A 144,179-nucleotide genomic window follows, 5' to 3' on the forward strand; every position below is an offset into this window, starting at 1 on the left:
TATCAAACTAAAAAGCATTTCAAAATCCTCTTCAAGTTTCTTCCTTAGAGTTAAGGAGAAACATTCACTCTCAAGCCCCATAGGTGATGCCAGCTGGTCTGTGGGACTGAAGTCCTGTGAATCATCCAGACTGTCCTAGCCTCTATGGTATACCACAAGATAAGCGATTGTCCTACAGCAGCCACTCTCTGTAGCCATTTTAGGACTTCCATTTCTTCTAGACTATAAAGTATACCATAAAATTCACCCTCCAAAGCTGCCGTTTTCTTTGGGGAAATTTACTCCTGGAGATCCGTTGTAATTCTGGAAGTACTCCAGGCCCCACCTTAAGGTTGGCAACCCCATTCCTCAGCAGTCAGGTTATCATAAAAAAGGTTTCTTTGAAGTGGGAGAGGGGGAGGAAACGTGGAAACCCCTGTGCTGTGGAGGCGGGATGGATACACGCGACTTCCTGTTCCAGCCACGCTGTCCATTATTGCTGATGAAGCTTGACCTGTTAGGCAGGCCCAGAGAAATTACCTTTGATCCAACCGCTCCCTCCCTACGCCTCTTCTCCCCACCCTTACTTATGCTACAATAGATCAATATGAGTAGCCATGTTAGTCTCGTTGTAGCAGCAGAACAGAGCAAGAGTCCAGGAGCACCTATGAGACTAACAAAATTTATGGTAGGGTATGAACTTTCATGTCCTGACCTGGACAGCCCAGGTGAGCCTGATCTCGTCAGATCTCAGAAGCTAAGCGGGCTTGGCCCTGCTTAGTAATTGGATGGGAGACCTCCCACGAAGATCAAGGTTGAAGGGGAAGGCAATGGCAAACCACCTCTGTTAGTCTCTTGCCTTGAAAACCCCACCAGGGGTCACCATAAGTCAGCTATGACTTGAGGGTACTCTCCACCACCATGAGATTTTGTGAGCCACAGCTCACTTCTTCAGATACAGCTAGAATGTGAGTCCATCTGTCCTTATATCTTGGTGAGTGGATGTCAAATGACAATAGCAGGTAAATGACATGTGGAGCAACCAGGGCAGATGGACTCACATTCTAGCTGTAGCTAAAGAAGTGAGCTGTAACTCACAAAAGCTGTTACCCTACCGCAAATTTTGTTAGTCTTATGGGTGCTACTGGACTCTTGCTCTTTTCTGCTTATGCTACAAGTGATTCAGCTTGCAAAGGGTATTGCTGTTAGAGCAGCCAAGTGCGGTGTGGCGGGGGGGCGGGGGCGGGAGGGAGAAGGGAGAGCTCAAGCTACCAGTGATGTATGGTGACCTGAGCCCATTACCCAAAGGCATAAAATAATACAAAAAGTTATTTTTCAGCCAATGTGCTGACGCGGCTCCATTTTTGTTTCTTATCTGAAAATGATGCATGAATTATCTCCAGCCAAAGCCTGAAATTCATATTAAGGACTGCCTCTTTCTGTGTTTTATTTGGGCTGTAAAATGGCACCTTATTATTTCTTCCTCCTGGGCTGCTTTTAATGAATCCAAGATTTGAAAGAGAGATTTATTGCATTTTAGGAGAGAGTATCACATCTTAACTCTGAGGAGGGGGAGAGAAATTCTGAGCTGAAGGGGAAACCAAGATGGGAGGCTTTTGTTTTGGAAAAATTAGAAGGCTGGTGGAGTTCAGCTAGCCGTGCAAGTCTTAAAGCACAAGCTATACTCCTGCGACAAAGCAAGGGAAGATGGAGCAGGGACGGGGGTTAGGCATCTTAGACTTGCGTTTTAGCTACTCACCTGCCCCCATCTGGACAGTTGTGTGGGCCTGGTCCTATGAACACACACACCCCCATGCTAGACTTGTACATATCTGTACTAGCCACAGGACCAAATAACTTCATGCCCCTTTCTTTCCCCTGAATGTGAACATATATAGCACACCAATAATAAGATTACCACTGAAGGAATGGTTGGTTGTTTATGTGGAACTTTAATCTCTTAATTTGCTGTCTGGAAAAAAACCCTATTTCGATTGTTCCCATTTTGCAAAGAGGAAACTGAGGCTAGAAGAGACACGACATGCCCAAGGCAAAGAGTGGGGCTGATAATAAAGCCCCTCTTTGTCTGCACAAGTCTCTGTTTCTGTCCATAATGCCAACGCTTCTGGAATGAGGCCCAGGTGTTCTCAGAGTATGCATTCCCCCAGGCGAGTGGAGCCCAGCTGCCAAAGGAAAACAGAGCCAGGAGCCTCTCTTTGCAGTTACAAACTTTTTTTTTTTTAACAAGCAACTTCTCTGTGGTACATTTCACATCTATATCTCAAAGAAGGCTATTTTCACCTGGAGCTACTTGTTGATGGCCTCCTCAGCCCAGTATGTAGCAAGCCATTCCGATCAGGACCATGGACAGTGAAACCGCCTCCTGCCTTCTCTTGACATCCAGATGTGGGAATCAAGAGAAATATTGAGTCTCCAGAGACGAAGAATCCCCACTGAGTGACATTTTCTCTGCTTGATTTATTGCTTTGCACCTGTTGCCAAGTAATGAGGTGTGAGGCTGCCAGACTGTTTACAGTGCAGAGCTGCCGCTGAGGGAAGGAGAACTTGCGTTGTTCATCATCGTCTAGGGACAAGGGAATTGGGAATTCAATTCAGGCCCAGCAGAGATGGACCGAGGCACAGTGAGTGGACCATTTTGTCGGGGCTTGTATCGCTTGCTTCCATACCCTGCAAACTGCCCCGAGTTCCATTCTGCAAAACCAATTTTGCTTCTGGGGGAGGGGGGCAATATTTCATTGATCATATAGACTACTTTAAAATTCATAAGCATTTCCCAGACTTCCTTTCTGACAGGGTCGAAAGCAGCTAGTGTTGAAAATGATGGATGGGAAATACGGGAATAAAGACGTAGCTCCTAAACAAAGTCGGTTCAAATGACAGCTTCCCCCCTGCCCACTACCTTCGTTAAAAATAAATGGGAGCCAGGGCTGCTGGAACGGAGAGGCCTGCAAGCCAGGACAGAAGGTGACCTCAGCATCAGCCCCATGAGAGCAGCTGTGTCCTGTCTTGTCTGGGCTGCCTGTTCCCCTGCCAGACCTGAAAGAGATGAGAGAAGCAGAGATGGGGGAAAAGCAGGACACGCCTAAACCAGTCTTCAAGGGACTGCCCCCTGCTGGAAAACGAGCCATGGGGTGGGGGTCAAAGACTCAAGGAACATGTGCAGTCTGACATCTGTCACTCACTTCCTCACTCACGCTTATGGTCTCTCTAGAGGCTAGGAAGTCTCTTCAAATAAGAACAGGATTGCTTTAAATATTAAAGGATTAGGCTAAAATCAACATACCCGGGGAAGATCTGTGTAAGGCAGGATTAAGATCTGAGCCCCGCTGCCTCGGAACATTTATTCAGGGTGCTCCAGCGAAGATGCTGCCTGCGTCCCTAGTCTGTGCAGAAAGCTGAGTCCGGGTTCTCTCTGCTGTCTTGGGAGGGGGGGGACTCCCACCCAGGGCAAAAGGATCTCGTCTTTACATGCCTTTGCAGGGATTCCTCAAACATACACCTTTTTACAACTGCAGGAAATCCTCAAGGAAGGAACTTCGAGTCTTCGGAGCCACCAAAGACATGGCTTGGGTGGCCCTTGGTTTCTCTTATATGCAAGGAAGGATGGTGGCTTTTATGGACTGTGGGGAAATGTCACCACACTTCACATATTTATGTAAAAAGGCATCACTTTGCAAGGTGAATGTTGGGTTTGCATTCTGTGAATACTCAGGGGTTCCGCTGAAACTTCTCTTCCAGGTAGTCTCCACCCCTCCCCAGCTTTCTAAATTCTAAGCTGCAGAGACTGGCCAAGTAGCTGTCTTTATGAACGTGAATGAGGCCCAAGAGGACAAAGGAGAACCAGGAAAGGTGTGGGCTGAGAGCATGTAAGCAATGGGGACCCCCTAAATTTTAACCAGAACTGAGTGGTCTTTTCCCATCTCTACCTGGTGCATTTCCAGTGGGAGGGCTTTGAGAGGTCTGGAGGAAGAAGAAGCTCCTCCCTTTAAGAAAGAGAGCAGTCGCTCTTTATTAGCTCCAGAGGAATTAGCCATGTTAGTCTGCAGTAGCACCTTTAAGACTGACCAACTTTATTGTAGCATAAGCTTTCGAGAACCACAGCTCTCTTCATCAGATGCATTGTCTGACAAATGCAGAGGAGTTAGCCATGTTAGTCTGTGGTAGCAAAATCAAAAAGAGTCCAGTAGCACCTTTAAGACTAACCAATTTTATTGTAGCATAAGCTTCCGAGAATCAAGTTCTCTTCGTCAGATGCATGGTACAGAAACTGGTCAAATATAGAAGAGGAGGGGAGGAGAGAGAAGACGCAATTAGGGGGGGAGAGGGAGGGTGCAACCAAAACATTCCTTTGCTAGTAAATGTAAACATCTCCTTTTGGTGTGGAGATCAGTTGGCTTGTGTGAGGCTTCAAAGGAGTTTGCTGTGTTAGTTTGTAGCAGCAAAACAGCTAGACCATCCAATTCCAATGTAGTATAAGCCTTCGATAAGAGAGCTGTGGTTCTCGAAAGCTTATGCGACAAACAATTTTTCTGTATTAGCTGACATCTGAGGGATTCTGAAGGTGGTACAAGCAGGTACATGGTCTTAAGAGAGGTGTCCAGCCAGAGGGAGAAAGATGGTAAAACTGATATGAACAGAGCCTGAACAACAAACCTGGAACCAATGATATTTCCGCTTGTCTCTCTAACATTATGGAGATAAGTTTCAGAACTAGGGAAAGAGGATTGCACTTGATTTTTCCTGGGCTGAGATGCTGTCATCTTTCGCTGTACATCTGCATGCTTTTGCTATTTGTAGTCAATGACTGCTTATGTACTTAAAGATTAGATATTCTTTTTCTAAAATTGGAGTTATTTGGTATTTGCAACCATAGAGAAACTCTAAACTTGGCTCACACTTAGCACATTTCAAAGGACAGGCAGAGAGACCCTGCTTTGCTCTGATAAATTATCCAGTGGGAGATTTAGAAGGGTTCCCTGTTTCCTGATGGAACATGGAACAAGAGAAGAGGTTTTAGAGTGAGAACAGAGAGTCTGACCCTAGACCACCAGACTGCAATGCTTCTCGTGGTGGTTTGGGCAATCAGAGTAAATGCCTAGGACAGTCCGTTTGGCAACAGCTGGGTGACAGGTAACTTCTGTGGTTAGTCCACTCCCCTGGAATAGCCTACCAAAGCGGTTGCAGCAGATACTCTCATTTGTTGGATTCGGGAATTCACGTAAGCGTGTTTTGTTTCAGAGTATAAGAAACTAGTAATATACAAAACTAGTCTGGGCTGTGTTTCTAAACTGTGTGTTTGAATTGTGCCCTGATTTTAAGTTGCTGCTGAATGCTAATGATGTTTTGTGTCCTTGCAACTTTTGCTGTTTAATGGTTGTTGTGGGTTTTCCTGGCTGCATAGCCGTGGTCTTGGCATTGTAGTTCCTGACATTTTGGCAGCAGCTGTGACTGGCATCTTCAGAGGTGTAGCACCAAAAGACTGAGATCTCTCAGTGTCAAAAGACAGAGATCTCTCAGTGGTGACACTGAGAGAGATCTCTGTCTTTTGGTGCTACACCTCTGAAGATGCCAGCCACAGCTGCTGCCGAAACGTCAGGAACTACAATGCCAAGACCACGGCAATACAGCCCGGAAAACCCACAACAACCATCGTTCTCCGGCCGTGAAAGCCTTCGACAATACATTTTTCTGTTTAGTTTGCTACCTTGAGTTTGTAGAGATAAAGCAGGATATCATTGTTTTAAATTTCCCATGGTAAAATACAAGGGACTGTGCGGCTGTTGTACCATAAAGACCACCTCAGCCCTCTGAGCAGGTCCTCAGCAGAGACCTGAGGCTTATCCGGCAAGGGCTCTCCCCCAGGCTCGGTCTGAAAGGGGGCAATACAGAGTGATCAGCCACCAGGATGGGGCCAGGGGTCAGCGATGTCAGGCGGCTGCTGAGAGTCCAACCACCGACTGCTAACCTCCTCCACGAAGCAGCAGTCACCGCTGCCTGCCTTTGGGGGGAGTGCACCCCCCTCTCTCCCTTCCCTGGAAAGTGGCTCTTCCTCCTCCTCCTCCTCCTCCTCCTTCTCCTCCACTGCTGGAGGGGCAGCTGCTTGACTGAGCAGTTGCCTCCACCTAGAGGCAAAGGAGTGGCTGCCACAACAGCAGCTGCTCCTGCCTGCCCTTCTCTTGTTGACCTGAAGAGCCATTAGAGCTAACAGCAGCCTTGGCCTCCACCCATTCACCCCCCCCCTCCTGCAGCAGCGGGACTGGGCCCCTTTCCCCTTCACTGGTTGCTGCAGGCGGATGCTCGTCCTCCTCTGCCAGGCACCACAGGTGGCAGCAACTGCTCTTGGCTGCCATTTCTTCACTCACCCTAGCAAGCAATTGCTGCCCAGAGGAAGACGTCCAGACCAATAGTTGATTGCCCCTCTCTTGAGGAACAGCCACTGCCCTCTGTGTCAGGTGGGGAAGAGGGAAAGAAAGAGCTGTCACCCACCACAGGCGAGTTTGGTAGTGGACAAGGGGGGCATCTTGCCAACGACCTCTGGATTCTGACCAGCCAAGAATTGTATTTATTTATTTTATTTTTACTTTGCCTTCCTATTCAAAGGGGGCTAACAAATAGAAACACAAACATCCTATAAAATGCAAACCTTAATTAAGCAATCAATCAAAGTGTTACTATTACAGGTGGCAACTAGGAGAGAAAATGCTTTGCCTCCTCGGACAAAAGGCAGGATTGAACCGCAGGCCCTTCTCGAGGCTCAGTCAGCCGGAGGCGCTGCTTTTAGGTGGAGACTTTCAGCCTCGGTGGCAAGTTCTCCTCAGGCAGGAAGGCAACAGCAGGTTGCAGGTCTATTTTTGAGACCCAAACAGCCAGCGGCGAGGGCTGGAGGGTGGAGCAAGTGGCAAGAAGCCACTTGAAGAGCAGGTCCCAAGGTCAGAGTGGATCTCTTGGCAGTCTTCCCATTCAGGCATGCTCTGGGATCTAACAGCAAGCAAGCTTTGATGGTGTCCCTTGTGCTGAGTGGCGCACAAACCAGAGATCAGCCTGTCGACAAGACCAGTATCTGATAGGCAGCCTCCGAACTGGAGGCTTTAATTAAAGTTTACAGAGCGGCAGTCTACGGGAGGGAGAACATGTGGTAGGAGGGGAGTGCAGGCATTGGACTCTCACCGGGCGCCCCCCTTCCCCTCCACTGAGTGTGTGTGTGCGTGCGGGGGGGGGGTGTTCTGTAAACTTTAATTAAATGCAGAGCCAAGCTGTAAGACCAGGATGCCTACATTTCCCATCAAAGCTTGAGGCAAGCTGACAAGTGTCCAACCTGTGTCAAGCGTCACTTGTAGCTTGGCTCTCAGTTGCCCAGATCCTGGTTGAATCTCTCTCCTCCCTAAAACACACCAATGAGGCGACACTCATATACAAGGAAATGTCACCTTAGCCCTTAGTTTTAAATCATTCTGCAATGGGTGCTGTGCTGTAGCCTGGGACATCTTCCCCACCCCAGACTGTTTCCTGCAAAATCTCTTTTCAAGAGGATTCGTGCCAGAGTTTACAGGCATCCGTGCAGGTTGGAAGGGAACATTTCTGTAATAAACCAAGTCTACACTTCAGCCGAGCTTATCTCGATGACAGATGAGAAATTGACAGCCAGTTTGGAAGTTGGCAGGAGCTCAGAGCTGGGGGCCGGATGGCATCCTGGACTCCTGGCAGCTGCAGCATTCAGGCTCTTGCACCAATTCCCCTGTGGGCTTTTTTTGTTCTTTAATTCGAAGCCAGTTGTTTCTCAAGAGGAATTTTTCAGAAGACAACCAGATGATCCCTAATTGCAAGGAGAGCGTGAGGAAGCTCACAATTATCCAGCCTCACTCCCAGCCCCTTGTGAGTGATGGCTGCTGTTGGCAGCTTCCTCCTGACTGGCACCTGTTGGGCCTCTGCTCTCTGCCTGCCTCTTGGAGGGTCCTCCTTGGCTCTCTCTCTCCCAGTCCTGCATGAGCACTCACACAAACACAGGCACCGAGCGTGGTGTCTTGAGCTGTGGCCCAGGCCCTCCAGAGTGAGAGAGCAGGAGCACTCGAATGGACTCCGTTCCCTTTGGGAGCAAACCCCGGCAGCTGTTTATCCAAATTGTTGTTTAACGGCCTTGTAGCCTCCCTCAGTAATATCGCTGTCCAGGCCACCCGTTCCTGGAGCCACAGAGCCCCCCTCCCAGCCCCTCTCTTTCTCGACCTCCGCTTTGTCCCAGCCCTTCTCCTTCTCCCCGATTCCTGTGTAGTTTTTTAAAAATTAATTTATTTTATTCGGCTAAAACCCTAACCCTTCCTGCAAGCGGGCTCAGGGCAGCTCACAACAAAAATATCCAATTAAAACATCATAACAGTATAAAATCAATTTAACAGCTAAAATCCAGGCACCTGTAATCAGGGGTCATTTTGTAGAAAAAGCTGGAGGAACTCATTAGCATAACTCATTAGCCTATGCCACGCCCCTTGACAGCACCAGAAGTATGTCATTACATAGCATAACTGATTTGCATATGCCACACCCCTTGCCATCACCTATCCTGGCTGTTTTGGACCCAATCCTGGCCATTCAGGGCCGAAATTGGGCCCAAAATGGCAAAAAGGGGCTGAAAATGGCCAAAAAGGGGCCCAAAATTGTCAGGATCGGTCCGCTGCTGAGTGGGAGAGTGATCTACCACCCGTCAGAGGCCCGATCCAGGCTGTTTTAGCCCCAATTCAGGCTGAAACGGGCCCCAAATGGCCGAGAGTCAGGTGGGCGAGGCCACCTGACATGTGACCTCTTGGGGAACTGCCGGAACTGCGTTCCTGCGTGTTTCCCTTGAAATGAGCCTTGCCTGTAATACTAGGCTACTGTAAAACTACTATAAAATCACAGGCACCGCCATGATATGGGCCTAGGGGGTTGCAGAAGGGGGCATGGTGGTCAGGAAAGGGACAATTGGCTGGCTCTTAGTCAAAGGCCTGATGGACACGTCTCCATCTTGCAGGCCCTGTGGAAAGGTAAAAGGTCCCATAGGGCGTGGATCTCCATAGAGAGAGCGTTCCACCAGGCTGGGGCCTGGGCAGGAAAAGCCCTGGCCCTAGTCAAGGCCAGCCGGATGTCTCTTGGGCCAGGGGACACCAGGAGCTGCTTTTCCGCAGAGCGCAAGGCCCTGGAGGGGGCCTAATGGGAGAGGTGGTCCCAGAGGTATAATGTAGGCATGCTGAACCTGTTGCTGCATCTTGCGCTGCGCCTTCGCTTGGGTGAAATCTTGGCCGAAAGTGTGGCATTCCCTTCTTCAATAGGAACGCTGCACATGTTCAGTGGGCGAGGCAGTGGAGGGCCCTCGCAAGGCCTCAGAGGTGACCCCCCCCCGCCACATTTGGAAGATGCTTGATTAGAACAGGGATGTTGCCGTAACCCCCCCACCCCACCCCACCCCCATGGCACCTCTGAGCCAGAGCACACGCCAGCCCCTCCCTTCTGGGAGTTTCCCGCTCTGTCGCCACACTCAGCAGCCCTACCTGTGAGTAAGAGTCATCCTCCACAGAGCGGGATTGCGTTCCCACAGAAGCCCTCGCAGGCAATGAAGTTACCAAAGAGGGAAAAAATCATTGTTGTGACATGAGCCTGTTTATTTTAAAAAAAAAATAATTACCAGCTTTCAATTTTTTTTAAAAAAAGATTATTAAACAGAATACAGTAAAATCAACTTGGGGTGGCCCCTCTTGCTACCCCCACAACTCCTTAGAAATATTTTCTGGCAAGGCTTCTGTCAACATTTTCCAAATCATGGAGGAGGGATGAATTAAGGAGCTTTTGTCTCCCTAGACAGAACGAATGCATCGTCCTCTCTGTGGCAATGTGGGAGGACCAGTCCCCCCCCCCCCCGCTTCCCTATCACAAGAGTTGCTACTGTTCTTTTCTGTCTGGCAGCTATGAACAATCAAATGGACCTATTTTCCAGATACCTTGGCTAAAGGGGAGGGGGTTTGCTTCCCCAAAAAAGATCACTGACCTGTACCTTTCTATAATGATTGAGATTTCAAAATGGAGCTGTGATGTGGCTTCCTGCCGTATAAACTGCATTGGAGGTGGGGGGGGGGGCTGTTCTTGCCGTTATTCAAAATGGACTCAATACTTCCTAGGGCTGAGCCAGTGGACAGAGGTAAAGGAATTATTCTTTCAGTCAGTCGCCATGCTTTTTGCATCTGCTGCGTCAATCCTTATTTTATAATGCAGGATTATTATTATTATTTTATAATGCAGGATTAGCCCACAAGGGCAGAGCAGATCCAGAGGAGTTAGCCGTGTTAGTCTATAGTAGCAAAATAGTAAAGAGTCCAGTAGCACCTTTAAGACTAACCAACTTTATTGTAGCTTAAGATTTCAAGAGCCACAGCTCTCTTCATCAGATGCATGTAGGAGAGTAGGAATTGTTGACATCTCCCTCACATTGGCCTGGAAGGGATTCTTTTTTAATCCACTTCATATTATGAGTGAGGCTGGATCATAATAAGCAGGCCTGGGCTTTGACTGGTTAATAGTACAGGTTACTAAATAAATAGGTTGGGATGACTGGCACCTGCTCTGAGGCATTTCACAAGTAAGGCAGTGTTCCCGAGTTAGCTGATCTTTGACTACCCGGCTAGAGGACTGGGGACTGGAGACGGGTGCGCCCTTACTGCTGCTAAGCAGCTTTCTGTGCGAGTTAGCAAAGTTGGCTGAATTTAGAGCAAGATGGTGTTGCCAGGAAATGCTGGGAGCCAGTCAGGCCACCCCCTCATATAACGCACACAAAAAGTAAACGTTCAGCTATTGATAAGCCTCCTGTAACACATAAGTTGGTGCCTTGTGCTTCATGTTGGGTTGCAGCAGGGGGCGACAAAGTGATCTAAAATGCACCCATTTTTGCGACTGAGATAACATGTGCCTTTGAACCTTACTGACCATAGTTCCTGCTACAAGCCCCCCTCCCCCCCTCTCTCACACACACCACACAACTGCATTTACTACCCTAAGCGCTTCTTCCACCAGAAAGTTGTGAACTGGCTCTTCTGCTTGGCATCTGTGCACTTTCTCCCCCTCCCTGTCTTCCTTGCTGACACCTGGCCAAGCTTTGGCTCTCTCTCCCCTTCTTTGCAAGCCTCTTACAAGAGCATCCACAGGAGTTACAAATCGTGGGCTGAGGGAGGCTGACTCCAGCAGGTGGTTAACAAGCACCATTAAAGCTTCTTAGCATGAGAACGGAGACGTCAAGGTCTGAAGAGTGCCGTGGGGCAATTGGGTTGAGTGAGACATACATTTTTAATAAACTATATTTGACTTCAGTGACGAGCCAGTGATTAAGCGGACTGGCAGCCAATGGCACGAGGAGAGGGAAGCATACCTGCAAGGTAGACAGTGCACGGCAGATAAGGAAAGGAGAGGGAGAAAAAAGGCACCGGGCTGGAGGCAGTGAAAGAAAAAGTGCAGAGAGAGATAGGAGCCTTTGACTTCCAAGCGCATGTAGGCTTCCAGAAGAAGGGGAGAGAATCAAAGCGATTGAAACAGGGCAATGTTGAGTGTCTGCCTGTTAATTTTTTTTATAGCCGAATAGTGCTTTCAGAGGGAATCAAAATATTCCTTGGAAAACAGGCCACGCACCCCCCCCCCCATGTTCATTCCCTCCTCTCAATCTGTTCACAGCCAGTCTCCCCACCACCACCCCCACCACTCCCCCCATAGGATGTCCTGTAGCACCACATTTTTTTGCTTAGGGGTTTCCCCCCCCCTGCATAACAAGGGGTCATGCAGTCAATGAAATGATATCATTGGGCTAAATAGCCCGTTGATTTGGGCAATGTACTGACATGGCTGAGGATACCAAAGGTGGATGAGAATAAGGGCACCGCTTCCTGGGTGGGCCAGACGCATTCAGGGGAAATGAAGTCTGATCGAGAGAACGTGGGCCCCCGGCAGCAACCCACAAGACAGCAGAGAATCCGAGGCTCCTTTCAAGAGCATTGCGGCGTTTTGTGTTATGCTGTCCAGTTCATTAATATGTCGCAGGCGGACACATTTTGACCTGAGCCAGAGCTGATCCATCTCACTCCACCACTAGAAAACATTCTGTATGTGGAAATATGCACACATACACACACACATTCATTCCACATTCTGAATATATTATGCAAATTAAAGTGTTACTTTATTTTATTTTACTTACATCATTCTTCTCCCTATTTGCATTCATTTGTTCTGCATAATTTATTCTGCTTATGGTGCTTAGATTTGGGACTTTGGAACAAGGGCTCTAGGAAGAAAAGGTTTTGCATCACACAAACTGGGGACAGCTAGCAATTAAGAGCAGGATGGGAGCCGAGGGAGAAGATGGGAAATAGCTTGGAGGAGAGGAAGCTGGGAGCAGCCTTCTGTGGTCCAGGGAGGATTATGGCCTGCAGAGTTGCCTATTCGTGCCAAGCTTTTTCTTTAGTTTTTTACTGGTCCCTAAATTCCCGCTTTCCTCGTGTCCTCTCTGCAACAACTACATAACAAAATGTATTTGAGGTACAATCCTGCTCCAGCTCTTCTGCTAAGCAGATTCAACCTGTTGCATGACCTCAAAGGGTCCTGATAGTCAGCCTGTACAGTATCTGATAAAGGGAGCGTGACTCCCAAAAGTGTATATCCTGGAAATTGTGTCGGTCTTTAAGGTGGTACTAGACTCGAATCTTGCTCATCTACTCCAGAGACCACTCCAAACAAACTTGCAACCCCAAGTGGAGAGAAAGCAAAGATGGTATAGCCAGAAAACTTGTTTTCTCTTGAAACCAATGGAAGCCAATAAAGGATAGAGTAAAGAAAATGAACGTTACTCCTTCCACAAGTAATTAAATTGTGGAATTCACTGCCTGTGAACACACAGTGATGCTTACAAGCATAGATAGCTTTAAAAGGGAGTTAGGTTTGTGGAGGTGTCCATCAATGGCTATGAGCCATGGTGACTGAAGAGCACTTCCAACTTCTGGATTGTGGAGGTGTCCATCAATGACTATGAGCCATGGTGATTGAAGAGAGCCTCCAACCCCTGGTTTGTGGAAGTGTCCATCAATGGCTATGAGCCACGGTGATTGAAGAGAGCCTCTAAACTCTGGATTGTGGAGGTGTCCATCAATGGCTATGAGCCACGGTGATTGAAGAGAGCCTCCAACCTCTGGTTTGTGGAAGTGTCCATCAATGGCTATGAGCCACGGTGATTGAAGAGAGCCTCCAAACTCTGGATTGTGGAGGTGTCCATCAATGGCTATGAGCCACGGTGATTGAAGAGAGCCTCCAACCTCTGGTTTGTGGAAGTGTCCATCAATGGCTATGAGCCACGGTGATTGAAAAGAGCCTCCAACCTCTGGATTGTGGAAGTGTCCATCAGTGGCTATGAGCCATGGTGATTGAAGAGAGCCTCCAACCTCTGGTTTGTGGAAGTGTCCATCAATGGCTATGAGTCGTGGTGACTGAAGGGAGCCAGCAGACCTCTGAATAACGGTGCTGGGAGGCAGCAGCAGTTGATGGCCTCTTTGCCCTGTTGGTTGGCCCTCCATAGTGACTGGTTGGCCTCTTTGTGAACCAGTAGGCTGTGCTAGATGCATCACTGATCCAGCAGGCTGTACATATGTTCTTAACATGTGCAATAACTATATTAAAGAATAAAAATGTCAAAAGTAAATTGAAAGGTATATGGTAACAGCTGCAAGAATTGCATATGCAGCAAAATGGAAGACAGAATTTTGTCCAGATGTGATTGAATGGACGAATAAATTGTATGAATATGCCTCTATGGCTAAATTAACTTCTTACATGCACAACAGACCAACGCAGGGATTCCAGGAAAAATGGAGAGATTTCTTTGATTATGTAGCTGGAAATTAAGTCAAACTAAAAAAAGTTAATAGGGATAGAGATCAATTACAAAATCAAGATCTCAAAAATGTTGCATCTAAAATATGATGTATATGACTAAATATAGAATGATGAGTACAAAATTTTGGGTATAAATAACTAAGGAGAGGGAGAGGAGTAATATGTCAAATTTTAGCTGGGTCGTTATATATTTTGCTTATATTCTTTGTTGTAGCTTAAACCTATCATTCTGTACTCAGTTTAAGATTCTTTATGCACCTTCTATTGTGTTTTTCTTTTAAATAAAGTTATAATATGTCTTTTTTTTAAAAAAGTAAACTGAATGGGGAAATAAAAAGTGACAATATCTGTGCATGTCCCGGGAAGGAAAATGGCCGCGGTGGGCTATATCGACAGGTAGATCTGGACAATTTTCCTGCAGATCCCACCTTCCTTTACTGGTTTGCATGTGTCAATGGTGTGTAAAGGGGAGAGGCGACAATTCCACGCTTTCCATCAGGGGACAGAAAGGTCCAGGGAACTAGTAACCCACCTGAGCTCCATTCCAGTCATCCAGCCATAATGACCTTTCCTTGGACAGCGGATGTCCTTCAGCCAGTTGTGTGTGTGCAAAGCAAGGCACTTGTGTCAACTGCAATTGAGAGTGCGTGTGAGGGGAGGTTGTTTCACAAATGAGCATCGCCCAGGACAGGAGCGGAGCCTGAAAGGCAATCAAAGAGGGCAACTCCTGAGCGATGGGATTTCTTCCCTCCCCAAGGAGCTTTAAAGCTATCAAGTTAGATAAAGTCTTTAAAAAATGTTTTAGTGGTTGATTCTAGGCTTGGAAGCAAACAGAATTTTCTTTTAAAAGACAGATACTAATAACCGTTAAAGTGCTGGCAATGATTTTTGAAACAAATCCACTAGTTTTGGGGAAATTCTTCCGCAGAAGAGCTCTCTCTCTCTCTCCCGTGTGTTGTGTCCCTTCACCCCACCCTGCTATTCCAACAGGCCTGTAACTTCCACAATCCCTGGTGGAAATCTCTGGATCATCTTGTTTTATGTCAAAGCAGAAATTATTCTGAATTCAAAAGTTCACTACCCAATCTACCATCCTGGGTATGATGGATATCCAAAAAAGAACTAAATTTTCATTCCCATACCCAGAGTTGCCCTCTTTTTGTTAATATCAGCAGTGTTACAATATACTGCAAATTACATGCTGGCATTCTGCGCACCGCTGTTGAGATCCCTTCTAAACCAGCACCAAGGTAACAGGCTCTTCACAGTCCCATCAATTAAATGATGCTCTCCCCAATTAATCAATAGGGAAAACATTTAAACTACTTAAGCAACCCTGATGTTTCTTTGTTTGATTTTTTAATGAAGCAGCTAAATAGTAAAGAGTCCAGTAGCACCTTTAAAATGAACCAACTTAATTGTAGCATAAGCTTTCAAGAACCACAGCTCTCTTCGTCAGATGCATCATCAGATGCATCTGACAAAGAGAGCTATGGTTCTCAAAAGCTGACGATGCATCTGGCAAAGAGAGCAGTGGTTCTCAAAAGCTTATGCTACAATAAAGTTGGTTCGTTTTAAAGGTGCTACTGGCCTCTTTACTATTTTGCAACTACAGACTAACACGGCTGACTCCTCTGGATCCATGGAGCAGCTAGAGATTTCATCCCATTCCTAGGCAGAACCTGGTAGGTTGCTTCCCTGCAATTCTACCAATTTTTTAAAAAAAATCATACCATCTATCTCACGATCTAAGCCAAATGTGTTTTGAACCAGGGACCTAAGAGAAGAGGTGGGGGGCTCCGTGTGCTAACCCATTGCTTTGCAGGCAGAAACTGCAGTGAGGAGACCAGCCACGAAAGCCAGGGCAAATCCAACAGTAACTCCACTCCCCAATCCCTGTGCAAGCTGCCAGACCATGGCAGACTACTTCTGCGTCTGAGCCATTCAGAGCTCATCTCTTTCTAGGGATTCCATGAATTCTCTATTAGGCATCTCCAACAGTTGAACTTACTGTGTTCGAAAGAGAGGATCATACGCAAGTTGGGCCGTTTTCCCACTGTCTTATTTTGCCGGAATGCTAGCGCCAATGTGCCGCGTTTTGCACTTCAGTTCACATATTTCTGTGATCATTCCGTGGTTGTGCCGCAAAATCCCTACCCAAATTCCGCATTTACTCGTTCCGCTTTTTCCTCCCCTTCCACGGGTTTGTCCCGCCTCTTCCCCCTGTTATCTGAACACATGAGACGCGGGTTTTTTTGTTATTGCGCAAAATAGGTGTTTTCTGGCCACTCCCACTTTTCTTGAGTCAACTCTCCCAGCCACTTAAGTTACCCATTATAACAGCCATGAAATTTATTTTTTAAAAAAATTATTTGGGACAGTTTAGCGCTATTGCAATATCCTGGTATTTGGTCACAATTTCCTTTTCCCCCCGACATTTTCTTTTCATAAGGGCTCTTCTTGTCGATCACTTCCTATTGATCACTCCCTCTCATACAAAAGCTTTTTCCTTCATATGAAAAAGAATCTTTTCAGTGCGGGAGCGCAAAGAAATTATTTTTCCTTGTGTGCGGAACATTCGCTTTCTGTGTTACACAAAAAGCGAATGTCCCGAACACAAGGAAAAATAATTTCTTTGCGCTCCCGCACTGAAATGATTCTTTTTCATATGAAGGAGTAAGCTTTTCTATGAGAGAGAGTGATCCATAGGAAGTGATCGATATGAGGAGCCCTTGTGCAATTTTTTTTTGTTTCATATTATAAGGGTATTTCGGCAGCACGCTCTATTGATGATTTGTTACTAAAAAATTGCTGGTACTGACAGCAATGAAGTCTCAACAAGGCACCTCTTGACAGCACGTCTTTTTTACTGTATGAAAAGGGGACTCTTATTGGGAACTTACTGTCAAGGGACATGATTTTCCTTCTTAAATAATTAATTATTACTCAAGCCGACGGGAATTTTTTTCCTTTCATTAAGCGGGAAAGTAACGTTCGATGCCACCTAGTGCGCATGCCTGTGCAAATATGATAGCGAATGGTTGCTTGATTCAAATAAAAATTTTGGCGCGCAGTTTGAAAATCCTGTCTCGCTGGTCACACAACCGGGGAGACAGTGCTTTTGTGAGGACAGCGGAGGGTGAGTTACAAAGAGATGTCTGCTCTGGGGAAGGCAGTTGGGGGCAGGGGTGCCTCGTGGAAAGAGAAGGAGATTCTGGACCTACTGGATTGTTGGGGAGAGGAAAAAATCCAGGAAGCGTTGAAAAGCTCACACCGAAACTTTGACTGTTTTGCTAAAGTGGCCGAAGAGATGGCCCGGAGGGGTCATAATCGCTCTGCCCTAGAGTGCCGCAGTAAAACCAAGACCATGAGGTTGGAATATAAAAGGGTGGTGGCCCATAATAATCGGTCTGGGAATGCTCCTGCCACCTGCCCATATTACAGGGAGTTGGACAGAATACTCCGTGGTGATGCAAGCGTCAGGCCCAAGAGGGTGTCTCGCAGCATCATTTTGCAGGTCATGGAGGAGCCAAGGATGAGGACATTCGAGCCACAGGAAGGTTCGGAAGAGTTGTTCTCACATGAGTACATGGGGATGCAGCCTGCACGTCTCGCCACATCAACTCCACTCTTGATGGGTAGGTAATGATGTTTTCTGAATTGAACTTTGATGAGTGTGTCCGTACTAGCTGAGCGAGTCTCAACAGGTGTGGGGGGGAAATTAATAATCAATTTATGCTTCGTCTTCCAAAGAAGGTAATGAAAACAGAGAACATGAAGCATCAGACAAGGATCAGGATCTGGATGCCACAATTGATGGCCTGGATGAGCATGGTGAGCATACTCTACAATTTTGTGAGGCTGTCTATCATGGCGTTTTTAAAGGGGACAGCAGGTCGATGTGCATTCACCAATGTTCAAAACTCAGTGGATTCTCTAAACATGCTTTTTGGAAAGAAATACAAGGGAGACACAAACCAGGACACAGTTCCAGGTTGGGTGACACCGTTATTGTGTGAGCACCCACCGATTTGTGGTGGCAGTCCACACACGGCTCCTATTTGAGATCCTCTAAATTAATGGGCAATTTTCCATGAAGTGTGTTTGAGAAATCCATTGACAGAAAGAGACATGTTTCAGGTTCTGGAGAAAATGACAACGCAGAAGACGTGGAAACTATTCAGGCTGAAAAGGAGAATGAACCACCGATGCGCAGTCCTTCTAGAGAAGAGCAACAAGGTACTATGCACACTTCAATGGGCAGACGCATACAGGTGCTTCACCTCTTATCCTGCCCAACTGTGTGTTCCTAAAGGCTTGTGATTTTACCGTCCATCTCAACTCATCTCAGGTTTCGCACAATTTGGCAATGCTACTTTTGACTTGACAATACAAATTTCACTCGATTTCTGACATTATTTCCCACACCAAGAAAACACCCGCTGTGGTGGTGGAGGAAACAAGAGCTATAGAGAACTGTGAACGGTCCAGGGTCTCACAGCTGTCTCGCTGTGGAGGATTGAATACTCAAACCTGGCTCTCCTCTTTACAGTGCCGTTCTCTATACCACCCCACCGAAATGGATTGATGTTCATCTTGTTTTCCATTCAAACTAGAGTTACAACTTGCGCATCTTGTGTGGTGTGCCTCTAGATCCATTATGCGCTTTCTTTTTCCAATCATGTTTTGACTCTTGTTTTTTAACCTTTATTTTCAGAGACACCTTCCAGGCCACTTGCCGAGCAGTCACCAGGAACACGGTTGGGGAACCTGAGAACCAGGAGTCGGAGAACCACGGGACTGTACTGCGTCGCCGATAAAATGATGTTTCACTCCTCCAAGCAGCATACCATGGAGCTTGAGGAGAGACGTAGGGAACAGCAAGAAGCTAGAGACTGGCACCAGGAGTTCATGGATGAGAGTAGACAGCAGCGGCTTCTTTTCCAGGAGGCACTGAGTAAAAATTTTGACATTTTGCACAACGCTGTCAGCGCACTACATACCATTGGTGAGGCGCTGCTTGTGAGGCAGCGAGACCATAACCTCAGCAATGTTCCCAACAATCCTCCAGCAATCTCCTCTCAGCAAGAGAGGACAGGCCAACCAAAAAGGTCCTGTGTTGGGCGGGCCAGGGACAGGCTCACTATGTAGTGTGCTAGACAAACCAACATGTCCTTTATTGTACTTTTCCACTGTTGACTACGAGGCTTTTCAGGGAACAAATAAGAAATAAAACACATTTGAAGAAACCAAACAAGAAAACTTTTATTTTAACAGTAACCATTTACACAACTTGCCCAAACTAGAAAAACCATTGCGAAAGTGGAATGTAAAATCAACATCCCTGTGATCCGGTGTCCTTTGTGCTGGATTGTGTTTGAGTGCTGGCGGTTTGCCTTCCCCGTTCTGCCCTCTCGAGTAGCCTCAACCGCCGGCCATACCTTGCCATCTTCTTTTCTATGATGCTGAGTCGCGATTCAAACCTGTTAACTGTGGAGATAAAGTTGAAATTTTGGGTTTTTTTTCTAAAATTGGGAAATTGGGTTTGAACAAAGAAGGGGAACACTGTAAGATGCTGCCATGAAATGGGGCAAGTGAAGTTGTACAAATCCTGTTCCATATCTGCTGCCAAACCAGGCTATCTAATTTGCTGTCGTGTGTGGTTGTCACCACAGCAGTATTGTAAATTGATTGAATTTTTTCTCATTCAGTTTGGGGCACACTGAGCATTGTCAAGCAAAGGTTAATAATGGAAAGCTGCATGGGAATTGGCCGTGTAAGTCTGTGTTAGCAAAATCAAAAGGAGTCCAGTAGAACCTTTAAGACTAACCAAGTTCATTGTAGCATAAGCTTTCGAGAATCAAGTTCTCCTCGTCAGATGCATGATACAGAGACTGGTCAAATATAGAAGAGGGGGGGAGGAGAAGAGGAGAGAGAAGAGGCAATTGGGGGGGGAGGGGGAGGGTGCAACCAAACCATTCCTTTGCTAGAATATGTACTGTATGTGGTATATGTAGCATAGTATACATACAGTATATATATCTCCATGGAAAGCTTAGAGTGATACTCACAGCTACGCATCACTCGTTGCTCCATGCAGGTAAGGGTGGCGCAGACATCATCATGGGTTTTAGTTGAAGTTCCACTTGAAGGGACTTTCTGGCTACTTGTGGCTTCAGCCACATCTGTGCCTGAAGCTCCTGGAGACCCGTTGTCATCCTCTGTGGATACAGAAACAGGATTTTGATAGCAAAATTTTGCCCTTTTCAGGTTTGTCCCAGTTCCTGCAATCATTTTCTATTCAATAGTCTACCTATCAGTGTTGCTGTTTTTCAGGTTGTTTGCACTTTTCAAGTCATTAAACCCAAAATAAGACTCCTACTGCTGTTCCCAATGACAGGTATTCAAGAAATCAATAATTGTCCAGAGTGTGCCTTTTCCTGAGCCAAAAAAAGTCAGCGGGTTGGCAAGGAACAGTGCTGCAGGCCTGCATCGGCGCTGCATTCCTGCACGCACCTGTAGCTGCTCTCGCCATATTATGGTGAAGTCCAGGGAACTGCGCATTGAGTCAAGTCAATCTACAGACCGCAAGACTGCTTGGGCATGATGGTCTGAGGGTCATTTGTGGGGGGCAACAATGCTAGGCTCTCATTTCACTTACAGCATCCCTGAGAGCATTGAGGCCCTGTTATAAGAGGGCCCCAAAACAGAGTGACAACAGCAGTCTTGACTGATCATTATGAAATTTTCAAAAAATATTCTAATTTTTTGAAAGGATGGTGGTGTTGGGGTGAAAGTTTGGTCTTTCCCGACTCAGTAGTAGCAGCAAATCACAGAGTATTTTTTTTCAAATGACACAGGAGGGTTCCAAATCACAATATGAATTGGAGGAAGCCAAGCCTATCCTCAGATTCCCTCTCCAACTGTGCTTGAGCAATACATACAAGGGAAACAACAAAAAAGGGAGGGCTGAGATACATACCGTTGCTTGCCGCTGGAACCCCCGATTCTTCCACCTCCTCCCGATTCGGATCAATGCCCTCCTCATGAACCGGGCCTGCTTCCTCCTCAGGTTGACGTTCAGCCTCCCTTTCTTCTCTTGGCCTTGCTCTTCCACGCAGGGTGGCTGAAAAATTAAAGTTTCTTTCATTGACACGCATTGCAGTTATCGGTCACAGGGATTTGTCACAACTATGTCACAAAACAGTGTTGTCCTGGGATCAGACTCTGCCGTCCCTTAGACAGAAACATGTCATGGGTGGGGGGTTTGTGCACGAACAGAAAAAAGGCCCGAAGCACCTTTTCAGTCCAGTTCACGCCGCCTGATGGACCAGATAGTAAGGCATTCTCTCCACTGCAGACAGTGGCGAATGGGGGGGGGGATGGGAAATTTAGCCACTTACAAGCATGTCTTCGGTCCTCCCAACGCGGACGTCCAGCACTCTCCCAGAGCCGCATCATGGTTGCGAAGTGCGGTGGCCTCCCACTCAGACGAGGAATCCCCTGCCACGCCTCTAGAGAGTCAAAAAAAGAGGCCTTGACCCTTTTAAACTTCGAGCGGCATTGCTCCGACGTCCGTGGATATCCCTGCTGGGTCATCTTTCGGGAGGCACCCAAAAAAGTGGCCCGTGTGGGCAGATGGGTGCTGTTCATGAGGCGTTCCACTTTACCCGACTGCAGCAGCAGCGACAGGAGCGTCTCCACCTCCTCGTCTTTCCAAAATGCTCCTGGTCTTCTTGCCGCCATTTCTGCCCCGTGAAAATCGCTATACCATTGAACTGAATAAACGGTACCGCGCCTTTTTTTTTTTTAAAGGGGCACGTGTTTTGCAAGACTGGGGCTGCTTTTGAATTATTGATAATGGATGACATGTGGAAATCCACGTTGCACAATCACCACCTAAATCATTCTTGTTTTTTTGGGGGGGGGGGGAATTCAATTAAACTTTATTAATGCTTCATCTGCGAGCTGCGTTTCTTCCATGGCATGAGGTGTTGAATTTCTGCAGCTTATGGCAGGAAAACAATGCAATTCCTATGCGGTGCACGCAAACAGCGCAGAGACTTTGAATCATTTGTTCTGTCGTCCATTTTGACAACATGTGTATTTGGGAATGAGTTGGCAACCACAAATGACACGTCACATTAAGGCCTGGAAATTTTTTTTACAATAATGTGCACAGCCATGTCTCCAGATAACACTGCGCCCACCTCCCACCGCTATCTTGGAAAAAGAGAAACCATTATCTGGTCCTGTTTCTGGAACATCACAGAGACTGGAGTTGAGGGCAGGGTTCGGCGTTCACTGTCACGGCACTGTCTAAAACTTTTTTGCAAATAAACATTTCTTTGATTTTTTTTTCCTGCAGATGCCCATTCGCTTAAGCAATCACACCACATCTCACCTTTGTTGTATGCCCTTGTCTGGTCTACATGCCAAGCATCCCACACACCCATTTGACATCCCAGAACCATAGATTAAAAGGGGCAAAGCACCTTCTCAATTGACATCAACAAACAGTTTATTAGTGTTGCACATTTACAAGGGAAGCTTGTGAGACTGGCAAACAGGGATGGCGGGGTAAGAGGAAAACATGCTCGGATTCATTACATGGAAACGATCATTGCCTTGCATTTGCAAACATGAATGTGGCCAGAGCCTCCCTAACAACCTTTCCCTCCTCTAGGTGACTTCTGTCTGGTTCTAGACCTGCCTCCTCCTCCTGCGGCACCAAAACAGGATTGGGATCTCCCATGTGACATAGCGAGTTGTGTCCATGCTCCTCACAAATGTTATGAAGGATGGTACAGGCTGTCACCACAGCCACCACGTTCTCCTCCCTGCAATTGAGACGGGTGGCCAAACACCTCCATCTCGATTTCAAACGTCCAAAACATCTCTCCACCACGTTCCTGGACCGGCACAGTGCTCTATCAAAATGCTTGTGGGCATTGGTCTCTCCGTGGGTGCCATAAGGCTTCATCAACCAGCGGCGAAGTGGATAGGCACCATCTGATATTATTACTGGTGGGACCGCGACACCTCCCAATTGCAGACTTGGATTCCCTGGAATAAACGTGCCTGCATCCATGGCCGCGCAAATTGCTGAATTCTTGAAGACAAAGGCGTCGTGGTTCTTACCACTCCACCCAATTTCCACGTCGATAAAACGTCCACGGTGGTCTACTGTGCCTTGCAGGAGTATCGAAGAAAATTTTTTCCTGTTCCCATACTGCTCCGGGCTACCACCAGGAGCACATATGGGAATATGGGTCCCGTCTATGGCTCCAACACAATGAGGGAAGCCCATTGCTGCAAAGCCATCCATAATCTGTAAGAAAGAGAAGATGGGGAGCACTATTAGATGAAGCTAAAACTGACTCTTGGAAGCACGGTTTTGGTCTGCCATCAACTGTAATCAAACGAAATAATGGTATATCGCTGTTCGATTCATTGTCATTATAAAAAAAAGGGGGGGTGATATACTCACCGCGCCAACTTCGCCTCCCAGGGAGATGGTCTTCGAGAGCAGCTCAGTCTCTAGAGCATAGCACACTTCCAGGACAGCAGAACACACGGTGGCAAGACCAATGCCAAACTGGTCTTTCGCCTGCCTATAGCAGCTGCCCGTGGCCAGGCACCAGATTGCTACCGCCACCCTTTTCTCTACTGATACGGGTTGTCGAAAGGATGTTTCTTGGCGTTCAAGACGTGGTCTGAGGATACGGACTATGTGCTCAAAAGTTTCCCGTGTCATCCGAAAACACTCCAACCAGTCTTGCTCTTCCCAGCAGCGAAGCACAATTCTTTCCCACCAATCCTGGCTTTTTTCGGTGACCCATTGTTTTCGGGGAACATACCCTTCGGCCAAACAAAACCACTGTTCTATCATGCATTGTCTCCTTTTGATGGCAAGCCTCTGCCTTTGCTTCTGCCTGCGAGAGAGGGCATCTCTGAGTCGGATGTAGTCTGTTCGGTGGTGCATGATCCATCTGAGGTATGCCAGATGAAGCTGAAGATTTGTTTGAATTAAGCTGAAGACTACTCTGGCCAACGAAAGGAATACTGCGACATGGGATGCCATGGCTAAACATCCACCAACACAATTCCAAGAAAAGAAAGCACTTTCCAAAGCAACTCAGAAGCCACTTATCGGTTCAAATTCGCCCGCCTTATTGATGAACCAATAGAATAAGGGAAAACGTGGTGGCAAAGAAAGCAACCAATTGTGTGCGTGCAGGGTGGAGTCAACAGCAATGAAGTCTACTGATACTTTGGTATATCGCTATTGAGCCGCAGACCAAAAAAAAAAAAGGGGGCGTGTACTGCGTCTTGTGATTGATGACGCTGCAGAGCCCTTGGAAAGAAATGGCGCTTTTTACCAGGCGCGTGAGAACAGTGGAGACCGAGAGGGGATCGGATTATTCGCGGTTATGTGAACACTTTGTGGAAATAGCGGCATCCGGTGAAGCGGGATGTGGGCGGAAAAATAAGGCAGTGTGAAAACGGCCTTGCTCACCTCACCTGCCTGATTGGCAGCGAACAGCTCGAATGCCTGCCTGATGAACAGGCTTTGCATTATTGAGTGCATTCAAAACTGTGCATGTGCAAAGGGCAGCCAACACAACCATTAACTAAGGACTACTTAGATGAACACAAAAGAGCAGCTTTTTTTTTTTAAAAAAAGTCATTTTCTGATGACTTGATTAACTAGCTATGGCTGCGTCAACAACAGTGCATCCCACTATTTTCCTGCATTTGTTTGTCTGCCATGCTTTTATTTTTTAAAAAACAGTCATTACTATTGAGCTATAACGATAGATTGCCACAATTGCTGAAATCCCAGCTTTCGTTACTTTACAAGGCCAGTCTAGCCTCTTCCACTGTGATGTTATAAGGGGGGAAATGTGCAATAGCAGTTATTGATTGTTTTCCTACAAATCCTCCCAAAGCCTTCCAGTGGCGCTGCAGAGAAAACGGCAGCCGTAGCGGCAGGAAAAGCCAGTTGCACAGAACTGCATTGTTAGGAAGCGGTACAGCAAAGCAGCCTGCTGAACGGCTATGAACTAGTTGCCGTTATCACACTGCCTACCGGCCAGGGGACATTGCGCCAAGCTCCCGGAACGATCGCGTCTTCCTGGCATGATTTTGCATGAGAACTCGCACGAAATCGTGCCAGGAAGACGCTGGTGCAATGTTCCCTGGCTGTTAGGCAGTGTGAAAATGGCCAAACAATCCAATGGGACATGGAAAAATCAGGTTCTGGTTCTTGACTGGGTGAAGAGCGCTTGAGCCAAACCATTGGATATTTGCGCATTCTAGCTGTTGCCAACTCTGGCCCTTCCTCCCCCCACCCTCTTGGCTTTCTTGGAGCCTGGAGTGGTGCCAGAGCCCAGGGTCGCCTCTTGCAATGCCAGAGCAAGCCCCAGTGCGACACCCCCCATCTCCTCTTGGAACCTGTACAAGATGGAAGCGGGGCCAGTCGTTTCCCTCCTCCTCCACACTCACGCAAGATGTTTCTCCTCTCTATTTATCTCAATGTCATTTTCTTCGAGATGTGAGGTGGAACAAATGTGGAGCAGCTGCTTGGCTTCTAAGTGCCCTTTAGGGACCCCCTCAGCAGACACTTTGCAGAATATAATGATGACATTCTAACGAGCATTAATGCACATGTTGTCATTTTTTCTATATTTACACTTCCCGCAGGAGGCATAGTTCTGCAAAGGGAGAGAGAGGGAGAGGGGGAGAGAGAGAGAGAGAGAGAGAGAGAGAGAGAGAGAGAGAGAGAGAGAGAGAGAGAGAGAGAGAGAGAGTCTTGCTGCAGAAATTTCAGTGCCTGAGCTTGACTGGGCAGCTACAGTCTCCTCTGGGAATCAGCCGCAATAGAAAAATGTTTCCTTTTTTGCAGCTGGAAGGGGAGGGCATGTATCTTTGGGATTCCTCTCTAAATCTACTTAACTTGTTGTTATTCTTAATTGAAGACAAAAATTGTAAGTAGCCATGCTGGCCCAGGTATTAGGACCAACCAACCAACCTTGTATTAGGACCAACCAACATTTCAGATTCTTCAGAACTTTTCAACAGGCTGCTCAGCACAAACCAAAATCAGTTTCTAAACCCAGCGCTTCTAGGCAGCAGTGAGGATTCTGATACTAGGGCTTACTGGTGTATTAAAATGAAAGTACTAATGCCGGGCTCTTTTCAGTTTGGTGTAGTGGTTAAGAGCACGGGACTCTAATCTGGAGAACTGGGTTTGATTCCTCATTCCTCTGCTTAAAGCCAGCTGGGTGACCTTGAGCTAGTCACAGCTCTCTCAGAGCTCTCTCAGCCCCACCCATCCCCACCTTGTTGGGGGGATAATAATGACATACTTTGTAAACCACTCTGAGTGGGTGTTAAATCATCCTGAAGGACAGTATATAAATTGAATGTTGTTGTTGTTGTTATATTCTTCACGAGCCCACCTTAAAGAAGGAAGGAATGCACTGTGCTATGCCCAACCTGAGTTTTCCCAGCGACCTAGATATAGCAGCAAGTTACATCCAGTGTGGGCTTAGCAAAGTACAGACATCAAGGTAACTAATGAAAAAAAAATCAGAACGTTAATATTAAATTAGACAATCTATCTTCAAGACTATATAAAATATATAAAACCAGAAAAGCAGGTCTAATAAATGCAGCCCTTTAATAAAGTCACCCCCCCCCACACCTTGTAATCCTCCTGAGCCCTGTATCGAACTGGAACTGCCTGGCAGAGGCTCTGAAGCGCGGCACAAAGCAGCCCTCCTTCAGCAGAGGATCCAGGGCCGGGCAGAGATTGGCGCTGTCTCCTTGGCGTTAGCACGAGTAGACGTAACAGCAGAAGCCCGACTTCCAATGCCCGTATGGCCGTTTTCCAATTTGCAGTTTCTACCCAAACTTCTTCTTTTGCACATCTGAGTAATGCTTGAGGCCACCTGTTTTTAACAGCGGGGTTTACTTCTGCATTTGATGTGACCTCTCATCAGCCAGTGACGCAGCTGAACAGTCTCCGTCAAAGCTGTTGCCTTTGGGTTGGTATCAGGTGAAAAGCAAACTCCTTCTGGGATGGCTAATCTGCGATGGCCCATTCATATATCCATGCCAACCTCTGAGGAATGGCTTGTGTGAACAGAGCTAAGGGGGGCCTCATTTTCCCTAAGAGTTTTCAAACGATCTGGGGACTAGGATGGGGCGGGATGTCTCTTTCCACACGGCAGAAGCTTGTGGGGCAATCCCTTTGTTGGGCTGGATGGACTGGCTGCCATGATCTCTTTTTTTTACCTGGGGTCTTCCCCTGAGATACTGGCTGGCATCTCCAGTTTAATAACTGTAGGTTGAGCGGGTTGGGGGGAGAGATTTCTCTGCCTGAAATCCTGGGAGGTTTTCAACCACCCAAGTTGAATTTGAAAGGAAAGGACATGCGTGCCCCTCAAACACAAACGTTGCTAGCCATGGTGATTGACGCTTCCTTATCCAGAGGCAGCAAAGCTTTGAATCCCAGTCCTGGGAAGGCAGCATCTTGGCTCTGGGCCCTGTTTGTTGGCCTTGCAGGGCAACTGGTTGGCCACTGTGTGCGGTGGGATGCTGGATAGATGGGCCGCTCCTCCGGTCCACCAGGGCTCTTCTGATGTTCTTAGAGTGGACGCAACCTGCATCTTGTGTGAAAGAGAAACCATGGTGGGAAACAAGGGGGGAAAGCATTAGTCTGTGCCACGGGGAATCCTGGTTGCAAACATGAATGGACCACAATCGCACTGGCAATATATATGACCCTCACCGAAGACCCCTTCCCTGTGGAACCAACCCTGGAGAGCCGCTGTCTGTCCGAACCGGCAATACTGAGTTAGATGAACCAGGGGGTCTCACTCAATATGAAGTGAGTGCCTGGTGTTTAAATGACGGCACTATACGGCTGTGAGATGAACTGCAGCCACTTGCTGCATCCCCTTGGCATGGGCTAGGGCTCCTGCTCCAATGCTCTGGCCCCTGCCTTTGCTCTGGGGAGCAGCGGGAGTGTAAAATGGGGGGATGTCAACACAAACATCATGACATCACTTGAGCAGCCAGAAGGGATGCCATCATGTCTGCGATGCTCTAAGAATTTTCCAAAACTCTGTGATAAGTTTGAGGAAAGCCTAGAGTATTGCAGATGTGGCAATCCAGCCACTCGTCTGGAAGAAACGTCATGGCTCTCGCAACACTCCTCTCCCTTGACTCTACACACAAAAAACTTCCAGGTATTGCCAGTGGAGGGCTGGCAGCTTGAGCTTGGGGATTTGCAGGACTGTGGGGGCAGCGACAGCCAGTGGAGGAGACAACCACGTCATCCTGCCACCCCCTTCCACTTCTGGGAGTGTTGGCTGCCCTCATGCTGCCGTGTTCGCTTTTTTACTGCCACTTGGCCAGTTGGTGAGTCCAGGTGTAGCTGGTGCAGCCGGGGCTTTTTTTCTGGGAAAAGAGGTGGTGGAACTCAGTGGCTTGCCCTCGGAGAAAATGTTCACATGGCCGGTGGCCCCGCCCCCTGATCTCCAGACAGAGGGGAGTTTAGATTGCCCTCCGTGCCAGTGGTACGGAGGGCAATCTCAACTCCCCTCTGTCTGGAGATCAGGGGGCGGGGCCATCGGCCATGTGAACATTTTCAAGAGGTGCCAGAACTCCGTCCCACCGCATTCCTGCTGGAAGAAAGCCCTGCTAGCAGCCATCTTGTGGGCATAGCACCTGCCCCCAGGGACTGGAGCATGCGCAGCTAAGTTCTTGACTACCAGCTTGTGCCAAGCAGTGGCCTTCCTTGCATGCCCCATACACAGGTCGTCTGCCACCCAACAAGTGAACCAAATAAAAATAAAAAAGGATGGCTCGCGCTTCGCATAATGCAGCTGAAATGGATAAGGTCGTTGCTTTGTCCTCTGCTTGCTGATTTTATCAGGGGGAAGATTGTATCAAATAAATAATGCATCAAAAGATTTTTCTTTCCTCTCCCCCCTCTCCCGCCCTGCTACATTATCCCAATCGGACGCGTGAATCCAGTCACTATGATAAACAGTAATAAATGGTCGTGCTTCCCTGACAAAATTTTGCTGGCAAATTTCCGAACCAGATTAAAAAGTAAATTAGATTTCTTCTAGAGAGTTATTTGGGGGGGGGGAGAGATGTTGTCTGTCAGTGTTCTTGTGTGAGAAGCCAGCTTCTCCAAGCCTGGGCGGTGCAGTTGAGGGAGGAAGAAAAGCTAGGATGGAGGAATCCAGGCTGCCCTTACTTACTGGAGATGTTGTGTGCACGGATACCCTTAAGTAAGCCCTGGAGAACTGGTTTCCGTCTCCCCTCTGGGAGGGGCCTCACAGAAGTCGTGTTGTGGTGTAGGTTGCCATCTCCTGGGATGAGTGTGTATTTGTGTTTGGGTTCTCCATCTGCAATTCTTCTCTCCCAACTGGGGGCAATAAAGTGGCCTCTTGTTGCATCTCCTGGGAGCTCCAGTGTGTTGGCTGCAGATAGGGTTGCCAGCCTCCAGCTGGGGGCTGGAGATCTTCCGGGTGACAGAGATCAGTTCCCCTGAAGAAAATAGATCCAGAGGAGTTAGCCATGTTAGTCTGTAGTGGCAAAATAGTAAAGACTACAGTAGCACCTTTAAGACTAACCAATTTTATTGTAGCATAAGCTTTCGAGAATCACAGCTCTCTTCGTCAGATGCATAGAGGGTACAAAGAAACTGGCCAGAGAGATATAGGTGGTGAGAGGAGGGGGGAGTAGATCAGTTGCAGAAGTCATGAAAGAGGTGGAGTGCATAATTCAGGCCTGAATTGTGCACTCCACCTCTTTCATGACTTTTGCAACTGATCTCCTCCCCCCTCCCCTCGCCACCTATATATCCCGGGAGAAAATGGCTGCTTTTGAGGGTGAACTCTATTATGCCATTCAGAGTCCCGTCCCATCCCCAAAACTTACCCTCTCCAGGCTTCACCTCCAAAATATCCAGGAATTTCCCAGCCTGGACCTGGCAACCCTCCCTGCAGAGCAGGACGGAAGGGTGATCTACAACCGGACTGGTAAACTCACCCCTGCCCACCACAACTCAGAGGGTGCTGCAGCCCTCACGTATGAGGGGGGCTAATCAGGAACCTCGGAAACTTGCTTCAAGCCCAGTGTGCCTTATAAAAATTATTTAGATTAGGCTTTGCCAGCTCAGGTAAAATGGTTTCCCGGAAAGAGAAGTTGTAAACTGGAACCACTAGAAATCAGACAGCGTCTTTGTAACAGTGAGTTGACTTGAAGTGCTTTTCCTTCTTTCCACACAGAACTATATACTTCAAGTTCTTTAGAAGAGAAGTTCTCAGACTGTTGAAATGACATCAAAGCAAGTGGAAGTCACTTCTTGCAAGTGGGTCAACGAGGGAGGGGTGAGCTGGGAAAGGAGGCTCCATGAGAAATTTGGTTTCCCCTCTGCCCATAATGAAATGCAGCCTGTTGCTCAGTAGTAATGCTATATGTGAATATATACTACATGTGACAAATAATATAGGAACTTGGTCAGTGTTAACTGATAGATCAAGATGGGTAGCCGTGTTAGTCTTTCTGTGGCCACAGAAAAGAGCAAGCATCCAGTAACACCTATAAGACTAACAAAATTGGTGGTAGGGTCACAGCTCCCTTCTTCAGATACAACTAGAATGGGAGTCCATCTGTCCTTATATCTTGGAGAGATATATCACCACACCCACTACTTCTCTGCACCTATAAGACTAACAAAATTTGTAGTATGGTATGAGCTTTCGTGAGTCACGGCTCACTTCTTCAGTGTTAACTGATGTGAGAGTCTTGCATTGTATGGTGGGCAGGGGGGAAGTAGTATTGACTTACTTTGCAAGTGGTCCCCCCAAAGTAGAATAATTTTAGAAGTAGTTTGGGGACTCTAGTAGCACCTTTAAGACTAGCCAACTTTATTGTAGCATAAGCTTTCGAGAACCACAGCTCTCTTCATCAGATGCATCTGACAAAGAGAGCTGTGGCTCTCGAAAGCTTGTGCTACAATAAAGTTGGTTAGTCTGAAAGGTGCTACTGGACTCTTTACTATTTTGCAACTACAACTCTGGATCTTTGAGGACTCTGCCTGTCAGGTTTACCCTTGGACTTCTTTCCAGTCATGAGGATTTTGTTGCTGATACAGTGTCATCTCATAGGAGTTGTCAGTTCTATGTAAATGTCTCCCTGTCATGCACTAGCAGTGGCAGGAGGGGTGGGCATGGATCGCTGATTTCCCCCCCCCCCAATTTATTGACGTGGCCCAAGCCCTCCCCACTACTTTTTGAGTGTGCTAACTTTGACCAATGCAGCCTGTGGACAGTTGCCAGGCATGTACCTGCTGTGTGCTCACATCTCATGCACGGACACTCACGTTTGATGCATTTTAAATTATGGCAGATGAGCTGTTGTTCAGCCCCAGAGAAAAGCAGAGTGTTTATTTCAAAAAAGAAGACAAAGCTACTTTGGCTTCGTGGCAAAGGCTGGGGGCTTCTCTTTGAGACACATGAAAGAGAAACGGTCCTCGGATCTGCGCGCACTTTCTGGAAGGAGGCCGACAGCCCCGCCCGCCCCGCCCCTTCCCACTGGCCTTCTGCCTGCCCTCTCCTCTTCATCCTCAACGCCCTTTCCTGTCCAGGCATTTGGACAGCCCAGTTCCAGGGGCCGAACAGCTGCCTGGCTGATCCGTGCAGCGCTCCGGGCCCCTCGTGGCCTGACTCTGATAATTGGGGTCAATCACAGCAAGTATCCCGAGGCTGGTGCGCTGGAAAGGAGGCCGCCGTGGACGCGGGAGCGGCTGCAGATGAGGCTCTGGGGACGCCAGCCGAAGCCGCTGGGCTGCCCTTTCCTGCCCTGGCCTCCCCGCTGGGCTCGGTTGTTTCGCGCGACCTGTTTTCTGTTCACGCACTTCCTTGTCACTCACGGAGCCTCTGCGGTTACAGCGAAGCTGTGTGTGTGTGTGTGTGTGCGTGTGTGTGTTTGTGTCTCACACATTTGAGATGAGCTGCCGGGCCTGCTGCTGAGCGAAGGCTGGCTCGACTGCAAGAAGGGGCCGTCCTATTCCTGAGCCGTTCCGGGGGCTCTGTCCCGGGCCATGATGGCCTTGGCTGTCCGGGCAAGGCCAGCCCAGCCCAGCCCAGCGGCTTCTGTCCTGGAGCTCCGACAGAGAGCAGAAGCAGCTTCCCGTTGCAGGCTCGTTTTTCTCCCCGCTGCAGGCAACTGTCAGCGCTTCTCGGGGTGCTTCCGGATGAGCCCTGTTGAGACCCAGGCAGACGCCTCTGCTGCGGGCTCTCCTCTTGGCTGCGTCCGTGCTAGAGATGGAGACGACGACGAGCACTCGTGGCGTGTTCTGCTGGTCCAAAGCACGGCCCCCCTCTCAGTCCTCTGCTTCGCTCTGCCAGGAGAGAGGGAGCCGGCCAGGAGCCTGGCCCCAGTCCTCAGCCTCAGACACAGGATCGGCTCCCCCTTCCTTCGGCCAAGTCAATACAGACACACGCACAGACCCGAGAGCACCAGGACCGGGAAGCCATTTTCCCGGAGGCAGAGGGTGGCGGTGGGTCGTGCCTGTTAGGAAGAATAAACAAACACCTAGATCATCCCGGGCCCTTTCCGCTCACCTCAGCAGTTCATGGCAAAGGAGCAGGAGACATTTCATTGAGATAAATATAGTGTAGGAGGATCATTAGAATGAGCGATTTCCCAGCTCTTCAAGGTCTGCCTGCTTTGGCTGACATCCTTGTATTCAAACTCTGGAGTCAGAAAGATTCGCTCTGGCAACCTCTGCCAACGCAGATAGTGATGCTGATGGACGAACGCCGGTAATGATAGAGTTAGCCATGTTAGTCTGTAGTCGCAAAATACTAAAGAGTCCAGTAGCACCTCTTCGTCAAACCAACTTTATTGTAGCGAAAGCTTTCGAGAACCACAGCTCTCTTCGTCAGATGCATTGCCAGCTTTCGAGAACCACAGCTCTCTTCGTCAGATGCATTGCCAGCTTTCGCAGAACTCCACACAACACACCAAGAAACCAGAACACTGTTTCAGAGCATCCTTTCCCCCTGTGGACATTCCCATAAGCTAAGATCCTCCAGTAAGGCTGGGTATCTTACCAACGCAGGCAGGGCACAGTGGCCATTAAGGCCAGTGAGCTGCTGGCCCTGGGGACTGCCTCCTCCATGCCAGGGCCACCCCAGCCCTGTGTTTGGCCCCGCCTTCTCTGGCAGCCATCTTGTAGTGCAACCTTGCCTCAAAATGCCTTCGGGAACTCTTTTCTGCAAGGGGCGGGCCAGCCTCTCTTTGCTGCAATCCCTGCACGGCTGGACTTGCTAGGCTTTCCGTAGCCGGAAGAGAAACACTTTTTATCTCGCCCGGCTTTGATTGCTGAAGAGGAATCCTGGTTCTCTGTTTCTGCTTGATCTTATATTTGGCTTTGCAATTACACACGGGCCGTTTCCACTCACCCATAAAGGGACGGCTCACTCACCGAACACTGGCGGCGATTCCTCACAAATCCAGACGTCTCCATTTGCAAAACGGTTGTGGGCTGTTTGGCTTCCATTTTTTCGGCACTTTGGTGGGGTGTGTGCATTTTCTGTGGTCCCAGAAAAAGTGCCAAAAAAAAAAGTTTTTGCAAATGGATACATCGCCAGCGTTCCATTTGTGTGCCATCCCTTTAAGGGCGTGTGGAAATGGCTAGGGTGGGTGTTTGGGGGTGTATCACTGGAGATTTGTTGAGGACCCTTCTGAACTGAAAGGCGGAATGCAAATATACCAGTGCAGGCAGTGTGGCGGAGAGAGTCAGGCTCAAACAGAACGCTGAGGCCAGGGTCTGAAACCCTGTTCACTTGCAAAGCGCGCTGGTAACTCTGAGCCCCCAACAGTGCACTTCTGAGCAGTGACATCCTTCTAAGTCCTCTCAAGTCACTTTGCCTGGGACTGCAGTATTCCCTTCTCAGCCTTACCTCTCTCACATGCCGATGGTAAGGATAAGATGGGGGCTTGCATGATCACCTTGGAGAAAAGGGGGGATTCCAATGGAATTAATTGTGCAGAGAGAGAGAGAGAGAGAGAGCACCATGTGCAAGAGAGATTGTTTTAGATGTCACTTATCCCAGACTCTTCTTTGTGGGGCCACTCAATCGTTATCATTGTAGGTGAGACATCCGAAGATTTCAAGCTCCTTTTGGAAGGCTGGGCCATCGGTTTCTTGAATACCAGCTGACACGATTCCATTATGCGTAGAGGTGCTACGGACCTCACACGGAGCATGTTTGGCAGGTGGAGGTTCCATTTCAGACAGCCGTGAGCTCCGGTGCTCCCCAGCTCTGCTGCCCAGCCTAAGCAGCCTGCTGGAGGGACTCCGTTTCCTTTGGAATCTGAGCCACTTCTACATCTGTGCAGTAAGTGGAATATTTTCTCCCCACGGTCATGGACAGTCAGTTCAGGCAATAAAATGATGGGAGGGGGAGAGGCCACGGATTAAGACTGTGGGGAAATGTGTGTGCACCAAATTATGGACTTAGAAGAACACCGAATAGTAAAAATTAACTAAATAAAAATCCACAGTGCTTATTTCTAATCGCTCGCCGACTGACTGGCTTGCTTGTTTTTTATTTAAATAACAACAACAACAACATTCAATTTATATTCTGCCCTTCAGGACAACTTAATGCCCACAGAGTGGTTTACAAAGTGTGATATTATTATCCTCTCAACAATCACCCTGTGAGGTGGGTGGGGCTGAGAGAGCTCTGAGAGAGCTGTGACTGACCCAAGGTCACCCAGCTGGCTTCAAGCAGAGGAGTGGGAATCGAACTGTGTTTTCCAGATTAGAGTCCGGCTGCTGTTAACCGCTACACCAAACTGGCTCTCAACCAAACAATTGACTGCCAGGTGGCATACAGTAATGAAAGGTCTATGGAGGCATCTAGGCCTCTTGCTGGGCTGTGTGAGAATGTGCATGCCTGAAACGCTGCAGCTTGCACTGACTCTGCTCTTCGAGTACACAGAAAGTAACCTGCCAAACAGGCTGGAGTTGCTTATTATGAAAAAGTAGACACAAAAACAGAGACCCCCCTCCAAAGTTAAACTAGAACAAAAAGTGGGAACCCACAGCTGGAGGGAAAATATAAATAACCCAATAAGAAATTTTTTTTTTAGAATTTAATGAATAGTAAAGTGGAAAGTGCTTCTAATATGTTAAGTAAGTTAACAAGTAAGAATTAACATACTATACATACAGACTCTCTGAAAGTGACGTGGTGTGTTCTTTTTCTAGGTGCAGCTGGACCTAGAAAAAGAAAAAGCACTACATTAAAGCAGGGCTTTTTTTCAGAGGAAACGCAGGGGAATGGAGTTCCGGCACCTCTTGAAAATGGTCACATGGCTGGTGGCCCCGCCCCCTGATCTCCAGACAGAGGGGAGTTGAGATTTGGCGCGGAGGGCAATCTCAACTCCCCTCTGTCTGGAGATCAGGGGGCGGGGCCACCAGCCGTGTGACCATTTTCTCCAAGGGCAACCCACTGAGCTCCACCACCTTTTTTCCCAGAAAAAAAGCCCTGCTTTAAAGTATTTATAGATTGTATTTCTGGCACTATGCAGCTTTGAGCATTTTTGCCTGGCAGCCATACAAAACTATCTTGTTGTTGTTTACATTCTGTTTATAGGAATAGTCTATATTTATAATATATTTATTCATACTTGTTAACTTACTTAACTTATTAGAAGCACTTCCCACTTTACTATTCATTACATAATAAAAAAAATTCTTATTGGGTTATTTATATTTTCCCTCCACTTGTGGGTTCCCACTTTTTGTTCTAGTCTACCCTATTATGAAATATTGGCTTCCTGCTTGTGACTGGTGATCAAAACCTAAGCCAAACCAGATCTCTAACCACCGTGTGTCACAAGAACGGTGTCTCCAGATGACCAGACTAGACAAGCCCCGGTCGAGTTGGTCTCATTTCATTGGCCTTTTTAGAAAATATCAGAAGTTTCCTCAATATTTTCTTCTGGTTTTTTCGCCTGTAAAAATATCATGGGGAGGGGAGGGAGAGGAGACTCACAGCTGTAAGCTGACTTGTGAGCGTTTGCCCTCAGCTGTTTTCGTACTTTCCTAAATCCAAGGAGTTAGCTTTGGTGCTGTCAAAGCCGTTGAGCTGGCTGACAAATCTATTTTGAAGGTGAGACGCAGAAGTTGTACAAATAAGGTTCTCTGGGAAGGTCGAGTTCTACAAACATGTAAAGATGGAGAGAAGCCCTCGCTCTAAAGATTAAAACCGTTCCAGAAAGGCATCCGTGGATGTGTGAAATGTGGACCAAGGCATGACTTGGGGGCAGAATGAAATGAAGGAAGGAAACGATTCCGCCCGAGTGAAATTCATGAACTGGCACATTCATGTTTGAATTTCACAGCAGAGAAGCTGAACTTTGAGTCAAAGATTTTTGATGGTTGAAAGGTTCTACATTTTGATTTCCAGGTTTTAGAATTCACTTCCTGCTATTTCAATATTAACAAAATACAGTTTGACAGGGTAGCTCAAGTATAATCTTTTCTGATGGAGGGACTCAGAATGCTAGCCTTAGAGGAGATGACAGATAATCCGCTGAGCAGTGTATGACCTTCAGTTGGTTAGCTGATGTGCACTTAGCACATAAATGCAAATAGGCTTCCTGGTAAGCAGAGGGCTTCAGTTGTTGGGAACTGTTCTGTGGCCTCTGTGGGGATGCGAGCCAGGAGTAATGTATAGATTGCCGTGGCTCATATGGCAGACCCCATAAATACATCGGTAGATTTCCATCAGTGAGGCCTCCCAACATCAAGTGGATTTGCAGCCAGCTCCAAGTCAATGAGCCAGTAACTAATTACAGCACATATTTAATGGATTCAGTTACTGAAACTGCCAAACAATACTGCAGTGAGCTATATTAAACCAGAGAAGAATATTCCAGCATGTAACCCACAGCACATGGTCAAGAAGCAGCTAATTCTGATGGTCAACATTGTGTTTGTGTTTCTGCAACAACCACCTTCCCACAGTTTTGTGCTTGCCAGATCTATCTCAGTTGCGGGGGGGGGGGGGCCTTTCTAATCCATCGAGAATTAGGGAACCCACCAATGAAGGAAAATGCAAGCCAGCTCAGAAATTGCTGTAAAGGGTGTTTGTAGATGCCGTGAGCAACTGTAAATGCTTGGCTACAAACTGCCATGAAACTATAGTGGACTGAACGTGTGCTTTTCACTACAATGTCACCAAAGTGAAGGAAGCTGCAAAAATCACTAGCCCAGCCTTGAGGGAGACATGTGGGCTGCTGGCTTTGGGGACAGTTAGATCTTGCGGTATACACTTCAAGCTTGTGCAATTCTCCCCCCTCCCTTCTCCTCCTCTCTAATCCTTTTCCGTCTCCGATTGGCTCCATTAAGGATGTCCCTTTGCTTATCGCAAGTGAAAGTATGTCTCACCTTGTTTATGAACAATAAACGGTTTATATCGCACATGCTAATCATGGTGCTGCACCTTCCATCTGAAGTGTTATCCCCAGCTTCAACAGGGACTCATTTAGATTTCTTGTTTGTAGCAATAAGACCTTTTTAATATGCCAAATGAGTGAGCAAATGAACCTGCGGATCACTTATGAGTTTTTAAAAGCAGCCCTTCCCCGCCAGCAGAAGGTCATTCTTTTCACAGATTTATGAGTAACTCTCAGGACCCGGCTATCATTGCAGGTCAACACAGCTGCTGTCTTTGCATATTAAAAAGCGGTGGCGTCAAGTGGTTCTGGCGAGCCTTGCTAGGTGGGAGAAGCGGAAAGGTTGGCAACTCACTTCAGCAGGCTCTCATTGAAACCTTGTTGTTGTGAAGGGTTTAATTGGGTGGACGAGAATGTCTTTTAATCCCTGAACTGCTCGAATGGACAGAAATGCAAGAGCGCCTCCGGCACAACCCCTCACTTGGTTCATGCAGCGTACCGCACCACCATCTGGAGGGCAAAAAAGACAGAGGGCAAGATGGAAATCAAGGAAGGCTGGTTTTTCAATAGGGTAGCTGGGACCAGAGCCTGAGAGCTCCACCACAGAAGCACAAACGTGCGTGCCCTCACTGCTCACCCCTTTAAGTCTCCTGGTCTTCACCTTGGGATACACAAGTTCATGGATGGAGGGATGCGGTACTGTTGTTCTGCCTCTGGGTTCCCCTCCCTCCAGTATTACAATAATACATAATATATAATAACATTCCATTTATATTCCACCCTTCAGGACAACTTAGCACCCACCCAGAGCGGTTTACAAAGTATGTTGTTATTATCCTAGCAACATTCACCCTGTGAAGTGGATAGAGCTGAGAGAGCTCTGAGAGAGCTGTGACTTACCCAAGGTCACCCAGCTGGCTTCAAGCATGGGGGGGGGAAATCAAACCTGGTTCTCCAGATTAGAGTCCTGCCGCACTTTACCACCACACCAAACTAGCTCTCCACTCCCCCAAGAGAAGACATTAATGCCTCTGGGAGAAAAAGCCTTGGGTGATAGGTATGGCCATCACAAATAAAAAGGAACAGCAGGTGCATAGTTGATAGAGCCAAAAATGTTGTGGTGGGACCACAACTATGACTGTATGGTGTACAGAAAATTGTACGTTTTTTTCTTGTGCCAGGGTCATCTGGCTAGAAATATAATGGGGGCTAAAGCAATGGAAACTGCATTGACTGAGTGGGTCTGGAAGATACTTTTGGGGGGAAAGATGGAAGAGGATTGATGTGGGTGGGGAATGGCCTTCTGTCCCACGGCTCCTCCTGAGTTTCAGCCCCACACGTGCCCTCAAAGAGACGACGTGGTTTTATGACTTTTAGGACTTGCCTTGGTTTTATTGGGGCGTTGAGTTTTTATAGGGGTCTCTTTAAAATGGGAAATCAGGAGAGATCCCTTCACAGCATTTGGGGGCTCAGGCCCCACCTCTGTCTTGGACTCGTCTCGTGGTTTGGGGCAAGTCACTTGTCCGCTGCTTGCCCAGAGACATGTAGATGCTTTTAAAGAGCTTCGAAGCAGGGAATGAGGGCTGCAGAGTTCCTGTGTCGTCCCAAGGAGATATCCAATGAGAGAGAGGACTAGGCACATGTTACCGAACTCTCAGGCTATTGGTCACGGAGGCAGGGCCGGCAGCCGCCTCGAGCGTTGAACTCTGAAGGAGGTGCTGTGCTGGCCCCCAACGACCCCCCCCCAACCCAGAAGTGGGCCACGTCCCTGCTCACCTCTTTGCCCCTTCGCTGCTGCCGCCCGCCTCGGCACAGCCCCCAGCGATGCGGCGGCGCGGCAGTGAGTGGGGAAGCGGGCCGCCTCCTTGCCCCTTCGCTACTGCCGCCCACAGGTGCGAGGGGGGCACAAGTAGGAATCTCGCCTCAGGCACCAGAAACTCTGGCACCGGCCCTGCCAACAGGTCAAGGTTTTCTAGACAATATTTTACATGCTAAATTCTTTGATTGTGTAATGCAAATCGTCTGTGACATGACACAATCTGTGGCTTGGCTCACTTTTTTGAGGGATCTGCCAAGCTTGTCAGTGTTTCTTGCTTTCTAGCTGCGGCGTAATTGTAATGTGGATTGTACTGATTGCTGTGGGAGCCCAAATCACCTGTGAACGGTATTGCTTCCTGGCAGGGGAAGGTGTCTGAGTTTTTGTTTTCCAGTATAATAAATTTTATTTTGGAAAAACGAAATAGTAATAAGAAGCACTAAAACAAAGAATTACAACTATAAACAACAGAATATATAAACTACAGGGTGTTTCTCCCCTCCATCCTCATCTTTCTTACCTACATTAAAATACATTACATTCAACATTTGAAATTCTGATTTGATAATTAATCAGTTTTACTGATAATTGTTCTTAGTTTCTCTTCATTTTCAGCTACATAATCAAAAAAAGCTTTCCATTTTTTCTGAAATTCTAGGATTGGCCTATTATGTATACACTAGCAACAAAGCCCGTCATGGAAAAAATTACAACAGGCTCTAGAAAGGGCAGGGCAGGTGGGCTGGGCATTGCTCCCACCCCCACACCCTGTGTGAGTGGGTGGAGCACAAGGTGGCCAGGCTGGGCATTGCCCCTTCCCCTGCGCCCCAATCTGGGCGGGGGGTGCAGGACGGCCAGCCTGTCGCACCTTCTGGAGGGACGGCCCAGCTCGCCTGGCCTTCCCACCACTGCAGCGCCTTCGGGAGGGATGGCTTGGCTCACCTGGATGTCCTGCTGTGGTGGATGGCTTGGCTCACCTGGATGTCCTGCTGGAGGCCACATTGGAGACAACTCAGTTTTTATGCTGGTGCCCCAGGATAAAAGGTGAGTTGTCACCAATACGACTCACCTTTTATAAAGAAGGAAGGTGTTAATTTTGCCATTGACTCATATTTGTATAGCTTATTCATCCATTTTGTCAAATCTGAACAGGATTCTTCCTTCCATTTTGTTGCATATACTACTCTTGCCACTGTCGCCATATATTTAAATAGTTCTCTATGTAGTTTTACAATATTACTTGGTATGATATTTAATAACGTATTTTTAGGATTTAACTCAAAGCAAATCTTTAGTATCTTTTATATCTCTTCATGTATTTTTATCTAATATTTTCTCACAACCCCACTTTTTGGAAGTCCATTGCCGAATGTGTGTTGCACAAGAGGAAGGAACTTTTCCAGTTTTTTGTTCAAACTAAATTTGGCAATATCAAAAGAGGGCTGTGTGTATAATACATTAATATAAGAAGAAGCCACCCTTGCATACTGCAGGCAGAAGCAGAAGCACAGACGTGCTCTTTGCTCATCTTGAGGTCTTACTGGGAGCAGAAACCTGGCCAGATTTGCAACTCCTTTCTAATCGAGCAGACCTTTCTGTAGCCTCAGGGCCCCTTCCTCCAAGCCCCCTCTTCCATTTTCGAGCAACCGAGGCCCACTCCTCTAGCTCCACCCAGATCTAGCTTCACCTCTCTGATAAGGAATCCCTGTGCTGCCTTCCGGTGATGGGGCTGTCTCTGCTGATGCGCTCGCCCATTCTTCTTGCTGCTCATCTTGGAAGCCAACATTCTGGTGATCTATGAGGTGTTTGAGCAAGAAGCAAATGCTGCTTATGCATTATATACATGTCTTGTCTGCTTCACTTGATAATGTCATTCTTTAATATGCACAGCAGGAGTTTTTCCACCGCTTCTGTTTTTTCCTCTGCCTTCTAAGACCTCCAGGAAAACCCGGAGGGGGGGAGGTCTTTTTTCTCCCTTCTCTTTATATAATTTAGGGGATATCAATATTTCCAAACTTTGTTTTACAAACAGTAAAATAAAAGCCACCAAGAATAGTCCTCCACATCAAAAGAGAATATATTCACACACGCACACATCTATCTATCTATCTATCTATCTATCTATCTATCTATCTATCTATCTATCTATCTATCTATCTATCTATCTATCTATATATATATATATATATATATATATATATATATATATATAAAGACAAGTGCTGACTCATCAATGCCCAGCTCAAACCCCTGGGCCTAGAAACATGAAATTTGGGGAGAACATTCCTTTCATCATGTAAACACTCACTAAGAAGTGATTTTAAGAAATTCGCCCCCTAAGGGGGTCAAAAGGGGTCAAATGTGTTTCCCCAAAGGGATACAGCTTCCCTGAGTGGCTGACAGGCTGAGGTCACTGCCAGCTAGGCCACTCTTCCTTGATTGGGCCAGCCTTTCAAGGTAATTTGCATATGCAGGCTGATTGGGCCTCACAACATTCCACAGCTCACCCTCCCAGAGACAGGAACACAGAGGTCATTTGCATATGCAGTCTGATTGGTCCTCACCCCCCCCCCCCCATTCTAAACAGTCTGCAGTTGCTATTGGGAGTCATTGAATGTGTCCTGAGTTCAAATGCACCTCCCAGTCTTCCCCTCAAAGTTCACTGGGGTTGTCAATCTCCCTGTGGGGCCTGGCTTTCTTATGTGGCTGGCAGGCTCCTGTCTGCTTGTACCCCCCTCTCTCTGATTGATCAGCTTTGGAACTCTGTGTTCTTCTGACGTAAAAATCAGGTCAAGGAAACTGTGGGCAGTTGAAGAAAGACAGTACAAGATTCCTGAATAGTGATTTTATATAAAAGTCAGTATGGCAACTTAGTTTTTAAATGTTCATGGGGAGATGGTGCACAACTTTTCTAGGGGCCATTTGGATGTGAACCTCTCACATGAACCACAGTTCAAAATTCACTTCATCGGTTTTCGGCATCAACACGCTTCGCTTTATTCAAACACCTTTGTGAAGCTTGAGTACTATGCTAATATACTACAAAACCAACTAAAAAAAACACAAACCAAAAAATGTTACATTCCTTAAGTATTATAACTGGATTTAAAGGAGTTAAATACCATAGTGAAGCACGGATATCAAGCTAGTATACATATCCCGCCCATACACACACACACCCCGCACACATGAAAAGACTAACAAAATTTGTGGTAGTCTTATAGGTGCTAATGGACTCTTGCTCTTTTCAGCTGCTATAGACAGACTAACACGGCTACCCATCTTGATCTATGCACACACAATCCCACCCCCCCAAAAAACCTCCTTTCGGTTCTTCTTATTCTTCTATAACAGATGGAAGGACTGAGGCTGGCAAGGGATAACTTGTCTCAGGATACCGAGTGAGTTCCTGACAGAAGGGAGAGGTATTTATTTAAACTATTTGCCTGCCTGTCTGCAAAATCATCCCACAAACATCAATAATGACTGTAATTATTTATTAATTCTTATTACTTATTTTATTTTTAACCTTCCCTCCCCGCAAGCGGGCTTAGGGCGAGGTGCAACATGGATTAAAATACATCTTAAAATCAATTATAAAAACAGATAAAATACAGATAAAAACAGATAAAATACTGTGCAGAAAAAAACAGATAAAATACTAGTTTAATTATAACAAATTAAACTATTAAATCAATAAATAAGACAAAAGACCCAGAAAAACGGGTCTGAAACCAACATAAAATCAATGCAAACACAACAGCAACAATACTGTAGAACAAACATCAGCATTCAACCCAAATTCCAGTCAGGGGCTTTAATAAAAACATAAGGACATCAGAAGAGCCCTACTTGATTAGATCGGCGGTCCACGTAGACCAGCACCCTGTCTCTGAAGGGCCAATAACAGGGACTAGAGGTTGAGGCTCCCCCCTGAAATTGCCTCCTGGTACTTGTATGCAGAGGTTGACTGCCTCTGAACGTGGAGGTTCCCTTTAGTCACCTGGCAAGTAGCCATCGACAAATCTCTCCTCCCTGACTCTGTCTAATCCCCCCTTAAAGCTGTCTGTTCCTGTGGCCATCACGCCATCCTCGATCATCAAATTCTACATGTGTGTAAAGATTTCCTTTCGTCCTTCTCATTCTACTAATCAGCTTCATTGGATCCTTTCAAGTTCTAGTATTTTGGGATGCTGAGAAAAGTTTTCCTCCATCCCCTGTTTCTACCTTGTGTGCCTAATGCAGGAGTTTCCTGGCACACAACTTATTCTCTTATCCCAAATATTTCATAAGTGCATTTTGCATACAAACTCCTTTATTTGCTAAGTTTTCAGCTAGGGTCAACAGAAAAGCAAGAATCAGCGTCCCAAGACTGTGATCATAACATTAATAACATTCGATTTATATACCGCCCTTCAGGACAACTTAACACCCATTCAGGGTGGTTTACAAAGTATGTTATTATTATCCCCACAACAATAATCACCCTGTGAAGTGGGTGGTGCTGAGAGAGCTCTGGGAGAGCTGTGACTGACCCAAGGTCACCCAGCTGGCTTCAAGCAGAGGAGTGGGGAATCAAACCCGGCTCTCCTGATGTGAGTCCCGCCACTCTTAACCACTACACCAAACTGGCTCTCTTGTGTTCTTAGCTGGTGGAGTTGTACTTGAGGCTTTTATTTTTCAGTGGGTATCTTTGTGAACACTTGAAGCTGCCTTGTATTGAATCAGACCATTTGTCCATCAAGATGAGTCTTGTCTACTCAGACTGTCAGCAGGGCAGCAGGTGAAGGTCTTTCCCATCACCTGTTACCTGATCCTGTTAGCTGGAGATGCCGGGAATTGAAGCCGGGATCTTCTGCATGCCAAGCTGAGGCTCTTCTGCGGAGCCGCAGCCTCTCCCCACACTTTGTGAAAGAGGGATTGTATGCCTATTTCTTGCTCTTCAGGTATCAGAGCATCCCGTTTGTGAGTCTCTCTGCAGGAGACATCTTACAGGGGGACGCTCAAGTGTAGGGAGACGCAATGTTAGTGGGGAAGCGTAGTTTAATTTCACCTACCTACAGGAGGGTAGTTTAAAAAGACGGAGCCTGAGGAGATCGCTCCTCAGAGAGTTTCTTGATTTCATGTTCGCCTCCCTGACGGGTCTGTCAATTTCACCTCCCCTTCCTGGAGGCCACCTCCAGCTCTGTCTTTTTAAACTACGCTTCCCGGCTAACATTGCATCTCCCTACACTTGAGTGTCCCGTGTAAGATGTCTCCTGTAGAGAGACTCTGTGTTTTTGCAGGGGAAGTGGAGTTATGACTTTTTCATCAGATCATGAGCTGAAATTAATTGTAAGGAAGGGAGGGTGGGTACTGGATTTTTCTAGCCAGAATATCCAGTGCATGTCCTTTTTTCTTTTTTTTTACAGTTAAGGATAGTGTGGAAATTTGGTGGCTTTGAAAAATAAAGATTAAGTTTTGGGATCAACTAGTTAATGCATAACCTCATGGTCTCCCAGTTTATCCAGTTAGCTTCTCTTAATGCATGCAAGCTTTCGCTGAACTTTCCTTCTTCACCAGAGTCCAGCTCCCCTTTCTGCTGCCAAAAAGATCGAAATCAAAGGGACGTCCCAGTCCTGCACTGGGTTGACTGGTGGCTGAGGAGCAGCGGCGGCAGGTCCCTTTTGCCTCTCAGGGGAGCGACTCTCCAGACAGACCCCTTTTGTCTCGGTGCCCCTGGTGGGGGAGGGTCAGGGAGAGTTCCCTCCCCACCTCTCCAGGGACCTTGTTTTAAGGGGGCATCTTTGGCGAGCTCTGCCAGAAGGGGGCTGACTTAGTAGTCTCTGCCACTGAGAGACTACCTGGGTAGTTTCCATCAAAGCCAGGGAGATGCCAGCAGGTGACCCTGGAGGGGGGAGGATGCTAGTTCAGGGACGCAGAGCTTCCCAGCGCGTTGAAAGAAACTGACTTTTCTCTGTACTGGAGAGGAAACAGCGAGAGGCTGCCTGCTTGATTCATCGTAACACTTCTGGGCCCATTGTAGCCATAGTCTCCATTTAGTATCTGCGGGAACCCTGACCTCAACATTCAACTTTCTTATTTATTTCTCTTCTTCCCTCTCCAAGTGTGCTAAATCAAGCACTTGATATGCAGCACTGAAGCTTTTCTGCCACTGCTAGCCATACCCCTGCTGGCCTGCTCCTTCTGATTCATATGCAAATACCAGATCCTGTTTGAGTCCACCTCCTCTAGGCATTCCCAGGGGGAAAGGGATCTCTCTCTCTCTCTCTCTCTCTCTCTCTCTCTCTCTCTCTCTCTCTCTCTCTCTCTCTCTCTCTCTCTCTCTCTCTGTCATGCAACAACTTCTGAGCAAAGTGTAGCAGCACAAAAGCTTAGCCTATAGAAGTATAGATAGATTGGGTAAAACTATTTCCAGCCTGCTTGCAAAAATGTTGCCCAGAAGTTCTTGTCATGGCCCAGTCTGGGCTCAGTGAAAGTGGGGACACCTCAGGAGGAGAGGAGCCTTGTGTAGACAGCCATGACTCCTCGGGAGAAGAGGAGCTCCATGTAGCCCTGACTCAGCAGAAGCCAGGGATCAGGAACCACAGCCCTGACTCAGCAGAAGCCAGGGATCAGGAACCACAGCCCTGACTCAGCAGAAGCCAGGGATCAGGAACCACAGCCCTGACTCAGCAGAAGCCAGGGATCAGGAACCACAGCCCTGACTCAGCAGAAGCCAGGGATCAGGAACCACAGCCCTGACTCAGCAGAAGCCAGGGATCAGGAACCGCAGCCCTGACTCAGCAGAAGCCAGGGATCAGGAACCACAGCCCTGACTCAGCAGAAGCCAGGGATCAGGAACCACAGCCCTGACTCAGCAGAAGCCAGGGATCAGGAACCACAGCCCTGACTCAGCAGAAGCCAGGGATCAGGAACCACAGCTGCTGGCTAATCAGAGGAGACAGGGCCACCAGCACTCTCCAGCCCCAATACCACTGGGGAAGCTCAGCCGGGGACTTCCAACACTACTGGGGAAGCCCAGCCAGGGGCTTCCACCCCCTTCCCAGGTTCACCCATGCCTAAAGAGTGCCACAGACATAAGCAGAGGTTAGAGCTGCAGGAGAGACGGCGCAGTGCTCACCTTCCGAGCCGACACCAGCTGCTGGAAAGCAAGGATGAGTAACATCAGGAATGTGCCCCAGCAGCTGGCTGCAAACCACTCCTGGCTATAAAAGCCAGTCTGGAGGAACTGCCAGGTGTGGAAGCAACGTGTTGAATGCCTGCAGCCACTTCTGTGGACCTTGTACCCTGTGCCCTTGCCTGCCCCTAGACTTGACGCTATCGGAAACTGACCTCGGTCTGGACTTGACTCAGCTTTTGGGGTTCTGGAGACACACCTGGTATTGCATTTGTGCTCTGATTTCAGACTGGACTGGACTTTTGGATTCTGAACTCTCCCCTGGCTTTGACCTAGTGCATTTACTGTGGACTGGACTTGGACTACTCCACTTGGGTTAGCTTAGCCCACGACAGTTCTTTAGAGAGAGTGGGGAGCGCAAACACTGGGCAGTAATATTTGGGGAGGAGGCAGGGTAATCTCATATAATGCCATAGGGAACCTCATCAATGAAAAGGGAATTTTTATCAGATTTCTCCGGGTGCAAGCCCTCTGCCTGCATCTCCTGCTCCCCTTGCCTGCCTTCAGAATGTGCAAGCGAGACATGTGCTTGTCCCTGCTCTTAGGCTAATGCTGAACAGCTGGCATGGCTCTGGCAGGGAAAGCTCTCCTTAATGCAGCATGAGAGTCCTCCCCATGCCAGAGAGCCTGTGATATGATTGGGTGAAATACTGTGCACAGGAACACCAATCGGAGACAGTGCTACGTGGGTGAAGGATGTCAGCCTGTGGCTAGATAAGGCTCTTCCTACAGGTTCCCTTTCAAAAGCAAACAAGAGTCCATTGATTGAATAAGGAAACTTTACTGCAGAAAAGGTCCATTATAGTCCACTGTCCTGAATAGAAGACTCAGGATGGTACACAGTCATTGTTACCAATGAAGGGCAAAGCATGAGGTACAAAGTAACAGTTCCCATCTGAACCAGCCTCCCCCCACAGTTCTCAAAACAACATCTTTCATTCTTGGGAAGTTGCTCTCCTTCAAGGCCAATGCTTGGTGGAACGGTGTTAGACAAAACAGTCTCCTCCGGTGGGAAAGCTGCCTGGGAACTGGTGCACCTGCGGGGAAAGCACTTAGACACTAGAAGCATTAGAAAATGGAGTCAGTACAGTTTAAACACACACTGGACCTGACATTCTGCCCCCCTTAAAATAGATCCCCCCCTGGTTTATATGGGTAACGAGTATGAAAAGCTTTGGTTAATCTAGGAGCATGAACATGTACAGAGTTCACCCACTCATCGTATCCAGAATCAAAGTCCTTCCACCTAATGAGGTAAAAAAGCTGATTCCGTTTGAATTTAGAGTCCAGAATTTGCTGCACTTCATAGTGTATTTGGTCGTCTATCAAAGTTGGAATGGGTGGAGCTTTGACATGCCATTTGTCGTCGGTGGGAGCTCTTTTAAGGAGACTGACATGGAAGGTATCATGAACATGGCGCAAGTTCTTGGGTAAATTTACAGCAACAGTCACTTTATTGATAACTTTGCGCACAGGAAAAGGTCCAAGAAACTTTAACGCTAGCTTGCGGCTTGTCTGAGCTAATTTCAGGTTCTTGGTGGAAATATAAACATGATCTCCAGGTTGTAAATCCCATTCGGCCGCACGATGGCGATCTGCATACTTTTTGTAATCCAGTTTGGCTTTTTCGAGGTGTTTCTTAATAAGAGTCCATTGCTGCGCGGCCTCCCCCCACCATGAAGATACATCAGGCGAACTAGAGGAATGGAGAGGGGGAGTGTCCAACGGGAAGGGATTGAAGTGAGCTCCATATACAATTTTGAAAGGGGCCTCCCCAGTGGAAGCATGCACACTGTTGTTGTATGAGAATTCAGCCAAAGGAAGAAGGTCCACCCAATTATCTTGTTGGAAATTAATGTAGCAACGAAGGAACTGCTCTAAGATCTGATTAGTTTTTTCGGATTGCCCGTCGGTTTGTGGGTGGTGGCTTGAGCTGATTCCTTGCTCAATATTCAACATTCGCAAAAGCTCCCGCCAGAAGTTGGCAACGAACTGTCCGCCGCGATCCGAAATCACCTTGGACGGAAAAGAATGTAATTTTACGATGTGTTTTAAGAATAAATCCGCCAGTTTTCGAGCGGTGGGTATAGCAGTACATGGAATAAAATGAGCTTGTTTGGAGAACAGATCTACCACGACTAAAATGCAATTATGTCCTTTCGAAAGGGGTAAATCAGTGATAAAATCCATAGATATTATTTCCCAAGGTCTGTTAGGTGTTTCCAGTGGTTGTAGGAGACCTGGGGGTTTCCCTTTCCGGGATTTGGCGCTGAGGCAAATGGGGCAGGAGCTAACGTATTGGGAGATGTCTTTGCGCATGCCCGGCCACCAGAATTGCCGTTGTATTAGATGCAGCGTTTTCAGATACCCATAATGACCAGCAGTGGGGGCATCATGACATCGCTGTAAAACCTCTCGGCGGAGGCTGTCCGGGACGTAAAATTTGCTTCCAGCTAGCCAATCTCCCTGTGGGGATTGAGCCAGTTTGTTTTTGGGTGCTTTATCCCCCTCCTTTTCCACCTCAGCTTTAAGTTTCGATTTCCACTCCTGGTTGTGCGGGAGGGGCTGGCTTGCTCGGCTGCGGGTAGTTACCACGCCTCCCAATTGCGTAGGTGAGAAGACCGTGTCTACAGTCTCCTCCCGTTTGCTCTTGTGTTGGGGCATGCGTGATAGGGCGTCTGCAAGTAAGTTAGTCTTGCCCGGGAGGTAGTTTAGAGTGAAATTGAATTTGGAAAAGAATTCTGCCCATCGTAATTGCTTGGCATTCAGTCTGCGAGGGCTTCGAAGGGCCTCCAGATTTTTATGATCTGTCCAGACCTCGAAGGGGTATCGCGCCCCCTCCAGCCAATGTCTCCAGTTAGTGAGGGCTGCCTTAACTGCAAAAGCTTCCTTCTCCCACACATTCCAATTTCTTTCTGCTTCTGAAAACTTCCTTGACAGGAATGCACAAGGCCGTAGTTTCCCATCCTCCCCCTTCTGCAATAATACCCCTCCTATCGCCGTATCGCTGGCGTCGACTTGTACTATGAAAGGGTAATTCTCGTTGGGGTGGCAGAGGATGGGTTCTGTTACGAATTGCCCTTTCAGGCAATCGAAAGCAGTTTGGCAATCGGATGTCCATTGGATTTTGGAGGAGGGTTTTTTAGCCTGGTCCCCTTTATTTTTTGTTTTTAACAGTTCTGTTAAGGGGAGCGTGATCTGGGCGAAGTTTGCTATAAAGTCTCTGTAGAAATTGGCAAAACCCAGGAAGGACTGCAGTTCTTTGCGGGTGGTGGGAGTTTGCCATTCTTGGATCGCTTGTATTTTGGCTGGATCCATTTTTAAACCCTCTTGGGAGATACAGTACCCAAGGTAAGTGAGTTCAGTTTTATGGAATTCACATTTGGACAACTTGATGGGTAGCTTATTATTCATCAAAGTGGCCAGGACTTTTTGCACCATTTGAATGTGTTCCTCCTCTGTGTTCGAATAAATTAATACATCATCAAGGTACACCACTACACCTTTATAAAGGAACTCGTGTAGAACTTCATTTATCATGGACATGAATACAGACGGGGCTCCCGCCAATCCAAAGGGCATAACTAAGTATTCATACTGTCCGAGGGGTGTATTAAATGCGGTTTTCCACTCATCCCCTGCCTTGATACGGACGTGGAAGTAAGCATCTTTTAAATCTAATTTTGTAAAGATCTTACCTTGGGCCACGACGTTGAGAAGGTCTCGGATGAGCGGGATGGGATAGGCGTTGTTGGTGGACACAGCATTGAGTCCTCTAAAGTCCGTGCACAGCCGAAGTCCCCCATCTTTTTTCTTCACAAAGAGGACCGGAGCGGCATGGGGGCTATTGGCTGGGCGGATGAACCCTCGGTGAAGATTGGTGTCGATGAATTTTCGGAGCTCCTCACGTTCATGGAGACTCATGGGATAGAGTCGTCCTTTGGGCAGGGAGGCTCCAGGTAATATTTCCACCGCACAGTCAGTTCGTCGGTGCGGGGGTAAAGTATCAGCTTCTTCTTCAGAGAAAGCGTCCAGAAAGGGCCAATACGGTTCGGGTATTTGGTTTATTTCTTCTTGAGTGAGAAGAGCCTTCTCAGTGTGAGTTGGATCAGTACCCCAGTTTTGGTTCCAGCGATGGTTTTTGCAGTTGGCGTGACTGAAAGTGACGCATCCCTCTGCCCAATTTATGTAGGGATTGTGATCACATAGCCATTTGCTGCCTAGAATTAACGGGTATTTGGCAGTGGAGCTGATGACAAAAGACCTTTTTTCCCAGTGTTGGCCCATGCCGGTGATCACTGGAATGGTCTCGGTGGTAACAGGGTTCATATTGGTGCCATCCATTTGTTCAAATATTACTGGATTTTGCAATTCGCGAGTTGGTAGAACTAGTCCGTTGACTAGAGCTGGGGCGATGATGTCTCTCGAGCAGCCCGAGTCGATAAGGGCTTGCACTCGGATGTGCATCTTCCTCTCCGGGTTAAGTAAAGTCACTGGCATGAATAAGATGGACCCAGGTGGCCGGTTCCGTGTAGGGACGGGCTTGGGGTGGATCTGTCGTTTGGGCCCTTTTACGACAGATCCATCTCGTTTCCCGACTGGGGGCTTTCTGGATTTACCTCTGCGTTTGGGGAAGCGGGGTCGTATTCCATGACTTCTTCCGCTTCCAGCCCTCTTTCTGAGGCGGGTCGTTGGGAAGCGCCGCGGCCCCTGTTCGCCCGTGGAGCGGGAATCGGGCGTTGGATAGTAGGAAATGGAGCAGAGTCACCTGGGCTCAGGAGCACATGGTCTGCAGCTGCTAGAGGAGGTAAGGGCTTTTTGCCTTTCTTGGCTGTGGTGGGTTAAGCTGAGAAGCTAAGGGTGGTCCTCTCTAGCTTTGGGGCTTTTTGTGTGTAGTTTTGTGTTGATTTGAGTGTAGTTTTGAGGCTGAGTGTGTTTGGGCTTGATTGTGTTTGAGGGTGAGTGTGTTTGTAAGGCTGCTGGGGGTTGCTGGAGTACAAGCCACACACCCCCTTTGTGCTCACCTCCTGTGCTTAGCAGGAAGTGACCTTTTGCATTGAAAAGGCAACTGCTGGGCAGGGGCAGGGCAGAGCAGAGTCACCTGGGCTCAGGAGCACATGGTCTGCAGCTGCTAGAGGAGGTAAGGGCTTTTTGCCTTTCTTGGCTGTGGTGGGTTAAGCTGAGAAGCTAAGGGTGGTCCTCTCTAGCTTTGGGGCTTTTTGTGTGTAGTTTTGTGTTGATTTGAGTGTAGTTTTGAGGCTGAGTGTGTTTGGGCTTGATTGTGTTTGAGGGTGAGTGTGTTTGTAAGGCTGCTGGGGGTTGCTGGAGTACAAGCCACACACCCCCTTTGTGCTCACCTCCTGTGCTTAGCAGGAAGTGACCTTTTGCATTGAAAAGGCAACTGCTGGGCAGGGGCGCGAGCCTTTGGCGCGAGCCGAAGGGCGAGAGCTAAAGGGCTCTTGGCCTGTGGCTCTTAGCCGGGGGATCATAGCCGTTTTCTTTCCTCTTAGTGTGTTATTCCTAAAACAGAATAATGAAGTCAGAATGCCAGCAGGGGGTTGGGGGCTTTCCAGTGTATTGCACTGAGTGTCACATGTATGACTATCTGCCTTCTGGTCAGAAGTCCTGGATGTGTGCTCGCTGCAAGGAGCTCCTGGTTCTCAGGGAACGAGTACGTACCCTTGAGGCCAAGGTGGCTGACCTGGAGAAGCGGAGTCAGTTAGATAGGCACGAGGACAAGATTCTCAGGGACAGGACAGATGTGTCCCACTCTAAAAATGGCAGCGTTCTTGTTGTCAAGGAGAATGAGGATCTTGTGGAATCAGGGCACCGTATTGAGGATAAGGGGAACATGCCCTCAGAAGGGACCTCTTCTTCAGTTGGTGAGCAGGTTTCCTTTCGCATCAAGGAACCATCCCTGGGTGGGGCGGGAGGGAGGCTCTTGGTAGTTGGTGATTCGATCCTTAGACAAGTAGATAGCTGGGTGGCACAACCGCGTTCTGACCGTATGGTGACTTGCCTGCCTGGTGCGAAGGTAGCGGACATTACGCGTGTTATAGATAGGCTGGTAGATAGTGCTGGGGAAGAGTCAGCGGTCGTGGTCCATGTTGGAACCAACGATGTTGGGAAATGCAGTCGTGAGGTCTTGGAACAAAAATTTAGGCTGTTAGGCAGGAGACTCAAGGCCAGGACCTCCAAGGTAGCCTTCTCAGAAGTGCTACCTGTTCCACGCGCAGGGCCAGAGAGACAAACGCAGATCAGGAGTCTCAATGCGTGGATGAGACGATGGTGTAGGAAGGAAGGGTTCAAGTTTGTTAGGCACTGGGATTCTTTTTGGGACAAGCGGGAGCTGTACAAGAGAGACGGTCTCCACTTGTCCCGAGAAGGAACCCGGCTGCTGGCACTTAAAATCAAAAAGGTGGCAGAGCAGTTTTTAAACTAAATGCTAGGGGAAAGCTGACAAGAGATAAAGTGTCTCTGGTTCAGGATGGTTCATCTCAGAGAGATGAAGGGCTAGGTATAACACTTCTACAGGGAGATAGATTAGAGTTGTCAACTGAGATGGAGACAAACAGTGCAGATGACCTAACTACGTCTCGAGGCAAAGTGTGCCGGGGAAGTTACAGGTGTTTATATACAAATGCTAGAAGTGTCCGAGGTAAAATTGGGGAGCTGGAATGTTTAGTGTTGGGCGAATCCATAGACATTGTGGGCATATCAGAAACTTGGTGGGATGAGGAAAATCAGTGGGACACGGTGATTCCTGGATATAAATTATATCGGAAGGATAGGGAGGGAAGGGTTGGTGGTGGGGTGGCTCTATATGTCAGAGAAGGTATACATTCCAGTAAGATTGAGAAGGTAACTGAATTAGATTCGCTTCTGGAAATGCTATGGGTTGAAATTACGGGCCCAAATGGAAACTTAACTGTGGGAGTTTGTTATCGCCCTCCAGATCAGAAAATAGAGGAGGATTATAAAATGATGACAGGATTAAAGATGGCTGCTAAACAAAAAAACTGTGTTGTAATGGGTGATTTTAACTACCCACACATTGACTGGGCCAATGGGTGTTCGAATCGGGGGAGAGAAAGTGAGTTTCTAGACTGTCTCAATGACTGTGCTATGGAACAGATGGTTACAGAACCTACTAGGGGAGAGGTGATCCTGGATTTGGTCCTCAGTAATGCTGAAGACCTGGTGAGAGATGTAAATGTGATTGCACCACTTGGGAACAGTGACCATAATGTTATTGAGTACAACATATGTATAAATAGGAAATTGCCAAATAAGACCAACACGGCCATGTTTAACTTCAAAAGGGGTAACTTTTCTGAGATGAGGGGGTACGTGAAGAAGAAACTGAAAGGGAAAGTAAAAAAGGTCAAAACACTTGGGGAATCTTGGAGACTATTTAAAACTACAATCCTGGAAGCTCAAATTAAATATATACCGCTGGTTAGGAAAGGCACAAATAGGTTTAGGAAAAGGCCAGCATGGTTAACAAGCAATGTAATAGAAGCTGTAAAAGGTAAAAAGGATTCTTTTAGGCAGTGGAAAACTAGTCGGAGTGAGGTTGATAAAAAGGAGCATAAGCTGTGGCAAAAAAAGTGCAAGTCTGTGATCAGACAGGCAAAAAGGGAATATGAGGAGCATATTGCAAAGAACATAAAGAAAAACAATAAACAATTCTTTAAATATATTAGAAGTAGGAAACCAGCTAGGGAGGCCGTGGGGCCCTTGGATGACCAAGGCGTAAAAGGATTACTAAAGGGTGATAGGGAAATGGCCGAGAAGCTGAATGCGTTCTTTGCTTCTGTCTTCACTGTGGAAGATAAGAAGTGCATGCCCACTCCGGAAGCACTGACTTTGGGAGGGGTTTTGAAAGACCTGAGTCACATTGAGGTGACGAGAGAGGAGGTTATGCGACTGCTAGATAATTTAAAAACTGATAAATCACCGGGCCCAGATGGCATACATCCAAGAGTTCTGAAAGAACTCAAGTGTGAACTTGTAGATCTCCTCACAAAAATATGTAATCTGTCATTAAACTCTGCATCTGTTCCTGAGGACTGGAAGGTAGCTAATGTTGTCCCCATCTTTAAAAAAGGTTCCAGGGGAGATCCGGGAAATTACAGGCCAGTCAGCCTGACGTCAATACCGGGTAAGTTGGTGGAAACTATTATCAAAAATAAAATTAGTGGGCACATTGATGACCAAAAGCTGATGAGGAAAACTCAGCATGGGTTCTGTAAGGGAAGATCTTGTCTCACCAATCTGTTAGAGTTCTTTGAGGGAGTGAACAAACAAGTGGACAAGGGAGACCCGATAGATATTGTTTATCTTGACTTCCAGAAAGCTTTTGACAAAGTTCCTCATCAAAGGCTCCTAAGTAAGCTCAGTAGCTATGGGATAAAGGGCCAAGTCCTCTTGTGGATCGAAAACTGGCTAATTAATAGGAAACAGAGAGTGAGCATAAACGGGCACTTCTCACAGTGGAGGGTGGTGAGCAGTGGGGTGCCACAGGGGTCGGTATTGGGTCCAATGCTTTTTAACTTGTTTATTAATGATTTGGAATTGGGATTAAGCAGTGAAGTGGCTAAATTTGCAGATGACACGAAATTGTTCAGGGTGGTGAAAGCCAGAGAGGATTGTGAGGCACTCCAAAGGGATCTGTCAAGGCTAGAAGAGTGGGCATCCATGTGGCAAATGAGGTTCAATGTAGCCAAGTGCAAAGTAATGCACATTGGAACCAAAAATCCAAAATATAAATACAAGTTGATGGGGTCTGAACTGGCGGAGACTGACCAAGAGAGAGATCTTGGAGTCATGATAGATAACTCACTAAAAACGTCAGCACAGTGTGCGACTGCCATAAAAAAAGCTAATGCTATGCTAGGGGTTATTAGGAAAGGGATTGAAAACAAATCAGCCGGTATCATAATGCCTCTGTATAAATCGATGGTGAGGCCTCATTTGGAGTACTGTGTACAGTTCTGGTCGCCACACCTTAAAAAAGATATCATAGCACTGGAAAAAGTACAGAGAAGGGCAACTAAAATGATTAAAGGGTTGGAACACTTTCCCTATGAGGAAAGATTGAGGCGCTTGGGGCTCTTTAGCCTGGAGAAAAGACGACTGAGGGGAGACATGATAGAGGTTTACAAGATAATGCACGGGTTAGAGAAGGTCGAGAAAGATGTGTTTTTCTCCCTTTCTCACAATACAAGAACTCGTGGGCACTCTATGAAATTATTGAGCAGTCGGGTTAGAACAGATAGAAGAAAATACTACTTTACACAAAGGGTGATAAACACATGGAATTCGTTGCCACAGGAGGTGGTGGCAGCTACAAGCATTGCCAGCTTCAAGAGGGGACTGGACAAATATATGGAGCAGAGGTCCATCAGTGGCTATTAGCCACAGGAGATAGATGGTATTCTCTTTGTGGGGAGGTGGTGCTCTGTTGTCTTGGTGCTGGAAGGAAGGCAGTGGGAGGGCTTCTGGTGTCCTGGCCTCACTGACAGTCCTTTAGATGGCACTGGATTTCTAGCCACTGTGTGTGACAGAATGTTGGACTGGATGGGCCACTGGCCTGATCCAACATGGCTTTGCTTATGTTCTTATGTTCTTATGAGCAAGGGTTGGGCGCCGTAGTTGAAGCGGAGGTCTTTGCACAGGCCGGTAGGGGCATTGTGCTGCAAAGTGACCGGCTTGTCCGCATTGCAAACACAGCCCTTGTTGCCATCTAGCATCTCTCGCTCCACGAGTGGCGTATCCAGCTCCCCGTCCTCCCTTCTGTAACGTCAAGGGTCTTCTTTGTCCCGTTTGTTGTTGTTCGACCAAACGGACTTCCAAAATGCGATTTTCGACTTCGCATGCAAGTTGGATCCAACCTAGCAACGTAGGAGGATTGTCCTGCATAAGGGCTCTGTCCAGAAGTCTCGGGTTTAGCCCTTGCTTGAATAGGATAATTTTGGTGGACTCCTCACACCTAGGGCATTTGGCAGCAAGTTGTCGGAATTTCGTAATATAGTCCCTTACCGACATGCTGCCTTGTTTGATGGCTTGCAATTCTGTTCGGGCCCTGGTTTCCTCTAAGGGGTCTTCGTATTGTGCTCGAATAGCGTCCACCAACCCCTGGAGAGTATTGAGTTCAGGGGCCCCTATATTGTATAGACCTACATACCAGTCCGCTGCTTTGCCTTGTAAGCGGGAGCCAAGATGCTCAATTTGACTGGCCTCGCTGCCGAAGAGGTGTCCCCACCGGTTGAAGAATTGCACTACTTGCACGAGGAAAAATCCCAGTTTGGAGGGATCCCCATCAAACGTGGCTTCCAGTTTCACCCAGCCCATCGGGAGGTCTTGTCTCGGAGCCGGTGCTGGGTAGAAGTCCGTTGGAAGCATCAATGGCACTTGGGGCACTGGGGGAAGTGGTTGGGGACCCGGTTGTGGCAGCGGTGCTGGTTGCACTGGCGGCGGCGCCACCGGCTGAAGTGGTGGTGGCACTCTCGGCTGGGCTGGCGGTGGTGGCCTCGGCTGGGCTGGCAGTGGTGGCCTCGGCTGGGCCGGGGGTTGTAGCCGTGGCCGGGCAGGCTGCTGCAACCTTGGTCGGGCTGGTGGTGGTAATACCGGAGGTGCCGGCAGTAGCGGTTGAGGTGTAGGTGGCCGGTGCGGTTGAGTGATGATCGGTCGCTGAGGGGTGGGTTGGTGGGGTCGTAGTGGTGTAGGCCCCGCCGGTTGGTTCGGAGGTGGTAATACGGGTTGGTCAGGTGGCAAACGTATCGGTTGCTGCAAAGGAATTAGTTGCGGTCGAAGCGGAAGGGGCCGCAGCGGCGAAGGCCTGATGGGTGGTGGGCCGCGCGGACTTGCCCCTCCCGGCGTCGTTGCTCTGGGAAGCAAAGGCTGGTCTTGTGGCGCCGGTAGACCGTCCCTTGGGGTTTGCTGAATGGGGACAACTTCTAGCGGTTGTTGCGGCAATTCCTCCCCAGGAGGAGCCGGAGGCTCTTCCGACTGATCCGGCCGGACCGTTATTGGAGAAGCGGGAGGGGGTATCACCGTCGTCTCGGTTGGACGGGTTGGCCCTTCTTCCCCTTCTCTAGGCACCTCAGCTGGAGTCTCCTCGGGAGGTGGATCCCCGTCCGAACTAGGGGGTTCCGTTGGAGTCTCTCCAGGTACCTCAGCTGGAGTATCCCCGCTAGGCGGAATTTCATCTAATCTAGGGAGTTCCGCTGGCGGTTCTCCCGGTTCTCCAGGGTAGGATTCCTCCTCTCCCGAAGGCGGCGGTTGCTGTGGGGCGACCTCCACTGGATAGGAAATAACGCTTTGGAGGGTAGCTATTTGTACGGCCATTTCTTCAGGTGATAGTCTCTCACCTGCCCCCATCGCTGAGATTAGGTGAATGGCATGAGCCAAACTTTCCTCCATGTCGATCAGCCTAGCTTCCAACTGTTGCATTCGGCTTGGACCCGGTTGCCCCATCATGGAACCTCCCTCAGTTGTACTCACCGGGGAAAACGGCCCCCAAGGTGGAGGGTCTCCTTGATCGACTCGCGATCTCGCTGCTAGAATTCCTTTGGCTAGACCCGTCACTGCCGAGATGCCGGAATCTACAGCATGGGTGCGACTTTGCATCTGCACCCAACTTTGTTCAGGAACTTCCGTTGGCTCTTTCCATGGGGCAAGTTCCGAATAATCCCAACTCAGGGCGCCGCGGCAGGATGTGTTCCCGTCCGTCTGTTCGGTCGTCCGGTTCCAAAACAGCCACGGTTGGCTGCTATCCAGCTCAGGGACAGTCTCTAGGCTTCGACGCCCGTCCATCGAAATTCTTGGATGTAGTCCACCAGCCCGGCGCTCTCGCGTTTCTCGGGGTCTGGCTCCCCACTCCGACGGGGTGGGTAACGAGATCAAGGGGAGAGCGGCCGCCGTCGGCCTTGTCCCCTCACTGCCGAGGTCGATGAGAGGCGGGGTAGAAGTCGAAGCTCCGGTCCCGGCTGGCACCGGTTCCTGAGATTCTTGGGGTTGCGCTGTTTGACTGTCGGGAGACGCATACGGATCAAACAAAGGATCCCTGTCCGGGACTACCTTGGATTCCGCTGGGCCCGACTCAGGCATGATTGGTAACAAAATGTCAGCCTGTGGCTAGATAAGGCTCTTCCTACAGGTTCCCTTTCAAAAGCAAACAAGAGTCCATTGATTGAATAAGGAAACTTTACTGCAGAAAAGGTCCATTATAGTCCACTGTCCTGAATAGAAGACTCAGGATGGTACACAGTCATTGTTACCAATGAAGGGCAAAGCATGAGGTACAAAGTAACAGTTCCCATCTGAACCAGCCTCCCCCCACAGTTCTCAAAACAACATCTTTCATTCTTGGGAAGTTGCTCTCCTTCAAGGCCAATGCTTGGTGGAACGGTGTTAGACAAAACAGTCTCCTCCGGTGGGAAAGCTGCCTGGGAACTGGTGCACCTGCGGGGAAAGCACTTAGACACTAGAAGCATTAGAAAATGGAGTCAGTACAGTTTAAACACACACTGGACCTGACAAAGGACACCATCTCCGTCCAAGCACGTCTTTGGCATGTCTTTCCTGCCCCTCCCAGGAAAACAAAAGCTCAAAGTTTACATGTCTGAAGAACAAAAAACAATATGGTCAAGACTACAGAGACCAAAAATATAATTAGGCAAATAAAAATACGTGTCAGGAAGTTGGGCATTATTAGTACGTCTGTTAGGGCATGGAGGGTATGTTTGGTTCTTTACTTACGATATTGCCCTCCTGATGCAACTGCCAAGTACTTTTATCATTTGACAGTATCAAAGTTCAGAAGAGCTTTTACTCTGGCAAGAATGAATGCTCTTCCTTCAGCATTTTTGGAGGGTAGATACAAAAAAGTTCCATATGCTAACAGAACATGCAGGTGCCCATATGATAAAATTAAAACCATTGAACATATGATTACAGAGTGTCTCATATTTAATGAATTGAGGGCTGGCTTAATCATCCTTCTACTTAAAAATATGGAACTGCTTAATATAAGAGCGCAGGTGAAATGGTTATTATCGGATACAAATGAGCCTGTTACTCTTTCTGTGGCAAAATATATAGGGTCAATAATTAAACATTAGAGACATGATTCTAAGTAAGGTTCTTCCCATTTTAATTTCTTCTTAAGGCAATAGCCATTTGAGCACGGACGGACGGACGGACGGACGGAGACGGACGGACGGACGGACGGACGGACGGAGACGGACGGACGGACGGACGGACGGACGGACGGACGGACGGACGGACGGACGGACGGACGGACGGACGGACGGACGGACGGACGGACGGACGGACGGACGGACGGACGGACGGACGGACGGACGGACGGACGGACGGACGGACAGACAGACAGACAGACAGACAGACAGACAGACAGACAGACAGACAGACAGACAGACAGACAGATAGATAGATAGATAGATAGATAGATAGATAGATAGATAGATAGATAGATAGATAGATAGATAGATGAAGAAGGGAGCTTTGACCCTGGAAAGTTTATACTCTGAAAATCTTGTTGGTCTTTAAGGAGCCACTGGACTAAAATCCCGCTATTCTACTGCAGACCAACATGGCTACCCACCTGACGATCTACATGGGGAAATGGAAACTCAGCAAGGTGCAGGCATCAATGTCACCAGAAAAGCGACCAGAATGGGCCAAGCTGACTCAGAGAGCCAGTTTGGTGTAGTGGATAAGAGCAGCAGGACTCTAATCTGGAGAGCCGGGTTTGATTCCCCACTCCTCCACTTGAAGCCAGCTGGGTGACCTTGGGTCAGTCACAGCTTCTTGGAACTTTCTCAGCCCCACCCTCCTCACGGGGTGATTGTCATGAGGATAATAATAATGCACATTGTAAACCACCCTGAATGAGTGTTAAGTTGTCCTTAAGGGCAGTATACAAATTGAATGTTATTATTATTATTATCTGAAAGAAATTCCATCTGGTGTTGTTACTCAGAAGAAGTTATGAATGGGGTGCATTCGAGTCAAATTTTTATTTCACATCTCTAGCAATTGTGCATTGGTTGTAGCTGTCCTTGGTTTAAGGATCAGGAAATCAAAAGCAAGGGGACGGGCCTGAGATGATGTAACTTTGCAACACACTTGAAGACTTTTCTGCGGAAAGAGATGGAGTTGCTGTTGACATCACCAAATCCAGTCATTAAATCATGGGTGTACAATCGACATGAGCATTGCATAACATGGCTGTGAAACTCCATCCACAGGGGAAGGCAAGGGCTGTTTGCTTACATAACTTTAAGTTCTTCAGATTTAGCCACCATAAGCCATGATAGTGAAATAGGATGTCCAAGGTCAGTGCCGGATTCTGGGGTCAGGAGATGGTTGAAGGCCTCCAAGCCTTGCTTCTGAGCTTCTTAGAGGCATCAAGGTGGCTGTTGGTGGACACAGAATGCTGGATGAGAAGACTTTGGGTTGTACAGTGCCTTGCTTTGAAAGTGCTTTAGGAACTGATATGCACGCTAGCATTGTTACCTTTTTGTTCTGATGCCACAAGGCACTTTCCCTGGTCCAAATTAATGTACATGAAGTTCAAGATCTTTTCTCAACAGATTGAGTGCAAGAGGGGTGTCGATGCCATTTCCTGTAACTGGATCCTGTAACTCCCAAGAACTCCAGACACCTCCCCAAGAGTTCTTTAGTTCTTGACTTGGGGAACAAACAGCATATGACATACAAGCTTTAAAACAAGCAACAAAATGAAGGAAGCACAAAGCTTTGTATGAAGTGAGTTAGCTATGTCCAGAGCTTTTTTCTGGGAAAAGTAGTCGTGGAACTCAGTGGTGGAACTCAGGACTGCACAATGACGTCACTTTGGGTCAGCTGGAACAAGGGGGGGAGTTTTTCAAAGTTTAAATCGCCCTTGATGAAAATGGTCACATGACTGGTGGCCCTGCCCCCTGATCTCCAGACAGAGGGGAGTTTAGATTGCCCTCCGCGCCAGTGGCGCGGAGGGCAATCTAAACTCCCCTCTGTCTGGAGATCAGGGGGTGGGCCACCAGTCATGTGACCATTTTCAAGAGGTTCCGGAACTCCATTCCACCACGTTCCAGCTGAAAAAAGCCCTGGCTATGCTAAAAGCAGAAACTTTGCTGTGTCATGGACGCATGGGGGGTGAGCCACAAAGTCTCTCTCTGTCTCTCTCTACTTGACGGAGTACTCCATTAGGGGGGCCTTGAACTTCGCAGTAAATAAGAGTGGGAACCTGACAGTTGCCTTCGCTTTTCTCTCCAACTCAGGAGAGCAAATGAGTGTCACGGCAAGAGACAGGTGCTCAGATGCCATGACTTGGAGTCTATAAAGCTGTTTGCTCTTCCCCAAGACTCTCTGACTTTTAAAGTTGCCGCTTGGCACAAAGATCTCTGAGTCTTATTCTGAACAGCTCTAGGAGGGAAACCAGCCCAGACTCCCAGTAAATTTGGAGTCATGAATAAGTGATGGAAGAGTACAGAAAGGCCCCTTGAAACAGAGGCACAAAGCAGCCCAGGAAGTAGCAAACACGCTCCTTGCTTTTACAACCGCTTTGATGGGATTCTGAGCAACAGCAGGGGTGGAACAGACCATCACAGAGGGGAAGGGCTTCAGCCCCATTAGCCAAAGGGAGCCCCACGGCCAGAGGAATGTGCTAGCCTACTGGGGAAAGCCATGATTCATCCGAAATGGAGGGAGAGCAAAGAAGTGGCCAAGTCCATAGATAACACCAAATTATTCCAGTTGGTCAAAAACAAAGTAGATTGGGAAGAGCTCCACAAACCTCACTCCAACCTGGTTGAGTTTCAACAATGTGTCGAAGGAGGTTAAATGTGAGTAAGTGTAAAGTAATGCATACTAGGTAAAAAAAATCTTAACAAAAATATGTGCAGATGAGGTCAGAACTGCCACGAGAGAGATCTTGAGCTCAGGACAGGTAACTCAAAAATAGGGCGATGTGGTGGCAAAAGATGCACATCTTATGCTCGGGCTTATTTGAAAATAACAGACCCAGTATTATGATGCCCTCGCATAGATCTGTGATGCAGCTGCATTTGGGAAGCTATGTATAGTTCTTGTATCTCTGTATCTCAAAATAGCTATTGCAGAGCTAGAAAAGGTGCAGGGAGAAGTAGCCAAGGGGTAGAGCACCTCCTCTGTTTAAAAAAAAAAGGCCGAGGGCTTAGGGGCATTTTAGTTCAGAGTAAGGGAGAGAGTGGAGAGAGGTTGTAGAGATTGGGAGACATGGATAAGAATAACTTTTTTTCTCTTCTCCCCAAATTCTTCAGACTTACTCAATGGGCAGTAGACACAAGGCGGAAAGAAAGAAACACTCTTTCATGCAGTGCATAATTAAATTGTGGGGCTCACTGCCATGAGATGTAGGGTTAGGCTGTCAGTTTAAAGGGATTTTGAAGATGATTAGACTCCTTTGACAAATTAAATGGAACCTCCATGTTCAGGGGCAGCAAACTTACAAATACCAGTGTTGGGGACAATAACTGGGGAGATTTGGGCCTCTACGCCCTTATCATAGGCTTGCTGTGGCATCTGGTTGGCCATAAGGAACAGCATGCTGGACTTAATGGCACTTTGGTCTGATCCAGCAGGGCTGTATAGGGATATATGGATACGTGTATGGGAAACCTCCCTATGCTTGTCTAAATAATGGCATTTCATTGGCTCTGGGCTTGTTGGCCAGTGCCTAATTCCACTGGACAGTGCTGGACATTAAATAGCACCTCTTCAGCTCTGCCTAATGGACCACAGGGCAGGAAGCCAAGGAGTTCTGGGCCAGCCTTTCAGCAAAAGAAAGCGTGTTTTGCCTCCGAGCATTTTTCAGTACCATGGCCAGCTCTGTCCTCCCTGCTCGCCGCAGGCAAGGGGCGGGGGGGGGGGGGGAGAAAGCCAACCGGTTTAGGGAAAGAGAAGAGAATATCCCGTGTACAGTTGCCGCATTAGAGTTTCCCAGCGTGTCCCTTTGTCGGAGAGGGCAGAGCTCAGGCAGCTGGGGTCAGCTCATTTAACCAGCTTCTCCTTGTTCTACGTCTAATTCAACAAACTCCATAGCAACGCACGAACCACTCTGCTTACCTGACCTTGCCTGACCTCACTGTTAACATCTTTTTCCTACTAAGTTGCTTCTAAAAGGAGCCTGAAATGCCACAAAAGCTCCTTTGACGTGGAATTGATGCTGGAGCCAGATGAAACGCAGGCCTTTGGCAAGGCAGCAACCGAGAAGGGGCAGCAGGCAGATGGGAAAGGTCTTGCCTGCTGCCCGCAGGACTCAGTCTGGAAAAGCTTTTCAGAAGGTCTGCTGGAGTGCCAGGAAGTTCTTGCTGTGGACTTCACTGTCCTGAGGGCACGTCCACTCTTGGAAGGTGTGCAGTCATCACTACGTGGAATGTCTCTGCCACGTATTGCTCCGTCTTGCCACACATTATCAGCGCAGCATCTCCCACCCGATTCCTACTCTCTCTCCTTTATATGTAAATGTGTGTGTAAGTCTGTCTGTGTTTGTGTGTATACACACACACACACACACACACACACAGAACAAACCTGATATATGACCGAACAGCATCTTTAACATAGCCTTACAGTGGGGTTCTCTGTTAAATCAGGGGCTTTAAAGGCAAGAATGGAATGGAGGCCTTCCTATGGAAGGTGGTTTGTCCACCGGAATCACTAAAGCAAAATCCCCTTTCCCAGCTACAGACGTGTCCAGTGAATGGCCACAACTAGTGGTCACTCAGGCTGGCTTTGGACCGTGCAGCTTTTGTGAGAAATTATCACATTAGCATTATCATTATCATTCATTATCATTATTCATTATCAGAAGCAAACTGATCCCATGATCAGAAGCTACTGATTGCATCTACTCCCCCCTCCCCTCTCCACCTATATATCTGACCAGTTTCTTCTTACCCTCCATGCATCTGATGAAGAGAACTGTGATTCTCGAAAGCTTATGCTACAGTGAAGTTGGTTAGTCTTAAAGGTGCTACTGGGCTCTTTTCTATTTTGCTGCTACAGACTAACATGGTGAACTCCTCTGGATTTGTGAGAAATGAAACCTCCATTGCAGGAGGGGGACCCTGGGCCATCCCAGCACCTGGGTAATGGAGAGGCATTCCCTCTCCCCGCCTCCCACTCCTGGCCGGGAACGATTGCGTTCTTAGAAGCAAATTGTTTTCCTTTCATTGCCCCTCTTATTCCTTTGTGGTCTTTGATCTAAAATGTCCTTTTGAACCAGCAAAGCAGGAACGGCCTCACGTGTTCATAGCATGTGTGTGCTGTCTCAAGGCTACAAATACCTCCAAAACAGTACCCGGCACCAGGGGTTGGGGAAATAGACAGGAAAGAAGCTACAAGAATCGTCTTTCCTTAGTTCTGCTAACTGCTTTGTCTGGTGTTGAGCCCTGTGGGGTTATGCCTACCTCCCTTAACCTCATCTATCCTGGCACCATTGGAAAACCTGGCCACTGGAAAATCTTTCCAGCTGCAACCTCCTAAGTTGGGAAAAGAAATAGTCTCTGTCTGCTGAGAGCCAAGGGAACACGCAAATCACTCTCAAGGATCCCTTGCTCCAAATGTGCATATTGAAAAAATGGTCTGAAAGAGACACTGTTCCCCTTGGGGGAATGTCTAAGATAGAAAACTATCAAAATGTTCGATGTATAGGTGAGGGGGCATGAACCGTTTTTTTAAAAGGTTTTTCTTCCATTTGCTTTGGACTCTTTCTCATCTTACTTGAACCTGCCCTTTGGCTGAAGATTTGCATATTAATAAGTATGTCTGGAGAGGGTTATTTTGAGCTTTGAGCTTTATTGATTATTGGCTGGTTTATTATCTGTGCAAATATTTATTTATTTATTTACTATCTGCCTTTCTCACTGGGACTCAAGGCAGAATACACAGAGTAAGTCAATGCAATCAAGAGGACGGGACATCCAATAAACAATGCAATTGGATTTGGGATTGCTATGTATTCATTGTTGTGTGATCCACCCCAGCTTTTGGAGCGTTGCAAAATTCCTTTGCAATGCTCTATCCTTTGGGTAAAGAGTTATCATTTTGAATGCTGCTGTTTTCTTGTTGCCTTCATATTCTGTTATGGTTGGTGAATTTTACTGAGTGGATATTTTATAGATGTTTTTCTCTTACTGGTTTGCTGCTCCCAGGAGCCTGGTGACTGAGGGGCCCCATCTACATCTTTTCAGTCACTAGACTCATTGCTCCATCTGGTGAATTTGCAGTCCAGGCAGGGCTTTTCTTCAGCCGGAACGCGGGGGAACGGAGTTCCGGCACCTCTTGAAAATGGTCACATGGCCGGTGGCCCCGCCCCCTGATCTCCAGGCAGAGGGGAGCTGAAATTGCAATCTCAACCCCCCTCTGTCTGGAGATCAGGGGGCGGGGCCACCAGCCATGTGACCATTTTCTCCGAGGGCAACCCACTGAGTTCCACCACCTCTTTCCCCAGAAAAAAAGCCCTGAGTCCAGGTAATCTCTTACAGCTGTTTCCCCATGGTGACTGATTTCAGGGTGGGAGATGGGAGGGGCAGGCAAAACAACGGAAGCAGCTTTGGATCAGACGGGCCTACATTACAAAGGAAAAGCCCCTTTATAACTTCAGCCAAGTCCCTCAACAGGCCTCAGTGGTTCTGGAGATCTGATATGGAGTGGTGGATCTGCTGCCCCGTAGGAATGCCTCTATGCTCTGCTTTGTGAATAAAGCAAATGCTGCTAAAATCCCATGTGTTTCCAGGGATCTCTGCTCCAAGGGAGACCAACCCAGACAAGCACAAGCCCCTCAAACTTGGAGGAGTGGGACACGCATAACAATATTGCTCAATGAAGACTGTTCATCTCACCTAGTGGTGCTTCCTCCCAAATCATCTAACCCTTCCCCACAAAAAAAGGGGGTCTCTGCTTGGGGAGGAAGTGTTAAGAATAAGGCGGAAGCCCTGCAATTGAAGGGCGGAAAGAATCCACCATCTCCTGGATCCCATCCAATGTGGAGGAAGGACACTGGGAGGCTTTGGAGGCATTGCCCGGTGTCCAGACCTGCTCATCATAAGCCCGTATCTGCTGCGATGATGCAATAAAAGAGCCTTTTGAAATATAAAAGGCCTGGGAGCAGCAGGAACTATAAATGGGTGTGAATAATCCACTAGGAACAGGGTGTGTGTGTGTGTGTGGAGAGCCTTTCCTATACTGCCTAAAACAGCCGTTCTCACACTGACAGTTGAACCCTACAAAAATGCAGTTATATAAAACCATCTCCCCCAAGTCATAGAAGACTGAGAAGGACAACCAAAACTGCATTGTGTGACCTTAAAGGGGACTCTTCTCTTCCTTATCTTGGGGGAATCTTGTTCCATAGCAGCCTCCAGGAGCATATCTACAAACCTCTGTCTGAAATGTTCTGTGGGTCGCTCTCCTCTAGTGCATGCCGAGAGGACACAAAGCAAGGATTGCCCCCCCCATCACATCCTGGGTGCCCATCACTGGCTGGGAGGGGGAAGCTACTGCTGGTGCTTGAGGATCTCGGTGCCTTCTGCACATCTCTGTAGGGAAGGCGGCAGGGCTCAGTGGAAGAGCCTCCGCTTTGGATGGAGAAGGTCCCAGGTTCAATCCCCGGCATCTCCAGTTCAAAGGACCAGGCAGTAAATGATGTGAAAACCCCCTGCCTGAGACCCTGGAGAGTCACTGAGTAGACAATATTGACCTTGTTGAACCAGTGGCTGAGAGCTGCTGTAGCATACTGTTTAAGTGGTTGGGCTGCGAATCAGCATTTGGCTGGTTTGAATCCCTCTACAGCCATGAGCTCAGCAGGTGGCCTTGAGTGAGCCACTCCTCTCAGCCAAGCTCCCCAGCTGCATTGTAGGGATAATAGTAACACTGCCTTTGTTCACTACTCTGAGTGAGGCACTAATCTGTCTAGAAGAGCAGTATATAAGTTTTGTTGTTGTAGTAGTTATTTGTGGAGCTGCAGTAGCATAGTGGTTAAGTGGTTGGGTTGCGAATCAGCACTCTGCAAGTTCGACTCCTACTACTGCCATGAGCTCAGCAGGAGGCCTTGAGTAAGCCACTCCTCTCAGCCCCAGCTTTATTGTGGTGATGATGATGATGATGCTGACTTTGTTCACTGCTCTGAGTGAGACACTAATCTGTCTAGAAGACCAGTATATAAGCACAGTTATTATTAGTAGTATTAGTATTCAGTATAAAGCGGCTTCAATTGTATGCATGTGTATTCAGGCAAAAAGTGGGGATTGGGGGCGTCCCACATCCTTCCCTTACCCAAACCTTCAAGGGAGTCCCCAGGCATCTTGATGGGTGGAGTTCTGGCTGCTGGGGAGCACGCTCTCCTCCCAGATTTATCCATCACTCTTGATGGCGCTTGCTGAAGCCAAGCCCTGCTGGCGCATCGGTTCCAGGCTCGGAAACCCTTGCATGCTCACAACGCACCAATGCACAGAACAACTTCTCTGCTCTTTTCTAGGCAGTCAGCCTGATTGCTTTCTATTTGAAATGTCTGTCCATGTGTTCAAGAGATCGGTGGGCACATTTACCTATGTACAGACCTGTGGATTGTAGGCAATCACCTTGCCCAAGGCTGCCCAGTGAATTTTCACTGCGGTAGGAGGGGCAAAGATCTGAACTCAACTCGGGTGCTGTAGGTCTGTGTCAAATCTCTTCGTCTGCCTACCACAAGGTTCATTGCAACAAGATCTATGGTTTTTTTCCAAGCTGGTTGTCCCTTCCCCATGCATTTATCTCCAGCGTCAGAACAGATTTTTTTGATTCTGGCTACCTTCAATACCTGGGGAAGCAAACCTGTCAGTTTTGTCTCCCTTTAAATAATAATTTGGATTTGAATTAAAATACCTTAAAGGCCTCATTAAAGCTAAATTAAATGTGTAGCCAAGCATCCTTTATACATTTTAATCAGATTTCTACCCATTCCAAGCAAACATTACTCTTGGATGTTTAGACTAGAGGTGCATCGAAGCAGCTCCCGTGGCTTCATTTCATTTGCACAAGTTCAGTCTTGGTTCATCCGATGATCAGGCTGTTAAAGCAAAGCTATTAAGATGCAGAAACACTTAGCAATAACCCAGTCTCCTCCCTCTTGGGCTGCTTGGGACAGGGATGGGTGAGTCTAAATCAGAGCTGACTATACCTTGCATTCCCAAGTGGACACTGAGGAAAAGAATGGAGTCGGAAATGAACCCATCAGAGCACCGAACCTGAGTGAGAAACAAAACAGTTCAGTTGCAAGCTGGGAAAGCAGGAACCACAAAGCTCAGGCACTGGAGCTGGGTGATGCTTGCCAGTCTCCAGGTACCCATTTCTCTGTTCTGGGTTCAATTTCAGCAGAGGTACCTCCCTAAACCTTCCACACTGTATCAGCCCTGGAAAGCCACATTCCGAAGCCACAGTGGCCATGAGTCAATGTTGGGCAATGGATGGAGAAGATTTATTATTATTGTGCAGAGATACAAGGTTTACTTTTTAAAATGAAAGCTGGTGATTCAGAGAACCTGGTAGATGCATTATAACAATGTAATGATTGTCAATTGCTAATTTAAAAACAAAACAAAAAGCCCCCTTGGTAGTGGTGGGGGAATGGCTTCCACAGGGAGTGGGGCTGGGGGAAGAGCTGCTATGCTTGGATCAGCAAAATTCAAACTTTCCCAACCAGCAGCCACCCAGGCTTGCTTGCAATCATGCCCAAAACATGGCAGCAAAGCAGGTTTGTGAAATTTTGGAGAAAAGATGAGGAAAACACAGGATGTGTGCACAAATGCACCTACAATGCTGCGCGGAAGCAAAAAAAAAAAACCCAGCTCCCAACAGTATCGAACCCCAGACACACAACCTGCGTGGAAAAGGTTTTTGCACCTTTAAATGTAACAAGCAATGAAGCTGTACTGGTCCATTGGAAACAATCCAGTAGCTACAGTCAGCAGCATGATACCTTTTTATCAAGGCCAACCCAAATAGTCCACTACACCTGAAGCTTAGAAAAAATGAGAGAAAGGAGATGTTTTTGAGCAGGATAGAAAAGCCCCTAGTCGGCAGCTTGCAGAAACCTTAAAATGAGGAATCTGGTTTGCACCCATTACTATAAAGTCTAATTAACTCTGCTAAAACTTCTGTACTCCCTTTTAAGATTGCTACAAGCTGCAAATTTGGAATTTTTCTCTCAGGCTCTGAAACATCCCCCGCCCCCCCCCCATACTTCTTTTTGTCGTGAATCTGCAGCCCGTTGAAGCGAACATGCAAATTCACATATGACAGTGTGGCGATTTAGACTACAATCCTAGTAAAAAGGCTGCTCTTGTATTTAAATCAAGTATTTTTATAAGTTCCTAATATAACAACAACAATAACAGCAGGTGGAAAAGGTGCTAGACAATGAACAAGTCAAGATCTTGTGGGATTTCAGAATTCAAACTGATTGGCACCTTGAACATAATACACCCGACATAACAGTCGTGGAAAATCGAAAACTCTAGATAATCGACACTGCAATTCCTGGGGATGCCAGACTCAAAGAAAAAGAACAAGAAGAAAATGATTAAATATATAGAGATCTGGCAATAGAAACCACCCGACTATGGAAGAAGAATGCAACAGTAGTCTCCATTGTCATCTGGGCACTTGGAACTATCTTGAAAAACTTTGCAATTCATATGGAAAAATTGCAGCTTTCTGACATAATACCTACAGAACTGCAAAAGACGGTGCTACTTGGAACAGCGTACATTTTACACTGATACCTGGCTAATACTTAGGTCTCTGGTGGAAACTTGTATAAGCTTAGCAAGGCCAAACAATAACACGTGACCTCTGCTTATTGTTGTGTTTTGGATGATGATGATGATATAACTTATAGCCCGCCCTCCCTGCAAGCAGGCTCAGGGAGGGTTGGTGCACTACAGCCCCCCCCTCCCCATTTTATGATGTGTTCAACTATAAAAGGGAGGCAGCACCGCCAAGCAGTTCTCATATGTTGCACTGTAAGAGTGTCGAGAGCATCACAGACATAATCCATGCAACCTTTACAGCCGCCTGATCCAGTTGACCAGGGTTAGCTTTGCCGCAGGGAGGCGGGGAGGATGGTGGCTTCTCTAAGGTCACCCCCAGCAAGTTCTTGACTGAGATTTGAACCCGGGGCGCCCTGCCTGACAGCCCACAATCTTAGCCATTAAGTTGTACCAGCTTTTGCAGCTGCATGCACTGGCTCCCGTTTGCTCTTTGGGGGGGAAAACCCAAGAAAACCTCTTTGCATTAAAAAAACTAAAGTGGAAAGGATTTGCAGCCCTGGTCAATGTAACAGTGCTGGGCACTATGGAATGGAATCGTGGTTCTTTCCCCCTTTTAGGGTTAAATTTGTCCTGCTTTAAGTCTCGTCTCTGCAGTTTACACAATTCTCAGAGCAAAGACACCCATAAATTCAGGGCATGCCATTGCCTTTCCTCCGGATGTGTGCCATGCCAGCCCTCTTTCGTGACAAACTCCTTCCGCTTCCGCTCCCTCCCAATTTCTTCCCCCCAAAGCCCCCTATTCCTGTAGAAATCCCTTCGCTCCACACATTCCCTGGTAGCAGCAGGAAGGGAGCTTCCTGTACAGCCCTTCTCCCTGGCAGGCACCTTGAACGGAGGATTCTGGGAAATGTAGTCTTGGGAGAGGCCTCCCAGAGAGACCTCCAGAGAGACTGCCTCTGGGCTACTGCCTTGCCTTCATCGCTGCCGGACACTGAGAAGATGCTGGGAAGGGGTGGGGAAGCAGGCAAGGGGGGGGGGGTTCTCCAGCTTGGCTCATAAACTGAAGAAAAACTTTGATGGAGGACGGGGCTGAAATTGATCATCTTCAGTTGAAGGTGAGGGTTGCCAGCCACCAAAGTTCATAAAAAGATGGCAATAAACTTTAGCAGCATCATAGGTCCCCTGTTTTGTTTTGTTTTTAAAAATTCCAGGCTTGGACTGATGTCCCGGCTCAGCAACCTATCTTGTCAAGTGCTCTATGCACTCGTTGGCATTTGGCTCCTGCTGTCCTTTCGTTCTGACGAAGGCTCTCTAATTTGTAAACATTAATAACCATTATTATTATTAAAAAGGGAAGAAAGTGAGTGGCCCTGTGACTAATTATTTTAAGTGTTTTCAACGAGGCTCCGCTTGGCTCTTTCATAGAAATATCCCCCTGCTGCGAAGACCAGATTGTTACGATGATGGGATCTTTCCTTGGCACTATTAATTGTACCCAGAATAACAGCACAGCAGATGCAGAAGAGAAGGCGAGTCTGATTAGCATAATTCTTTTCAAAGGCTCTTTCCTTCCCTAAAGGCCGGCGTAGCCACTCTCCTATCTGCTTTCTGATCTAATTACATCCAGGAGAATTCAGACACTGATGAGCCGTTGCAGCAGATGTCACTTCTCAGATAGGAAGTCCCCTTCAGGTTATGAAAACAGATCAGAGAATCAATTGAAATGAACAATCCTATTGTCCCTTCTTTCTGTCCATCCACACACCCATTTTTCACAACGCTCCGGATAAAGTTGCATTGTAAACAAGCAAGCAAAGGAACCTTTCCTCAAAGACATGCACAAAATCACTCAAGGTCTCTCCATATGGCAAGCGGCTTACAGATGCGTCCTGGTGAGAATAATGTATCCTCCTTACTAGCCTGGCCCATAACCTTTCAAGTTAGTACAAAGGGAGGGCGCGGGAATTAATACTTGAAGGGCATATCTGACCTGCAGGAGCTTTTCACCTGGCCTTCAGTCTGCTTAACAATATGGAGGGAACATCAACTTGTCAAACCAAAGCATTGGCCAGCTGCACTGCAGCGTCAGTCGGAGGGCTGGTGCTCATCAGGGCTTTTTTGTAGCGGGAACGTGGTGGAACAGAGTTCCAGAACCTCATGAAAACGGTCACATGGCTGGTGGCCCCGCCCCCTGATCTCCAGACAGAGGGGAGTTGAGATTGCCCTCCGCGCCGCTCAGCAGCGTGGAGGGCAATCTCAACTCCCCTCTGTCTGGAGATCGGGGGGCGGGGCCACCAGCCATGTGACCATTTTCTCCGAGGGCAACCCACTGAGTTCCACCACCTCTTTCCCCAGAAAAAAAGCCCTGGTGCGCATGAAAAATTGTTCAGCAGGCTGAGGCCTGAACACCGTTAAAAGTAAGAGAGGAAGCCAGGGGTCACATCTGAGCTTGCCTAGCTTTTGAGGACTCCAGATTGGATGCTGGCACCGGAACACGGAAGAGACAGCGTTGAACTCAGAGCCCTCAACGGAGGAACAGGGACCAAGATGCAACCCTCAGGCAAACATTTGTTTGTTTATTATTGGACTTACAGTCCACTCTCCCCGCAAGCAGGCTCAGAGCAGATCGCATCCATTTAAAAGACATAAAACTAAAACAGATAAAAACTGGTAGCATAAAAGGAGCAAACACAATTTTACAAATCCACTGCAGGGCCGGTGACAGTCAACAGATGAAAAAAGCAAAGACCAGGGAGGAGACACGCCCCTCCCTCTCTAGTAGGAGGCCGAATAGGAGATCCGTTTGCCTCAATCACCAAAACCCTGGCGGAATATCTTTGTCTTACGGACCTGGTGGAATGATAGCAAATCCCACTGGGCCTGAGTTGTCACAGACAGAGCGTTCCACCAGTTCCAAAAAGGCCCTGGCCCTGGTTGAGGCAAGGCAGACCTCCTTGGGGCCAGGGACCACCAGTAGATATTTATCTGCTGAACAGAGCACCCTTTGGGGAATATAGGGTGAAAGGCGGTCCCACAGGTATGCCAGTCCCAGTCCTCTAAGGGCTTCAAAGGTCAAAACGGAAACCTTGAACCTGATCCCACCTTGAGCCAACTACTAATCCCAATGCATATGCTGATGACAACCTAGCAGTCATCACGGTTTTGCCTCCTGCACTCTTCCCAGGGAGGTTTGCTTGGGTTTCTCTGTCATTGTCATTTGGCTTTTGAAGTATGTTTTATCAGCTGTCAAAAATCATCTTTTCAGTGTGATGAAGGGAATGCCAGAAAACAGAAATCAGTTTGGAGATTACTGGATCTGCAATTTCCGACGCCGGTCCTCTTCCCTCTTTCTTCCGGCCCTTCATCGTCCTCAAGGAGCCTCTCTGGGTGTAAGTGTCCCTCCCGTACAAGAAGAGCTGTCCACTATTTAAATCGGCAATGTGCAAAGAGGGAGGGGGGAACCAATCTGCTATCAAACACTATTGTGTTAATTTCTCAGCAGAGGAAGATATTTTAGGGTCTGCTTACTGTCTGGTGTTTTGTTTTTTAAACTCAACATCTGAAACATTTGTTTGTGGAATGTAATGTTGTTATTACATTAACTTTCCCTCACAGGGGCACCGCGGCTTCATTACTGCTGATGCTAGGATCGCCAGAGCGCTGAGGCCTCTGAACAGCGGGTAATTTTTCCGGCCATATGTGCAGTGCTGAGCAGGCCCAGCGGGGTGAGTTGCAGATGGCATGGCCACACATTTCCAGTCGCCCAGATCCTAAGGGAGGGGCTGTTTTTTCAGCATTATGGAAGGGAGGCAGCTTGAAGCTGTGAGGTACATTTGGATTTTATCTAAACAAATCCTGAACCAAAAGTGCCCCAGTTATTAATTACAACTAATCTGAGTAGAAAAATTAATGACAGAAAATAATATTCAGAAATCTTAAGGTCTGGCTATTATTATGGTGTCTGGTACGCTTAAAATTCACAGAAATCAGAGAAAGAGGCCAAAGTTGGGAAAGCAGGAGTTATGTAACTGACAAGGACATATTCCAGTCAGCAGTTACATTCACGTCTCTGTCTTTTGGTGCTACACCTCTGAAGATGCCAGCCACAGCTGCTGGTGAAACGTCAGGAACTACAATGCCAAGACCACGGCAATACAGCCCGGAAAACCCACAACAGCCAAAGTTACATTCACCTCTGTGCTTTGGCTTGTTTTCAAAGTTTCTGCCACCATCCCCTATTGTATCTCCTGCACTGAATGTCCTAAGCTGTTGATTATAATTGTGTTTTCTTTTGCACTGTAATCTGCCTTGGATTTCAGTGAGAAAGTAGGAATCATCATCATCATCATCATCGCTTTTTTCTGGGAAAAGCGTGGTAGAACTCAGTGGTGGAACTCAGGACTGCACAATGACATCACTTTGGGTCAGCTGGAACAAGGGGGGAGTTTTTAAAAGTTTAAATCACCCTCGGTGAAAATGGTCACATGGCCGGTGGCCCCGCCCCCTGATCGCCAGACAGAGGGGAGTTTAGATTGCCCTCGGCACCGCATGGCGCAGCGGGCCATCTAAACTCCCCTCTGTCTGGAGATTAGGGGGCGGGGCCACCGGCCATGTGACCATTTTCAAGAGGTGCCGGAACTCTGTTCCACCAAGTTCCAGCTGCAAAAAAGCCCCAATAGCAACAACAATAATAAATACATAGCTTGCCACCAGAGTGGATTGTGCTGTTAAGTCTATCTTTACAAAATGTTGTTTCCACCAATTCCATGGCTGCCCCAAATAAAATCAACGATATTTAAAGAGGTAAAATAAAACCATGTGACATCCTGAATAAAAAATGCCTTCTGAAAGAGGAATTTTGAAAGCCAGTGTTGCTGAAATAATGCTTGCTTGACATAGCCTTGATGGGAGGTAAGGGCCTTTGATGCCATATTGGAGGCCAGCTGAGGTTTCCCAACTGACTTCAAGAGCAACCCCACTTAGAGTGCATTACAGTAATCTAATCTGAATGTCACCAAGACGTGTTTGACTAAGTTAAGGCCACAGTTGCCTGACTAGGCAGAGTTAGGAAAAGATTGCTCATTCGGCTGCATTTTCCCCTGGCTGCACTTTATTCTGGTTCTCCCTGTTTTTTAGGTATGCTTTTGGATTCTAGCTTTGTTGTGCTTTTTATTGCAGTTGTTTCACAAACCAAAAGGACATTTGAAAAAGAGTAAGCAGCTAGCCAGCCATTGGTTCAAAATATTCTGCAAGCCCTTTTCACAAGATGGTTGTTTAGCACCTCTGGTATTCTGGGTACCGCTGGCTTAAAGGGCAAAAGGAAGGGGAACTTTTGTTTGTTCATATTTCTGTGCTTTTTCTGTAGGGGGGAAAAACCCTCTTTTCCCCACTATGTCTTAAAGCAATGAGGCTAAAGTCGGGATGCACGGCAAGAACAATATGGAAAAGGCACACACATAGGCAGGCAAGCAGGCAGGCAGGGCTGAACGTTAGATCATTCCTTGAAGCATAAAATCATTCATTGTCTCTTTCATGTCTGGGCAGAGAAAGCAAAGCATTGAGCCCAACTAAGCCATATATACATCCCCCCCACCACCGAAAAGAATTCATGAAAAATACACAGCCTAAGGTGGGAGAGGCAAAAAAAGGCAGAGAAAGCGATCTATTTTAAATGTGATGAGTATCTTGAAGTCACTAATGCTTCCCTCTCCAAATAGCAATGTTGTGCTTGCTCAAATTGGCAGCAATCAGACTTACAAGCACTGGGGAAAAGATTTCTTTGGACAGATGAAAGAAACGTATTTTCTTCTCGATGCTGGTGCCCTGAGCCAAAGGAAGTGGGGCTCTGCAGCTTTGCATGAGAGCGTCTGCCTTGAAAGGGCTTGTTTTCACATAAAACGTCATTATTGGGAGAGGGAAGCAAATCCAAGGTTTGCTCGGTTAAAGGAGAAAAGGACTATTGTCAAAGCCGTATGGCTTGTAAAAAGGTGTGTTTTAAAAAGATAGAAAGATAATGAAAGAAGGCAAAAGAGCGGTGGAGGGAGCCATAGCATTGCAGCTGAGCAGCGGGGGGAAATAACTGCCTCTGACAGCATATCTGCCTCCTAGGTGTTTCCAAAGTCCCCCTTCCATGGTTCATGAAGATATAAATTGAAGAAGGGAGGCAGTTCTGGCAGCCAGGTGTCATGAGGAACGTCAGAGCCCCGCAGGGGGAGAGGGCAGTTACCCATGAAGAGTGCCCCTTCAACAGTCCCCGTCCCATCCAATTCATTTAGCATCACTGGAGGCTTACTCGTGGCTTGTGCCGCACAGGGGAGCTGGGAGCAGGGACCCACCAACCTGGGATGGAAGAGCAAGAATGGCAGGTGGGACAGGGAAGAAAATTGCTACCTGAACCTTGATAGCAATCTCAAGTCTGCCATTTGGGGACACCTGCCGTTGTCACAGAGGGATGATTGAGGCGTCCAGTGAAAGCAGCAAAAGTGACTACTTGCGCCGATTTGCCAAAAACGTCAAAGGAACTTGACAATTGGCTGAAAGCCTGAGGCTATTTCTCAGGTTTGTTTTTAAGTAACTCTTACATGTAGAAGCTGCTTGTATGAGGTCCCTTCTCCGAGGTCGTCCCCACCCCAGTACCATCTGTAAACATTTGCCCAAGGACTGCCACTTCAAATGTCCTGGGGAGACACCTGATCCTCCATCTAATTGTGTGCCTGCTTCCCGGGAAAGGACACCAGCTCCTTGCAAACAGATTGCATTTTGATGCTCCTGACATCCTTCCCCTTTCTGCCTTGTTGGTGTTTTGATCAGGAGAAGATGAAAGGCTGAAATCAGATTTTGTTGCGGGCAGCCCTCGTTTATCACGGCAGTTTTGATCAACAAGATGACATTTCTGGATTTTTTTTTTCCTAATCAAAAATTATAACTAAGGAATGAGAGAGTGAAACTCTGTCAGGAGCTGACTTACTGGGCTTCATAAAAGTAAGAGGGGAAATAATTATTATGATCCCTCCCCCCAAAGGGAGCTGCACCATCAAAGCTAGCCGGCATCCTCCAGATGAAAGCTCTCCCTTTCATTCACTCCCTTTTAACACCTCATTTGTTTCAAGCCCCTTGTAGTACCTAAATCACCAAAGAGCAGCAAGAAGACACACGTTTTCCTTGTGGCCCTTCCAAACCCCAAGTGTTCTCTGAGCCTCCATGGAGGAGAATGAAAGTCATCAAAGCAGATGAGGGGACAACAACTTAGCAGTTGGTTTCAACAGAATGGCAATTGCTCAACAGCCTCAGTCTACACCAAAGAGACCTTTCGCCCCCAGTATGTGCATAGCCACCCACACCACCCACCACCCCGTGAAATGGGGGCTTCTGCAGTGGCTTCCTAGAAAACAGAATCAGAAAACACAACTGGAACACTGCAACTTTTCAGCATTTTGAAAATCTGCAAAATGACAACTTTCTTTAGAAGTTTTCAAACCAACACCCTAAATTCTGGGTTGACTTTGTAGGGGAAAAGAGCCTGGCAAGTCAGTCCTATTTTCATTGGATCTTCATTCCAAACAAGTTTGTGATTCAGTGGCTGATGTCACCACCAGCTCCTTGCATGGTTTATTGAACCTGAGGTGTGGGACCAAGTCCTTGCCAGAAGTGCCGGGTACTTCTGACTAGACATGGGCACGAACCCCCCCAAAAATTAACGAATCAGCAGTTCATGGTTCAGTGCCAACGACGATCCTGAAGTCGCAAACTGCAACGAACATTTTCCATTGCCGAAACGGTTCGTGGTTCATGGGCACCAGAACAGCCCCCTTGCACTTACAGAGCCCTTATTCACAGGGAGTGTGTAGCAGACTCTCCTCCAGCCAGTAGCCAAGTTTGGTCAAGATTGCAATAGGGATCTTGGAGTTATACCCTCTCCAATCTGAGGCCCCCAGGAAACTCCCACAAAAATCCAAGCTCAATTATACTCTGTCTTTCCCCAAAAACTAGCAAGTAGCAAGCAACAGCTCTCATATTCCACTGCTCACTGAAAGTGAAAGCCAGCCTAGGAGCGCAGTGCTTTTTATAAGCTGAGGTCCCATAGAGCAACGCAGGAGGTCTGTGTTTGGCCGTCAGAGCTGCCTATCAGGGTTTTCAGGGATGAGATTGGAGTGCCCGTGGCTACAGTACACCCCCTCCCCCTCCCTCCCCCGGGTGTCTTCTCCCAACTTGTAACCACTTTGCAGCTCCATGGTTGGAAGGAAGACCTGCTGATCAAGGTAAGCTGGACTTCCATTCGGGTTTCCAGGGCGACAGAAGGAGCGCTGACAGAGTTCAGGCATTCCCCCAGTTCCATTTCAAGGGGAATTGATTGATGGTGCCTGACTGTCTGGCTTCCCGAACCGTGGCCAAACGCACCGAACCAGGCTTCTTCCGAATGCTGGTTCGTTGGCTGAGGACAATCACAAACCGCCAGATCGCAATCGCGCGATCGCCAATTTCGTGGGTTTTTGAAGTTCCTAATGCGGTTCGTGCCCATGTCTACTTCTGACAAATGCACTTCAACCTTCACAGAAAGAGTTGATTTTGCAACCATCTACTGTGAAGAACTACCCCGGAATTTCATATCAGCAAGTTCTAAGACAGATTTTGATTGGCAGATGTCTTTCTTTATGGACTACATTTGCCCAAACAGAGGACATTACCGTATGGAAACGGACCTCATTCAAACTCGACTAAAGATCCTCAGAAGCCTCTCTGGTGGCTCCTCCTTGGTTTTCTTTGCTGTGTGACTCTGAACTCATCGCAGCCGTTTGAACCATTGCCACAGTTCCAGAAGGTGCAAATTTCAACGTATTCTACAATTCTAAAATAGAATGGATAAAACGAATGGTAGCAAATAACAGCTGTTCTGAAAAGTAATTAACAGCTAATCAGTTCTGGATTCCGTCCCCCCTCCCCGACTTAAAATAGTTACAAGGTCTAGCACAGCATGTAGAGGCGGGGCTGCTTGGCTGTGATAAACTGAGGAATGCCAAAGCACCCACGGAAGGGAGAAATGCAAGGGACTCAGAGCAACAGCTGATGTTCGAACCAAGCTAAGCTAGCCAAGGGGGAAAGGGGGGGGGGTTGTTTTCTGTTACCCTGTTTGTTTAGAACATCCAAAGCTGAGTGGGCATCTCTCTCTCTCTCTCTCTCTCTCTCTCTCTCTCTCTCTCTCTCTCTCTCTCTCTCTCTGTTGGCCAAACATGTGGGTTTCCTGGACCCAACTCAGGTTTCCTGCAGCCAAATAGCAACTATGGAGAAACATTGATAAAAAAAAAAAAGGAAAGTCTTCAGGCTCAGACAGCAATGCCACCAAGGGGCGGGGGGAGCTTCTGCTTTCCCCCCAAACCTGTTTCCCATTCCAAAACAGCACATTTCCTTGTTTTTGCTTCTCCACGTGGATATTTCTATGCACGTGGAGTAGCCGAAATAGGAAAATAACTCCCCGCCACACTATCTTGATGTAGTCATAGAATCATAGAATCATAGAGTTGGAAGGGGCCATACAGACCATCTAGTCCAACCCCCTGCCCAGTGCAGGATCAGCCTAAAGCATCTCTGACAAGTATTCATCCAGCCTCTTCTTGAAAACTGCCAGTGAAGGGGAGCTCACCACCTCCCTAGGCAGCTGATTCCACTTTTGAACTACTCTGACCGCGAAAAAGTTTTTCCTAATATCCAGCCGGTACCTTTGTACATGTAGTTTTAGCCCGTTGCTTCGCGTCCTACCCTCTGCTGCCAACTGGAACAGCTCTTTGCCCTCCTCCAAATGACAGCCTTTCAAATATTTAAAGAGAGCAATCATGTCCCCCCTCAACCTCCTCTTCTCCAAACTAAACATTCCCAAGGCCCTCAGCCTTTCCTCGTAGGGCTCAGTCTCCAGACCCCTGATCATTCTTGTCGCTCTCCTCTGCACCCTCTCGATTTGGGCCACATCCTTTTTGAAGTGAGGCCTCCAGAACTGCACACAATACTCCAGGTGTGGCCTGATTAAGGCAGTATAGAGAGGAGCTATGACCTCCTGCGATTTCGATGCTATGGCCCCTTTGATACAACCCAGGATTGAATTAGCCTTTTTTGCCACCGCATCACACTGACTGCTCATATTCAGTTTACAGTCCACTCTTACCCCAAGATCCCTTTCACATATACTACTGCCCAGAAGTGTATCCCCCATCCAGTATTTGTGCTTCCCATTTTTGTGGCCCAGATGTAATACTGTGCACTTGTCTTTGTTGAATTGCATCCTATTCACAGCTGCCCACTTCTACAGAGTATTCAGGTCTTGTTGAATTTTAATTCTATCTTCTTGGGTGTTTGCTACTGCTCCCAATTTGGTATCATCAGCAAATTTAATGAGCAGCCCTTCCACTCCTTCATCCAGATCATTGATAAAAATATTGAAAAGTACCGGGCCCAAAACTGAGCCCTGCAGCACCCCACTGGACACCTCCCTCCAATCTGATGAAACGCCGTTGACCACCACTCTTTGAGTGCGGTCCTCCAACCAGTTCCCTATCCACCGAACTGTCCTATAGTTTGCTCCACAGTCTTCCAGTTTGCCCATCAGAATGTCATGGGGGACCTTATCAAAAGCTTTACTGAAATCCAGATAAATCACGTCAACAGAGTTCCCCCGATCCAGTAAGCTGGTCACTCAATCAGAGAAGGAAACCAGGTTGGTCTGGCAAGATCTGTTAGGAACAAAACCATGCTGACTTCCCCGGATCACTGAGTGGTCCTTCAGATGCTTACAGATAGATCCCTTTAAAATCTGTTCTAATATCTTCCCAGCAACAGAAGTCAGACTGACCGGCCTGTAGTTTCCCGGGTCATCCTTCTTCCCTTTCTTAAAGATTGGGATAACATTCGCTCTTCTCCAATCTTGTGGCACATCCCCAGTCCTCCAGGAGGCCTTGAAGATGATGGACAGGGGTTCTGCAAGTTCTCTGGAAAGTTCTTTCAGCACTCTTGGGTGCACCCCATCCGGCCCAGGGGACTTGTATTCATCCAGTGCAGCCAGATGCCTCTCCACGACCTCTCTGTCAATGCCAATTAGCCACTCAGGTGTCCTGCCATATTTTCTACTATCTCTAGATGTGCCTGAGTTCTTCAGGGAGAAAACAGAGGCAAAAAAGTCATTAAGCCTGTTTGCTTTTTCTCTGTCCTGCATCAGAGTTTCTCCATCTACTCCCAACAGCGGTCCAATTGCCTCTTTTACCTTGCGTTTGCTTCTCACATATCTGTAGAAGTTTTTCTTATTGTAGCGAGCCCTCCTGGCCAGACCCAGCTCGTACTGAGCTTTGGCCTCTCTGATGGCTGATCTGCAGTACCTAGTAGTAACCCTCATATACTCCTCTTTATAGGTCTGTCCTTCTCTCCATTTCCTGAACATTTCCTTTTTCTCCCTTAGCTTATTCTGGAGCTCTCTGTGCATCCACATCAGTTTCTTGGAGCCCTTACCATGTTTCCGTCTTGCTGGGATAGTGAGGGCCTGAGCTTGCAAAAGCTAGTGTTTGAGAATGGCCCACCCTTCACTCGCTCCTTTCCCTTCCAGCACACTCCCCCACAGAATGACTCTCATCAAGCCTCTGAGTTCATCGAAGTTGGCCCTATGAAAATCTAACCTACGAGTCTGGCTATGAACTTCCTTGGCTCCCCACAGCAACTGGAATTCAAGAAGGACATGGTCACTTCCCCCTAAGGTCCCCACCACCTTCATCTCATCTACCAATTCTTCCCTGTTGGTTAATATCAAGTCTAGTATGGCCGAACCCCTTGTAGATTCCTCCACCTTTTGAAAAAGGAAGTTATCGGCCAGGCAGGTCAGGAAATTGCGCGATTCATGACACTTTGCTGAGCCTGTCTCCCAGCACACATCGGGGAAGTTGAAGTCACCCATAATTACAAGGTTCTGATGTCTGGATACTCTGCCAATCTGTTCAAAGAGGGCAGCATCCATTTCTTCTTGCTGGTCAGGTGGTCTGTAGCAGACTCCAACAATAATACCCTTTGTCCTTCCTCCCCTTATTTCTACCCATATGCTTTCCACCGGCTGTCCGCCCCATTCTCCATAACTTCTTGACAATCAAGCCCTCTCCTCACATACAACGCCACTCCACCTCCTCTTCTACCCTTCCGGTTTTTCTTGAACAACTCATACCCATCCACTAGCACATTCCACTCATGGGAATCATCCCACCAAGTCTCAGTAATTCCTACTATATCGTAGCCCTCTGTTTGCAATAGAAGCTCAAGCTCTTCTTTCTTATTGCCCATACTTTGGGCATTGGTATATAGACACTTGTAGCGTGGTACCTTTGTACCTTTGTTTGACCTGTCCTACCCAGGTGGGTCCCCACTGTGTTCACTTCATCATTGAAGTCGCCATGTCGATCATCAAATGGCTTGAGGGCAGGCAGGAGCCCCTCCTTCCCCCCTTGATGGTGTTCTGAGCCTAAACTGGCTGCCCTTTATTTTTTAACAGCTGCAGGAAACCTTTCAAATCGCACCTGTCTACTTTTGCCCTGTGTGTGTTTTAGATGTAGAAGTAACCCTGCATGTGGAGGCAGGGCCAGCGCCAGGATTTCTGGCATCCGAGGCCAGGGGCAGCTTCAGGTCTGTTGCTGCCCCCGTGCACACGCGGAGAGAGCGCGCCTGGACTGCATGGTGACATCACTACGTGTGACCTCATCACGCAGCATGCCGCTGCCAGCCAGCCCCATTGGCACAGCAGGCGGCTGGGACAGTGCGCAGGTGGCCTCCCAGCCCTCCTGCTCAGTTGCCCCATGCTGCCCCGGCTGCCTGCCATGCCTGGCCTGGAGCTCTGTACTGACAGTGGCACAGGGCGCCTGGGTGGGAGGGCTGGGGGGCTGCCTGCTCAGACTGCCCTGTGCTGCCGCCACAGGCGCACACTCCCAACCAGGCATGCCGGGTAGCTGGGGAGGCGCCCTCCCATTCCATTGCTCTGCATGCCACCCCAGACGCCTGCTGCGCCTGGCCCGTGGCTGCTGTGCCCAGCTGGGAACGTGGACTAGTGGCGATAACAGCATGGGGTGGGAGGGCTAGGAGGCTGCAGCAGCTGCGGGCCAGGCACAGCAGGCAGCTGGGGTGGCATGCAGGCGGTTTTCCATCCCTCTCGCACAGCCACCAGCGCTGCCATTGCCAGCTCCATGGCGTGTGCCCCTGCCCCCGGTGCCCCCTCCAGCACCTCAGCGCTTGAGGCAGTTGCCAGACCTGCCTCAGTGGACACGCTGGTCCTGTGTGGAGGGGATGCAGGACCAAAACAAGCGCGAGAAGAACAGGAGCATCTCAGTGCCATCCGTTTTGCCCGTGTGCTCCTAAGGGTGTCCTAGGCCGTTCTGATGGGGCGTGTACCGAGGTTATGTTTTCACTGACACCAAATTGAAATGGCTCTTGCAGTCTCATAGGGTTTTCCCCCTTTCCTAACCATGCATTTTATTTCCACTGTTTTGCAGTGTGCAGGAGAGATTTTTGGCTGGTTTAAATTGCGACTTTAATCCCCCACCCATCACAGAGAAGTCTGATATTTATCAGTAACTTCTCATAAGAAACAGCAGCTCTTTCGCCACCTACTTTTGCTTCAAACGCTGTGTCATGCCGTTATTACACGAGGGCAGTGCCTCTTTGATGACTTCTTGATGGGGTGCCAAGGGCTCATGACTATGTGCAGGGAAGCTGAGAAGCAGGCATCTGCGTCGGTGCAAGGTAGGAAGAGAAGCCAATGGGCAGACTTCTGTTAGCAGTCTCATTGGAGCGGGGCTGATAGCAGGTGAGAGGGTGGCCGCCTCATTTCCTCCCCAGTGCATACCACATCATCCTACATGGCCTCATATCATGGCATAATGCACTTGTGGTGTTCCCTGGATAACCCAAATGACAAATAATAGCAGCAGTCCATTTTGTTCGTATTTCCCAAAAGGACGTTTTCCCCATTTCCTTCCTTCTGATCTTGCTAACATTTTTGTGCATATTGCCTGTACATGGAGACAAATGCTCGTGGCTCATAGCAGCCCTCACTTTGATTTTAATCCCAGACAAGCATGTTTGGTGCTGGGGCGGGGGCAGGCCCAAAGGTTCCCTTCTTCCCCAAATCAATACTTATCTTCCGTCTGTGCTTCTCTCATAACATGAGCTGTGTCACATGTCAGAAAAGAGCAAGCCAAAGAAAATTTCAAGGTCCTACAAAAATTGTTTCTCTCTCCACTAGGAAGCGAGTCGAATGAAAGACTGGATCTTTCTATGAAACTGGAATTACAATGCTTGATTCTTTTGCTAGCCTTGCCATGTCCCAATCCTGCAAAGCCCTGTCCGGGGTGTGCTTGTGTCACATTGTGGATGGAACTATATTGCTGCATGATGCTCTCACAGTCAGAATACAACCTGTTGTTGCAACCCAGGCATAGCAAAATATTGCTATGGGCTCTCCAGTTCCCTGGCTGGTGAGAAGCCCTACAGCCAGCATTTCCTGGGTTTGGTTGCCTCTGGATGAATGAGCAGGGGAGGCTTTGGGTGCCTTCATCCCAGTTTTACATAAAGCAGACAGAAAAACAGAACATAAATGGATGGATGCAAGCAACAACAACAAGAACAACATACGATTTATATACCACCCTTTAGGACAGCTTAATGCCCACTCAGAGGGGTTTACAAAGTACGCTATTATTATCCCCACAACAAAACACCCTGCGAGGTGGGTGGGGCTGAGAGAGCTCCAGAGAGCTGGCTGACCCAAGGCCACCCAGCTGGCTTCAAGTGGAGGAGTGGGGAATCAAACCCGGCTCTCCAGATTAGAGTCCCATGCTCTTAACCACTACACCAAACTGGCTCTCACTCCAAACTTCTGCCATAGGCAGCAGACTTGGGCACCCTCCTTCTCCATGGTTGCACCTGCAACTTCAGTTAACTCTAGCTAGACACTGTCAGCTTTCTGGGTTACAAACTAGACACAATTAGACATGTTGTGAACTTTGTCATGAACTTGTTTAGAATAGGAACTCATCATTTTCACCAGCTGGGGTCACAGGACAGCTGTGCTCAGATCTCCTTGACTTGTGGCCACCTGACCCAAGCAGCTGCCCAATAGCTTGGGAGAGGCAGAGTAGCTCTGGGGGGTGCAGTTTTAGTCCTGCTGCCTTTCATCTGCTTTTGCATCTGTGCAGAATGTGAAATTGATTCTCACCCCAGATATTATGGATTATGGATAATCAGACCAGTTAGTTCAGTGTGATGAAGAAGAAGAAGTGGGGTACTACAGCTGCCCCGAGACTGTGCAGCAATGCACATGCATTAAATTGCTTTATTTGCTGAGTTCGTTTTTATTCTGGCTTTACTCCAAGGAATTCAGGGTAGTGTTCATTGCTCTCTGTTCCACTATTTTATCCTCACAACAACCTTGTAAGGTACAAGCTTCCATGGCAGAGCAGGGTTCAAATCTGAGTCTCCCAGATCTTATTCTGACATTCTAATCCCTACACCACACTGGGTCTCTCAAAAATAACATAAATGACATAGATGAATAATAAATAGTATTTTTTTAAAAAAACAAGCGCTTATTTATTTTCACTGACTAACTTTTTGCTAACTTTTTGTTTGAACAACCAACTGGGGCCGTTTTCATGCCGCTTACCGGCCACGGAACTTTGCGCCGAGCTCCCAGAACGACAGCGTCTTCCTAGCGCGATTTTGCGCCAGAATGCTGTTCTCGTGCGAAATCAATGTTCCATGGCCGGTTCAATGTTCCATGGCCGGTAAGCAGTGTGAAAATGGCCCAGGTGTTTGAGCATGACATCTATAGTACAATCCTAAGGAAACTTTCCTGGGAACAAGCCCAGGAAAATATCATGGGGCTTGCTTCTGAATAGACCTGGTTAGGAGTCCTCCCAGGGAATTGTGTGTGTGGATCTTTTGAGAGCTTAAGAAAAAGCTATGTGAATTCAGATCAGGTCTGTAAACCACAAGGGGAAAAGACACATGGGGGGGGCAGGGTTGGACTTTTTGCATTTGGGGGCTAATAGCAAGCCGGGGTTTGGAAAAATTATTTCTCTATATTTATTTATTGGAGAAAATAGTTGTTATGATCTTTACTTTCCTTGGGGTAGATTTTTCCTTTAATCTTTCCCTTAACACCCTCTGGGTAGTTTGCTGCCACCAGGAATATTATATTCCAACATATTTTATTTAAGTTTTCCCTTTGGTAACGTTCCTAAGCGTCAGGCTCCTTTGTGGTTCTATGTGGCCCTGAGAATAGGAATGGGATATAGCAATGACAGCTACTCTGGGATATAACAAAACAAAAATAAACTTTTATTTAGTCAAGAAGCGTATCGATTACATAAACGTAGTTCTCGGTTCTTAAAGTTACTTCCTATAAACTCATTCACACAGATCTCCTATAAGTCTTCACACACAGTTAGCCTCTTTCTCTAATTCAGTATTCCTCACACAGAAATGCTTAAAACTCCTCAGGCTGCACACAGCTAGCCTGCTTTCCTCTGACTGCTATTCACAGGAATATGAAACCTGCTCAGGCAGCCCACAGCCGGCCTCCCTTTCCCTGACTGAGTGTCCTTTCACAAACATGCTCAGTTCAGGGTCCACACAGGTCATATTTCTCTCAAGAATACTTCAGTATACTCAGGCATCACACAGCCAGCCTGCTTTCTCCCTGCACTGTCAGTCTAAACTCCATTCACTCCGCCCACACTCTCAGTCATCAACCAATCATATCACTCACTCTTCCCTCTCTCACCCCCACTCTTCACCTAGCTCACCAAGCATTTAAAGACACATGCACACATTTACTTGAAATCATTACAATAGTTACGCCATATCTTTACCCCAACCAAGGGGACTCCTTCCTCCTGTTCTTCAGCCGGTTCCAAATTGGGGGGGGGGGGAGTTGTGGATGCCATTTCTCTTTCAAAATCATGAGCGCACACACACACCACTGACTGCCTGTTTCACTCGCCAATTGCACGTTCATGTATTCATTGGCTGGCTGCTGCTCTGCCTGCCAAACCCGTGCAAGTCAGCTATACATGGCACAGGGCTACTTTGGACAGTAGCAGTTTGGTGTAGTGGTTAAGAGCGTCAAGACTCTAATCCGGAGAATCGGATTTGATTCCCCAGTCCTCTGCTTGAAGCCAGCTGTGGGACCTTGCGTCAGTCACAGCTCTCTCAGAACTCTCTCAGCCTCACACCTCACAGGGTGATTGTTGTAGGGATAATAATAACACATTTTGTAAACCGTTCTATGTGGGCGTTAAATTGTCCTGAAGGGCAATATATACACCGAATGTTGTTATTATAATTAATGTTTAGCAACCCAGTTTCCACAAGATGCTATACAAGTGTGAAGCCCACAAAGGGGGGGGGTCTGCCTCAAACAGCGTGATGTGGAAACTAGACTTGGCCTCTTTTCACAATGCCAATTCAGCCTTACTTCATATTTGCTCATTTAGCAGATTTTTTTTTACTGCCTTTCAATTATATCTGGTCCCCAATTCAAACCAGAGCAATAAGCACATTTTAAAAAAGAAACCTTTAAAACAGTTATGATGCAACTGGTAGGCTTCTCACAGCCGCACGGCCGTTCCCCAGCAATATTTCAGCCTATTTTATTTCTTTACTTCAGTTGCATCCTGCCATTCTCCTGAGCAGGGACCCAAAGCCTCCATTTCACCCTCACAACACCCCTGTGAGGTGGGTTAGGCCGAGCATGTGTGATGGCCCAAGGTCACCCAGCGAACTTCCATGGGAGAGTGGGGATTTGAACTGTGGTCTCCCAGATCTGAGCCTGACACTTCAACCACTGTGCCACAACGGATCTTTCTACTTGCAGCTTGAATACTCTCTTTTGAATGGCCAGCATCTGGGCCACTGCCAGAAGCTGCTGCTTCCATGTTGTGAATAAATTATGGACCAGGACCTGCTGTCTACATGCAAGCTGCTTTTGCACTGTCGGAATTAGATGAACCTATGCTTGCCAGTGTCTCTGTACTGTGAAAAACGGCTACCTGTCCACATTTCATACATGCAACAAGGTCTGCCTGTCTGATTCAGGCAAGGAAATGTGTACTAGTTAGGTTATAGAAGCTCAGCCTTCCAGCATCACCTAACAGATTATACAGACTCATATGCTTGTCCCAGTGTGTCTACTCTATACCCTACAATAGCCCTGCAGAGAAGATTAGCATATCAAGCACCAATCCATATGCAAAAGAACCTCCTCACGATATAGTGAAGCTCCCCCTCACTGGCAGTTTTCAAGAAGAGGATGGATGAATACTTGTCAGAGATGCTTTAGGCTGATCCTGCACTGGGCAGGGGGTTGGACTAGATGGCCTGTATGGCCCCTTCCAATTCTATGATTCTATGATTCCCCCCATTAGCATTCCACACTCTGGGAAACTCTTACAGGATGACTCAGCCCAAACCCACCTTCCTGAGTAGATATAAATTACCTGCCAACATCTTCTCCACACTGTGACACTGAGAGATCTCTGTCTTTTGGTGCTACACCTCTGAAGATGCCAGCCACAGCTGCTGGCGAAACGTCAGGAACTACAATGCCAAGACCACGGCTATACAGCCCGGAAAATCCACAACAACCAGTCTTAACTACAGTTTCACGTGATGTGCAAAAGCAGCCATCGTGGCTACGGAGTAAAGGTGAGAAAACAGGTGTTTGTTGAGGCAAACTGGGATCTCAGTGATTTATTACAAGCCAAATCCTTGTTGCACAAACTAACCAGAGTAAATTAAACAATGGTTACATTTTATGTCTCAACCAAACCTGTATCTCTCCAATCCCAGAGTGGCAAATTATAATCACTGAGTTTCTAGAAGCCCTGCCTGCCAGCATCTCTATCCAATGTGTCATCTCATTTTCCATTTCAGGGGTAACAAAACAATGCACAGCGTGGCAGCCTGCTAGGAAGCCAGAATATGCCATCCCCTTATTCTTAGAACAAAACATGCCTCTCTGGTCAAGGCATAGCAAATACGATCCTTCCCTTTCTAAATGTCTTAACTGGTAGTTGAACAACAAATCATTTACTCGGTTACCATGAGGTGGAATAGAGTGATAGAAAGGGGCCTTGATTATTCTGGGCCTCTTTGCTGCCCTATAACCTCTCTGGGCCCCCGCCCCCAGTCAGCCATACTTATGTAAATCAATCCAAGTGTAGCAGTGATAAGCATTTGTGGAAACAAACCTGTAAAGAAATCAAAAATGCCCATTATTCTCAGGAATCCGAAGCCTGGAGGGCTTCATTCTGACTCCTGGACGAAATCCTCTCCTCTTCCTTAGCTCTTCCCCCTTCTCCCTGGCTTGCACAGAAAGACACCAATTAAAGGAGAAATGGCAGCTCATCTTCCAAGTTGACATCTTTGGGGCTGACACATCTCTGGTGTTTGACAGAAATCCTGGTTTGCAAGCGCCTGTGTGTTGTTCAGGAGAAAATGCACACACACACACATCCTCTCTCTCTCACACACACACACACATACACAACTGCCTGCAGACAAATGTGAAAGATCTGTCTGTCTCACCACCATCCTCCATGGTGTATTTTTTTTAATGAGGACATGCAAAAGAAAACTCTGCCATTTAAAGGGTGGAGGGTTTCTTTTTATTATTTCTTTATTGTGTTATTCTGAGCAATCACTGGAGGCTTTTCTCCTCTTGTTTCTTTTTTCCCCCCTGCCTGTCCTTGCAGGAGTCTTTTAAGTTGTGTTTCAATTAAGATCTTCAAGCCAAGAGATGCTTCTTAGATCAGAGCAAAAGTTGATGGAGGTGCTTTCCCTCCCCCCTTTCCTTTTTGATATTCAAAAATGTCATGTTTTGTAGTTCCACATATCCAACACTGTTCAGTAACGATTACATTTTGTGAGCATTACAGCCGGAAGATCTGAACCAAACAGGCTTGTTTCCCTCCAACACGGCTGCAGTCTTCTGCTCCGAATATACAGCAGACAAGGGAGGGGAGAGGGTTTTTTTTTTTAAAAAAACAACCTGTTAAATTAACTACTCTCAGTTGCATTTCAGCTTTTGGAATCAATTTGATGCAACACAGAAGCGAGGTACTTTACTGGTCACATTAATGGGGAAGCAAAGCCCTGCTGTGTGGAAAGGATTTCAGCACCTGCAACATTTCTCATTCATCCCCGGAAATCAAGGCCACCTCCTCCCCTACCGACTTCCCAGATTGTTAAGATCATTGCCAGAGGCCCTGCCCAGGGTCTGCATCCCCACCTTTGGTGGAGAAACGGCTACCGTCAAGAGACCAGGCTTTTCTGCAGTGGCACCTTTTCTACAGAATCTTCTCGATCCTGCCATTCCTCCAATAAGATAGGTCAAGGCCGTTTCCACATGTCTTACCTGCCTGCGGAACATCACGCAAACGACCCAGAAGACAGCGTCTTATCGCGCCAAATCGTGCCAGGAAGACACTGTTCCCCCCTCCACATTATGGCTCAGAAAGAGGCATAAGAGACATGGAGAACTTCACTCCTGCAAGAATTTGAACTAGTTCATAGCCAGGCAGTCTAAATAATAATAATAATAATAATAACAACAACAACAACAACAACAACAACAACAACAACATTCGATTTATATACCACCCTTCAGGACAACTTAGTGCCCACTCAGAGCGGTTTACAAAGTGTTATTATTACCCCACAACAATCCCCCTGTGAGGTGGGTGGGGCTGAGAGAGCTCCAGAGAACTGTGACTCGCCCAAGGTCACCCAGCTGGCTTCGTGAAGAAGTGGGGAATCAAACCCGGCTCTCCAGATTAGAGTCCCGTGCTCTTAACCACTACACCAAACTGGCTCTCCACATGGGCCCTCCTCTAGCTCCGTGAGTGCTTTTAATTTTTCTGTGACTGTTTTAAGCACTTTAGCATTTTAGAATTTAGCTAGTTTAGAACAGGGTCCCCAAGGTGGTGGTGCTCACGGGCACCATTGGGGTTGCCAACCTCTTTTTCTGGTAGCCATCAAGTCTTTTTAATAAGTGGACAGGGCCAGGTGGGGCTTTTGCCAGCAGGGCTTCTGATTGGCCGGTGAGGAGTTGGCTGGTTTCCTGTGCAGAGATTTTGAAAAACTTGCTTCGGCAGCAGCTGCCATCACAACCCAAGGGTCTTCACTTAGTGACCGGAGGAAAGCTGTATGTAAACAAGGAAATGCTTTCACACAATGAGCACACTTTAAAAGGCATACTGTTAAGTAGAGGTTCTGACCGAAGTGCTCAAGAGTTGCTGTTGGAGCGATGCATGCCCTTACTCCCTGACATTTTGTGGTTGGCTTCATCTCCTATTGTGGCCATTCTGGGGTTTCACCTACCAGCCTATGAATTCCAAAGGTGCCTGCAGGCTTAGAAACGCTGCAATAAACCAAATACCTGATTAGCTGCCTTGAGCCATGTCAAAAGGTGAAATACCCGCGTTTCAGTAAACAAATGAGCAAATTAGTGGAGGTATCTCAGCATCTGCACTGCTTTCCCCCTGGATGGGGAACTAACAATGCCAATTTACGCCAGGCTCACAAGATGGCCAAGATTTTAACACAAGGCATGCCAAGCCAAGCCACACCTGGAACAAATCCTTGGGCGATGGGAGTTTTGTTGTCTTCTCAGGCTTGGATTGGGGGAGAACCTGGAAATAAGAGCTAGGTTTGTAGAATGCATGTGTGTGTGCGCACACACACTAAATAGTGGTGCATTCGGACAGGCTCCGGCTCCTAGAAGGATCTATCAGAACAATGTATGTGCAAATATGAATTGCCCGTCTCCTCTTTTTGTTCTATATACTCCACATATGCACAGACCCGCAAGCTGCAGATGCAAGAAGCCAGAGGTGCCCTGACAGTCTGTTGGGCTTATCCCTGCAGCGCAAACAAGCCTAACCCAGCAGCAAGAATTAATCACAGGGAAATAATAAATTCAGCCCGCTTATAATAAGCCTCAGGAACGCAGCAGCCCCAGGGTTTCCCACTTGCTTGCTAAGGAGACCCTTCTGACACCCCCCCACCCACCCACCCCCATAACCCTGGCCAGCAATTGCTTCCTCCACCTCCCACTCTTCCCCCTTCCCCCCATCCCAAGCAGGAGAAGGCAGCTTCTGCAAGGGGATGATCTGTTCCACCTCTTGTACAGATCGGATCTGCAAGAGTCGCAATCCTGAGCCCTGGTGGCTGAATTTTGCTTTTGGGGAGGAGCGAGTTATGTCTCTTGGTGGGGGGGCACTGCAATATTCACACAGCTGTGCAGCCAAACTGGGCAAGCTACTGGGAAAACAAAGCAGGGTGCAGGGAGGGGGGGACGAGGCTGGGCTGCCTGACAGGCCCCCTCTGCCTTTAAAGACTGTGGGGAAGAAGTCCTTCCAGCAACAGTGAAGGGAGGTGCCCTGATTGAAAAGGAGCCCCTCAGCTGCCCCATGTGGAGGCAGGGGCTTCTCCAACAGGCCAATCACCCCCCCCCTTCCCAGAATTATTTCAGGTCAGGACAATGGTGTGGGGAGGGGAGGCTGAGGCCCCTTATCCTTATACACCACGGCCACAACACAAGTTGAGTGCTGAACTGATGAATAACCACAAGTGGTGTGTGACGGGCACGCTTAGGACATTGTGCGGGGACTCCAGGGTCAACTCGTGTCCTCTGTAATGTGTGAAGAATAGAATCGAAGATTCCCTCTGGTTGTAAGGCTGGGGTAGCTTAGACAAACAGCCCACCTGGTTTCTACATGTGCCTGAGATTTTCTGACCTAGTAAAGTTGCTCCTCCAGGTAAGACCAGGAGATCTCCCAGAATTACAACAACTGATCTCCAGGTAATAAAGATCAGTTCCCCTGCAGAAAATGGCAGCTTCCAAGGGCAGTCTCTATGGTATACCACAGATTCTAGGTGAAATTCCTCCATCCACAATCACCTGCCCCCCACCCAAGTCTCCAGGAATTTCCCAGAATGGAGATGGCAACCCTATAAGCCAGAGTCCACTCAGGGGCAGAAGAAGTGGTTGTGCATACCCACATGGGGTACAAACAGGAGGGAACTAGGGCAAGCCAGAAGATGCCCCTGGCCCTTATGCCACAGTACATGTGAAGCCGTAAGTAGAGATGGGTACGAACAGCATTACAAACAGAAAAAAACCACGAACAGCCCAATCTGCTGTTTACGAGCAACAAGCTGTTGGTGAGGCCCCATCCTAAACGAACAGGTGGTCATTAAAAGCCTTGTTTGTTACCTTCCGCAGCTGTTAGGCAAGCCAGACAGTCTGGCGCCTGCTGCAATCAATCCCCTTGGCAACCGGAGGCAGGGAGGGACTGAACTCAGTCTGAACTCCTTCTGGCTTTCCTTCTGGCTTTAACCCTTCAAAGTACTTCCAGCAGAGAGTCCCGTTTTTGCCACTGTGAAGAGAAAATGACAGCCAACGGGGAGACCCGTGGATCATGCCTTTCCCGGGGTGCAATCTCTCTGAAACTTGGGGGGTCTTCAGAGGACAGTGAGGACTATGTCGCCTGCAAATTTGGTGGGTATTGGACATTGGAAAGGTCAGTTTGTGGGATGTTTAAAGGGCCCTGTCCCTTGCACGTGGCAGGAAAGGGCCCCTTAAACTATCAGCTGGCAGGCAGCGGGGGGGGGGGATTCCCCCCTGCCACCTGCCAGCTGATAGTTTAAAGGGATCTTTAAAGGGCCAGGTAAGTGGGTTTGAGGGGAGGGGGCTAAGTGGGGGGGTTTGGGGTGGGGTGGTTCTGGCCCCCACAAACAACCAACAAAGAACGTGTCCAGAACAGTCCATGTTCATCCATGTTCATTGTTTGTTGTTCATGGATGGCACCGAACGACGAACAGGGTGTTTGGGAGTTTTTTTTCCATTCGTGCCCATGTCTAGCCATAAGGCACCCTCAGATAGCTGGCTCAACTCAGATTTCTCCCCCTCTGGAAAATACATCTTTAAATTTTGTCCCCTTCCTTGTCAGTTTGTGAGTTTGCCCTACACCACATTGCAAGCAGAGCCTGGCAGTGTAATCTTGCTGGGTTACTCCAGCCTAAGTCCATTGATTTCAATGGGAATGATTCGCTATAGGATTGCACCGTGAGACTCTCGTTTTCTCCTGCTGAAGCTGCTGCTGAAAAGAATTGTCAGGATATTTTGATACGAAAAGGCAGTTGGGAGGTTCCCATGAGGGAGAAGCATCTGGGAGGGGGAGGGAATGCCCTGCGCAATCTCCCATTGGCTCGGCTTTCCCCCTCGCTGCTCTCAAGAGGCAGCCCAAATGTGCAGTGCTCTTTATGGGGCCAGTTCATCCGTGATACTGGGAAGAGGCCTGTGAGACTCTGGGGTCAGCAGCATGATTGCTGTGCAGTGCTTTGCTCCAAATCCGTCTTTAGGGGTCTCCGGAGAAAAAGGGAGAGAGAGCTTTGAGCTCCTGTTAGCCGGGAGTTCCTCTGAAGCATAAAGAGAGAGCATAAAAGCATCATTGGTCGCTCGGAGCTGTGTAAATCACGCATGTTTACTGCTCTGAAATTCTCATCTCCCAGCCACGCCTGCCCATTTTCTCCCAGCCCTTAGCAGCGGGCAGGCGGGCAGGCTTGGATGGTGTGCTTGATTTACGGGCATGGACCTCCAAGCTACAGCATCTAATCTCAGCTGGGAAGGTGCACCTTGCCAGAATTACGGCGGGGCTGGTGGGTGTCTCTGGCAGATAAGAGATGAAAACAGTGATTACACCTCTTGGCGGCTGTGTGGGAGATCCTGAAGGCTTCTGCTGGCCTTTGGCTTAGGACTTGCTTCCTGATGAGGGCAGCAATTACTGTGAGGCCAAGGGGCTGTACTGCGAGTCAAAGGCCTCCCTGGCACCCACCTCCCATCCCCAATGGCTGTAGGAGGCTGCAGAGTCCTTCCAGCTAGCAACAGGGTGGGGAACCCTCTGTGCCTTGCACCCTGCTGTTCATAGCCCCTGCACTGATTGTTCGATGATTACCTTTCACATTTTAAATGTGAGATATGCCCCATGCAAATAACATGTTAGGAGCTAAATGCACATTTGGTGGGTTTTTGACAAAGAGAAGGCATGCTCCATCTCTCGACCTGATCATTTCGGAGAATCTCTTCCAGAGAGTGTGGGTTTTTTTGTTTTTTTCTTAGAGGGGGGGCAGGATTTATGGTCATATAGAGCCAGACGCTTCAAGGAGCGGAAAACTGGATAGGAATTCTATGCATTCAGAATGAATCGTCTCAGTTGGCCTCTCTGGAGTGGGAGCTTCTTCTCAAGAAGGGCAGTTCCCGGGAGATGGGAGAGGGAGCCGTGCTTGGCAAGCTCCAGAGAGAAGAGGCTTCCTGGGGGTTCTCATACCTTGGTCACCCACAACAGGAGTATCAGAAATGCCCTATTTAGGGCAGCTTCCACCCTGGCTCAGACATACACCGGAGTCATCCTTTGGTGTTGTGTTCATCTCAGAGTGCACATGCATGTTATTTCTTATTTTTTATTTAATTCGATTTATATTCTGCTCGACCCACAAGCGGGCTCAGAGCAGATCACAAGAATAAAATCAACAAGGTAGCATAAAAGTATGAAAACATCAGTACCAATTCATTAAAATGGCAGCACACATATATTGCCCAACTCTCCAGTTTCAGAAAATCTGCGGGGCAGGATGGCCAGTTGATAGCAGCAGAACCAAGGGACATACGCCACCCTCTGGCAGGAGGCTGGTTATGTTGCTGTTGCTGTTGCTGTTCATGTTCATGTTCATGTCAATGTCATTTATAGTCTTCCTTTCTCACTGAGACTCAAGGCAGATTACATAGAGTGAGATTAGCACAGTCAGCGTCAAAGACATTTCAATAAATAATGCCATAGGATAAATAAATGCGAGTTTACAAAGACATAGCATTAGCAAGAATTCAAAGTTGAAGAAATGCTGAAACAGAGCATAAGCAATTCTAGGACCGACATTAGACAGACAACATAGAACTTCCCAGTGGGGTCATACTTAAAATAACAGTTAGAACATAGGAGCACATACTTAAAGCAACATAGTGGTGAAGTCTATGGTCCTAACTCATTAGCAAAGTATCTCTTTGAGCTCATCTTGTCATATAAGCTGCAGCATATCGACCGAGGGTCACAATTCTTAGCAAAGTTCTGGAAGGAACTGATGCAAGTGGCAGGGATAGAGCAAGGGTTAAGTTCTGTCTATCATTCCGAGACTGACGGACAAACCGAAAGGGTTAATCATGTGTTGGAACCATTTCTGAGATGCTATATTAACTATCAGCAGAATGACTGGGTTGACCTTCTGTTTTTTGCTGAATATTGTTACAATAACAGTATGCATAACTCCACTGGAGAATTGCCCTTCAGAATTGCTCAGGGGTTTGAAGGTAAAGCCATGCCTTTCATAAGTAACCCGGATAGGAAAAAAGGGGGGAGGGACTTGAATGAATGGTGGACTAAGTTAACTAGCCAGTGGGAGGTAATTAAGCAGACACTGAACAAAGCCAAGGAGGATTACAAAAATCAAGCAGATCGGAAGCGCTCTCCCACCTAGGACCTGAAGGTGGGGGACAAGGTTTATGTCTCCACTAAGAATCTACGGGGGAAGCAGTCAAGTAAGAAGCTTGGGTGGGAGTTTTTGGGACCATTTGAGGTCCTCTGAGTTATAAATGAAGTGACTATAGAGCTTAAACTGCCAAAGAATTTAAAACATATCCACCCAGTATTTCACTCCAGTCTCCTGAAGAAAGCCCCAAACTGGACATGTGGCATCTGGACCCAGGGGTCCCTGTCATTGTGAATGGGCAACCTCACTACAAAGTGGAAGCTGTATTGGACTCTAAAATGAAGTGTGGGGAGCTGTATTACCTGATTCAATGGGTGCACTTTGACAAGAGTAACACAGAGTGGGTCAAAGCTTTTGATGTCAATGCCCCTAGATTGGTACGCCGGTTTCACAGGAGGAACCTGGAAAAACCAAGGGGTTAAATAGGTCTTGGGGTGGGGGGGCAGAATGTCAGATAAGCCCCAGCATATCTGCCATGCCTTGCCTGTATCCAAGTGTCTCTTGCTAGAGTAATAGGCCTCTGAGTACGCGCAGAGGGGAGGCTGATTGCTGGTGCACTACTGCTGACTGCTTATCTTATAGGAGAGATGTTTGACTTATGAGTTCCTGCCAAGCTGGGAAACCTGACTTTGACTTCAACACACTGAACTCCTTTTTCTCCTGCTCCCTTCTTCCCAGAGACTGAACACAGAGACTGAACTAAACTCCTCTTGCTCCCCACTCCCTTCTTGCGCGCCAAAACTCTTAACTGACTTTCTGTCCTACAGGGGGTGGGGACATTACCCTATCATTGAGTGTGCCTTAGTAGCTTCAGGCATTCCAGCCAATTCCACGGTCTTAGTAACTTGATTCTGCCTTACTAAGCACACAGCAGAACAAAGCCTATTGAGGAAGAATTAGCAGGCTTTTTACAAATGAAGTCCTGAACCACCAATCTTTTGGAGTTCTTCGGCAGTGTGAGCAAATATGGACAGCATCAGGGCTTTTTTTCAGCTGGAACGTGGTGGAACAGAGTTCTGGCACCTCTTGAAAATGGTCACATGGCCGGTGGCCCCGCCCCCCTGATCTCCAGACAGAGGGGAGTTGAGATTGCCCTCTGCGCCACTTGGCCATGTGGGCCACCAGCCATGTGACCATTTTCGCTGAGGGCAATTCAAACTTTAAAAAACTCCCCCCTTGTTCCAGCTGACCCAAAGTGTGGTCCTGGGAGCGTGCACGCACTTTGTGTGTGCACATATGGTACTTGGGGCACCACCTCCCACCAAGAGTTGCCCCCTGTGCTGGCAACCCACTGAGTTCCACCACCTCTTTTCCCAGAAAAAAGCCCTGGACAGCGTGTTACCAAACATGCCAAGGGCAACATGTTTAAACTTTTCGTTCATGCAAATAGGACTCAGGTCCAGGGTCAACGGAGAGGAATGAACGCTGCGTGCCTAAAGGCTTGGGATCGAAATGCTCCCCAGCAGGCTTAGAAAGAAAACCAGAGACTGAAATAAATTGGAAAAATCAGAGAAAGATCACTGAGGAGAATCCAGGCTACAGGAAAACAGTCAGAGTGAAATTTCAGTATATTTCAGGACAAAATACCAAACAGCCCATCAGTACTAGTACCTAGGACTGGCATACCTGGAGATTTGGGGCAGTGGAGGGACAAGAGTTTAGGGAGGGGAGGGACCTTCTAAACGTGCCACTTCCACCAGTGAAACTGGTCTGTGTTGTAATTCTAGTAAATCTTCAGGCCCCACCTGGAGGTTGGCAACCCCAGTACCTGATTCCTGCACCCACCTAATAGTTACCTCCATGGCACAGTGCATACCTCAGAGAAGAAGGAAGAAGTCAGTAGAAGGGGGAAAGATGATAGAGTAGGTGTAAATAACGCAGCGGAATTACGCTGTGATGATTAGAGAGGCAAAAAGTTTTTATTTGAGGAAGTTGCATACTTGATAGGAAAGAGGGAGAGAGAGAGATCCTCGCTATCTGACTACGTCTTGCAGAGAGAGAGAAGAAGTGTGGCAGGAGAGAGAAGAAGCAGGATATTGCCCTGTTTAGCCCAATAGGAGACAAGACAAGGAAATGACCCCCGGGAAACAAGAGAGGTGCTTTTCTCACTGTCCTAACTAAGTGATCCTAAGTGGAGAAAGAAATCGAGGGAAAACTCCCATTCCTGGATACCTTGGTCATCCGCAAAGCAAACTTTCAGTTAGGTCACAGGGTCTACAGGAAACCAACTCACACTGATCGGTACTTACACAAAAACTCCAATCACCACCCCCGACAGAAAATAGGCATAATGAAAACACTAGTGGATCGTGCAAGACGGATATGTGAGCCGCACTTTCTCAATGAGGAAATTAATCATCTAAACCACGCACTTCAGGCAAATGGCTACTCCAGAAATGAAATCCGAAGAGCAATCAAACCCAGGATGAATCAAACAACCAAGGAAAAACAGTCTCCTACAGGAAAAGTGTTTTTGCCATATATCAAAGGAATTACTGATCAGATGGGAAAGCTTATGAAAAAGCATAACCTTCAAGCAGTATTCAGACCCACCCGAAAAATACAACAGATGCTACGATCAGCAAAAGACAGTAGAGACCCCCTCACCTCTGCAGGAGTATACCGTATACCCTGCAGCTGTGGACAAGTTTACATCGGGACCACAAAGCGTAGCATCCAGACAAGAATAAAAGAACATGAAAGACACTGCAGACTTGGACAACCTGAAAAATCAGCAGTGGCTGAACATAGCCTAACTCAAACAGGGCACAGTATCTTATTCCAGGACACCAAAATACTGGACAACACTTCCAACTACTTTGTCAGACTGCACAGGGAAGCCATTGAAATTCACAAGCATAAGCAAAACTTCAACAGGAAAGAAGAAACCTTAAGAATGAACAGAGCATGGTTTCCAGTTCTGAAAAACACCAGGCTAACAAAACATTCTATCCCCGACAATAGCCCTGCAGAGAAGATTAGCACATCAAGTACCAATCCATATGCAAAAGAACCTCCTCAGGATACAGTGAAGCCTCCCGCCATTAGCATTCCACACCCTGGGAAACTCTTACAGGATGACTCAGCTCAACCCCACCCCTCCTGAGTAGATACAAATGACCTACATCTTTTCCACACTGTGACACTGAGAGATCTCTGTCTTTTGGTGCTACACCTCTGAAGATGCCAGCCACGGCTGCTGGCGAAACGTCAGGAACTACTGTGAGGATCCTCCCTCACTGGCACCCTCTCCTGATGGCCTGCCATCCTACCAACTCTCCAGGCAGGTGTCCTCCGGCCTCAGATGGGCAGAGGAAGGGGGTTGCACCACCTTGTTCCTTCTCCTGCCCTGGGAGTAGCAGCACGCTCCAGCTGTCTCTCCCTGCAAAATCCCCCTCGGCCTTCACAGGAACCTGAATTTAAAGGCCTCCCCTGGCCCCACCTCCCTGGCTCTGGCCCAATCATCACCTCGTCTCCCTGACTGGCCCTGCTCCCAGCCTATCTGATAGGAGGGCTGGGTAGACTCTGTAGTCTCCTGGCCCCACCCCCTCCATCCCCACCTAGGGTGTGGCATTTGGTCTGCTCTCTGCCTGGCTCGCCCCTGCTGCTTCTGAACCTTCCCCAGTGGCTCCCTTGGCATCTTGGGGCCTGCGCCTGCCTGCCTTGTGCTGATGGCAACCTCCTGTGAGCTTGGATGAAATGTAGCCATCTGGGCAACTGCAGGAGACAGGTGAGTCTGCTGAGTGGCTGCAGGCTGTTCCCCAGAGTTGTGCCTGGGCGTCGGCTGCAACTGGCCTAAGGGTGGGAGAGTCCTGGAGGCCTGGAGGGGCTCCTGCAACTGAGGTACTGCCAGAGGCTGTGCTGCAGGGCCTAAAGGGGGTGCCTGCTGCTGCAGGGCTGGTGGTGAGGGTGGACAAAAGGCCGGCGTCGCCGGACAACTACAATGCCAAGACCACGGCCATACAGCCCGGAAAACCCACAACAGCCATAAGTGATCCTTGCTGCCCCCTGCATGGTAGGCTCTTCTTCCCTTCTGGCTGCTGTTGTACACCAGACATTGCTATTTCCAACAAAAGATGACCATGGGAGAATATTATGTCTCCTTTTCTGCACTGGGGAATTGTCTGGGAGGGTCTATTGCCATTAATCCTCAGATTCAAACACAAACAAAAGCGGCTTCCCCAGTTCAAGACCCAAAACACTTGGTGGAGATACCACATCACAGAGATCAATAATAATTACAAGACATATACACAGCAGAATTAGTTTATATAGCTATTTATAGTTCATTCAAAAGTGTTTCGGCTCACAAAGAAGATTTTTGGCTCGCAACACTGCACAGCCTAGAGGGAACGTGGGTGCAATCTGGCATTGGGAAGGGGGTCTCAGGGCCAAGCTACACATGACGAATGACACTTGAACGGCAAGTGGATTGAGTGGAGGGCAAGTGAACAGGGAGAAATACACTTGCCATTCAAGTGTCATTCGTCATGTGTAGCTTGGCCCTCAGTTACAGGGAGCAAGCAAGCAGACTTTCTAGAAGGTGGGGAAGTTCTGGGGGAAGTTGGAAGTAACTCTTCCGATTGGCATAAGAGAGGGAGCAAGACAGTGTGGAGGGTAGGGAACTGGAGATGCAGAAGTGGCTTGTGGAGTCCATTTGAAGAAGAACTGGCTGTGAAGGATCTTGTTGGCCTGTTTGAATGAGAGCTGGCGTGAAGAAGTCTTTGGTATGAAGGGAATAGAAGCCGCTGCTGCCTAGACTACAGCCTTGACTGCTTGCTTATGTCAAAATATACACCTGCTCCAGGACCTGCTCTGTGATCGGTTGCATCTGCCTCCAGGGCTCTTCTCAGTGTCTGGTGTACTTTACCTTCTTGCTTGTCTCGGGGGGGGGGGGTCAGGTTCAATCCTGGTGAGCAGCTAGTTCCAGCCCCACCTTCCTTTGACCAGCCCACCAAATCTTTTTGCTGGGAGATCCTACAAAATCTTGCAAACCATTCCTGCTCTGTCAAAGGCTGCTGAGCCAAGTGCTAACCAGAACAGTCAGGTACGATACCAGCACACTCAAGAAGAGTCCAGTAGCACCTTTAAGACTAATCAACTTTATTGTAGCATAAGCTTTCGAGAATCACAAACTAACACGGCTAACTCCTCTGCATCTCCTCTGCATCTCCTCTGAGAACTGTGATTCTCGAAAGCTTATGCTACAATAAAGTTGGTTAGTCTTAAAGGTGCTACTGGACTCTTCTTGATTTTGCTACTACAGACTAACACGGCTAACTTCTCTGCATCTACCAGCACACTGGTGTCAGATCAGAACAAGAAGTATTCCAGTAGACATTAGATACTTGGCTTTCCAAAAGACTTTTTACAAAGCCCCTCACCGAAAGCTCCCAAGTAAACTTGAGGGTCATGGAATAAGACGGCATATCCTCTTGTGGATGAGTAACTAGTTAAGCAACAGAAAGCAGCGAGCAGGAGTAAATAATTTTTAAATGTTTCTGTGTCGGGGGTGGGTGGGAAGAGCAGGGTTCTCCCGGGGGGGCCTGTACCGGGAGCGACATTGGAAACAGAGAGATTTCATTTGCACATGAAAGGTCCGGGGAAAGAGATGAGCAGGGAGGTAGCCAAATTTGCAGATGATTCCAAATTATTCAGGATGATGAAAAGAAACACAGACTGTGAAGTGCTCCAAGGGAGCTCTCCAAACTCAGTGAGGGGGCAACGATGTGGGTTAATGAGATTCCATGTAAGTAAGTGTAAAGTGGTTCCCATCTGGGCGCAAAAAAATCACAACCACATATATAGTGCAGTGAAAAAGGCAGGTGATGCGCTGGGAAGCAAAATAAAACGGCCATTATGGCGATGCCCTCGTATCGATCGGTCTACAGTGCATCCCATTTGGGATACTGTGTACAGTTGTGCTTGCTGCATTCCAAAAAGGATATTGTAGATCTGGGAAAGATGAAAGATGTGTGTGTGGGGGGAGATCTTGGGGTGAGAACACCTTTCTATGAAAAAAGCTAAGAAGTTTGGGAGTTTTTAGAATAAAGAAATTACAGTGATGGAGGGGGGGGGGACACGACAGAAGCTTGAAGAATTATTCATGCTGTAGAAAAAGTGGACAGGGAGAATTTTGTTCCCTGCCTCATAATTGTAGGAATGAAGCAGATTCATCACAGTCAAAAGAAACAACTTCTTCAGAAAACTCGTGGAACTCACTGCCACAGGATAGAGTGGTGGCCAGTTGATGAGATGGTCTGCCTGCCTTTCCTGTTTGTGAGCGCCAGGGCAACCACAGGGGAACCAGAGGCTGAGCTAAACAGAGCCTCTTTATTCTGCTTCAGCAGGCCTCTTCTGACGTTCTTGTGCTTCTATGAATGCAAAAAAAAAAAGCCATTTATTGGTCAGAATGCTCATTTCCATTGCAAATGTCTTCCGCCTTCTGTATTATCAATGACCATAGAAACATTCGTCCTGCTGTTAAGCTAAAGCTGTTGGTTTTAGCCTTTTTCCTTGGATGTTTTACTATGTTTTTAGCATTATTCTCTGTCTTGAGAATGCATTTGAGTTGGAAAGCTTTAAATACACCAAGTGCCGGCAAAGGGCAATGGAAGGTTTGCCTCTGAACATGCTCTGGTGTTTTATGAAGCCACATACCTTGGTGTTTGAGCTGACATTCGCCTTTCTGCCTCCAAGTAATCTGTCCTTCCCGTTTTACTTTTATCTTCAAGAGATACATTGAATAGTTTCCATAGGACTATGGTGTTCATATTGTCATAGTACGCGCAAGTGGGACATGAATTCAGGGGCACTTTAATTAGCAACCTCGTTTCCCATTGTTTGTTTTCATGCTATTTTGGAAAGGATTTTTTTACTGCCACACTAAAATGTGTTTCATAAGACAATAACATTCCCTTTAAGCCCGTGCAGTAAACAAAAGGGGGCAGAGTTATTAGCGAGCAAGTCTTGCTGAAGCAAGACGATCAGAGATTAAATATTGGATTGCCACCTTGCAAACGGAGGAAGAAGAAACGGATCAAAGGCTCCTCCCTTGAATTTGTTACTGGCTGGAAAGAGACCACTGGAAAGAATGCAGCAGCCACTTTGGAAGGTCCCCACACTTGTATCGTTTTTCAAAATGTGCAAAGGAGAAATGTTCAGCACGGCATTCTTGTAGACCGAGAAAAGCTGCGGTGCAATATGGATCAGCTCAGGAAGCGACTTTTATTAGGGACAAAGTTTTTCCTTCACTTGTTACCTTCAACAGAAATGTTTGCATAAAATTTCCTACCTGTTGGATTTTGATGTTTTTTTCTGACAGCCACATAAGATGAGCGGCTGCCTCTGCTTTCTGTTTCCATGTCTCCATTATGTCTTTATGTTTTTGTTTTCAAGAAGCAGCACGAGATAGAGGAGTGACTCAGCAGTTATATGCCCCATAGGGACTTTATCCAACCAGAAGATTTAACTCACACAAGCACCAAATACCATCTACCCTGACTGGTGGTGTGGTGTACACTGTTTCCCCCAATCACATTATCAATTCCCACTCGTACAAAGGGAGACTGCCTGTTCATATGTAAAGTCAAGGCAGGTGCATTTTTTACAGGACTGGAGCGTAGAGCCAAGGGAAGTAAGTGACACGCAGCCCTACAGACTCTCTCACTGTGCTATGTTGTTGGTAATTTAATTTTTGCTAAGAAAGCCTGCTGGCTCTTCAGTGAATTCAAAGAAGAAAGTTAAGTTAGTTACTGGTTGGAAGAAACATGCTGAATGAAATTTGAGCATGGTGTGTGTGTGTGTGTTTGCTCATGCGCATGCAAGGTTTAGTGTCCTTAGAATTTTCTCATTAAGAAAAGTGCCCTACTCTCACCCCTGCCCACATGGGGATACCAGTAGCGAGAAAGAGCAGAGGAAAAATCACCAGCGTGAGTCTGTGCATCTAGTGTGCGTGGAAAATGGTAATGGCCCGCAAACGGAAACCTTTCCTCCTCCGTCTGCTTTGTCCAATTGGCACAGAGGATCCCTCGAGCAAGGGGGCCAATCACTGAGAATTTCAGTGGGGCATTGCAAGCCCTCTAGATGGGCAGGGGCTGGCTTCTGGCCATCCTGTTCCCCGTGTCCCCGAGGGCTCCTTGCAGGCCTCAGATGGGGGAGAAGGGGCGAGGGAAGGGTAGCTTCCCCTCGGCCCCCCACTGGCTCCCTGGGGGGTTTGCCTCAGGCGCTCACTCACCTGCTTACTTGCGGGATCACTGGCAGGCCTCTTACCCGCTTGCTTGTCTGCTTGCTTCCTTGCTCGCTTTTCTCTCTAGCGCTCACTCTCTCCGTTGGCTATCTCCCCTCTTCTCCTCCCTGGCCTGCTTCCAGAGCCCTCCTTTTATCCCCCTCCTCATCCCCAGCCCATCCCCAAGGCGGCTGGTCCAGGGCTCCATCCCATCAGAGCAGCTGATCGGGAGCCGGGCCTGAGTGGCGCCTGCCCTCTTTGGCCCATGTGGGAGGCCAGCCATGCCCTGCCTTAGTGGACAGTGGGGGAAAGGAAGGGAAGTCTGTTTGCCTGGGAGAAGGCTAGGGTCAGCTCCTCAGTCTGGCGAGGCCTCCTGGGGCCACCCCCCGCCCCCCGTTCTGTTGCTGGGGTTGGCTGCAGCATGGCTGTGAACGGGCTGGGGGCTGGGGGAGTTCAGGGACACCCCCCCTCCCGGCTGGGAGGAGGTGTTTGAGCTGCCCTGGGGCAGAATGCCCAAGCCAGGCAGAAACCACCTGCCTAGGCTGAGGGGAGGCTGTGTGTCTCCACGGCCAGAGTGCTGGGCATTTGAGAGGCACTGGAGCTGCTCTTCTGGGTGTAGGATACGGAGCATCCCCGGGCAGTGAGGGGGGGCAAAGCCTGGTTGGGTGTAGCCAGCCCCCCTCCACTGAGGACTCACCTACTCAGCCCCCAACCTGGAACCACCAAGGTGAGGAGGGTTGGCTTCGCAGGGCTGGTGAGGGCGGCCACACCCCACAGTTGTCGAAGCTATTGTCAAGGCCTGGGGGGGGTGGCTCTCTCAGGGGGGATGATGCCTGGTCCAGGCCACCAGTGCCTGACGCTCATCCCTCTTTGGGTTGTGGGGGGCAGTAGCGGGTCCTTGGGGGGGGGGGCTATTGTCGAGTCTGGGGTGCCAAAGCCTGGTGTTCCTGGAAACACATGTTACAAGTCACATTGAAACCAATATAAGTGTCCCCCAGATTCAGTAATGACCTCAAAACACGTGACATGACAATATGGAAGAAACTGCACCACTGTTAGTGTTGCCAACCCAAACGAAGAAAGGGGGGACCCCCCACAAACTCAACCCAAACAAACAGTAGATTTTACAAGAGTCAAGCTAGAAACTTTTAAAATATATTCAAAATAAGTATTTATTATACACTGTACACACAGTACTCAAATTAAAGGCATGGGGCCTGAATAGCAGGCTGCACACGTGTGCTTAAAATAGGTATAACATACCCCAAGTACAGTTGATGATACTGTCAAACAGGGCCAGATCGACGGGGGGGCAGGGGGGGTAGTCTGCCCCTGGCGCCACCAAAGAGGGGGCGCCAGGCGCAGTTGCCAGCCCCGGGAGCGCGCTGCAAGCCCCGGGAGCGCCCCTGGGGAAAGGCGGCCGGCTTGTGGGAAGGCAAAAGGCAGCGCGGGTGGCTGGGAGGCTGCCCGCGCCGTTCGCCTTTCCCCAGGACAAGGGGCGCGCGGCAAGACGGCCGCCCCTTGTCCTGCGGGGTAGGTGAATGGTGCGGGCAGCCTCTGAGCCACTCGCGCCGGGACGGCCGGCTTGCCACGGGGGTGGGGTGGGGGGGCGCCCCAGCATGATGATGTCACGGGAGTGACGTCATCATACAGCACCAGGAGCGTGTGTGCGTAGAGCCTGACTACAGTTGCCCTGGGCGCTGGCAACCGTAGATCCAGCCCTGCTGTCAAATGACCAACACTAAACCAGACCATACGCGTTTTGGCCCCAGGATCACCACCCATGTTTGGAGAACGTTATACCTCTTTTAAGCACATGTAGCCTCACCCTTGTTCCCAACCCTTCGCTAGCAATCAGTGGGAATCTGGGGGGGCAGAGACTGTCAAAAACATGCAACGTGGTGATGATGCTTCTACGTTTTTGCCCGGAAGTGACATTACAGTGTTGCACGATGTTGTTCCCTCTTCCTTTTGCAACAAAGGCCACCGTTGGGAGGTTGCCCGCCAAGCCAAATTGGGCAGCCTGGAAAGCCAACATTCCACAATGGCCTGAGTGACTCCCTAATAATAATACCAGCCTGCCTTACAGATCTGTTGTGAAAATTACCAAGACTAGTAGATTTTATAATGATCCATTTCTGTGCGTCTGGAGATGAAAAATAAAAGTCCAGCGGCCCCTTAAAGGCTAGCAAGATTTATTGCAAGATGAGAGTTCCACGTCTACAGATATGTCAATGAACTGAGAGATGGTGGTGGGGAGACAGATTGCAAGCATTCTCCAGTGGAGGAGGAGCGGATGGGGGCTGCTTTGCTGCTTTGTCTCTGCATGTGTGTTTTCGAAATAAAGAGCCGCAGTGGAGTGGCGGACTGCAGGGCTTGGACGACAAGAGTTGTGCGCTTTCTGGCCAGCGACGGGCGAGGGAGGGCCTGTCATTAAATGCCTCCCCCAGCTGCTCCTGCTCCGGTGGCGGAAAGCGCAAAGCACCATTGATTGCAGACCTCTCAAATTAAAGCCGCTTCTGTCGCCTTAAGTGGTCAATTATTAGCAAACAACAAAATGCTGGGAATTGGTTATTGGCGGGCAGGCGCCTTTTGTTTCCTCTGACAGTTTCCTGTTGGGATCCTTGAGAACAATGAGCATGACGTGGATGGACCGGCGATGGGGGCCGGAGGGAGGGGGGAAGGAAGGGACATGGATCAGGGAGGGGGGGGCAGATGTGCCATTTGCCCTTGGGCTTCTGCTGCCTTGTGCAACAGCACTAGGCACAGAGTCAGGCCCAAGCAAGAAAGCTTACCCAAGGCCAGTCTATGCAGGACACTCAGAGGGGGGCAGGCTGAATATCCTGCCCGGAGACGTCTGTTCTGCGGGATCCATTCATGAAATTGGAGGGGGGCAGCCTGGCTCTTGACTGGCTGTGTGGGCAGGAAGGCCGCCACCTGTCCCATGCTCCTGACATTGGTCTCCGTATCAGAGTGGCCCTGGGGTGGCAGCAGCTGGAGGAAGCTGCAGAGAGAAGTCTGGAAGCAACGGGAAGCCGAGGAAAGGAAGGGGCCAACAGAGAGACTCAGCAGGCCTGCCGAGGAACAGAGAGCCCCCCCCCGAGATCCCCCCCCCGAGATGCCATGGATGCTGAAAGAAGGGACACCAAGCAGGCAGGCAGGCAGGCGAGCAGATGGGCCTCAGCAGAGGCGGGGGGCTGCTGGCTTAGTCATCCACTCTCCCCAGCCCTTGTTCACAGGCTGTGATATTCAGTTGACACTTGCACGGAAGATCTGAAGCTGCCTGGATTTTCTGCAGCTTCTGATGCCAGGGTTGTGCCAGGCCAGTGGCACCGGGTGCAGAACTCCTTCGAATCTCCAAGAGTTCAGGTTTTCCAGCAACCCGACGTCTAAGAATAACCTGGGAAGCACGTGGGCACTGCGCCCAGTACAATCTCAGAAACCTGAGAAGGCTGAGCAGGATTTCCAAGGCTCAGGGCTGAGGCTTTAATACCTTTGCACTATTTTTTTAACCTTCCCGGAGTAGCAAAAATATGAAATGTTGTACTGTCTAAGCAAATGTGGACCGACTGGCTTGATTTGCTTGTTTTAGCTAGGACGTATGTAAGGCATTTCTTGGCGCAAGGGATTTTGATTTTAAAAATACAGAGAATGCAGCGAATACATGGTTAGGAAGCTTCTCTCCAGGTTCCAGCCATGCCAAAGAAAGAGCCACACTGCACAATCTTAGCCATAGAAAAGAGCAAGAGTCCAGTAGCACCTAGAAGACTAACAAAATTTGTGGTAAGGTAGGAGCTTTCATGAGTTACAGCTCACTTCTTCATACCCTACAACAAATTTTGTTAGTCTTCTAGGTGCTACTGGACTCTTGCTCTTTTCTACTATTACTAACAGACTAACACGGCTACCCATCTGTACAATCTTAGGAAAGCACCATCTCCCATCCAAACACACAATAACATATTCTTTTAAAAATCTAGCCTTCCCCCCGGTATTTTCCCACTGTCTTTCATGATTTTATCCTGCCCATTTCCAAGGAGCTCAAGGGACCCACATGGCTTTCCCCCTACTCCTCCCTTTTATGCATTTATTTAAAACATTTCTTTGCTGTCTTTCCACCCAAATAGGGACCCCATGGCAGTGAACACACAAAAACGTTTATCTTTAAAACATTTGAGTCCAGTGGCACCTTAGAGATTAACAAGATGTTCAGGGTGTAAGCCTTCTGAAAAAGGGAGCTCTGACTCTCGAAAGCTTACACTCTGAAAACCTTGATGGTCCTTAAGGGGCCATTGGACTCAAATCCTGCTGTTCTACTGCAGACCCACACAGCTACCCACCTAAAACTATCCTTTGAGGTAGTTTTAGGTGGGTGTCTGAAGACGTGAGCTGTGGCTCACCTACCACAAATTTTGTTAGTCTTATGGGTGCTACTGGACTCTTTTCCACTGCTACAGACTAACACAGCTACCCATCTTGATCTTTGATGTAGGTTAGGCTGAGAGGGCGATGGCAGAGAGGGGATATGAACCTGCCTCTTCCCTAGTCACATCAGATCCTCTGCATTACAATGGATCTCCACTGGCCCTTCCATAGCTCTACTGTATTACATGACGATGGAGCGGGGACGTCACTGCTTTTCTACTTCTAAGCTATTTAATAACAACAACAACAACATTTGATTTATATACCCCCCTTCAGGAGAACTTAACACCCACTCAGAGCAATTTACAAAGTATGTCATTATTATCCCCACAACAATCACCTTGTGAGGCAGGTGGGGCTGAGAGAGCTCTGAGAAGCTGTGGCTCACCCAAGGTCATCCAGCCGTCTTTGAGCAGAGGAGTGGGGAATCAAACCTGGTTCTCCAGATTACAGTCCCCCTGCTCTTAACCACTGCACCAAACACATTTGAGGTGCTTGCAATTGGATCCCTGCCTTTATGGAATCCCTGGAAATAGATGTTTGTGGGACAAATTACTTGGAATGTCTCAGAGCAAAGAAGCCCGTTTGGAGCAGTTCCACACCCTCATTTACCTGGAAGGAGAACAGCTACTGAGCAGGATCAGGGCACTTGGACCTCCAGCCTGTGTCGTTTTACACGTTCTGCGTCACTCTCTTACTACCACCTTAGGTTTCCACCCCTCACAAGGGGAGGGGAGTAAGATTGTAGTTAAAATCTTTCCCTTGAAGCCACACTTGGAAAATAAGATTTCAGACCTGAGGAACTGAAACGTGGTCCAGATTTCAGAACTCTGCAAATCAGTGGCCAACCAGCTATCAGCTCCGACCAGTAAACACAACCTCCATATCCAAAAGCAGTTACAGTTTCAAATACAGGACAGTTATTGAAACCTACTTAGGTAGTAAAGAAAGCAGGAGAAAAGGGTAGTTTACCATCTGTGGCAATCAGATGCACTGAGCACATGCCTGCTGGGCCCTGTTTGAGGCTGTCACCACCACTATACGCGTGGCAGGCAAACAGCTATATGGAACTCCCTCTGGCACATGTGGTCAGACAAGACAACTTCCGGCACCAGCGCAACTCCACCTCTGCAGCAACTGTCATTAAAACAGCCGAGTCCACAATGCTCTAGTAGCTTCCCCGTGTCCTGTAATTCCGGGTTCTCGCTTGGCATCTGCAGAGGTTGTTGTCAGCCTGGGTTGAGGAGTGAGCGAGAAACCCAGCACCGGTCCCGTATTCGTCAAGGCGACACCTTCCTGCTGGAACGAAATGCGAGGAAAAGTGCCGGTCTTGACGACATTTCCCACCACTGCAATTCAATCCAACACCTGCAAATTGAAAAGTCTTTTAAAAGGACGTACAACTCAAGCCTTTGTTTTCTTAGCAGAATGTGGCTGCTATTAATAAAAGTAGAATTAGGAAGGTCTCTCTCTTTAAAAAGTGAAATCGTTCCTTTATCTGTGCGAACGAACATTCGTCATATTTGACTGGAGACATAATGTGACAAGACAAGTCCTAGCTGTCAGTCAAATCAGTTCGATATAACACTCGGCATATGTGCGACCTGCAAACGCCTGCCTGTGCCATCTCGTGTTTGTTTGAAACTGTCACCTGCACAGCTTCAATCCCTACCAAGAAGGGAAGAGACTATTCCACTTTTGAAGGGCATATCTGAGAGATTGCAGGGAGACATTTCGTTATGTAGGAATAAAATATGAATTTTAATGCGAGACATTAACATGAACTCTTTTAGGAATAACTACAGGACTTTATGATGAACGTATTAGAGTGCTGTTCTGCCATCACCGCCTGCCACTCTTCATAAATCAGCTCCAACAAGTTAATTCTTCATAAAAGAGGATGAATTTGATTCTCGAGGATGGATGGAGCACGAGGAGGAAGAATTATATCCACAGCCTCCCCACCCACCCCGAGTCATGAGACCCACTGGGGAAAAAACATACAGACCACATTTGCTGATCAAGTGGGATCTTGAGAAACAGGAGTTTGGCTTTTCGTGCAATTTGGCATTAGGGACCCCTGCCCCCCTGCTCCAACTTACCAAGATCCAAAGAAAAAAATTCGCCCCCCACTAAACCCCACCAGAGGCTGGTAGAAGGATCAAGACTTGGGCAGCACCAGCATATAATAATAAGACCTTGGTTGAGCTCTGCACCATGTTGAGTTGCCTGCTGTCTTGGAGTTGCTTCTGCATTGCTGTCCTGCTCCATGAGCGGGTGGCTGCTTGTTCAGGACTTGGGTCCCAAGATGGTTTTTGCTGCCCGCCAGGATCCTCGGGGACCAGTCGGGTCCTCTCCGCAAAAGGCCACTCCTGACTCAAATGCAATCCCGTCACACGGACAGACACTAAACAACGCAGAAGAAGAGATGCATAGCAAGGCCATGCAAGTGGCAAAAACAGCTCCAGGTGGCCTGAGCAAGGGAGTCAGAATGAAGAACGGGGGCATATTCTTCCCAGAAAGCCTAAGTAGGGGCTGTGTGCATGCTATGTTTGGGGAGAGGGGAGGGTACACCCTATAATGCTCACAAATCAATACTTGCTCCAGGAGACACCGAAATCTGCAAGCCACATGAAATAGGCACAGTGGCTTAATTTGCATAAATCTGTTTATAATGATAATGCTCAGCATGTATATAGCACTTTTAAGTGTGCAGCGTGCTTTACATACATTATCTTGTAAGCTGTACAATTGGAACTGGAGAGCGTTGCGGGCTCTATTAAAAAACAAGTCATATGAGGAGACATTGAAGGAACTGGGTTTGTTTAACCTGGAGAAGAGAAAGCTGCAGGAGGGCATGATGGGACTGCTCAAATCCATGGAAGAGAGCCAAGATTTGTTCCTTGCTGCTGCTCCATAGGGCAAGGCTAGATCTAATAGGCTTAGTTTGGTTGAATATTATGAGAAATTTTTTAATGCTGAAAATGGTTTGGCAATGGAACCAATTGCCTAAGAGAGTGGTGAGCTCGGCCTTGCTGGAAAGCATCAGGCAGACACTGGACAGCCCCCTCTTGGGAATGCTCCAGCTCTTTGAGTTTTCTATGCCAAGCTGGGGGTTGGGCTAGAGGGCCTATAAAGCCACCCCAACTCTAATGCTCTGTATGATGTATTAAGTCCGGCTGTTTCCATACGTCCTTATTGGGACAGCCCACTTCCCGAATGCTAGTGGCTTTTCCCCTTGACTCCCTTCCTTCCTGGCATCCATGGGTTCTTCTCTCACAGCTTGTGGTTCAGTCGAGTCGAGCTCTCTGCATCTGCTTTGCCGTAGGCCTCTGAGCTCCTGCTTGGGGCCGAGCCATTGACCAGAAGGCCAGAAGAGAAGGGGCCTCTTTCTCTCCCAATCTCCATCCATCTATGACCACTGAGCCAAGCTTTGGCAGAGTGGCAACACAACTTGTCTGCTTCGCTGCCACGTCATTACTGCTCTCTGCCCTGCCAAAGCTGCCTATCACCCACACTCTCATTTCTCATTCCTGTGAAAATATTTCACAGCAACAAGACGAGTGATTCCCGAGGCTCTTCAGTCGCACACATGTCTGGTCAGATAACTTTCACGCTGGATTTTGATCAAGTCGACGGACGGAGGACAGCAGAGTGAGGATCGACGGCGGCGGCTGTAATGATGTGCTTGTCAGCCCTGACAGAGGTGCCGGCTCTATCGGCGGCTTTGATCACCTGTGCTTGCCATGCGCGCTCCCCAAGCGTTGAGGGTGCCTTGCAGGTGGGACCTGCCTGCGCTTTCTGCCTCTCGAAGATGTGTCGTCTTGCTGAGATAACTGAGCCTGCGGAGAGTGCAGGCCTTGGTATACGCAAAGAGGAGAAATGGCTCCGGATCCCCAGTTCCTGCCCGGGAGGAGGAGCAGCCAGTTGGGGACACCTTGAAAGAGAAGGTAGGAATCGTGAACTGCCCATGGCCACATTTTCTGACCAGCAATTCATGAGATTTGCCCCCGAGTAAGAATTTTGCCTCCCTTTCCCCTCTTCTGAATACGACAGGCGTAGGTGGGTCACAGCAGAGGTTCTGCTCTGCCCTTTTGCGGTTCTTGTTCATTTCTTAGATTGGCACTGTGAGCGTTTCCCTTTCACTCGATTTTGTTGCTTCCAACCAGTTTCTTTAAGGCCACTTTATGTCATTCATACCTCATAAGCCATTTATACACCGAAAGAACATTTTAACGGAAAGTGAAACACTGAAACAAAAATCAGCATGAATAAAGAGGTGAAACTTTTCTGTGACCCCAGGTGTGTGCAGGGGGCATGTTGCCTGTGCCCCCATGAATCTTGCTCTCTAGGCACGACAGACCAGAGTTTCAAGCGGAAGTGCTGAGTCTGGCCTTCTTGCTCCATATATGGCCCTGCATGGTACAAATTCCAAGGAAGACTCAGAGGGAAACTTTCAGAGTTTCCAAGCTTCAAATGAGGCCTGAAGTTCTCTTACAATTACAACTGATCTCCAGACAACAGAGACAATGAGTCTCTCTACACAAGACTCCTCAACACGTGTTCATTAAGTGTAGGGAGACGCAACATTAGCCGGGAAGCATAGTTTAAAAAGACAGAGCTGGTGGTGGAAATCACTCCTCAGAGGGTTTGTTAATTTCACCTTCACCTCCCCAAAGGCTCTGTCAGTTTCACCTCTCCAGTCTAAAACTGTGTGGGATGGCAACCAGAGGGCAGCGAGGAATGGAAATGGGCTGGAGCTGCCTTCCAGAGCCAGGCTTGGACCTGGTGAGGTTATCATGGGCTGGAGTTTCCCTTTTGGCATTTCACAGCCCCTTCACACAGCTCCAGTGTATAGCAAAGCCTTTGCTGTGCTGCCAGCTCTGTCTTTTTAAACTACCCTTCCCGGCTAACACTGCATCTCCCGACATGTGTTCTTCATGCGTCAGACATCTCGTTTAGAGAGACTCAATGACCCTGGGGAAAATGGATGCTTCAGAGGGTGGAGTCTACGTCATTATACTCTGCTGATGCCCCTCCCCTCCCCAAACCCCACCCTCCCCAGGCTCCACCCCCAAATCTCTAGGAATTTACTAACCCAAAGTTAGCAACCCTAGTACCTTTATCTTTGTATTTACAGGTTTCTGCGAATGTGGCCTGGAGCCAGAGTTCCGTATTAGCCCCCGTGATCACGGGAGGGACAGCACTCTTTCTGAATGTTATTTATTTTTGTGGCTTCCTTTTTCTGGGGCCAGCTGGCCTTTGTCCCAATGGCTCCCTGGGAGGAGTCCTTTGTGCGCTGAGCGTGTTGCAGAGGCAGCTTAAAATGTTTCCTTTCGGCTGTAGCCGGGAGCCAAGCTGTGCGGCTTTTACCGGGGTTGACTTTATTGATGGCATTGGCTTTTTCTCGGCGGCACTTTGGGACGGTCGTGTCGTGGTGTGCCTGTCCGCGTGCCTTCAAAAATGGCTTTGTGTTGTCGAGTGTTCTGCTCCCCTCCACCTCAGACTCAAGAGGAACATATTTTATTAAGGATTTTGCCACTGCTTTTGCTTTTAGGATAAAAATATCACACACAAACACACACACACACACTACCTTGCTGTAGCCTCTTCTGAACTGTTGCGTTTTTCTTTTAACAGCAGCTCTCAAGAAATAAGGGTACATCTTTACATACCTTCCTGCCTTCAATATCTGACAGTCAGTAAACCAGAAATGTTCGAGCAAAACCACAGAGGCCAGTCAGCAACGTGGCAGAGAGGAACATTTCCTTCTCAGAAAACTGAAGTTCTCTTGTGCCATCCACATTCAGAGCTTGTTTTCTAAAAAGTGTCTCCTTCCCTCTTTGTATAGATCAAATCTTATTCACGGTGGGTGCAGTCTGGGGATCAGATAGCAGAGTCAAAAGGCTTGCGTGCATGATTTGTGAAGGTCGCATGCACAGCCCCCTTTCCAAATACAAGGAAGAGAAGAATGGAATAACTGCTGTGCTGGATCAGACTAATTTTCATCTAGCTCAGCTTCCAGTTTCGAATAGTGCCCAAACAGATGTCCCCAAGGAAGCTCAAAAGCTTCCCCTATCATTCATCTTCAATATGTGGTTCCCAGAGATACTCTGCCTGAACGTGGAGGTTGCATTTATCTGTCATAGCTAATAATAAAGTCTGGAGAAAGCTCTCTCCTGTTCCCAGCATCTGGGGTTTGGAGTGTCTGAACATGGAGGCTTCACCAAACAGCGCAAAGGTCCACACATCGGCTGAACAAGGAAGGGGCCAACCACTTCTGAGCAATTACTTCCAACTACTTTAGGGAAATGTGGTTTGTACACATATGCACCCTTCTCAACCAATGTCCTGCACATCTGCTCTAAACTGCACCTGTCTCACCCCTTTTCAAGTCCACATATTTATTCACAATGTCTTCAGCTTCTTTTCTGTCTCCATCAAGGCACCCACTGAAGGTTTCATCAAGTAATGTAAGAAACAGAGTAAAGAATTTAAGAATGTAACCATTGAAAAGACGGCCAATAAAAACAGCAGCAACCAGTTAAACCAGTTCATAGTCTACAGTTCCCCTGGAGAAAATGGCTACACTAATATTAGAACCCTAATATTGCTTCTATATCCTTCATATCACTGGTTGCTGGTAGGGATGCTATCCTGGGAAGTCTTCTGGCAATTCCCACCAATGCCCACCGGTGCCTTGGGCACTCGCAGGAGAAATTGGGGGAGGGGGGAATGACTTGGGCCGTTTTCACACTGCTTACTGGCCATGGAACATAGTGCTGAGCTCCTGGAACAACAGCGTCTTCCTGGCGCAATTTCGCATGAGAACAGCAGTTCTTGTGCGAAATAGTGCCAGGAAGACGCTGTCATTCCGGGAGCTTGGTGCAATGTTCCATGGCCAGTAAGCAGTGTGGAGATGGTCCTGGTGCACCAGCTTCATTCTGGTACGCTGGCACCACTTCCACTTTAAACCAGAAGTGACAAGGGATGCTCTGACATTTAGCAAAGTCTCCATGGAGTGATGTCAGCATGTCACCAGTGATGTGACGTAAACAGCCACAGCCCCACCCAAAGGTAAGTTTCGTGTCAGTTGCTGGAGGGATCTGGCAACTGGGGGAGGGCCAGTGGCAGGGACATGGGGAGTGACATCAAAGTGCACGTGATGATGTCATCAGCATTGCTGGCATTGCTACATCACTTCCAGGGAAAACCTGAAAGTGGCAAAAGGTAGCTCTAAGAATTGCTGCAAAGTCTATGATAAAACCACATCGGTGGTTTTTTATAAAAATTATCTCCTGCCACCACTCAGAGCAAGCCTCTATATGATGTGAGTCGTTTTTTAAAGTCTGGTTTAAATCTTGAGCTTTTGAAAGCCCACTTAGGGCATGTTGGCCTTCTGTGGTTGGCCTTCTCTGTCTTCTGGCTGTTGTCCTGAGAAACTAGCTCTCTACAAGGGCCCTCTCCACCTTGGACGGGCCTAGCAAGGCCCAGCGTGCGGGGCGGTGATGCGCATGGAGGAGTCTGCTCTGTGCTTCGGTGACCTTGGCAGTGCTGAGTGTTGTCCTTGAGCTTCACAGCACCTGTCTAGCCTTGCGGAGGCCTCCCAGCACACACACGCATGCTCACACGTGGAGCTGCCGTCCCATTTCTTCTTGCCTTTGGCTGACAGTGTCATTTCTCAAGTTGATAAATGCTCCATTGGAAGAGGAGCAAATGGAGGCGGTGCAAGACAGCAAATGAAACAGCTGCTGAATGCGCACAATGTGGGTAGCAGCAGGTACACAACTCTTATCTTAGCAAGGCACCGAGGGGGGGCGGGGGGGAGAGGGAGGTTTTCGCAAGAGCCAGGCAATCCAGGCACAGCGGCCTGCTCTCTCTTCGGCAGCCAACGGGATGGGGCCAATTCTCCACCCAGACCACCCAATTATTGACTGATTAGGGCAGCAGAACAAGAAGGCTCTGAAGCACCACAGGAGCCCAGCTCACACCCAGCTTAGGTTGCCAACTTGCAGATCTCCAGACTCCAGGTACGTAGATGCTTGCAAAGTTTGAGTTTCCAGAATAAAAAAAATGGGTTTTTAACTCTGTGTGTCTTGGTTCACTGTCTCTAACGCCATAAACTGTGTTACACTGGGCGAACTCACATTTAAAGACAAAAGGGGATCCGCCAGTCTCTATCGGTCCAGTCTCGCTCCATCTACACTGGCTCCCAATTGCTTCTGGGGCCAAGGCAAGGGGCTGGTATTGACCTTTAAAGACCTACATGGTATGAGAACTGCATACCTTAGAGACTGCCTGCTCCCATGTCACCCTACACAGCCATTACAATCGTCTTTGGGGTCCTGCTTCAGGTGCCCCTCTCATTTGAGGCCAGATTAGTAGCAAATTTAGAAAGGGTGTTCTCCATCACAGCACCGGAATGATGGAATTCCCTCCCCCAGCAGATGCCTCTATAGCTCTTGATTATTGTCTTCTGCCGATGGGGCTGACTTTTTTGTTTCAGTTGTCATATACTTACTGACCCTCTTTCTTGTTTATTTTTAATTGTGGATCCATCTCCCTCTCTCCCTCTCTCCATCTCTCCCTCCCCATCTTGTAGGTGATCTTCATGAACGGGATTGCACAATAACGCTAGGAATGCCTCCTTTAAAAAATAAATAAACAGGACGGGGGTGCGGGCATGCCACGGGCAGAGTTGGGACCATAAGAATGGCTTGGCAAAGAGGGACGGTGTCCTGGAAAGGCAAGAAACAAGGAAGTGGGGGTGGCTAATAGGGGGCGGTCTCTTTGTGAACCGCTTCTATTTGTTCACATCCATGGTGAGAACAGCGCAAGGGAAGTGTTTGAAAGCATGACAAACTCATCTGAGGCGCAGCGCAACACGTGAAAGAATGGCGGGATTGAGGCGAGAGTATGTGAACAGCCCTCTGAGAAGCGCATAAATGGCGGGAAACTAGCGGCAAACTTGAGCCGTGTGGATTCGGCCCTGGTCTGCACACCAAAAGAGGAACTGGTTTTTTCCCGACAAAGTCATTGGCATGAAAAGATGCCCGCTTTCCACCAGTCATGCCTAGGGAATGGCAGTGTTCATAGATTAAGAGAATATTACCCTGAATAGGTTTTGCTATCTCATCTCCCTGGCTAAAAGCATTCATGTCATGTGATCAGCTTAAGACGCAGGCCCCTCACTCAGAATTATATTAATCTGCTTTCAGTTGCATCACCATGTAAACAAATCTGATTGGCTATACAGCGCTATGATGTCATCACCTTCTATATGTGATCCCTGACTGGCTGAGATCATACAGTGAAGAAGAAGGGAGCCATGCAGGATGGAAACAGGGTCCCTATGAACAGTGGTGGGAAAGTGAGAATTCTCAGCAGCAGGAGGGTTTTGTGACATACTGGGGGGAGGAAAGCATTAATTTCAACCCCCAGACAGAAACGGCCTCCATCCAGAGCAGCTTAGTGACCTGGATAAGGAAGGAGGAAAGCAATGGGAAACTAAATTTGAGAGCTTTGGCGGAGGTGTCCAAAGGCACTAAGCGTGGGCTTCTCACCTTAGTTTTAGTGGGCCCTGGAGAAAAAGGATTTGGAATTTGACTATGGAATCATTGAAGCCTAGACAGCCATTGTCTCTCCCATGATAGGCTGAGAGGAAGCATTTTGTGACATTTTCCTACTTTGCTATCCTTATCACTTTGGCAATAAAGCAAGAATAATGTGTTTGTAAAAGCTGTTAACCTCAGGTTGCCACTCGAGTCCTGGAAGGTGGCAAGTCGCCTGGGAGGAGCATCACGGAGGCTGTGTTATCCTGAAAACGCAGCTTCAAACAGACGTACACCAGGTTCCCAGGGTTGGAAATAAGGCCACCGTTAAAGTGTCTATTATATTCCAGAGACTGGCAGAAACCTTTGCTCTGTGTGATTATCCAAGGTGGTTGTCAAGCCATTCTCTGTGCTAATGCTATGTAATTATGTATTAAGACTCGCTCCAGGTAGGCCGTCTGAGGGCAATTAGAGCACATCTCCTACGGCGCGATAAAGATACAAGGCCAAGGGACTTTTGTGTACCTGGGAAAGGAAATAATTGCCTCCAAAATGCGCTGTCTGGATTATATCTGTCTATGACAAGAACGGAGTTTCCATCGAAAATGTTACAACATGTTGAAAATGCAGTTCTGGGAAGTCTCATTTCTAGAGAAGACTTGTTTTGTGCTTAGACCAAGCCAGCTAGGCAAGAGAACCTTGTGAGAAATCTATTGCTATTTCAGTGACAAGATAACGGGGTACATGAAATGGCTGCAGGCCTGGCTGCCAGATCCCAAGTCAGTGATTTCAAAGCATGCACCGAGCAGAGCAAGTCCGTGGGGCTCAGGTATGCCTTGAAAAGTGAAGTGTTTATGCCACAGGCATTTGCTATTCCTCTTGGAATGGGAAGGCCCTATGCAACAGTGGCACCCCCTTCCCATCTTCCTACCAACAAAAGCAGTGACGTCATTCCAAGGGAGAGGGTACAGCTGGGAACCCCTGATGCAGCCACGTTACTGCTGGCCAGTGCAGAGGAATCCCAGAAGTTCCCCAAAGCAAAAGGGAGTGCTGGTTTTCCAGGGGAAAATGCAATGTAGGATCTCCTATGGTTGTAGGGATGACCCAAACGCTTGCTCTGAGAGAAGATGAGAAAATATGAATGCGTCCTCTTGGAGTATATAAGTGGACTGTCTATGGCTGCAGTCTTTGAGTGATTCCACACACGTTGGATAATGCACTTCCAATCCTCTTTATAGATCATTTGGAACGGATTTTTTCGTGTGCGGAACAAAAAATCCACCTCAAATGATTGATAAAGTGCATTGAAAGTGCATTATCCAATGTGTGCGGAATCAGCCTTTATCCAAAAGAAAAATCTATGTCATATGCAGTTGCCAATGTCCAGGTGGAGCCTGGAGATCCAGAATTACAACTGATCTCCAGGCAACAGAGATCAGTTTCCCTGGAGAAAATGGTTGCTTTGGGGCATGGGCTTAGTGGCATTATATCCTGCTGAGGTCCCTCCCTAAATCCCACCCTCACCAGGCTCCGCCCCCAAAGCTCCAGGAATTTTCCAAACTAGAGTTGGCAGCCATAACTAACTGCAAAGTACTATTTTAAGCAACAAGCGCTTGGTGGTGGAGAGTGCCCTCAAGTCATTGCTGACTTATGGCGACCCCTGGTGGGGTTTTCAAGGCAACAAACTAACAGAGGTGGCTTGCCATTGCCTGCCTCTGCAACCTTGGTCTTCGATGGGGGTCTCCCATCCCATTACTAACCAAGGCCGACCCTGCTTAGCTTCTGAGATCTGATGAGATTGGGCTTACAAGTGCTTAGTGGCTCACATTTAGAGTCCTTTTGCATTGCCGCACGAAGTATGGAAAATGTATCGACACAACATCCATTGTGAAAAAGATCCCCTCTACCTTTGGCTTCTGTCCAAAGGAAGCTATAGTGAGAGAAAGGAGGGCAATCTCCCCACTTTCACCCATGGCAAATTGCTACTCCCAGATCCAGGTTTCAGAAGTTCGGAAGGAGTCCTTCTTCTCCTTAGCAGGTCCTGAAAGTGAGATTCCCTTGCCACTCCCTGATGAACGAGGTCATCTCAGAAAGGAAGTACTCTATACGCCATTTGAAATAACTCCCCCACACATCACAGTGCAATGGAAGGAACCCTGGGAGGGCCTTAATTGTCGAGGCAAAAGGCCAGCTGAACATTTCGCCACCGATTTGCCAGTGATTGTGCAGGAGAACTGAATGGCACGTAGGGCACACTCTTGAAGGACATTCAGGGTTGCATCTAAGAGCCCCGGGGAACCCAAGAGGAGAACACACTATCTGCAACACAATATTCACTGCATGGCCGGGGGTGGTGGTCTATTTTTAGAGTCTGTGGGGCTTCTTGTAGAATTGGGCAGGATCGCTTAAACCTCGGATGCTGGGTGACCTCAAAGGAGGAGCCGTGGCAGGCAAAGGGAGAACAAAGCCGTAAGTCAAAGGTGATGTGGTCATCTCACAAAGCCAATTTGGAGGTCCAGCGCCTTAAGTGGATCCCTCCTGCTCAGTTATTTCTCTTGCTGACCCCTTCCCAGCTCGTCACCTCAGACAGAGGCAGGCAGCAGAGAGAGAGCTCTAATAGCTCAGGAACAAAGTCCATTTGCGGCTCCGCTCTCATCCGTGCATGTGGCAAAAGCCACCTCCAAGATCTTCTGATGTGTGCAAGTGAGACTCCTACGTTGCCGCTCACCTGAGTGGAACCGTTTAAGCTTTTGGATCAAGGGGAGTCTAGAAAAGTGGTTCAGCTAGCTTTCTGACTTCATCCACAATATATATTTCACTCACTGAAAATGGTTCTGTTCAGGGCTTTTTTTCTGGGGAAAGAGGTGGCAGAACTCAGTGGGTTGCCCTCAGAGAAAATGGTCACATGGCCAGTGGCCCCACACCCTGATCTCCAGACAGAGGGGAGTTGAGATTGTCCTATGCGCCGCTCAGCGGCATGGAGGGCAATCTAAACTCCCCTCTGTCTGGAGATCAGGGGGCAGGGCCACCAGCCATGTGACCATTTTCAAGAGGTTCCAGAACTCCGTTCCACCACGTTCCTGCTGAAAAAAGCCCTGGTTCTGTTCTAAAAACAAGGAGTATTGGCTCTCTGCAAGCTCATTACAACTCAGAGGTACCAAATGCCTTTGAAAAGCAATGCCAGGCCTTTCTTCCATGAGTAGGACTGTGGGGGAATCGAGCCTTTCCTGAAGAATCCAAGGGCTGTGCAAAGCTAAGAGACATCTTGTCTGGGTGAGATTTTAGGTGGGTAGCCGTGTTGGTCTGCCATAGAACAGCAGGATTTGAATCCAGGGGCACCAGCCTAGATGGGTTCCTTTACCATCAAAAGTTGCCTCATCTGCCAGGAGCTACCCTCTCCTCTTCTGCCCATCACCACACTTTCCCAGTCTTACCAAGTTGGGACAGGGAAGGGGAGAAGAACAAAAACAGTAGGGGAACCATCTGGTTTCTACTTAAGTTTCCAACCATTTACAAAGAAGGGCTCTGAGCTTACTTAGACTTTCTATTATGCCAGGAATTCTGGAAACTGTAGCATTTGTGGGGGGGGGGCAACATTTGTTCTAATGAGTCAGAAAATGAACTTAAGGTGGCATTGCCCAAAATTCAGGCTGGCAGTGCAGGGCCAAGCGTACTTGAAAGCTTCCATAGCAGAAGAATGAGGAATTGCAGAAGAACCCCTGGCTTGCATGAAACTCCTGCTGCCATTTCTCCCCATCCCACCCATTCTTCATAATCTGGTAACTCTGAGAAAGGGAGAGGGAGAGGAAACTGGCCAAGGGGAGATCCGGCATTGAGGCATTCTGTGCCGAAGTGACATTTCAAGGGCTGGCTTTGGACTCAGTTGTCAAAGGCTCATAGAGAGCTGCTGCACCATAGTAGTGCGGCTGCGAGTCAGCATTCTGCTGGTCCGAATCCCACTCCTGCCATGAGCTCAGCAGATGGCCTCGTGTAAGCCACTCAGCCCAGCTCCCCAGATGCAGCGTGGGGATAATAATAGTACCAACTTTGTTCACCACTTTGAATGGGCACTAATCTAACAGAGGAGTATATAAGAGCTGTTGTTGTTGTTGTTGTTGTTGTTGTTGTTGTTGTTGTTGTTGTTGTTGTTGTTGTTGTTGTTGTTGTTGTTGTATTTCTGAGCCCTCCCACATCTGAATTTTCCTCCATCCCTATTTTCATCAGTTGCATACAAAAATGTTTCCTGAGGATCCCACAGATGGGCAGGGAAGATTGTTCGGCAAGCTGACAATCAGGGGGGATATGTAAGTAGGAGCGAAGAACAGGTCCTGAGAGGTGCTCTATTATATCTACAGAGAGAAATACGTCTCTGTAAACATGTTTCCCATCCATTATTAAGCACCTGGGTCTCATGAAATATTGAAGGCTTGTGTATATGAGAGAAGTAAAGGAAGGTGGGTGGGTAGTGAAGGTGTGTGTGGAGGGGTGCCCACCTATTCCATTCCATTTACAATCCACCAAACCTTCATAAGCTTCTGAGAATGGCCTGACTCAATCAGAGTGAGATACTTGCTGTACAGCTGTCAGTTTCCCCACCAGCCAATTGGAATCTGCCAGAAATTCTTGATTCAGAGTCTGTCTACGTGAGACGTTTTACACGAGGAGGTTCAAGTCTAGGGAGACACAATGTTAGCGGGGAAGCATAGTTTTAAAAGACAGAGCTGGAGGTGGCTTCTCAGAAGGTTAGTCAATTTCATCTTCTCCTCCCCACAGGCTCTGTCAATTTCACCTCTCTGCAGGAGGGTAATTTTAAAAGAGGGAGCCAGGGGAGACTGCTCCTCAGAGAGTTTGTTAATTTCATGTTGGCCTCCCTGAAGGGTCTGTCAATTTCACCTCCCCTTCCTGGAGGCCACCTCCAGCTCTGTCTTTTTAGACTACACTTCCAGGCTAACATTGCGTCTCCCTACACTTGAGCCTCCTCGGATAAGATGTCTCATACAGAGAGACTCTCATTTCCTTGGGTCTGGGATCTCTGTGCTGACACTCATCAAGTTAGAAAATGGGGTCGCAGGCTGGTGTAAAATACTGGCCAAGAGACTGAGTGGGAGGTCCCTGGTTCCAGTCTCACTGCTCCTGGGAATGTACTTTAACATTCTCTTCACCAGCCTTGGTCTCTTCCCATCAAAAGTAAGGGACTAAAAACACTGGCCTACTCTGTAGGATTGTTGTAAGACTTCTTAAAGAAGAAATATATTTGACAAATTTTGAACACTCCGAATTGTTGTATACCTTGAAACCTAATTTAGCTGATCTTCAGCTGATGGAAAAATACTCCCAATCTCTGTGTATTTGGTGGGGTGGGATGCTTTTCTAGGTTTATGATTTGAGTCTGCTTGTCCACTTCCTTGAAGGCACGAGTAAAGTTACAGATCCAGAGAAGTTAGCCATGTCAGTGTGCAGTAGCAAAATAGCAAAGAGCCCAGTAGCACCTTTAAGACTAACCAACTTTATTGTAGCATAAGCTTTCGAGAGCCACAGCTCTCTTCTTCAGACGCATGGATGGTATGAAGAAACTGGCCAGAGATATATAGGTGGTGAGGGGAGGGGGGAGTTACATGACCAAGTAAGTACAATGGAGGGGGGACGGAATCCCTTGAGGGGCATAGGTTGGAGAACCTCACACCTCTTTTCACTTGGCTGTCAAGCTGAGGGCATCAGACCCCCTACATAGCAGTTCAAAACAAGGAGCATTTCTTTGGCTCCTTGTTTTGAACTGGAGTCTGCCTTTAAAATTACAAATGGGACCATACAGAAATATTCTGAGGAAGATTCACTTGAAATGGAGCTTAGCTGGCAATCCATCTGTTTGGCATGTGTTTTAATTCCTTTTGCACACTTCTTTGAAGCATTATACATTTATACTGTCAACTGCTTTCTACTTAATCCTGTGTATTTATACGTTTGTTATGGGCATACTGAGTGGTGTTTGTATGCTCGTTACATATTTTTTTCTCATATTGTGGGTTCAGCTGGTGTTTGCAGTTTGCAGTTTGCAGCACGCCCCTATTCTTGACAGATCTTGTATTTGTGTATTTAGTTTTTGCATTCCTGGAGGTTGTTCCTTTTTATTTTCCCAGCATTCCCTTCCACTTGTTGGAGCAGGGCAGGAATGGGTCAGTCCGACTCTCAGCCCGTCTTGTGCTTAGTTGTCTTCTTCAACCAGGTCTTAGGCAGAGAAGCGTCCTTCCCAACATGGGCTGCAAGTGCTCTTTCGAACTGGAGATGTAGGAAGTGAGTGATGGCTGTTGTGATCCACCTCACTTGTTAGCAGTCGCCACTAATCCTCACACTAAAAGCGAAGCTTGTGAACATGGCTGTATCATAAGCCCCTCTCCTCAAGTGTTTTAAACACAGAAGTGCTGCCTGGCGAGGCAGGAAATGACTGCCAACCCCCCTGGCTGGGAGTTGGAAAATTACTGACATGTGAGTCATCGGTGGGACTAGCTATCAGCCCCACGTGCCTGGAGATGTGCAAAGATCTTAGGACAAAGGGTCTTCCAAGATTTCCTGAATTATGAGAGCTTCTGTAGCACAGAGGTTAAGTGGTACAGCTGCAAATCAGCACTCTGCCGGTTTGAATCCCACTATTGCCATGCGCTTGGGTAATCCACTCTTCTCAGCCGCAGGTCCCCGGCTGTATTGTGGGGATAATAATAACACTAACTTGTTTACTGCTCGGAGTGGGGCACTAATCTGTCTAGAAGAGCGATATAAAAGGCATGGCTGGATGGTTGAAACAGAGTCGGCTGAAATTAAACCCCACGAAGACAGAGGTCCTGTACTTGAGTCATGGGTGTGTGGATTCGGGAGTCCAGCTTCTGGCCCTCGATGGGTCATTACTTATGCCAGTTCTGAAGATCAGGAGCCTGGGGGTAATTCTAGATGCCTCCTTGAAAATGGAGGCTCAGGTCACAGTGGTTGCCAGGTCCTCTTTTTCCCATCTTCAACAGACCAGGCAGTTTGTCCCTCTCGACCCACAATTTAACTACAATGATCCAAGCAAAGGTCACCTTGGACTACTGTAACGCGCTGTCCACGAGGCTTCCCCTGAGTCTGATCCGGTGATTGCGGCTGGTTCAAAATGCAGCAGTGCGTGTCATCACCGGAATGCCAAGCGGTGCACATATAACACCAGTATTACACCAGCTGCAGGGGCTGCCAGTGGAGTACCGAATCAGATTCAAGGTTCTGGAATTAACCTACAAAGCCCTACGCAGACTGGGACCGGCATTTCTATGGGTCCACCTCTCCCCATATGTGCCCCAGAGGAAGCTCCGATCAGGAGATAAACAACTATTGGTGGTCCCTAGCCCCAGGGAGGCCCGCTTGGCTTCAACCAGGGCCAGGGCTGTTTCGGTCCTGGCCCCAACCTGGTGGAACTCTCTGTCAAATGAGACTAGGGCCTGGAAGGATTTACAGTCCTTTCGCTGGGCCTGTAAGACAGAGATGTTCCGCCAGGCGTCTGGTTGCGGTCGAGCTGGGCCTCCACCGGCCAAATAGAGGAGATCGGGATCCCTCCCTATTAGAGGCATCCACCGTCTAGTCTCTTTTTTAATGATGGTTTTAGGTGGTAGACTGACTGCCCCGGACTGGTTGACTGCTGCTATTTTTGTATTCTCTTAAATATTTATATCCTATTGCTGTTTTAAACTGTTTTAAAGTGTGCATTTTAATGTAACATTTTTATTGAATGTAATCAGCCCTGATTCTGCCTGTGCGGGGAGGGTAGAATAAAAATAATAAATAAATAAATAAATAATAAAAGGCCAGTTATTATTTACTAATCACTTCCACACCCTGCCAATCTTCCCTTATCCACTCTCCTAATTTGGGCTGTTCGGGGATCTGATAAGCCCCACCTGTCCAGCTATCGTCAGTCGTCTTCCTCTCCTTTAGTACCCGCCCAGGAAGGTTCAATCAAGCCTTTCCCATTTTATTGTCTCACCTCTGGAGACAGCCATGAAACTATTGCTTTTGGGCAGAAGGCACCATCCTGCCTCAGGGTTTGTTTCTCAGCATAATTGGGCTACCTCCACCATAGGTGTGTGTGTGTGTGTTCATCCATGCACCCTCAGATATGTCTGAGCCCTCCCCGCTTTCTGCCGCAAAGCGCTGGCCACTCAGCTGCTACTCTCTATGGACGTCCTCTACCTTCTAGACTGGTAACTATAACCCTCCCTGGAACTGCTTTCCCATTTCCTCTCCAATTTTCTTAGTTAGCTCTGTGTGCCTGCTGTGTGTGTTTTCTGTATGTTTGCCTTCTACTTCTCTGTTAATAAAGAAACCTTTCCTGTTGAACACCCGCCTAATTCTTTCAGAAAATCCTTTAAGGGAACGATCCTTGTAAACATTGGGGGAGAGCCCAGCTACCCCCTCTCTCTGCCTCTCCTTGTATGCTAATTCCCCCAACTCACAAAGAGACCACCTATTAGGGTAACATACAAGAGGTGCCTCGGGCATTGCTTTTTCGTCTCCGGGAAGCACCTACTCAGAAATGGCTTCTTCCATTGTAGGGGGATGCTTGGCTTGCCACTCCCAACATTTTGTGATTGGTCACAGTATCCCATGGCTCCTGTTTCATGATTGGCCTGGTCCTCATGGCAGCCATTTTGTGGTGGCATCCACTCTCTGTTCTCAAGGTTTCAAAAGTGCCCACAGACTGAACGGGATTGGGACCCCCTGTTCGAATATGCACAAAAACATGTTGCTTGAAAATCAAAGAGGGGAATGGGAAAAGACTGAGGAACTGACAGACGGAGCAGCTGCTCCTTTTCTAAAAATATTGTTCAGAGCAATGCACAATGAAAAATAAAACCACACTTAAAGCCTACAATCAAACAAGATAAAAAAAACCTAGAACATATCAATGAGGGCAGAAGCAGAACTTAAAGACTCACCATCAAAGATCCAGAGCAGATCATTTGTATTTTATTTGGTTTTCATTACTTGTAACTGAATTTTTATTGTATCTTATTGGCCTTTTATTGATTTTGTATTTGAGTGTTTTATAAACCACCTTGGGGACTTTCCATTGAAACACAGAAATACACTAACTATCAGCCAAGAAGGAATGCCACCCAAAGTCAAAAGAGTTGACCGCAAGGACAAGGTGAAGGAGCTGAGTGGCCCATCTCTCTAGTAGAGATGGGCAGGAATCAGGGGGGAAATGAACCATATGGTTCATGTATTGTCGAAGGCTTTCACGGCCGGAGAACGATGGTTGTTGTGGGTTTTCCGGGCTGTATTGCCATGGTCTTGGCATTGTAGTTCCTGACGTTTCTCCAGCAGCTGTGGCTGGCATCTTCAGAGGTGTAGCACCAAAAGACAGAGATCTCTCAGTGTCACAGATGACCTACATCTTTTCCACACTGTGACACTGAGAGATCTCTGTCTTTTGGTGCTACACCTCTGAAGATGCCAGTCACAGCTGCTGGCGAAACGTCAGGAACTACAATGCCAAGACCGCGGCAATACACCCCGGAAAACCCACAACAACCATATGGTTCATAGTTCGTCAAATTTCATGAACCACGAATCATGAACTTTCACGAACCTGCCCCCGGTTCATGAACCAGTTTGGTTTGTGAAAACGTCACACCCAGGTCAGAAAACCATCACTTCCAGATCAGCAGAAGGTCACTTTTGGGCCAGCAGAAGGTCTGCAGGAAGTCCGTCCCCTGGTGCCTAAGAAACTGATTGATTGGCACCAGGCTGTCTGCAGCGACGAACCAAAAAACGAACCAAACGAACCAGCCTAAAGTTCATGGCAGTTTGTCAGAAATGGGATCTGACAAACCGCTGGTTCGCAAACCACAAACCGGCCTGATAAGACCCACCTGTCCAGCCCCACCTGTTCGTGCCCATTTCTACTCTCTAGGGAGGGTGTGTCACCAGGAGGGTGCCACTACTAAGAAAGGCCTGCTGCCTGCCCCAGGAGGTCAACCAACCAAAAAAGAAGGGATCAGGACATGGCAAGGAACAGGAAGGCAAAATTGTGTGGGAGGAGCCAATCTGGCAAAGAAGCAGGGCCTGCCTATGTCTGCCCTGGGTTGCTAACAGCAACATTGTGCGTTGGGGGAGTCACTCACATCCCATTTCACTCAAGCACAATCCATGAGTGGAAAGAGGTTTCCAGGCGTGCCTCTGCCCACCAACCAAAGCGAAGCGATGCTGTAAAAGGAAAAAGACACCTCCAGAGCGGTGACGTGCCCACCGCCTAACAGATGAATTGGTGCTGTCAAGGCAGCAGGGGAAAACCCTGAGCCTCAGCTGTCTCAGGCGATAGCCTGGAAAAGCCAGACCCAGCCACGCACACACGCACCCAGAAACCATTTCCACCCCAGCACAGTCGCTTTCTCTGTTTGGCAAGCATGGAGTATAAAATTATATTCATTTTTTGTGTGCAGGAACTCCTCATTCCATTTCAAAAGAGGGATTATACCTGTAAAGATAATATGTGCTTTTAATACCTCCATTTGTGTCCAGGAGTTCTGCATTTTAAAATCCCCCACCAAACAGAAACCCGTGGAATACAAAATTGGAGTTCTTCCCACTCTCGCATTGGCTGCCTGAGAACAAATATTTTTCTCTACCATCCCCCTTCCCCCCCTCCCCTCCCCTCCCCTCTCCTGTTCCCATTCTAGCAGCAGCATTCGGTGCCCTTTGTACTTGAAAGGCACCCAAAGACTAAGGACAGCTGCAGCAAGCCCCTATGGCAGCTTCAGGCAGCAATTCAGCGGATAGAAGCTCGGCATCTTGTTGGTTTACGTTGCCTTGTGTGTGTGGCAGCAACAGTTCTGGAAGGTGTAGAGCCATTTAACACCATATCTCAGAGCTGGAGTCTTGGAGATCTTCTTAACACCCTTGTAAATAGCAGGTTGGCTAATGCATGATGCATGTCGAGCAGACCCTGGGACACACATATTACACATAGTGCGAGACTGTGTGTCATGTGTACTGGTGTGTGTGCTCAGGGTCTATTTTTTTAGTGCCTGGATAAGCCATGAAGCCGTCTCTGCCACGCTATGCAGAGATTCATTCTATTACTGGGTGTATTGTAATTTATCCATGTGATGTAACCACTAATTTTATGATGGCTGAAATGCTTTCCCCTAATCTTTAATCTTTGTTTCTGCATATATAAGGGGGCTTGGACGAGGGACCCGTCCTGCATCATTGGAATGGTCTGTCTCCAAAACAAAGAGGCAATGTAAAGACCAGGCCAAAGTCTCCCCTGGACCCCATTCTCACTGTTTCTTAACTGGACCATGTTCACATTGCAGGGTTTGAGGGTGGGTTGTAGGCCCTCCGGAGTCATTGCTTGGACACTATATGAGAGACAGGGTGATGAATAGGAATCTCATTTCCCAGGTGGGGGCAGGAGATCACCCACTCCCCACTCCCCCTCCCCGTTTACCTGGCCAGCAGGAGGAAAGGTGGGGAATCGGTGGCACAGCAATGTCATTGGTGCATTGCGTCACCCCGAGAGCCCTCCTGTACTTCATCGTGGGCTGATCTGGGGCCCAAACAGGCTCGTTTGAGGCCCCAACTGGCCTACTGTGATGCGCATGCACACTCCCCAGCCTTGCGCAATAACACTACTTCCCAGAAGCGACATCATCATGCCAGCGCAGGGCTGCACATGATTTGCACACATGTGAGTTGCTTGCTGGGAGCAACAATAAGGTAAGTGCTGGGTCCTCCCCTCCCACCGGGACAGTAAGGCAACCTGGCCGGCCTAGTGATGGAGGACATAGACCACTGGTCTGATCCAAAATAGCAAAGAGTCCAGTAGCACCTTTAAGACTAACCAACTTTATTGGAGCCTGAGCTTTTGAGAGCCACAGCTCTCTTCATCAGATGCATGAAGGTGACTCTGACAAAGAGAGCTGTGGCTCTCGAAAGCTTATGCTGCAATAAAGTTGGTTAGTCTTAAAGGTGCTACTGGACTCTTTGCTATTTTGCTACTACAGACGAATACGGCTAACTCCTCTGGATCTGTGGTCTGATCCAGTAGGACATCTGATCTTATGGCTCAATGGAATGTTCCTTTATTTTAAAAGTTCATCCATGTAGAAAACTAGCCCATCGGGAAAAGCCTACGTGCTCATTTTCCGTGCACAGAATCGTTTGCATGAAGGAGCATTCAGTTAGGAGAGCCCTCCTTGTCCGTACCACTGCCGACAGCACCTCCAGATGATCAAGGCCTCTGGCAGTTGGAGCGACGTGACGTGCGTCTTGCCCAGCGCTCGTTCAGCTGTGGAATCTGCCTGCAGAAGAGATTCTGCCTACAGGCTTGCAGCCAAGGGCCACAGCCCGTTGGCACCACTGGAGCTTTTCCCAACTGTCTCCCAACCAGCTGGACCGCGGTGGAACGGAGTTCCGGCACCTCTTGAAGATGGTCACATGGCTGGTGGCCCCGCCCCCTGATCTCCAGGCAGAGGGGAGTTTAGATTGTCCTCTGCACCGCCGAGCGGCACGGAGGGCAATCTCAACTCCCCTCTGTCTGGAGATCAGGGGGTGGGGCCACCGACCATGTGACCATTTTCGCCGAGGGCAATTTAAACTTTAAAAAACTTCCCCCTTGTTCCAGCTGACCAAAAGTGACGTCATTGTGTGGTCCTGAGCTCTACCACCTCTTTCCCCAGAAAAAAAGCCCTGCTCCCAACCATCTCCATGGCCTGAAGCCAGGTCCTGTCGCCACCCTTTCTATCATAGGCTGCCTTTTTTCTCTTGGGCCACTGTACCGTCAGGTACCAAACTGTGGTAATGACTGTAATTTCACAGCGTTCTCTAGACAGGTATTGAAAAGGCATCTGGAAAAATTGATAGCATATCAAGCCCGAGATTTCATAAGAGTCACTTTCCAAACACCCAGCTGTAGCTACTGCGATGATCCTGGCCTGTTGTGCGCAGGCGGGCAGGTGCTCGGGCTGGAGTCTTGTGATCTTAGAGCGCCATCTGCAGAACCGGACCGAGTGTTGCAGAAAGTCTGGGAAATATTATTGAGGAAAGTGCTTTCCTACACACCCACACATACCCATTTGGACTAGGAAACCCTTGTTGTGTCTTCACTTCTCTCGGGCGCAAATCAAAGTTTGGGGGAAGGGGGGGTGTCTATTTTGTGCACCGTTTTCTATTAGACCTTCATGCCAATTTGTTCCTGTTAAATTTATGCATTTTTTTAAAAAAAGTTTATTTGATAAAAATAAAAGATGTACTTTCAACACAACACAGAGAAACACAGAATCAGATAGGGGTGCCTGAACAAAAGCCCGCTGAGATTACATTCTGATCGCCGGTTCTGACCACACAGCCAGTTCCTTGATGATCGGTTTGACTGCCCATGACTTGTTCACGGCTGTTCAAAGGACTCCTCCCTAATGCAGTCCAGGACAGCATGATTGGCTTTCAGGCATGAACGTTGTCACAAACCTGGTAGAAATCCCCCCCCCCCAACCTTACTATGTACTGCTTTGCTCTGAAGCCCAAACACTGCGTTAATCAATCATCAAGAGTATAAACTTCTAGCAAGTCGGCCTTGTTTTTTTGTTTTGTTTTAATCTTGCATTTTGCTGTTCCTTTCTGTATTCCTTAGTGGTGATAAGAGCTGCCAGTCGGTTTGGATAGGAAGTAGAGTTGCCAACCTCCAGAAGGGGCCTGTCAACTTCCCGGATTTCCAGCTGATCTCCAGACTACAGAGATCAGACCCCCTAGAGAAGATGGCATCTTTGGAGGGTGGAGCCTGTGGCATCACAGCCCCACAGAGCTCCTCCCTTCCCCAAATCCTGCCCTCCCTCGGCACTGCCCCCTAATATCCATGCATTTCCCAATTCCAAATCGACAACCCCAATAGGAAGGAGTTTTGCACACGCAAAGCGTGTTGTACTCCTTCCAACTTGCGTCTTTTTCAAATCTTTTGCTTCTTAAAAAATAAAATGAAAACGAAATTGTGCAGCACAGTGAGAGGCACCTGAAAAAGAAAAAGACATTTTGGAAAGCAAGCGCACTCCGCCCGGCAAAAGAAACCTTCTATGCCATTCCTGCAACGGAGGAGGGCCGGTACTTGCTCTTTCTGCCAGGCACCCGGTTGTGTCATGAGCAAGGACTGCTCTGATTGGCTGCCTTCAGGTGCTGAAACAACTAAACACTAGCAAGCACAGCTAGTCTGCAACTGCAAAGCGTTTCAGAAGCCTCTGATACAGCGGATCCCACCGTCTGGAGGCACTTGGAAGGGCCAAGCAGTGGCCGAGGAGTGTTTCGATCCAGACTGGTCCCGAAAGTTTGCCGCTGGAGATTCTGAATCTTCCCCTTGAGAGCTGACATGGGGGGGGGGGGAGGGGGGTGCCACTAGGGCTGCCAGGTCCAGGTTAGGAAATTCCTGGAGATTTGGGGGTTGGAGGGGGGAGGGGCCTCAGCAGAACGTAATGCCATAAACACTGGCTGATTCCGCACACGTTGGATAATGCACTTCCAATCCTCTTTATAGATCATTTGGAACGGATTTTTTTGTTTGCAGAACAAAAAATCCTCCTCAAACGATTGATAATGTGTATTGAACGTGCATTATCCAACGTGTGCGGAATCAGCCACTGTCCTTCATAGCAGCCATTTGCTCCAGGGGAACTTATTTCCATCGGCTGGAGATCAGTTGTAATTCTGGGAGCTTTCTAAACTGGTATCCTGTAGGGCTCTGTGTTAAATCGCATGTTATTTAATATCTATGTAAAGTAAGGATCCCATTCCCCAGTGGGGCGGGGGATCTCCCTCCTTCACCCTCCGCCCCCCATCACCACTTACCTGGTCGGCAGGGGACCGGCATCCCCGGCTTTCTCCCAGGATGGTGCAACAATGTCACTTCCTGGGAGTTGGGTCCTCGTGCCGCCGTGAGAGTGCTCCTGCGCTTCACAGCAAGCCAATTTGGGCCAGCTGCAAAGTGCGCACATGCCCCCACAGTGGCGCAATGATGTCACGGCTAAAAGTGACATCGTCGCACTGGTGTGGGGATGCGCATGCGTGAAGAGGACCTTGGTAATGACTGAAAGGTAAGCACCGGGTTCCCCCTCTTCCTCTGGGAGGGTGAGGAGACCTGGCAACCGTAATATAAAGTCCCTTAATGAAAAGGTCCAAAGTTTCGGAGTAGGTTGTCATAAGTATGCTGATCATATATATGAATCATCTGGCGCAATGTGTGGCAGCCCACCAAAGGGAACGTGTCACCCCTATTTTGAGGTCCCTTCTATGGCAGCCGACTAGTTTCTGGGCCCAATTCAAGGCGTTGGTCGGTGCTCACCTGGGAGAGCCTGTCTGGGGACCACATTCTTGAAGGACAGCAGGCGGCTGTGCTGCAGCTTCCTTCTTGCCAGCAGGGTCAACTGTCAACCCCCAACCCCCAATCGGGGCACGTTGGGCAACAGTCTGAGCTTGAGCCTTTGGAAGAGCCACCCAGAAGAGGTCCAAATAGTAAAGAGTCCAAGAGCACCTTTAAGACTAACCAACTTATTTGAAGCATAAGCTTTCGAGAACCACAGCTCTCTTCATCAGACACATCTGACGAAGAGAGCTGTGGTTCTCAAAAGCTTATGATACAAATAAGTTGGTTAGTCTTAAAGGTATTACTGGACTCTACTATTTTGCAACTACAGACTAACACGGCTAACTCCTCTGGACCAGAAGAGGTCAGGCCAGGGACCTCACCCTTCTGGCTTTCCAGTGAGGCTGGAAACAGAGTTATTATGGAGAATTTGGGGGGGCAGCCTGAACCCAGGCAACGGTGGAGGTATGCAGTGTTTTTAGATGTGTTTTTAATGTTTTTAATATCTGTTGTTTTGAGGCTTACTGTTTTTTCAAGCTGTTTTTATATTGTCATCGCCTGCCTTGGGTTCCAGGAGGCTCAGGGGAAAGGTGGGCGTATAAATATTTTTAAATGAAATAAAAGTAAAAGATGGCTGAGTTGTTTGCCACTGAATCAAACTGGTCTGGAGATCAGCTCTGCCTGATTGCAGCCACCGGACCAGGTAAATTAGGCTGTTGGTCGCATTCACTGTGGAAATTGCGGCGTCTCTAGAATCGACAGAAGCACAAAGACACAAAAGGGAAGCACAATTTTCCTTATTTCCTTACAACAGTAAAAAAGCCACAGTGGTATATTGCCCTGAAATGTATTATTCTGGAACATCAACAGAGGCCATCTTTCAATGAATCCATCCAACTGCCCTGCCACTTGTGGCCAATCAGTACCCTTTAGAAGAATGAGGACTAGAGACTTGTAATTGTAAACCTGAGATGTTTGAAAGCTGGTACAACATAGAGACCAAGCAGTTAAGCCCTGGGTCACACACCTGAGCCTTAGTCATTCCAGATGGCTTTAGACAACATGTCCCCTACTGCTGCCCCTCCTTACAAGAGGCAGTTGAAGACTGATTGATTGACTGATTGCATGTATAGCCTCTCTTTCTTACTAGTAGGGACCCAAAGAGGCTCACACTATTCTCCTCTCCTCACAACAACCCTGCTAGGTAGGTTGGCTGAGAGTGTGTGAGTGGTCCAAGGCCACCAAACAAACTTCCGTGGCAGAGAGGGGAATTTGAACCCGCGTCTCCCAGACCCTCACCTGAAACACTATGTTCCAAGCACTTCAGCGACTGCATCAATGCAAGGCATCTTTATTGCGTCAGGTGCTTCAGGAGGCCTCGCTGCCCTACAAGGCCACCCGGTTGTCAGAGACACCTCCAGGTTCACTGCTCTCCCCTGCCTGGCCTCTCCTACCACCTGCCATTCCTGTCAGCCATATCCTTAGATGCCAAAGTTCTCCCCACGGTCCCCTTTATCGGAGCTCCTCTTTTTCTCAATCCCCACCTCACCCGAGCAACCCTAGTAGATACGGTCCACGTGCACATCAGGTGTATGGAGGAGGCAGGGCCTGCCTCAGTGACGCGGATCCTTCATCATGCTCAGGCAAGAACAACACGGAGCGCCTGCTTGGTGCTTGGTTGAATGCCGAAAGCAGTCCCCTGGGGAACACGTGGGGGCTGTCCTGCCAAAGGAAATCCCTGTTACACACACACTGTCCTACAACTTGGATGGCGCATCCACACACACACACAGTCCTTGGACCCTGCCGCCCTCAAGTGACAAGTGTACATAAGGGATCATGTTGGGAGGAGAGGCAGAGTTGCACAGTGGTTAGAATGTTGGACTAGGGAGTGGGATACCTGGTGCAAATCCCCTCTCAGCCCAAACATATTCCAAGTAACCCTGGGCTCTCTCAGCCTCACCTACCTCACGGCATCATTGTGAGTATGCAACAGGGAAGTCCATGGCCCTGAGCTCCTTAGGAGGGTCAAAATGTCCTGGGCAGATGCCATTTCAAAATAGCTTCAGGGTGGATCTCCAGACCCGGCTACCAAGCAGTCCATAGCTGGCCACCCTGACAGATCCTCGCCTGCTCTCTTGCTTGTCTGGGTAGCTTTGCATTGCTCTTCTCGGTAGCCTCTGCCGCTGACTTCCTCCACATCTTGGCTGCTAATCCACACTGCTTCACACCCCCAGCCTCATTCAACCCGCAGTTGCTGTTTGCTGAGGCACGATCCGCAGGGAACTCACACAGATGCAGCGAAAGCTCCTTCAGCTCCGCAGCTCAAACTCTGCTCTGACACCTGGCAATTTATCCCCACCTTCTTCTCATCTGTCACTCAACAGCCAGCGTGGAGCTGTAAGGTTGTCGAGGGTGAGTGATCCCTTGGGCTTGGAAGAGGCTGCGGAAGGCCATTGGAAACAAACAGAAGCGGTCACTTGCCTGCTCCAGAACAGCTTCCCAGTTGCAAAATGTTCCTGTAAAGTACCGTGGCCTGGAAATCTCACCCACACAGAAATGCAAAGGCGAAGCCGAGGTCCTTCCTCCTGTGAGGCCGCTGGATGGACCTCAAGAAGAGGTGCACAAGATTCCACAGAGCGCTTGTGTGCCTCTCTTGAAAGACCACCCTTTTTGCACAGAGGTAATGGCAGGGGTGCCTGGAAACAGGTCTCCCCACCCTAGGGTTGCCAGCCTCCAGGTAGTGGCTGGAGATCTCCTGGAATTACAACTGGGCTCCAGGCCACAGAGATCTGTTCAGCTGGAGAAAATGGGTGCTTTGGGGGGTGGACTCTATGGAATTATGCCATGCCAAGGTCCTTTCCCTCCCCAAACTTCACTTTATCCAGGTTTCTCCAGGTTTCACCCCCCAGATCTCCAGGAATTTCCCAACTTGAAGCTGGCAACCCTATCCCACCCCCTTACAAGGCTACTCCACCTTGTGGTCAGTTCTGCCTCCTGCTCTTTTCCCCTTCCGAGACTCCCTCCTGTTCTCCGTTGCAAGTTGCTGGCAACTCCAGTTTTCCTATTATCATCATTCTTGCAGCCCGGGAATGAACCAGGCAGCCTCTTGGCATTTCCTACTCTCCAGAAGTCTTCGCCTGCTCCCGCCTGCCAGGGGCGCTCAGGGAGCTCTCCCAGCTCCCCCACCCCGAAATCAATCAGTCAACAACTCAAGAAAGCGAGCGTGGTGTAGTGGTTAGAATGCCAAACTAGGTTCCGGGAGACCAGCTTAGAAGCCCCGGGCCCCAAAACCCACCTGGGGTCGAAGTCTGCAGATGCGCAGCGATGGGGTGCAGACATGGCTGCTGTCTGCTTTCTTGGCTGGCCCAAGGCTGGTTCCTGCAGCTTGCGTGGCAAGACACAATTCAAAATTCCCAGCTGGCCAGTCAGTGCACGGCGGGCTGGGGCTTGGGGGTGGGCCTGGCTATCGGACCTGGGAGATACTGTTTCCAACCAGGTCTGCTGGCCAGCTAGTTAGGAAGGGCTGGGCTGGGCTGGGCTGGGCTGGGCTGGGCTGGGCTGGGGCGGCAGTTGGGCTCTGACCTGTATCCCACCCACCCCATGCAGAAAAAGGGGAATGCGTGTGCTTTTGTGGGACATGGTTTTTCACAGAATCGGCGCAGGATTGTTCAGATATATTTTCTGCACCTGCATTTTCTCTTGTCACAAGTTTAGGAGTGGCGGTTTGGGAACTGGACACAGATCCTTTGGGGAGAAACAGGGCTTGCGTGCACTGTTCCCCCCTAGATGGGGATCCTCATAAGGGATTTTGGTGCTGGGCATGGCAAGGACAAGCCCAGCTTGCGGGCTATCAGGGCACGACCGCTTCCAGGTGACAGGAGAGCTGCACAGAGGCTTGCACCCATGTGGCTCCCACTCACTGTCGTCTCGTGGTCCCCCCCTTCAGCAGGTGGTGGAATGGGCGAGGGAGTCATTGGCTGGCAGGTGGGTCAGCCGATGCTGGGGTCTGCGCCCTGTGCTGAGCCAACACTCCTATCACTGTAACCAATAAAGTTGCCAAATAGTAAAGAGTCCCGTAGCACCTTTAAGACTAACCAACTTTATTGTAGCATAAGCTTTCGAGAACCACAGCTCTCTTTGTCAGATGCATTGTCAGCTTTCGAGAACCACAGCTCTCTTAGATGTATCATCTGGTGCATCTGACAAAGAGAGCTGTAGTTCTCAAAAGCTTATGCTACAATAAGGTTGGTTAGTCTTAAAGGTGCTATGGGACTCTTTACTATTTGGCAACTACAGACTAACACTGCTAACTCCTCCACATCTATGACCAATCAAGTTGTGGCCTTTTCTACTCCCACTTTGGCCTCCTGTCTTTGTTGCCTTGTCCCTCACCCCTCGCTCCTGAGCTGCCCCCGCAATCCACACTGCCGTGGAAGCCTTCGGCCTTGGGCCAGTCGCTCTGTCTGCCTAAGCTCCCTGTCAGGAGTGTTGTGAGAACAAAATAGAAGGGAAGAAAAAGAAGCAAACTGCTTTGGGTCCCCTTTGGGGAGAAATGTGGGGTGTAAAAATGAAGTAAACTTCTTTCTTCCTCTCTTTCTTTTCCAGCCTTTTGTTCATAACCCCACCCCCAATTAACCATGGCAAGGACAAAGCATCCAGGGCGTTTTTTAATCTCCTCCATTTTAATTGATGAGAAAAAGCAATACCCACTCATCAGGCCTCCAAGTCTTAGGAATTTAATTAGATCTAATGACCAGATAAATTGAGGATTTTGAATAAGGACCTTGAGGGAATCCGTTGTGTGAACAAGATGAGGCTGCTATGTTTCCTCCCGGTGCCTGTCTTCATTCCGGGACGTGCATTTCAGGCGGAGGAGCTCAGGTGGAGGGGAGATGCTCACTGTTTGCACAGGGTGTATAAGGGACATCCCCGAGTTTAAAAGTCACCTTAGCACTCTCCTCCAAAGAGTGGCAGCTGGGGAGGGTCTGAGGAAGCACCTAAGAGCCTTCCCAGGTGATTGTTCTGGACAGACCTGACAGCCACTTTGGAAAAAGGGCTTGTAATGATAGCCCCTTGGAGTGGGTGGATCGCTTGCTTGCCCATCAGTGGCAAGAACTGCGGCTCCCGAACAGCATGTGTGCTCTTGACAACTGTGTTGTGCGGGTGCGTATGCAGGATAATTTTTCACGTCCTTGTATTGTCATTTGGGGCACTTAAAGTGTCACCAAGATTTCACTACCCTAAAAGCTTATCTGTCAGCGTCGGTGAGTTATTCCGGTAAAAGGGTATCATCAAGAGAAACAATGGAAAACAAAGGCACTCGAGGTCTCTGATGCTTCTACGGCAAGTTCTTAATTTTTCAAACTGTGTCCTGCCGTCTCCCAGAGGACAAAAATTCACCGGCACACACCACAAATGGATGCCGCTCAAGGCCTGCCGGCAAGACAGTGACATCCGTGTTAAAATCCTCAAACTTAGCCCACAGCTAATTGGTCCAGGGGTTTTTTTCCCCCCTCCGCCACTGGAAAGCTCTGCTGTTTTATTTCTTGCCTTGGCACGGATGGCACAATTCAAAACCCTCCAGACTCGGGGTGAGCAATGAGCTCCTTTTCGGAAATTATAGTCAACGCAGCTGGTAAGACAAGCAGTCAGGAAAATAAAAGGCGGGGAGGGGGGGCTCCGAATCTGATTGCAGTAAATTAAGAATTGTTCTAAAGGTAGCAAGAAATCAAAAACGAAACAGTTTAACTCTTAATTGGTGGGCCGGGGGTGGGGGGCGCGGCTTTTTTGCTCTTAACCTTGCGGGAAGAGTTTCTGGGTTTCTCTCTCTCTTCAGTTTCATCTCATGTTGGTTCTAATGAATGTAACCCTCCTGCCAGTGGGTGGTAAGAAGAAACGAGTGTTTGGATCTGGCCAGGCAGTGGCGGCAGGGGACGGGGTGGCATTCAAGTCAATCCCACACTGCCTGGGGGATCATCAAGGCCGCAGCCTGGACAGCCAGCAGAACAAAGTGGTAAAGTCCAAAGGAAGAAGAATGGACCCTACCACATCGGACTAACCAGGGCTCATTTCGAGGAGGAACGCGCAGGAACGCAGTTCTGGCAGTTCCCCAAAGAGGTCACAGGTCAGGTGGCCCCTCCCACCTGACTCTCGGCCATTTTGGGCCCTTTTTGGCCTGGATTGGGGCTGAAACAGCCCGGATCGGGCCTCTGACGGGTGGTCGATCACTCTCCCACTCATCAGCGGCCCGATCCTGACTATTTTGAGCCCCTTTTCAGCCATTTTCAGCCCCTTTTGCCATTTTGGGCTCTGAATGGCCAGGATTGGGTTGAAAACAGCCAGAATAGGTGATGTCAGGGGGTGTGGCATATGCAAATCAGTTATACTGATGACACACTTCCAGTGATGGCAAGAGGCGTGGCATATGCTATTGAGTTATGCTAATGAGTTCCTCCAGCTCTTTTTCTACAAAATGACACCTGGGACTAACATTTTTGAATGCCCTACTACATGAAAAACTCCCTGCAAGAAGAAACTTAGCACAACATAGACTTCCTTCCTGATGTTTAATTTTCTTGCAAGGAGGGCTTTTTTTTTTTGTAGGAGCAAACTTCTTATTGTGTGAATATAGACCAAGATCTGCAAACGGAAAAAAAATATCAACATATCTCAAGAGAAGAATTATTTTGCATCATTAGTACTATTGTTGTTGTTGAGGAAAACCTAATTATAAACAAAACTAAACTATTCTTCTCGGTACTAAGGAACTTTAAAATAATCAGGACTGAATTCCTGCTGTGATCCTATGCTAATTCAAGAAACCCAGAGGGAACATTTCAGGTCTCGGGGAAGTAAGATCGAATACCCTCCCCATATTTTCACACGTATATTGCAAAACAACGCAAAGGGCATTTTGAGAACATTTCTTATGACTGTTGTTCTACGCACACACTAATTACAGTGATGTTTTGAGCAAAGGCCAGTTAGACAGTCCTCCTTGGTTGGGGGGGGGGGAGCAAAGAGATTTACACCTTCGGCTTGTGTACAGAGTACCTTGGCTCCTTTCATCGTGGCAGAGAGCCTGCATTCCACACGGAAGGTCCTACATTCAGACTCTGGACACTCCAGTTTAAGGAACTTGCACAGCAAGGTTGAAAAAGCCTTTCTCCAGATCCCAGCCCCTGGCTTGCAACTGGAGCAGAGAGCAGGCGGCTGGAAGAGCCATTACTCCAAAGGAGCTTCCAGTCAATCTTGGCAGGAATCCAGACTGCCTGCAAATTGGCCAGACATTCAGGAATAATCATCTGTGGTCTGAAACGTGGAGGAGAGCAGGCTACCACCACTCTCTCCAAACGGCACCCTTGGATAAGTGTAGCCAACCTCGAAAAGAACAGCCAATTTGTACCCGTTGACCCTGCAAGCAAAGGTCCTTGCGTGCAGCTCCAGGTCACCCTTTCCAGACAGCAAGCCGGAGAAAATGGGAGTGCACTGTGAAGTAAACAGATCCTAACATTCTGTTAACGATATTTATACGACACACTGTCCAAGGAGACGGATTTACATATGTATTAAATGCTTGTCATCCCACGACAAGACTGCCGTGTCGTATTTCATTTACACTGGGAATATAGTGGCAGCTCAGGTCATAAACAGAAATAAATAAAAATTGGTGTGAGCATGCATAAAATATTGGCTGCAAGCACCGAAGTGAAGAAAACGGGCACCTGATGGACTGGGAGACTGCAGCACCTCAGCCTGGGCAGCAGCAGAGGGGAATCCCTTAAGTGCCATTGGCAACTCACAATCAATCAAAATATATTTTGGTCTCCTTCCGAAAGGAACAGTGTCTGTCAGCACCCCCCACTGGACTGAATTTTATTCATTCTGTGTAAAAGGATTCAACACTTTTTCATTCCGCTTGTCGCTGCCAGCAGCGGAATGGAAGCCGTGGGCTTTTTATCCCAGAGAAGGAAAGGACCAGCTGGGACTCAAAAGTTTATTTATTTACCAAATTTACATACCACTTTTCTGTCCAGCCAGGACCATCAAGGAGGCTAACAGTTAAAACAAAACATTGGCTCACTCACTGAATGCTGGCGGCTTCTCCCCTTGACTCCAGAGGTCTGCATTTTTAAAACAGTTGCAGGACTGTTTGGCTTCCATTTTTTCAGCAGAAAAAAATGGAGGCCAAACAGCCTGCAAACATTTTGAAAATGGAGATGTCTGGAGTCAAGGGGAGAAGCCACCAGTGTTCAGTGAGTGGGCCGCCCCTTTAAGGACGTGTGGAAACAGCCATTATTAAAAAATAATTCATAAAAACAATTCAACCAAAAGTAAAACACAGATTGAAAGCGCACAAAACAGTGACGAAAACATAGAGTAGAAAGGAGGGATCATTGGGGGAATGCCAGATGAAACAACGTTTTCACCTGCTGGAGGAAGGAAGTGACAGAAGGGACAGCTAAATATCCCTGAGTGACAGGTCCATAGGTGACACAGCCAAGAACGCCTTTTTGTGGGTTGCCAGCTGCCTGATCTCAGAAGTTTGGGGTATCCAAAGAAGGGCCTTGGAAGATGACTGTAGCAGTTAGAGAGATTTCTAAACAAGTAGGTGGTCCTTTGGGTATGTTGATCCAAGCCATATAGGGCTTTAAAGTCAACACCAGTACCATGCATTGGACTGGGAAACAAATTGCGAGCCAGTATAGATTGGTGGCCAGAACTAAATTGACATGGTTCCTTATAACCCGCTCCAGTCGTGTTCTGCCATGGCAGCTTCGCTCGCCTGGACCGGGCCTTCTGCAGATACCACCCTACAGCTGGGCAAAGCCAACAGCTGCCTGTACAGGGGCATTCTCTGTAGTGGCCCCACCTTATGGGATGGCTGGCCTGAGGAGACCAGGGAAGTTCTCACTCTCTTGGCTTTCCGCAAACTCTGCAAAACTGTATAATTCACGAGGGCTTTCTTAAATATGGCTGTGCTGTAAGGAAACGGTTTAAAGAGATGCTTCAATAAAGGGGTGAGGCAGGGCCATAGACTTTACTCCTACTGATGTAAGTGTATAATATGGCACTGTTTATGGAACTGTCCTTGATACCGAATGTACTAATCTCACACTGTGTAATCCGCCTTGAGTCTCAGTGAGAAAGGCGGACTATAAAGGACATAAATATATAAAAATTTAAAATATAGACCATAAATAAACTCTACAACTATTACTATAAGTATGCTCTGACAGAGTATTCCTATGTTTCTTAATATGTCAGTTTTTGAATTGCTTATGCTTTGTTTCAGCTTTTCTGTATTGGATCTCTGCTGGTTTTAAATCTTTGCAAATTTTCATGAATATTCCCTATTACATGTTCACTGAAATGTCTTTGATATTGACTGTACTGACCCACAATGCGTAATCTTGAGTCTCAGTGAGAAAGGTGGACTATAAATAATGTAAATAAATAAGCAGAATTCTAGGAGATGGTTATTTATCTGCAATAAAGGAACCTGGGTCAGTTCCTCCTCCTTCACCGTCTTCCTGCCTGGAACAAGACTGCTGCTACCGGCGTCGCTCTCCAGGTACCATGAAAGACACTGCGCAATACTGACACGCCCCTGGGGACGAAAATCTGCGTGAGAAAGAGCCGGCCCCAGTTTTGGGCGTCTAGATTCAATCACCATCAATCCGCTGGTCACTGCAAACTGAAAGAAGAAAGAAAAGTTTATATTTCAAGGCTATTTGCTGAACTGACTTACCTTGTACCTTGGAGTAATTA

General features: G+C 48.1%; 1 protein-coding gene across 1 annotated transcript; it reads right to left on the reverse strand.

Moving 5' to 3' along the window:
* Positions 1–22,510: 22,510 nt before the first annotated feature.
* Positions 22,511–23,875, reverse strand: LOC129342280 (putative nuclease HARBI1). Its single transcript, XM_054997966.1, has 2 exons — positions 23,381–23,875; positions 22,511–23,221 (listed from the first exon to the last, which is right to left on the reverse strand). Exons 1-2 carry the CDS (start codon positions 23,873–23,875, stop codon positions 22,511–22,513), a joined length of 1,206 nt encoding a protein of 401 aa, XP_054853941.1.
* Positions 23,876–144,179: the final 120,304 nt, after the last annotated feature.

The sequence above is a fragment of the Eublepharis macularius genome, chromosome 14, assembly GCF_028583425.1.
Source record: "Eublepharis macularius isolate TG4126 chromosome 14, MPM_Emac_v1.0, whole genome shotgun sequence".
NCBI lineage: Eukaryota > Metazoa > Chordata > Lepidosauria > Squamata > Eublepharidae > Eublepharis > Eublepharis macularius.

What these genes read in the sequence shown, in the direction of transcription:
- LOC129342280 (XM_054997966.1), bottom strand. Translation starts at nt 23,875, where the DNA reads ATGCACCACCGAACAGACTACATCCGACTCAGAGATGCCCTCTCTCGC. An exon ending in TGGGAGGCGAAGTTGGCGCG is followed by an intron (nt 23,222 to 23,380) that starts GTGAGTATATCA and finishes TCTTTCTTACAG; the next exon opens with ATTATGGATGGCTTTGCAGC.